Genomic DNA, 144,179 nt, shown 5'->3' with positions numbered 1-144,179 from the left:
GGCTTTTGCCCCAGACAAAACCCGGATGTGATACACTTTTATGGCACGCGTAACCTGGGCTGCTGCTTTTCTCACAGTTTTGCTATAACTTGCTAGCATTGAGCTCCATGGTTTCATTCTGATTTACAGTGGTATAAATTAGACTTTGAGAAGAATCCAGACTCTCCAATTTACGTATTGGCTACTAATATTTTGTATTTTATAAAATTCCTTAAACCGTGGGGATTTTTTTCCCTGAATTAATATTTTGGGGCTCCTCTGAGCAGCGCAAAACCTCTTCTATCTTTTTTGCAGAATTTTAATCCATTCTTTCTGTTAATTGCAATAAGAGTCTGAACTGTGCTATTTTAACTAGTTTGATATAAGATGTGGATTGCTCTGAGTCACTGTTATGGAAGAGTCACTAACAGATGTACAATTCTAATAATTTGTAATAAGTTACCTTTGCAGATAGTTCCTGATGCATTCCTTACAAGTGCAAGGGCTGAAATAATTTGTATTGCAACTAGTTTGTTTTCCTAAATAAACCGAGGGCTTTTGTGTGATCACTTAAAAAGTCTTTTGTAATTCTTCTGCCTGTGAAATATCTGGGAGGTGATGAATGCAGAACTATTACTGTGTAATGTACACATTGCTCATTTATATTCTCGGTCAAATTGCAGTTAAGGTTGCTATAGTGACTAATACCCTATGCAAAACACGTGACAAGGACAAAACATTGGAAATAGCCTGAGCAATAGAAAACATAAAAGGAGTCATTTAGGGTGTGGTAACCTTTGTATCAGAGATTTAAGAGCATTGGGAAGGTTCCTGCCGGTGGAGCTCAGAGGATGAAGGAGCCGAGACTCTGCTGAGGGATTTGAAGCACAACTAAAGAGGCATCTACTCTGTCAACAGCCTCATTCCTTCCTTGCAATACCTTCTGCTTTCTTTTTTGAGACTTACACGTGATGACATTTCTCTGTTTGTCTGTCGTTGCCTACAAATAGAATGAGTTGTAGGCATCCATAAACAGCCTCCAGCATGACACAGCCTCCAATCGCATCTCTGCCATTATCCTAGATGAGCTTGGCACCATGAAAGATATATGCCCCAGAGAAAAACAAAAGATAACAATAACGATGAGATGGGTGGAACAGCAGAACTAGGGGAAAGATTATGGAGCTATATAAAACCTTGAGGAAGCGGAGAATGGGAGAGCCCGGGGCAGGTGGGAGGAAAAAATGGGAACTGGAAAGAAGTAAAAGACAAATAGCCCATAAAATTAGGGAAATAGGGAGAAGGTGGAAGAAAAGGAGAAAAAAGTATACAGGGTATATCACAAAGGATGACATAGGAAGACAGAAAGCCTTTGGCTTGAAAAAGACAGTGGATGTTTCTCTTACAGGGATAATGGCCTGAAGGACCCTTGAAGCACCTGGTACAAGCAAAAGTGTTCATGAGTTCCCAAAATAGAAGGAAGAGAAGAATCACTCGCATATAGGAGAGAAATGGATGATTGATAGAAACATTTAGTGCGCTTGGTCTACAAGCAGCAAAGGCAGTGATTCTGCAGTGTTCAGGTATAAATATGCACACTATCACTATGGTTTTCTGCTAAAAAAAAAACTACCTTTCAGTTCCGGCCTTTGGGAAAGATTCACTTGCTCCTCTCTCATGGTTTGAGCAGAGGTACTCTCCAGTATTTTCTCAAAGGCTGTAGATCTTAGCCAGAGACATTGCATGGGGGATGGTTCCCTCACGGAGAACTCACTGACTGTTACCAGAACAGGAAAATTCCTCTTTGCTCCTCATTCATCTCCCTTCTGCTGGCTGCCTTGTCATTCTTTCACTTTTTTTTTTAAGGGTTTCTTCTTTTAGCTGTCCAGGTCAGTCACGCTCCTTCCCCTCTTAGTTTCTTCTGCAGTCTGTGAAAGACAACATTAGCTTTTCTATACCATAAGGGATCCATCAGCATGCAATTTTACAGCCGCAGACGGTTTGGAAGTATGCCACTGGAGAAGAAGTCTATCCCCAGGAGCTGCTAAGAACTGTCAAACTGCGTTTCTGCAGAACCTGGAGCTGCTCAGGGTAACAACCCATCTGAAAAGTAAAAATCTTGCCTATTTTCTTTCTGCAAGATCTCCAGCTAGCTTCTCTGTGCTCTGCCTTTGGAAAAAAAGGAGAAAGCAGAAATTTTAGAATCAAAATTGTTTATTTTACACTTCAAGAGAAAAATCTTTGAAAAAAAAAAGATTGCAAACTAATATTTTCTATCTGACAGTTTTCATGGAATAAAGGCAAAATAATTAACCTGTTTGGTTAAGTTAGATTCAGTTAAGAAAATTTTAACTAAATTTTAAGGCATTAAAACATGTCCTTGTTTGAGAGCTCTAAAAACTGATAAGCACTTTTGAAACATTTTTGGAAATACTAGTACTAGAAAAAAATGTTAAAAATAAATTGTATAATTCGAATTATGATCCTCACTAATATGATCCAGTGCTCCTGATCCAAAGCCTATTCAAGCAAGTGAGAGCCCTCTATTGACCAAAATGGGTCCCGACTCTGACTGTGAACTAGCGGGACATGTCCACAGAGCATCTGAGGAACGGCAGCCAAACAGGTGAAAATATTATTTGCTTTTTACGTGATACATGAAGAATCGTCTGTGAAATATGAAACTTGAGGGTCTGGTATGCCTATTTAGAAACTTTAAGGAAAGTGACTTGATAGATTTTTTAGTTCCTGTGAAGTGACACTAAACCTTTAAGCTATTGCATTTCTAGAGCTGGATCAAATTGGGCTATCAATATACTCTAGATCTAAAATTCTTTCTTATGAAATTATGTAGGCTTTCCTTCTTATGAAATTCTGTAGGCTTTTTTTTTTTATTTGTGAAAGATCAAATATCTGTTGTTTTCCTGCTTTCTTCCCCTTCCCCAGCTTGGGCATTTATTCCATAAAGTAATTGGGTTAAATTGACTCTTTTCTAAAGCATCAACCACAACTGTATTGTGTACAAGAAAAGTGGAAATGTTGGGTTACTTACAGTTTTAACTATCATGAACAAAAGCTATTGGGAAGTTTGTGTGTGGCTACACTGAAATGCAAACACCATTTAGCTACTTGGGGTTTTCTTACTGTGTTTCTTTGTTAAAAAAAATATTTATTTTCTGACATACATATTGCATGAATTCTGACAAGAGGATCATGCCAACACCATTTATCTTCCTCAGGATCATTTTGAAATTAAAGAAAACATGAAGAACTTTTGTGTACAAACTTTCAATGTACAACCTTTACAGTCACACTTGACATTGCTATCAGGATAATAATTTAATTTCCCAAAAAACAGTCCCCCTTCTTTTATCTCTCTCTCTCCTTTAAGATTGCACCTGACAGATAGAAAGCTGATACCAGATTATAATGTCTCATTTTAGTTACTTGTTCAAAATGTTTCCTTTCCAAACCTCTCCTGTTACCCTGAAGAAACACTGCATGGTGGCTGTAATTGGCACCACAAAAGCATTGCAGTAGGGAAAATGTACTTTCACAGAAAAATCAGAAAGTTCTCCGAGTTCAGAAATGTCGAGGGGACATCTCACACTGGGAGGGAATAAAGCATGATTGGGAGGTCAGTATATCACCATGGGACTTTGGAAACCAATTTTTACTTTTCTTAAGGCCATAAGCCTCATATAGCATTTTTAGTCCCTTGTAGCCTCAGTTCTCCCAATGTAAACGGAAGGTAGTGGCCTCTTCTTGGCACACAGAAAAGGCAGGTTAAAGGCAATGTGCCTGTGTGCATGGATAAGCACGGGTGGATGTGAGCTCACTCGCTGAAGACTCAGCCGGCCAGACACGAGTCAGCAGTTCTGCAGAAGCCGTGTAGCTCCATCAGCTTAGTGCCGTCCCAAGGCTAAGAAACTCTGATAAGACACGAACTACACTTGAGCAGAGCAGTACTCTCATATGGCAAGATAATTTATGGGATGGCACTGACCAGCACAAGCGTAAGCGGAGGAGCCCCGTTGTCCCCCTGCTGCCATCCCCACCATAATTTGTACAGAGCACCCGGGAGGTGCTGCTGCAGTGGGCAATGTAAATAGCTACAACCTTCCCCTTAATGGGCCCACTGGGGCTGGTATATCCCGTTGCATGGGTCTTCTTAAGTTATGCCTCTGCTTCTGTGAGGCTTTGCAAGGCATCAGTATTACTGGTTTGACCTTTATACACCAGGCTTGTATCTCCGCTTTATATCTCCCTTACATCCTCAGATGCCTGGGAAAGTTTCCTGTCTTCTGTCAGGCTGGATTTTAGTTTGCACTTTTACAAGTTATGTGAAGGATGACTCTGGAAATTAATCTTATCTATGTTCCTTTGGGTAGTTAATTCACAGGGATATCAGTTTGGAATAGATCTTGTTCATTAACTGATCAAGCTCCATAGCTAAACTGGTTGGAGTTTTTTTGCCCCAACTAGCTTGCTTTAAATGCTCTCCCAGGATTTAATCACTTGATCGCTAGGTATTTTATTTTCGAAGCTAAATTTATCCCTGATCAGTTTTTCCCCTTTCGTAAACGAGTTCATGCCATATTTTTGCTTTTAGTCACTAAGTCCCAATTGGATTACTTTAGTCCTCAGGGTCACCAGCTCTTCCTACATCATATTGCTGTTACTTACCCTCACTATCACTGGCCTTTCGTGTAATCTCCAGATTTCACATTCGCCTATTTTTTGTACTAAGGTCATGGATGATGGTATTTAACAGAATTGTTTACAAGACTGATCCTTAGGTCCCTGAGGTCTCACTCAGGAGTGGTGATGACAGCTCAGATCCCAATATTGTACATGTGAAGCCACGGCGTGTCACATTGCATTTACCTATGTTTCAAATCTACTTAATTTCATCTGCCATTTTTTTGCCAGTCACTCAGTTTCGCAAGATTCTTTGCCATTTCTTCACAGAATTCATGCACCATCTTTACAATTGTGATAAACTTGGTATCATCAGTCAACTTCTTCACCTTGTTTTTCACCCTCTTTTCTGGGCTAAGTAGCCCAAGGGTTGCAGCACAGATCTCTCTAGGTATCCAGTGGTGTCCTGCCTCTGCAACAAGGACACAGTGTTCTCTCTTTCCTATCTTTTAATCAATTATTTACCTCTTTAAAGACCTACACTTTCTTTCTGTGGTTGCTTGGCTTCTTTAAGAGCCTTTGAAACAGACTTTTGCTAATGCTTTCTTGAAATCCAAGTAGACTATATCAACCAAATCTCCCTCATCAGCTTCACTATTAACCCCTCCAAAGAGGTCTGGCTGTGAGGCAAGAACTAATACTTGCCCTTCAGCCTAATACTTCTCCTTTTATCCAGACCTGGTGTTATCATCTCTCCTTTACATTGTTCCAAAGGAGCTATTACAGGGAAAGTTTTTTCAAAAAACCCCACTGTTCATCTAAAAGTTGACCTAAATTAAAAAAAGGAAATGTTAAGTAGAGGTTTAAGGAATGCCAAAAGTAAAACAAAACTTTTATTTAAGGTTTTATATAACATTTTTGGATCTTTTAAAATCATCTTTTTGATGTAAAAATATCAGTATTACTTCACTGATTCAGCAAAAAACCTCCTTTGATTTGGCAATGAAACCAAACTAACTTTAATGATATATCAAATATTTCAACAAGAACAAATATAGAAGAAAACCAGGCATGACAGATATTCTTGTTTTTAGCAAAATAAGTATTTGAATATGTATACTTTCAAATGAATAAAACAAGTTCCTTCTTCAAATAACATTCTTTCTTCCTCTTATGTATTCACTATCACTGTGCTGACAGCAGTTGTATTCTCTCCTTCTATATTTATATTCTTGTGCCTTGGGACTTAAGGTACAGAGTCTTACTGTCCTCTCTGTACCTAAGTTTTCTTTCAGTGGAAACTATTAACTCTTAAACGCACCACACCATTAACCTCTAAGTCTGTGGTCAAACCTGCTGCAGAGTTTGTGATGGAGTATTTCAGTATTCTGTTGCATCTCATCCCCTCATTTTTCAGAGATATCTGATCTCTTGTCTTGTTCCTTAGCTGCTCTGTATTTTAATTTGCCCAGGTTAGTTTCTAAATTTCTTGAGTTAGCATGTTGACATTTACAGCTTTTATTCTTCACAACAAGAGCTCCAGCAATAGCAAGCAGAACCTGGCATCCTGCAAGCGATGCGCCAACAAAGGCAAGACAGCGTGCTTCATTGTATTTATTCAGTGACTTGCATGAGGATGTCCATTGCGCATTTACAAGGGTGCAAAATGAGAAGAGAGGAGGGTAGGCTCGGTGGTTCACTCCCTGTTTAGCTCCAGGGCTAAATCGCATCCATATCACATGTGCGTTGATTTGTTCCTGGGCCCCAATTCAGATCCAAGCAGTTTTCTTGATAAGGAAAATTATTTATGGGAGAGAAAATAGTTTGCTTCAGGCTTTGAATTTTAGGGACAGGATACACAGTTAGCTGGTCTGAACTGCTTGGCCAGGAGTGATCCCTTGATGCAGGTCACAAAGGTTACGCAGAAGTACCTGTTATACTGCCAAAAAAAAAAAAGGGAAATAAAGCTTTTTATACTTGCCTCATTCTGGTGTATAAAACTATATATGGTATCAGAAAGTGGGGAGTATAAAGTACAACATTTAATTAATCTGTCCTGTTTACAGCAATTTGTACTCTATCTTTTGCTGGAAGATCAAATAAATGAAGTCCCAAGTTTGGATGCTTTTATAACAACTTAAAATTCGTTTCAGCTGGAGAGCAGTACACAGAGAGTTAATAACTGCAGACTCTTAGAATACAAAGCATGAACTATAGGAGGAAAAGGAAGCAATGTCTTCTGTTTACTCAAAACATTGATATTTCATTTTTTTGTATCATAAAAAGTATCAAATTTCCTAACTTGTGTACTTTTTCTCCTCAGTGACCAAAAAACCTGCAAGAATTTTCTGTATAATCCTAAACAAAAAGAAAAACCCAAACCACATTAGCTTTGCATTTAGAATATTTTATATATAGAAAGTAAAGGATTATTGCAAAATCTTTCAACGCGTAGACATGTTGTTTCAGGCTTATCAGCTTTACTGTGGCAGATAGGATCTCTTCTTCATATACAATTTGTAAAGATTTTGCAAGACTCTGTACATGGCAAAAAAGGTAAATTATATCGTCTGCAGATGTAAGTAAAATATATGGAATTATATTTTTTATTTTATTTACCCTTTGTGGGCTTAAGTGAAAATGAAAGTTAGTTTTGCTATACTCAGCAGACAAAAATATTCTGATAAAAACTCCTAGAGCTCCATTTGTCTCTAGTTGGTTTTATGACTTGGCTCCCACAGTGCAAATCTCATTTTAATAAAACATATTGTCATTTTAATAACTGTGGAAAAACAGACAACAGTAACAGTGGAACTCTGTCTAATGATCACATTGCCCGTAACAAAACTGTGGGCGTTAGGGATACTATTAAAGGGAGTCTATTAAAACTCTGTTTCCAGAAGGGTATGCATGTGCCTTAAACCCGCACAGACACCCAGTGGCTTCAGTGAAGTTTGATATAGACACAAGATTTGATTCATTTAATTTTTTTTATTTTTTTTTGCCAGATCTGGGACCTCAGTGCTGAGAAGCTTTTTTTAAAATTTTTTTTCTTTTTTGACATTTGGGATAATTTACTCTCTGATGCTGAGCGTTAGCAATACAGAATCTATTTTGGATCTTTGAATCCTTGAAAAAATAAGGAAAACGTGAGTGGCGTTTTCAGATGAGTGGTTATGAAGAATCTCTTTTACAACTAAATTATATGGAATCTGCTATCCTCTATTTTACTGAACATCATTATTCTATTGAATACCCTTAGGAATATGGAATATAGCCTAAATAAATAGCCTAACATTTTATGTTTCTCTTCTCTCTTCCCAGTCCTATCTTGCCTTATTGTTTATGTTGTCAAAAGTCCTATCTGTAGCCCTTTACCTATCCACAGTTGGTGAAATTAATCTCTCCCAACTTGGGCATTTAAAAAATTAGCTGTCAGGGTCCAACCAACCACTCTAGATCTGCTTTGTAGACAGCGGAAAGAATGATCACACATTCAAGTTAAGTGTCTAAGTTAAGTGAGACAAATTTCTCTTGGCAGTGCATACTCCTCTTAGATGCCTACCCTGGAATTCGATCAATAATTGTTTGGTTAGGTAAAAAGACTGTCTCCCATAGATAAGGTCCCTAGATACAAGCTATGTAGTCAAAAAGTCAAAACCACTTCATTCTTTTCTTCTAAATCCAGACCATGTTTTATCATCGAGCTGAGATTCTTCATTATTAAATTTCAATATAGGTCATTTCCATATGAACAGATTGGTTTTTGATTGATTCAGAATGAGAAGTTTTCTATTATCATTGTTGTTAACTTCATTGAGTTAACTTCGATGGATCTTATGATGACTCGCTGATCAGGTAGGAAGCAGTTCAAGGCTGGCTGCGAAGTTCACTATAAGGAAGAACATAAGCATGCATGAAGTGTCACACTCCATAGACTTTGGAGAGAGCCATTTTCTTGTGCTTTTAACATAATAGACTTTCATTTGAAGTCCCTGCAAGTTAACTCCTATGTAGTCCGTTATTTAGTTGCTATGTTCTGTGATCTTCAGTTAATACTGAATTTTCATCTAAAATGCCATGATGTTTTATAAGCAAATAGTATTAAAACATGTGTCATTGGATCAGGGACTAAATTAGACAAAATGTCAGAAAGTACAATAATAAATACAGATAAGAAGACTAGATCTGTGCAGCTGAAGGGGATAAGCAAATTTTCATAATTTTGTCCAGATCCTGTGGCCAAAACTCAGTGAATAACTGAAGCATGGGCTTAACTCCTACTGAATTAAATGGGACTTCTTATATGCACAAAGACTACGCATTCCTAAGCACTTTGCTCTTTATAGGCATTGATCTCCTTGCCTTCCTTGCAAAGATGTGCATCCTGATCCTCCCTACTGCAAAAAAAAATATTAACCCGACTCTTGTTTGCTATGATCCCACAGGCAGTATGCTAATATGAGTACACAGTGAAACCTGAATTAATGGAGACATATCTTTTCCTATTACTAAACACTGGACTAGTGCAAATGCATATACTGCATATCAACGTTACAGAGGCATCTTGGATTTTATTTTATATGCAGACATTCCTATCAGCTCAATCTTACCTAGGGCTTTCTGACAGTTAATAATCTAGAGGTACCATTGCAAATCCAGAGTCTTCCTTTTGGATCATTGAAAATCTTGTATTATTATTGAGTTGTAACAAGTTCGTTGTCTACGGGCTTTGTAGAGATAAAAGTAATGGTAATTTTCAAGAAAATACAATACAGAGAGCACAGTTGAGAAGAGGTATCTTCTTTTAAAAAAAAATTGCAATAATATTCTTAATTTATACTGAAAATCTCCCTGCTGATAGAAATATCTTTCAAACCACTGCAGAGTTTGAAGGTGCCTATTGTTCCTGCCTCTAGTACAGTTGCTGATTCCTCCTGTCATCCGCAGATGGCTGAATCTGTCAGTATTGGAGCTCTTCTGTATTGCTAGAGTGAGGAAAAGAAACCAGGTAATACTTGCTTCCTATAATAGGTGACTTGATTGCACTGGATGTAGAACAGGAAGAATTCTTGTAATTTTAGGAGAAATGGGACTGCTAAATAACACCTTAACTAAAGAAGGTTCTTTAATTGAAAAAGAAGGTGTTTTTAGCCTGGGGAAATATTTGGTTAGCATTGCTCCATTATCATACTTCCTTGCTTGCTTGTTTTCTTCCTTTCTTGCTTTGTCTTCCTATTAGCTGTTTGTTGCTGGGTTTTGATACACTTATTCCTTTCAGCACCTCAGCGCAGGATGTGCGCCATACATCCACCTGTGATACCTCACCTGTGCATCCCAGCCTATTTTGCTATATAGCTGTAGTCACTCCAGTGAAGTCAATGAGAAAGTGATTATATTGAGGCTTAAATTCAAGTCTGCCCAGGTCAGTTCAGCAGTGGTGCACAAGTGAAGGTTCATTGCATCTGATTTTAGATGCCTGAAAGTTTTTTTGTCTAATCTTCTTCTGCAGAGAAGGGAGAGAAAGGTATTTACAGGGAACAGTTTGCATCATCCTGAGCCACAAGATATGAATCACCCTCTGAAGGTTCCTCTTTCTAACCTCTGACTTTTAAAGTGAGATGAGGTGATTAGCTTTTACTTAAATAAAGTCATGCGATATGTCTATAAATGGCTGTACAGCTAAGAGTGTGTAGGACCATTGAGGTAACACCGGCGTGTTGAAAACACTTAAACTTACAAATTGGCATAGACCGTTATTAAACTTATAACATCACTAAACTTCCCTTTGAATTTGGCTGTAAATCAACTACTACTAGTAGATTGTGAACGAAATGAAGAACAGCTGTGCCTTCATAACATAAATCTCTTAGACAGGGGAAATCATTCAATCAAGTTAGTGAGAAAATTAGCATCTTTACGTTTCATTTTCTCTCTTGTCTCTCAAAGGAGTTTCATTAGGACTGACAGAACTGATGATACTGGATTTGCAGACCAGGGACTTGCCAGAGTTGATCTGTGAAATCATGGATGCGCTTCCGATTTAGTTTCTGTTGATAATTGAATCTGGTCTACCATTAAATTCATTATTTCAGATTTTCTGTAAATTGTGCAGCTGTGATTAAGGTAGACAGTATGTTGCTGCCTACCTTGCTCAAGTGACAGATCAGTGAAAGAATGGAGAAATCACCATCCCTTCCTGCCTCAACCAATTAATCAACAAACTTCCAAATTTACAGTCTTGCTGTCTGACTGAGAGGCTGGAGAATCCAAGGCATGCTTTCCTTCTTCCGATATACTGTGCAGTGAGATTTCAGCAAGCAGCGGACGTGGGTGCTTTCCTGTGTGGCAGATGATCCTCCGCGGAGGCACGCTCGGAGTCCCTCTGTGATCTGAAGCAAACTGGCTGTGGTGTTATTAGTAGTAGCGTCGCTGCTGATATTATTCCAGCCTGTGCTTACAGAGTTGGTTACACTGTGACTCTTACGTGTTTCAGTTATCTGGGAAGAGAACATTCCATTTGCAAATCAGTTATTTATAGGCTATAAAACACATATGCACATATTGTGGTATGATTTTTACATTAGAAAATGTTAAATTGAATTTTTCCCATGTCCTTTCAAAGTGTGAAATGAAATGAATTTAGCATCCATACTAATAAGGTTCTGCTAGCTTTCTTTAGGGAAAGCGTGTGCTTTTAAAATGCTCTTTCTAATATTCGTTTTTCCACCCACTAGGTCATTCCTTTCATTAACAGTGATTAAAACTAAGCCTCTGTACTTGTAAGCTTGCCCTGTGTGGATGAACACTCGCGTCTTACTAATGGTAGTAGTTTAAAATATCCCGTTGGGATATCTAAGAAATAGGTTCATAGATGGACAGATAGAAAGACAGATGAAAAATATTACTCATCTTCATCTCTAAAGCCATGAACGTTCACAACTGTTCTACAGTTCAGGATTGAGTGCCCTAAAGCAAAACTAGAAATGTGTTTGAAATTTAATATTTTTTTCTTACTAGCAAAGACAGTCTGATATATCAGAAAAATATAGCATATTATGTGATACTTCCAGCAAGCCGCTCGTATCTTTTGGCTGCAGCAATGGTCCATATGTTTGACATCCTTTATGTAACCCAGTGATACATCATTAATTGTAATTTCATGCCAGGGCGATTGGCAGGCTCTGTGGACAATGACAACAACTACTGCCTCCTAAAATTCTTTGATAAACTATGGGGAAATTTTCATCTGTCCCTATAATTTAAAAAATGTATAGTGTTCACAGAGTATCATATTCTCGTACTTTAAAATGAGAACAGCCTGGCTGTGGGTGAAAAAATTTGCTTCATAGGGAGCCCCTGAAAGGACAGAGAAATACGTCTCTCTAGAATCTGAGAATTATTTCCTGTGGTAACTGGAACTGCTATTAATTTAAAATTCAGTCCTCATTATTAATCTGCAATGTCCTCTAGGGGATTGTTTTGTTAATAGTCACTAGCATTTATCAGAAAACAAAACAAAATCCTTTCTTTTCCCTGGTCCTTAGTTTTCTCATGCACTTTAAAACTCTTAACCTTGACAAGGACTTGATGCTATTACATGTGTCAGGAAGCAATCAAACCTCACACTACTGGAGTCTGCCCGGTTGTTGATACGTATGAAGTCTGGAGCACCAAGGATTTTCTGAAGCTTGGGATATCTCAGAAAACCGGTTTGGTTTTTTTCTGTTTTCTCTCTTTCTTGTGCATATCGAACCTTTCAAAACTTTGAATACAGCTGTAACTCTATGAGAAGAAGTCAGCTGGCTGGATGGGAAGCTGAAATTCAGACAGAAAGAGCGGGTTTGGAAGGTGAAGGGCAGCCAGATTTACGCTTATGTATGGGTTTCTCTTAGCCCCAGATGATTTGCTTTCTGTTAAAACTCAAAGCATTCATACTTGCTTGATAGTTACATCTGAGGTAATGACTTTAAGTATGCCAATTTGCACCAACTGAAGATTTGTCCCTCTATTTCCAAAATTGTTTTCCAGATGTCATATTGACCTGCACCACACAGTTCACTGGCTGCGTTCTCACTACCTCTTTTGTTTAAAATATAAAGGTTTGTTTCCTTTCATGAACTGAGATTGCCACTAAAAGAGAAAAATAGTGCTAGGCACACAGTCTTAACATGACTGTAAGGATGTACCAATTCACTGCTAATTATTGTATGCCCCATCTATGTCTGTAGTTGGGTGCCTGAAAGTGCTATGTGATTTCCAAGCAGGTTCATTAATTTACTAGCCTGTTAAGTTAACATGAAAAGCAAAGAAAACAAACTGGTTTAGGTTTATTTACGGAATTAAGTCCTGAAAAGTCATCTCTGTTCTTTTATTGAGTGGCTGTGGGCTGAAATGTGGCGTACCTTTGGGAAAAACAAATCAAGGATTATTTAAGTGGTTGTTTACTTCAAGAAATGCAAAACATGCTGTTTGAGAAGCTGAATCATTAAAACAATTGCAATGGGACATGGTGCTTTTCACACTGAGATGAAAATCTTTACATAGATCGTCTAATCTTTTTATGACATATTTTCCACCAGTCTATCAGATCATCAAGGTACTGAACTTGAATCCCATATAATTTGCCGGCCAGACTGACCCACAGCTAGATAATTCATAAACTTTTACCAAGAGATATTATCTTAAATTAATTGTATTATTATACACTTTTAGTCAGGCTCCTGCCTTTCCTGGAATTGGGTGTATATGGGGGAGCAGGGTGGTGGTGTTCACTCCCAATAATTAATTTTATTCTGAAGGGGTGAATTTTGTACTTTGACTTGAATATGGGTGAGCTTTGTGGTGGTTTCCATCCTCATGTGGAAGAGTGCTCCGAAGCTCCTTCTGTCAGCATAATTGCCTGCCTAGCCGATAGCTCCACCACCCCTGAGGGGTGGATCTTTTCACACAGTGAGCAATTCTTATCCCTGAAGTAACTGGATCTAGGGCTTTGAAGATTAGGATTAGAACAAGGAATATGATTTAACATTCACTTAAGAGCCAGTGTAGCGTTCACAGCACTGGGATGATGTATCAAAATTGACTTATTTTGCTTAGCAAGCGGAGTGACGAGTTTTGATCAGCTGCCCACTGAAGGCTATCATTGGCACGGCCAGCGCAGAATACTATAACTGTGGAGCCTGGAAGCCATGAATATGTACAAAGCTATTGCCAAGTCAGCATCTGAGAGGATGATCATAGGAGCAGCCTGCTGGCTCATCGTGGATGGGAGAATTTATTTCTGACAGATTTCATACTTGGTAGGATGTCAGCTAACCCTGAGTCTGTGAAGTCTCGCGACAGTCAGAAAACAGACCCCTCGTTTGAGGACATTGTCATGGCTTTGGCTAGTTCTTCAAAATGTTACCCTTTTCCTTCTAACCTCGCTTCTGTCTTGTTCAGATTTAGTTTCAGCCAGCTGAATTTCAATTCAGAAGCTGATCTCCTGTAGGCACTGAGGCAGATGGGAAGCAGTGCTGTTAGGGTATGATGTGAAAGATGGTTTGAACTGAGAGTCAGTAACATACTGTTCACTGTGGTGTTTCAAAAATATCTCCTGGTAATTTTACATGTATGGCTACCAGAATAAAGCAGAAGACAGGAGAAGTTCACCAGCAAGGAGCCCAGATAAGAGGTACCATTGCCAGTCACAAACGGTTTGGATCATTCACAGCGGAATGATTTGAGCCAGCTTTGTGCAGTTCTCTCGTTGCTGCGTGAGGCTGCCTGCGATGGCGAGTACGGCAACTGTAGCTGCAAGACCCAACAGAAGTATGGGAATGTTATCACAGCCTGGGACTAACATGTTGTAAATACAAAACCCAAGAAGAATCTTTGCCAAGTGCACCCTCTCTCTTAAATATGCTTTGAACCGCATTAGCGAATGATATGATGGCGGTTTTATGTGAAATTAGTTAATTGCCTTTTGTCACAGTTTCCTCTGGGAGGTGGATTGCAACAAAGGGAAAGTATAACAACCACATACAAAAAAGCTGTTCTGCCATCTGCTTGTTTATTTTTACAATTCTGTACGTTACAGATTTCTGTCTGAGAAAAAAAACTATTAAAACTTGTTAAAGTTTTCATTTCTTCATCTATTTACATTTCAAATAAATATGGAATAATCTGAGATGTAGCATTGACAATAATATAATAAACTGATCAAAATGGACAGGAAAGGATTTCTAAAAATATCAGACGTATTTATAGATAGTCAATTTTCAGTCTTTGCGGACTTATAAGTCAAGAATAAATTGGATGGGATAGAATTTTGTAAATATGTGAAGTAAAGAAATTGCTTCCTGTGAGTGCTAGTCTCTTCATTTCTGTACCTACAACAATCACTGAGGAACTGTTGATTTGAAAAAACAAGGAGCAAGCAATGTTACACTTGTGTAGTGTATCCTCTTCCACAGGGAAAAAAAGGAGTTTTAGAGGTATACATACAGAAAATGTTTAGCTCTTTCCTCAGAAAAAGCGATTTAGGTCTCTCTGTGAGGGAAGGAACGAAGTCAGATATATGCACAGATGAGGAATCCTATGAAATATCACGTTATAGCCCTAGTGCGGTCTCACCTGGATGACTGTAGGTTGCTCTTGTCCCCTGATGATGAAAGTTAAAGTTTTACTAGTCAGCAGAGCTGCTTATGAAATCCCACAGTGGAAAATAAAATAAATCTTTCACTGCACTTCATGCAAGCAGTGGTCTGCTCTGAAAAACCGTGGGGTAAGGTCTGAAATGGCTGGGGGTAATAAGCATGCAAATTTGGTATGAGCTCAGAAAACTACTCTGAACTATCTCCTCAGTCCCAAAGTCCTGAGAAAACACTTACAGAAGAAGAAATGAATCTGCTAATCTGTAAAGCAGAGACAGTCCAGAATGTTCTCAAGCATCCCTGAAATCAGAGATGCCAAAAGAATCTTCCCAGCCCTGCCTTCCCCTGCTAAACACTGTCACTGCAAAAGCTTATATCAGCTATAGTACATGTCTGTGAGCTATGCTTTCCACTGATTTTACCTACTGAGTCCAAATAATGCAGGCTTCTTGTTTGTGCTTCTGTTTTGTGTCCAGTGGGGCTAGGTGAAGGGACTCTTAGCCCTGTGGAAAACCGAGGAACTGCTGTTTCTACCTGAATCGCATTCTTCAAAGACTAGAGGTATGTCTGTCTGAAAAGCTGTATAACTTTGGAAAAAAAAAAAAAAAGGGGAGGTGTGGGGGCAGAGGAAAGGAGGAAATGGTCTCCTGTACAACAGGTCATTGCTGGTCTGTGCACATCACACACATCACAGTAGGACTTCATACTGTTAGCAAGGAAAGCATTTCGCAGATTAATACTTGAGAGCAAAAGTTACCTCACTAAAGCATTGGAAGGGCAAGACAAGGCTCACAGAATGAGAATGGATTGCAGGGTTAACAGAGGCACCCTCACATGAGGGCATTACTTATAGACTACAGAATAACTGTAATATATTTGAAGAGATCTGAGGACAATTCTGGGAATTTATCAAACCTTGAAAGCAGGCCATGTATGTAAGTACAAAAGATTAATACACTCTAACCCTGGCCTCTGCCTCCCCCTTTTTCTCTCTGACATCATGCTTTGGCACACAAGTAGGAAAAAAAAAAGGTAGAGTTTCAGTGGTTCATTTCCAATACAAGCAGGAAAAAGTAAATAGCAATTTGAATAGTGTTTCTTTATAGAGATAATACTTATTCTGTTATAAAAATACCCTATATTTATTCCTGTTTCATATTTATTATCAATCTGCTTTACTTGCTCTTTCTGTATTTAGAGAATCAAATTAATTAGGCTTTGTTACTAAGAAATAATTGTAGGGGGTGTGAGGGTTGTATATCAATGGATTTCATCACGATAAGCCATATGTGGGGAAGTGTACTTTGCAGAGTAGTTGCAAAAGCTGTTTGGAATCAGTCTTTGCTTTGAGAGGAGGCACATGTCACATAACGATGGTCGCTCCGGTGCCACATGAAGCAAATCCCCTCCCAACTATTTGCCTCTGATTCCTGAACAGGTCACAATGCAAGCGGCTCTGTAAAGGTGGAAGTACAACACACCAGATGCTGTAAAGTTGGTCCTGACATCATTTCCAAAGATTTGACCGAGATCCCGTCCACCTGATTTTAGCGTCGAGTAGTTCACTGGAACAGCCTTTCTCTCCATCAGCTTCTGAGGAAGCGCAGAACAACCAAACTCCTCACTCAATTACGTCCCTGGTATTAGTTTAGAGGAATTCTAGCTTTACAGCTTAACTCAGCACAGCAAAACAAGAGGGCTGTGTGGCTGAATAAAAGCAAGTTTTATGCAAGAAAAGTGGCATACTAAGAAGAAAAGGGAGCTCAGCAAATGGTTCAAGAAACAGTGGACACAAGTAGCAGCGATGTCACATTAGCAGTGACTCCACTTGGAAACGCGCAGAGAAGAATAATGACAAGACTCTTCATTCCCATAGATCTGTAACTACTTCAGAGTACACAGTAGACAGACAAGTTATTCTTTTCGTAGTCTATTAAAAGGCAGGGATACACTCACTATTATAAAGCACATTACCTTTTCTGAGGAGATTTGCCTTATTTCTGGCAAAAAAAAAAAAGATGTGCTTTTTATACATCGCTTCTGGTGTGGAAGATGTCATTTTATAACTAGAGACTTTAAAAAGAACAGTACCGAAATGGAACCGAGGTGCTTACATCCAAAAATAACCACCCAGCTGCTGCTTTATCTTGGTTTAACCCTAAACTCCATGTCTCCGCTTGGCATAGTCTCTCCTTGCCTGGAGTAGCACATCTCTGCCAGGCCAAGCGTCCTGAATGCCTAAGATTAACTGGAGTCAGAAACTACATATTCTTCTAAGGTCCCTGAAAGGTCTGTTCTATACATTTTCTGAACATGCTAAGCTCCTTCAGCAGGCAGTCTTTAAAAAGATCACAGCAACTCTGCTTCCTGTATTAGTCAACTGCTGTATTAGTCACTCAGAAGTGGAAGAACCTGCGTTTAATTGATTCTTCAACCTGAAGAAATTCAAACCGCTTGTTCCACAAAGCTGCCCTGAGCACTGAGTATTCGTCTACGACAGATGTGGGAAAGTGCAGGTGGAATTAAAGGTGAAGGGAGGCTTTTCCTGTTGGAGCTGAGGTATTATACAGCAATGAATTTATGATTTCTGTGACAGAGAGTGCAGAAAAGCAGATATGACTATGCAACAGCTCCACTCCTTTTTCCCATGAGCCTTTTTAAAATATCGGAAAAATGTTTCTAACACTCAGAAGAATACCTTAGCCTCTATGCCACAGATTCAAGTAATCTTTTTTCCCTATTCTTCCCTGCTGCCTCCCAATTTAATTTCATTAACGTGAGTGTATTATTGTAATTGAATTATGTAAATGAATTTGAGGGGTTGCTATAAGTTTTTTTGCCTTACATTGACATTCAGCTACATGCTACAAGATAATTCTGAAGAGGACAGAAAAACTGTTAGCAAGAAGCAGTAAACAAATATAGAGCAAGGAAAAATCTAACATTGCTTTAGGAGAGAGTGACATCTCAGAAGTCAGTGGAAGTTGGATTATTAAGATCCATTAGCTAGGCCCTTACCATGGGAAAAAAAGATTACACTAAATAATTACAGAGTCATAGAATCATTTAGGCTGAAGAGGACCTTTGCCTACAGTTCAAACCACGGGTAACTTCAAAATTAGACCAAGCTGTCCAGGCCTCGTCCAGTTGAGTTCTGACTATTTCCAAGGATGGAGACTACACAGCCTCTCTGGGCAGCTCTTTCCAGGGCCTAACCACTCTCATGGTGAAGATTTTTTCCAGTATCTAGTCTGAATTTCCCTCCCTATAACTTGCAACTGTTGCTTCTCGTCCTGTCACTGCACCTTCGCAGCAAGTTTGGCTCCATCTTCTCTAACACTCTGGATGACTATCTAGTATCATTTAAGTCTTTAGGTGCTGCCTTACCTCTGGCTGCCTCTCTAGAAAGGTGTAACTCTCCAATAAGTGCTGTGACACTGCTCTGTAAAACTATATTTGATATCCTAGTACATCTCATAAGGTACCAGATGTCCACGTTGAGGCAGCTAAATCAAGACTGTAAACAATGCAATAAATGGAGATGAAAGGACTATTCAACAGGTCATAAACTACACACTGAAGGCCTTCTGGACAAAATCTGACTGCTAAAGTTTGGTGAACTGAATCTTACCAATTATGTCACAAATACAAACCAAATGACCATTTTTGGTGTCTGCCACAACAAATATTGCCTGTGCACAAATGTGTGCCATGTGTTTTTAAAGGTAACCTGTTGAGCCCTCAGACATGCAATAATATTTATTCTGAATTTTTTTAGTCTGTGCAGAAATCTTTTTTTTTGTTCTCTACTGAGCTGTATACTGACCAACAATATACAGATTATTACTGTTTTATCCATGTGTCCTCTGTAATGAACTTACCAAGATCTTCTTATGTCCTTTGACTTAAGGTGCAGGATACTGTCCTAGGGTCATGGCCCAGGGGATAATCTTGGTATATTTACTCTTTGACATAATGTTTTGAGAGCTTCCCTATCTCTGTGAGATGCTTTTTTTTTTGTCATTGCCCTGGGTTGTTTTGCATGCATCCTGTTTTCAAGACGATTTCCTCACTTAAAACCCAGAGTATACTTACATCTAGCTCCAGTGCAAATGCCATATGACAGAATCACAAAACCACAGAATGACAGGGGTTGGAAGGGGCCTCTGGAGATCATCTAGTCCAACCCCCTTGCCAGAGCAGGGTGACCCAGAGCAGGTGGCACAGGAACGCGTCCAGGCAGGTTTTGAATGTCTCCAGAGACGGAGACTCCACCACCTCTCTGGGCAGCCTGTTCCAGTGCTCTGCCACCCTCAAAGTAAAGAAGTTCCTTCTCATTTTTAGGTGGAACTTCCTATGCTCAAGTTTGTGCCTGTTACCCCTTGTCCTGTCCCTGGGCGCCACTGAAAGACGACTGGCCCCATCCTCCTGGCACCCACATATAGGCATAAAATTTTTCATGCTCATGCTGTAAAAGCAACAGCCTTCTTCCCCATACCAGAATATTGAATTAGAATTTTTAGGTGAAATGTGTAATATCTAATTCAGATCATATTCTGTTTTAACGGGGATAAGTTTTTTTCTGACCACAGTAAGTGTAAAGCTTCAGTGATTTATTTTCTGCTAAATGTATTTTTCTTACAGCAATGCTATTACCATTGCTTCTGGAAGCACATGGGGTTGTACACCCATATCCAACTTGAAATTAGTATCTGTCCTATTTGTTTTTATGAGGATATAGTCATGCAGGGCAATGTTGCCCATTAGTCCTCCAAGAGTTCTGCTTAACTAGAGTTGATAATATCACTCCTCGAACATGCAGTTTGCCTTCTACTGATGCCTGCAAAATCCTGCTGTGAAGCATAACCCTTAGCAGTTTGCAGTTTTGACTTTTTTTTTTTTTTTTTTTTGGAAGGCATTGCCGTGTCCCATTTTAGCAGACTGTCATTTGAGTTCTATCATATGATACTTCACAGCAAGTGTCTTTTATTCTCCCATATTGGACACTTTTCCACCCACAGCATCAGAACCTTGATCAAATAAGCTGAGCTATATGCCTATTTTATCTTAGAACACTCTTGAAAACGGATTAATTTTAGGTGTTTCCCATCTTTATTGATTTTTTGTTTTTCCTTTTTTCATTCTCTTTCCCCTTGTGGTTTGGTCTCATATCAAGAGCTGAAAAACATCCAAATTGTTTTTTCCTTTGTTGAATAATAATTTTTTCATTAGCTTGAGTGTGACTTTTAGTTTCTTTTTGTAGTCTTTAGTTTCATCTATATTGTCAGCCTAATTCACTCCTGGGCTTTTTGAAGAGCCCTGTTTTGCTAGTAAAGAGGATGTGAAATTTTATTAATTGTTAAAAAATAAAACTGAACTATAATTTTAAAAATGACTCTCAGGTGAGTAGTTTAGATGCCTAACTTTCTGACATCTGTGTTACAGTGGACAAATCCCACTGTAGACATCTTGTCCAAACTACTTATCTAGTATTCCTCCATAGTGAAAGGAAAGTGCTCAGATTCTCCATAAGATAATTCAAGCTTTTCTGTGTTGGACTGTATTTTAGGGTGAGTTTAATGACTCTCTGGTGTCGAATCCCAATGATGTCCCCAGAAGTAAAGCAAAAATATATTTAGAGGTCAAATTGTCAAAGAGATACTTTATATCCTTTGTCTTGCTTGTGTGAGTTTTAGTACAGCTTTGCATATGATAACATTTAAAACCAATGTAACCACTACCAAGTGCTGTGTAGGATAGGCTTACTCTACAAAATGATGTATGGTGTAGATGTAAACTTAGTGCTCTCATAAATAAATAGTAAGATTGAGAAGTCTGCAACATAATTGGTCAAGAGCAACATCTGTCTTCATGCACAATTCCATATCTGTTTTCTGTAGGTGGAATTCTCTATCCCAATGTCTGTAGCACAGTTGTAATTAGAGATGCGTATGTCAGAGTTTTGAATGCTCTCACTCAAAATAAAATACAACAAACCAACCAATCTCAGCATATTTGAAAAATAGCAAAGAGCTCTTTAGTATTACTAGACATTCTTCTGAGAATAGAAGGAATGGCAGAGGGTTTCTACAAAAGGAGAATAGAAAACAGCTTTAACTAAAAAGAATATTTAGAAAATATGGGTTCTTTGTATTCCACATTTGTTTGCAGGAATTATTATACTTGCTTTGGGCAGCTGACTTGTTGAGAGTGAATTACTGAATTAAATTAAGTATCAGAAGATCCAACTTTAGCAACAATTCTCAGTGGCAGCTGTGACTCCAGAGTTATTGACTTCTTAATAGGTACGGCATTCCTCTTGGTTTGAAACTGAAAAGAGAAAAGAAAAAGGAGCTAGAATAGATCTGAATATCACAAAATATGTGCATAATACTTTCAAATCTTAATAAAGATGTAGGTTTCAACATCAGAATATGATGTGGTTTGAAGAAAAAAATCAAATGAAAATTACACACTGTACACTGTGATTATCAATAAAAAAACTTGAGTGTTTTATATTGATAAAGAGTTCTTTTGGAGATGTCAGCGATCTTTTGGAGATGATCCACCTGTACTGTTCACACAAAGAACAGCTGTTCAGCAATAGTCAAAAGCTTTCTGAAATACTTGAAGTATTAGCTAATATGAGAATGTTTATCAATTAGTTAACATTACGGTGAGTATTCAATCACAGTTTGTGCTATTCTGATCTCTTAAAAAGTCATCCAACAGTATCTTGGAAAAACAATGTTGTTCTGTGTACATTCTTGGTTAATTATCTTGATCACTTGCGCAGCAAAAAAATTAACCATCAGAATGAGAAACTAACAATGTGCAAGGCCTGAAGATCTGCCAACAATCTTCCAGCCAATCCCAAGCAGAATTCCAATGGCCAAAGTCTGTTTCATCAGGAAAATCAGATTTTAAAATTGCTTTGTTGTAAGATACTTTGACCACAAACCTGTTATACAATCAATATTGTGTGAAATTAGCAGTGTGTAATACTGGTATTCTTTGAACTCTTTTTCCAGGAAAAATTGTGTCATTTAATCATTCTTAAAAACATCTTGTTTTAATAGGCTGTTAGTTGGAAGTATTCGAATAATCTTGTTTGGCTAACCCTGTATAAAAGGATCAGGTTTCTATTACCTTGCTGCTTATTCTCATCCCCTAAATTAAGATATAAATCCAAGTAAAATTGATCAGCTGAAAAGCATCTCAGGCTGTGGCCTCAAATGGAGAATGTACAGGGAGGAAAAACACAAATGAAATTACAATGCAACTTTATGTTTATCAAGTATTTTGCTGGCAGAACAAATTGACCAGAAATAGCATGTTGATCCTAATTCTCAGCTGGCTTGCCTCTGCTGACTTCCTAACAGACTAGTGTAATATGTATATTTACAGAGCAAATGCTGGAATGCACAAATATGAATTACACTCTGGGAGAAAATGAATTATAGCTAAGAAATTGACCTCTTTAGTGTGTAGGAGATTAAGAAACAAAAAATTGCGCCATTTTATGCTATTTCTTCAAAAAATTAATGTGCAATTCCTGTTAGTTTTGCCTCTGTTTTACAAAACAAGGTGATTAGTACATGAAGACAACATATAAACCAACATGAAGACAAGATACAAAGCAAAGCTCCTTCAAAAAGGTAGGCTATTTTCTTTGGCTGTATTGCCATAATTTTTATTAGTTTCAGAGGTATATTAAAATAAATTATTAATTAATTAATGTTATTTAAAACCCAGTAAATTTTAGTTACACTCAGGTATTTAATGACCACCCATGTAAAAACATCAAAAACCAGCAATCAATATGATCGAGGACTATAGGAATGATAATTTACAAGTACATTCATGACCATACAGCCTATATGAATCTGTTTTCCAGGACTGCTCACTTCACTGCCAGATATTGCTCCCAGCAGCGTTTCTGAAAATAATCATAAGGAAGTATGATAGTCATCAGTTAGCACAGCCGCAGTCCCAGGCCACTTTAGAAAATGTTTGCATTTGTGATTTACCCAGCCTGGTAAATATCAAGTAGCTCAACTGAGGTCAGTGAAACAGTTTAGAAACTGCAAATTACTGCAACTGTTGTCTTAAACTTAGTTGGCGCTTTGGTTTGCTGCACTAATAATTATTTTCAGAGACCTTTACTTCACTGTATTTAGTCACTGCTGGTGAATGCAGTTCTATTGGCAGCTAGATACTCCTAATGTTCCCATTAATATTACACAGCCTACTGCTGAAGTGTTTTTTAAACAAGTTATTTGCTTAACATGAAGTACTTTTTATGCATTAGTTCATTACAACACACATCTACAACTTTAGTCTATGTTTTCAGGATTTCAGCAGAGGATGACTAGGCATTTTAAGAACTCATGCAAAAGAAATAAAGCTGTACAAAGAGCCTATGCTTCAGTGGCTAAGTCTGGAGTTATGATGAGTCCACCTATGTCCATCTTCCCGTACATTTCCGGTACACTTCATTAAAGCAATGTTGAATATTCTGTCTTTTTTATATTCTACTCAGGAATGATTGAAGGTGCATCATATGGAAATTTATTACCATTTTCCGTGTTGTTAATAGCAAATGTCTGCCCCACATCACTTAAGAGAATGTAAGTGCATGTGCCAAGTAAAGTCTGATGTTCAGGTCAGTGTTATGGTGTGTTTACAGAGACTGAGATCAGGAAGAGCAACAGCAGAGCTGGTGCTTTAAACACAAAAATTAGACATCGTCACAAACCACTTTTACTCCAAAAAAAGTAAACAGAGCCACAGCACTTATTTTTATTCTGTTAATCTGGGAATATTGTTTATTTAGCTTTAGTTGGTACAAATCTGTTCTGCTGAAATGCTAAATCGAGGTTTACAGAAGTGGCTGGGAAATTAGATGTCATTATCTTCAGGTCTTGCTCTTTCTGCTCTGTAAGTGCAACCATCTGCAAACAACAGCTCTCTAACAAAGACTCTGATGATGCACACAAACAAGATAGATTAAAAAGTTTGAATGAGTGGATTCTAATCTTTACTCCCAGGGTAGATCATGAACTGCGTGATCTAATTTTAGTGCAAAGGAATCTTCAGACAGTGATGGCACAATGAGTCATCCAACCAAACCACCATGCCGTTGTCAGATAATATTGGTCTGCTTATTTAGCTATCATTATTTTTTTTTTGGTAGACACTGAATTCTAGAGCAATTGACATGTTTGCTCTAGGTCTATAACAAGCACAAATTTCTGTTTTTACTGCCCTGGTGTGGAAAGAGATCTTAGCAGTAAATGATTAATGGCATAGATACACGAGAGGATATAGGTACTACAGGTTTTTGCATTACTGCATGCTGAGCTTAGGTATGACAGACATTTCTCCCTCCCCAAGCTCGGTGACCTAGTGTTTAGGCTGTGCAGAAAAGGAGACACAAGGCTTACTACCATCATCTGCCAGAGGATCTCAAGCACGCAGCTGTTACTTCTCCAAAGAGAGATGTACCACAAAGAAGGCAGGCTTCTCAACTCAGGTATTGTCAGCTCTACCCACCTAAGAGTTGCTGGACCAAAGATGAGGCATACTCTGGCTACCCTGCTTCCTGCTCCAAGAAGAATTAATGCATTTTACCCAATCACTATTTACTTAATTTAAAAACACACAAACAAACAAAAATCCCTTCAGGCCATCCCTTAAAGAAAGGATTAGCTGCTAAGAGCTGCACCTAGATGGAGTTAGTCAAAGGCCTTAAATGAAATAATGCATCCCAGATGAACTTTTAGCTGAAATAACTCCTAGCTGTTCAATCACAGTGAAGATGAGGTAATTTGAAAATGCAGAACTTCTGCGTGTGAAGAGTAATTTAAAAAGAGAGGTATCTCTGCAATTCAAGGTTCTCCAGGTTGAAAACAGAGCTGGATGGGGATTTTCAGGTCAATAGTTCACCTAAACACGTAAAGTTCATCCTAATCCCACTTTGGGCTTAGTATTCACTGTTTATGTATATCTAAAAGTGTTTATAATGCCTTTTATTAAGCTAGACTAGAAATCATTCTGAGTACTGGACAGTAAAGAGAATGGGTCCTTTCTATCATGGGACAACAATGGCATACCTATGTCAATTATTAAATTGTCTCTTGTTCTCAATAGTATGATTATTTTTTATCCCCTTCTGCAACATAATCACGTGTACCAATATAAATCTATTGACAATGTATGTAACTAATTTTACATTGTCTTTCAGTACTACACAGATTGTAGCACAAGTTTATCATTGTACCATTGAATGAACCCCATGGACTTGAAGTCTGTCCAGCATCTATCCCAAAGGACCCCTTAACCAGTCTTTGGGTCTTTGCAGATGGCAGCCTCCTCCTGCTCCATCTCTCCTGTAGGTGTCTTGGACACTCAGTCTGTGCAGTATCTTGCCCACAGACCCCAGCCTCCTGCAGCTGCTGGCTCTCTGACTTCCAGGCCCTTCAGGCTTGCACCTTCTCACACCATTGGTTCTTATCCTCTTTGCCACCTAGTCCAAATTAAAGTCCTCTAGCACTTACACACCAACTCAGAATAGAGAGCACACCCACACCTAAGATAATTAGAAATAGGATGTAACAGGAATAATGGATAGGCCATGGTAACCAAGTGCAGGGCTCAGCTGCTTGTTTTCACTCAACCAGTCCCTGGTATCCCATTTTCCTTCTATTTTCCCCATAGTTGTTCCTCTTCAGTCCCTCTTGATCCCTCCTTCCCCTATACATCCAATAATAATTTTCACACATTCTCCAAATTCTCTTCCCCTTGCATCCCATAATAAATCCTTTATCTATTTAGGTTTTAACACCTTAAGTCTACATGACAGTCAGGACAAAGACTCCTTGAGGCATCTTGGTTGGTTTCACGCCAGGGACAATGGTCTAATTCTCCTCCTATGGTCTTAGGAGCAGCCAGTACAGTATGCTTCACATTCACATATTAAATTACTATTGATTCTCTGCTTAATACTGTTCCTTGAAGCTTAGTGAATTGATATGAGACTTTACGCACAGGAAAGTTAGTGTCTGGATTTTTTTTTTTTTCTTTTTCAAAAGAAGAAGTTGAGCTCCTGTCTGTCACCCTGTGTTGCCATGCTTAGGCTAACACCATTGCAGGGAAGGTCCACTACTCACACTGAAAGAAGCAGGCAGTTGTGAAGACGGATCAATTACAGATGCAGGGCTCTTCAGCCTCATTGATCAAGCCACACTCAGTTGTCCCATTAACATAATTTATTACCTTTTAGGTCCTTATACTTCTATTTGCTTCTTTCCTTGGACAAATATTTTCAATTCATCGTTTTTGGATACTGTAGTTAAGTTATATAAGAAGATGTTTTTGGGTCCTTTTTTGAAGTAGCTGCCAATAAGGCTGCCTTTAACAACAGTAGATTGACTGTTGTTTGCATTGGCCTTTATTTGACATTGGATACTGTGTGAACAGGATTACCTGACAGGGTGAAAAACAGGTGCGGGATTTTGGTTTTCTGTATTTTCACAAACATGGTGTGATCCCAGACTCTTTCAAGCCGATACATTCAGTTGCAGGAGCGCAGAGTGCATAAGAACTTCTTTTTGACATGTAACGGTGAGGTGGAGTGAGAGACACTGGTTCTTTCTGTACTCTATCCTCTTCAAGTTCCCCAGGAATCTCTGCATGTCTGAGTGGATTTCAAGGCTTGACAGAGAAATAAGAGAGAAACCTTGCAAGGAAACCTGTGCTTAGATACTTCACATAATTCAGCATTGTACAAACCTAATTTATGTCATTGCTTTAATTAAAGCTAAGATTACAAAGTGGACATTGATTAGCTTTGGAAAAAGCTTATAAAGAGAGCAAACATTTTTGAGAGGGCCATATTCTTCTCTTTGTTACTCTGGCATATTTTTGATGTGACTGTTCACTTACAGTCTACTAGGGAGGCAGTGCAAGTGAAAAACGTTGTGAGAGTTTGGGAATTTGCTTCTCTAAAACAGGGTTGTGTTTGTTAGATGTCCAGGAGAACATGCAGGCTGGATAGGGATTGTTATTAAATGCAGCAATAAAACTCTTGGTCAGATTTAATTAAACCAGGAAATATATATACAGGAAATAGTTTTTAGAATAGAAATATCTATACAGGAAATAGGGTTTTTTTGCAATAACTAACCCACTCCATGAACTGATGTAAACGGATGTATAGAAACCTAGTCTGATAATTCACACTTATCTAGGATCATGTACCAACCAACAGCAATACAACACTGCAGTGCTAACAGGTGGAAAGATCATTTGCAGAAAGACAAGGAAAAACAACTTAAGAAACGTAACAAAATGATATGAAAACATAAAGAGGAAATGTCACCTTTTCCCTATGAAGCTGCCAAATATTCAACCTGATTTCCGACTTAGCTGACTCTTCAAAAACAGTGAACAGGTCTTCTTTAGTCTGCAATCCACAGTATATTCAAACTGTGTATAGTACCATTAACTGTATGTTAACTTTTGTATGACATAGGTAAAGGTGGCAAGTAAAGCTGCTGTCACTGTTTTACTTAGTCCCATCATTTTAATAACACTTAGCACTGTATATGTTCAAAGCCAGGTAGATTTGTTCTTGACACATCTTCCTTGTAAGGTGAGTAAATACCATTATCCTACTACGAGTGACGAGATACTTAAGAAGGATTCTGAGTCACTCAAGAGCTAGATTCTGATTTCATCCTTTTTTCTTTTTTAACATTAAGAAACATGTCTTCTCGGTTTACAGTGTTAAAAGTTATGACTGGGATCAGGATCTAACCCCCCCGGGTGATGTGAGCACGGCTACACAGGGAGTCAGTGGTAAAGCTGATTTCCAGCCCTGACTCCCCTTCTGGCACTCATCTTGTACTTGCTGATATTCAACAACAAAGCAGTTTCATTCCACAAATCTCACTGTCTAGCTAGCAAAATGTCTAAGCACAGCATCAGTATTTCCTTCCTAGCCCACACTGTATGATGAGTACTGGACCCTGAAAATGAAATAATTGCTGATGAGATGCACCTTACGAGGAAAAAGACATTTCCTTCAGATTTAACAAGCCACTGAGTAGCAGCAGTAAACAAAAGCAGAAGTGCAGCTGGCAAATATGCGTTGCTCTATGGTTTATTATAACAAAGAGGAACAGCATACACAGCTGCTTTGGGCTGTAGGCTTTGTCCATTAAAGCCTTTGGTACCTCAGCGAGTACCCAGCAGCGGCACGGTGAGTCCATAGTGCAGTAGCCCACTGCTTTTCAGCATGCAAGGAAACCTTCCTGCCTTGAGCACCTGTGCCCTGAGCCAGCCGAAAGAGGGGCAGACTCAGCAAAAAAAAAATAAAAAATGAACCTTCCCTGCAGGTTTTTGCTTGTACTCTTGACATTTACAGAGTAGTACGTTCTAGTATTTATTTTAATATTAAAAAAGTTCTCCTCCAAAAGAGTCTTGTCATTGCTTGACAGACGTGTGCATTGCCGGTAGACAAGAATACATCTACAGAACGGGTTTGAAATACATCTTTGAAATATTTTAATAGCCTATTGATTTTTTTCACATTAACCTATCCTGAAAAGAGAGAGCGAAAAGTGTGGGGGCTGACTAGTCTGCTTTCTGTGCAGAATTTAGAAGTAATTCAATGCCTTCAAGTTTCTTGCATTTCTGTTACCCTTTAAGTGCGTCCTCCAAAGTTACCATGACAGAAAGGTATTTGCATTTATACCCTATTACAGCTTTTACACCGTAGAAACTATCTGGTATGTTTTCTTCTTTCTCCCAGCTGGCTTGCATTTACACTCCCGGTGTTTCTTGAAATGTACCATTGTGGATCTCTATTTTTCATTATGACAGAGGGAAGCTGATCCCTCAAAGTCAGGTTCTGCATTTGAGCAAAAAGCTGGCAATTGTCACACTTCCTCAATTCACCAGGTCTTTGGCATGGTGGCAGAGCAATTCTGAGCACTGCCTCGCAAACATACATTATTTCCCACTGCCCCATCAGCTGGATCACACACAGAATACAAATTAATGGTAAACGCCAATCAATGCTGGTTTATGGTTCCCCATGCTGCCATTGTTGTTCCTCATTGCTCTTATTGGATTTTCATGTCCAACTCTATGTTCACCCACATTTTGCTTCATTCCTTTTGCATGAATGAGTAACGAAGGCATTTCTATTTTTGAGTCTGGCAGCTCTGCTATGCACTGACTCCTGTGTAAAAGTTCCATGGAAAAAATCGAAGAGTGGCTGTGTCTTTTTTCTTCCTTTTTTTTTAATGATTACAGTTCTATCTGTGCAATACGTAACTAGCTTATCCTGTGGACAAAAAGTCATTTATTTATAGAGAGGTAATGCACTGAGTTGATTAAGTTTTGCCCCAAATCTATTACCATGAATTATATGTAAATTCTCATCAGTTCTTCCCCCCTTGTCAAGGTAACAGAGTAGAATCCATGAATACATAAAAGAAAGATATTAAACCAGGTTAGTCAGCAATTATTCAGAAAAAAACCCCTTCTCTCAGCTAGCCTTATTCTTTTTAAGCCTTTCTATGCAACCATTGATTGTTAGAAGTGATAAAAAGCAGCTGAGCTAAATTTTATTTCATTTTGAGAACCATATAAATCTTCCTTCATTATACAGCATGTCTCAAGTAGCAGGCAGGTACATTAAAAATGCTATTTGCTGATTCCCTTCAATACCATTCCCTTAGATATTTGAGTTTACAGCCAATGGGACTTATCCTGACCCTTGACAGTCTCACTGAAACTTATGGCCTCCAGTGGACTGAACGTCAGTACGAGACACAGTCGTCCTGTAGCTGTTCTCTAAGTGCTGTATGTGCATCCACACTGTAAGGCTAAACTCTGAGACATCACTTACCTGGAGTTTCACCAATCATAAAAATCCTGATTGTAAAACAAGTCAGACATCTGATGAGGCAAACATTATTTTATTAGGGTTTTTATCAGGGTCTGGATCACATATCCATCAATCGCCCACTTTTAAGCTATTGAACTCAGGAGTTCTGCGTGGAAGTCAATAAAAAAAGGCAAGAAACCTTCACTTCTGAAGAACTGCTTTACGTAGGAGGATAAGTTGTTTAAGGCTGAAACTTCTGTAAAGAGGGAGAAAATAACCCTGTAATCAAAGGAACAGCCACAGAGATCTGTTTGTATCCAGTCTAGATTCATCCTGCCTGGACTCCACTGGCAGAAATGCAGATCAGTTGGACAGTGTGTTATGAAGATTTCGTTGTTTCCTATGAAGAACAAAGGATTCTGTGCAACTGCTTAACCTACCATTTCAGAAGGTGTGAAGGCTGTTCTTCTCAAACCAGTGCGAAGTGTCAGCAGAGTGAATTGCAGTTGCATTAAGAATAGAGAGAACTACTGTTCTTATTGAAAACAAGACCTCAGAGTGACCCCCAGAAATACAATCACTCCAAGAGCAACCAGTTCAAACATCATAAAAAGCCAATGCACATTTTCCATTGTGAAAAATTAAGTTTTTAGGCACCAGGAAAACATCTTTCCTCAGGAACTGTTCTGGAAAAACCGCAACCAAAGAGATCCTAATTTACAACAACTGTTCAGGATGGAGCGTATTTAAATTGCCCACACAGCAAATCTGCAGTCCTGGAGCTATACAAAATTATTCAGCCCTTTTTATCTTTAATTCTTTATCTCAAAGGCTTGCCTATTCTATTTTGAAATTATTTTTGCAGCTAAGAAGGGAAGAAGCTTGTTCTGCTGAATTAGTAACTCAGATGATTTCTGCATGTAAATGTTCAACGTATATTTTTCTGATGCATGCTGCCCTAGCCATTTCCTGGAACTGTGGCTGGAAACAGCCTTTTTATTGCTCATTTCTCACTGCTAAAACTCAATGAAATTCAATTATCACAAAAACAGTCAGTAGGCTTCAATTTTGCGTGTCCTGTTACTTTTTAAATTTGGAGTGCCTCCCGATTGCTGTCACAGCTATTGCATTGTCTAAATCAATTGCCATGGCATGCTCACTAAATTGAGAAATGTTGTTGTGAATGCATAAGAGGTCTCAAGTATCAACAGAACCAGATACAAACAGGGAGAAAATAAAAGGTAGGGGAATTTTTCATCTGCTACAAAACTTTATTCCTTTGTCTGATTTCCTTTGAGGATTCACCAAGGGACAAATAATACTTCACCCTTTCTGCCTGCACGTTTTGTTTCAAAACTTCTTAAGCAGACAAAAGTACTGCTAAGGCAGTGATTCAAAGAGAAATGGTTACAAGTGGAAATTCTATGGCTTCAGGCCTGTAAATTCTTTTTCAAACTCAAATATTGTGCTTTTTTCCAGAGTTTATTTACAGAGAGATGTACTTAAGGCCAGATTGTGTCTTGCATATTCAGGTGTTTCTGGAAAAGAAAAAACTACAAGAGAATAGTCCTGTGCTGGGGGACTATTTCCACTCTATTAAAGGGTTGGGATAGCTGGTGAAAAAGCTCCATTCTTCCAATACACCTTTACCTAAAGGAGGAGTGAAGCATTTCACCTCACCAAGGACATTGCACTTCAGCCTAGCAGCTATGGAAGTGCTCTCTGTTCCTCTGGCTTTATCTGAGCAAAGCCCAAAGAGGGCACAAACGGCCTGGCCAACATCACAAGCTGTTGTTACCATTTATCAGCTTTAAGAGCATATAAGGGATTCCAAGAAGAAGCCCAGTGCATTTGAAACTAGAATTCAGTTTCCACAGTTACACACATGTATGACTTTGACTCAGTCACACAGCAAGTGGGAAATATATGCAGACGTGAATAAGAGAATTTGTTAAAAACTACAAAGGATGGGGACCTTGTGCATCTTGGAGAGAAACACCCTCAGCTTCTTCTGTACAGCACAGAGCAAAACAAGCACAATACTTCTCATCTAAAAGTATAAATCCTGTGTAGATCAGGTGAATTGCACCTAAAGAGGGCTCATTTCGCTCCAGTGACTGTAAAGGGCAACTGTCCAACTAACTCAGAAAAATATAAAGTGGCAATGGCTATGCAGACTGGACAAAAAAACCCAAACCACAACAACAAAAGCCCTACCCTCCACCCCCCCCACCAATAAACAAAAACCCAATGGCAGTGAATTACCTAATTGAAGTCTTGTTATATTGGAATTAAGTTGAAATGTTTCACAAGATTTCAAGATTATAGACTCTTCCTCTGTATCCTTCATGTTTGACTGAAAAATTGTCATTCTTGATTATGAGGTTTTGTTGTCACATTTAAATTTATAGATTGTGGTTGGACTTGTTCCCATTAAAACTGAGTCCATGTTGTGCTTTCTTCTCTATAGGCAAATCCACAGCTCCAATATGAGCATCAGGCCTCATACCCTCATATCTATGAATTCCAAACTGAGGGTTATCTAATGTTTTTCTCTGGAAAGCTCTAGCTCCACCATAAGTTACAGAAAGGACCTGTCTAGGAGGTGTAAGGGTGAAAAGGTGGTTATGTCAGGGAGCAGACTTTGGTCTTCTATAAATTTTGTCATCTAGATCCCCCCAAAAAAGGCAGTTCACCCTTGTTCAGTACAATTTTACCAGTTTTGCAGGTTTGTATCTCATAGATTCACTTACTTGAGCATGCTCCATTCCTGACATTTTCAGAGTTTAGCAGGATATTCAATGCAGTTGCAGCTGTGGGCTGCTGCAGGCAGGAGCGGAAACAATCGATGTAAGTAAGGGCAAGGACACCCTCTCCCTTATGTTGTCAACCAGTTGCCTTTAGGGATGTTGGATTTAGGAGAATCCTGATTTAAATTCAGAGGGACATGAGTAGGACTTGAAGAGGGTAGATAGGGACAAGCATTGTAGATCAAAGGAGTAAAAAAGGAAGCTGGAAGTGGCAACTGTGGTATAGGGAGGAGGGTCCAACAGAATAATGTGGATCCTGGCCTCTGTGAATGTGATGCTGAGGCAGAGATTGACTGAGAAGTTGGAGTGGAAAGGTTGGAGTAGGAATCAGTGATGATGTTGCCCAGGGAGGTTGTGGATGCCCCATCCCTGGAAGTGTTCAAGGCCAGGCTGGATGGGGCTTTGAGCAGCCTGGTCTAGTGGAAGGTGTCACTGCCCATGGCAGGGGGGTTGGAATACGATGATCTTTAAGATCCCTTCCAACCCAAACCATTCTATGATTCTATGATTCTATGTGTGGAAATAAAAAAAAAAAAAAACAACAAAATGAAAAAACAAGCAGCAGGTAGAAATAAGAGGTAAGACATCCTTTATGAAGGAAAGAGACTTTAAATGGTTAGATGAGAATGGGAAGAGGAGGACAAGTGACACGAGGAGTGTCAGAGTCATAGTGGAACAAAATGGCTTACACTGCAAGAAAATTGAAAGGAAGCTTTTGCTGACAAGACCATACTCCTCTGTCATAGTTCGAAGCTTGCAATATTCAAGTCTCACCTTTCCTCTGCTATCAGAAGTTATTTTCTAGTTAGGGCCCAAGAAGTCTGCTATAATTCCCTGATTTTGAAGAAGTGTCTCTGCAGTAGATTTAGTAATTCTAACCGTGCTGGTGAAGAGTTGGTATATGATCACCCATAAGACATGGCACACACAAAAATCTTAAAAGAAGTTTATTTTGGTTGCAAAGTCAACAGCTCAGGTTTTAAGAAATGTCAGGATTGAGATTGACAGAGAAACTCTCATTATTTTCAATTGACAAGGCAGTCGTGGCTTGATTACTAGTGATTTCTTCTGCAAGATTCCTGCATAATATAGTGTGCTGAGTAGATTTGCTGTGATATGGGTTAAGGTCGCTCAAGGAAAGACAATTGTTTTCTATAGGGTGTCTTCTTCAGAAGATGAAATACTAGAATGCGGTAGTTTGTGAATTAGATAAATGGTAAGAGGAAAAGCAAGAAGTTAGGCCTCAATTAAAGCAAATGAATTCTTCCAGGACAAGTGGACTCTATTCCTGATTCTGAGGGACAGAGTTCCTGACTAAATCCGGAAAATTCGTGTAAACCACGAATTCATGTAGTCCTAGACCTTACTAACCATGATTTTCTGAGACTGAATACTCAATATTAGTTAAAGTTTTTACTCTTAATACCTCTGGTTTTGTCTTCTCAGTTGCCAAAACATTGATAGCCCCAAACCTCACATGGCAGACATTAGAAAATCATTCACAAAATAATTCACTCTCACAAACTATAATGGTAGGTGCCCTTGAAAAGACCTTAAGAAGAGCGTTTGAATCATGAGTGTTATATAGGGTGTAGGTTGTAAAACAAACAATGAAGAGAAAATACAAGATTAAATAACCATCGTGAAGCAGATTTGTTTCAGAGGGCTGAAAAATATCGTATTAAAATATAATTTGTGAAATAGTAATTAATAGTAAAAGAGGCTGGCTTAAAGGTACACTGGAATTTCTTAACTTTTCCAAGCTTGCAACCTTAGGACTGAACTTTTAGCTTTGCTGTGTGTTCTTTGGAAACTTGGTATTTTTAATTTTTTTGAGAAATTTGAGAAATTTTAATTTTAAATTACAGCAAGCAATTTAGCTACATTTCCTAGTTATTCTTTTTTACCTTCTTGTGCCAAAATCGCTTTCAGTGCTGTAAAGAATAAAACAGCCAGGTGGGATATTAATTCAATATCTGTGAATTAATTTTCTTTTAATGTAGCTCTTCTGCTTCTTTATTTGTACCCAGCCTATTCATTTCCACGTTGCATTGTGCTGTAGAGTATAGAAACATGTTGAACATGTGAATTCTGATTCTTAGGTATCTTACAGGAAAGTGGGGAATCTAGCATATTCCTAATTCTCCTGTATTCCAGGTTCAACAGTCTCTAGGCTTGCATTACAACAGCCATGTCTCTACCCTCACTAACCCTTGGATCTGGGAGAGTTGGACCAAAAATCAGCAGGAAATCTCAGGTAGGGAGGTTAAACCTCTGCCACATCTCTGGAATGAGACCAAAGAGGCTTTGTGTGGGGTACGCTCCGTCTGCTTGCGTTAGTGCAATTCTGGTACACTAGGGTGAATGAGAAGCCCACTGGTTTTAGATACTGGGAAGAATTCACTGTGACTGCATAGGTTTTTAGCAGCAGTTTCTAAAACCAGTGGTAAGCCCTGGGGTTGGGAATGAACTTTAAGCTATTTCTGTGAGTACTTGTAAATAACCTTAGTGGGTGTCCATGTAATGCCTTGTGTAATCAACTGTGAAGAAGTCTCAAGTTTTGTCTTTCAGTCCTTCTAGCTTTACAGAGGTTTGGGTTTGGAGCAGTGTGTATAAACCTTCTCAGGTTTATATCACACGGGGTGACAGATTTTCCCTGAAAGGCAGGTGGTGTAATGAGCGTCACTAGTCTGTCATCTCGCAGAGGGTCAAAAGGACAGACATTCAGTTAAAATGTGCGCTGTAGAACATGTGGAGTTTAAAAAGGTACTCTATTTTTTTGAGAAGTTAAATATACAAAGCTTACAGGCATGACTCTCATTAAAGCTTTATTTCAGTAGCCATCTTTCTACCAGCTTTCAACCTAAGGAATCCTAAAAGGTGGTACTTCCTGCTACCTTCCCTTCCCTCTCCCCTTTTACCCTGGTGCTGTGTCTGCTCCACATCCCCTGGCAGAGATGGAGCTGTAGCACTGCAAGCCCCTCATTGTACCTGCGTGTAGCCCTGGTTTGTATCAGTTGCGAATGATTTTCATAAAGTCACAAGGAAAAGGACAAGGCTCAGAGTGATGGATGGGAAGATTGTGAAGAAACAGAATTCCTTTAATGAAGTGCAAGTCTTTATAGGCCAGTTTCTCAAATAGGCTTGTGCGCTGTTGCATGTACTGCTTGGAAAACGTGGCCTAATTCATTTTCGCTGTGCCTGTTAGTGACTGACTGTAATTACAAGGGGAATAACTCACGGAAGTAGTCTTTTGGTGTGCGCATATATGCATTCCTGTTTGAATCACTGTGCACAAGACCTGGCAACTAAAAGTGCCTAGAAGCCTAAGATGTCATGTCATATGTTTGTTTCGTGAAGTGTGGTAAAGATAATGGCAGACTTGGAAAGCAAAGGTTGTTGAGTGCTCAAAGTGAGCACCTTATTTTGTGAGGACATTTCCTATTTCTTTAAAACCCTATGAGTATTCAAAGTTGAGAGACTGATGTCACAATCAGATCAAAATGATCTGATGTTTGTTAGTACTATAGCTAAGGGAAGATGTCTTTTATGAGGGCTTGTGTCTTTCTGATGATTTTACATCTTCAGCTGCTGGAATCTGAATAGTAAAGTAGGTATATTAGGAGAGTGTGCCACTAGTATTGCCGAGGGTCTGCACTGGGGCAACAGCTGTAGAGAAGCCTGTCTCAAATCCACATCACATCAGCATCCAGTCCTAGGTAACAATGCGAGTACAGCACTTTCTTAGCATCTGCACATGGTCAAGAGCTTGTGACCTTTCTTTCCAGACACAGATCTAGCCTCTATTATCCCTGCTTGAGATTAAATCACTTTTTGTTTTCTCCATATGTTCAAAGACTAAAGCTCTACCCTTTAAATAGTACAGTTACAGTCATCTCTTTGCTAGCAGGTGCAAAAAGTACTGGGTCATTATTCTGAACATATCCTCCTGCACCTGCTTTGGGGCACGCAGCAGTCCTGGCTGCCCCTTACACAGCTGTGCGAAGGATATAGCACAAACAAGGATATAGGATCCTTTCTCGATACTGGAGTTCATATGCCTTAGGGAGGATGTACAGGTATAAGAAATTAATCTCACCACAAATGCACTGCATCTAGCTAGATCAGATACAGTTAAATATTCAACAAATAATTGCTGTCATAAAAATCTGTATCTGCTGTGCTACTGTATTCCTACTGTTTTACTTGGATTATAGCGAAAGGCAAACGAAAAATAATGAAGCAGTTTCATGTCGTTTGTTTAAACTTTGAAAATAACCCCCAGAATGGCCACATACAGATTAATAGTAGTTACTTATTTGGGTTAGCATGACTGCTTCTTCCATAGTCTAGCAAGCCCACTGCTATATAATATGCAGAGGGGTCCCCCCTTATTTAGGTAAGAGTTTCCAGTTTTAATGGCTAGCTACAGCAACTGAGATGTAAATGACCCTGCATGATTAGCACTAGGGTTTTGGAGAACCCTGGGCAAAGGAGCTCTTACCAGATGAGTTAACTTCTAGCATTTACAGGCGTGTGGCAGCTTGGGGAAAGTCTAGTCCTTTTATCTGGCATACCTGAGGGCAGCTGAAAGGAATCAGAGCTCCTTTGTAGGACGATAAGTGCCCCGTTGTGCAAAGCCAATGAGCTGAAAGGAAGAGAGCGAGAAAGGGCTAAGAAACACTGCAGAGAGGCTCCATTGTTAACTACTTGTCCATCCAGTGTTTTGAAAGGGCATCTAGGTAGGAGAATTATATACACTACTCAGACTTGAGGATTACATCACCCCACACAGCTTTCCTTTGTGTCCCAGCTGCATTTCTCACCTTCATGGCAATTCAGATCCTATTAGAAGGTGTATTTTGAACATTATTCCCTTCAGTCAGTGAGCGTCTGCCTTGCTACTTGTTGGACAGCTTCAGGATGCAAACGTCAGTACTTACACTGGCATTTTTTCTAGTAAATTGTCCTATACAAAGTGTTCACATGCATCTAAATTACATATGCTTGTAAGGTCCTCTTGGAAAGGATTAATTTTATGAATGGAGGATAATGGCATTTAACTTCTGTGTTATCCCAAGGGTCTCTAATGTAACAAGGAAACTGCTGATTGATGTAACTTGTCCTGAAGCAAAACAACTCAGTTATGTAGGTGTTGTCTAGAGCTCAGCAAAATCACAAGAGATCCTAACGCTGCATATTTTGGCTTCAGTTCACTAGCAGTAAGCCTTTTTTTTCTGGCATGAAAAGTGCAAAAAAAATCTATTTGATGCTTTTTATAGCATACTTTTCTTGAAACTTATGGTAGATACACGTCTCTTGTAGTTCATGTGGTGTCTAGTGACAACCGAATATGTATCTGTTTAGTCAGGAGGTCAAGTCTCCTTCCTCTAGCTACCTAATACAGATAATAATCAGTAAGACTGCTAACACCTCCAAAAGTTATCTGTGATTTCTCTACAACAGGGTCATCCAGAAGTGCTAGTTTAGGTTTAAATTAAATATTCTGAATAAGAAGTAAGCATATATGTTGCTTTTGGACTACTTGGAAGAGCTAAATAAAGAGATATATGTGTCTCTCATTCCTGATGAGAAGATGTAAAGATCTGTCTTTGTGACCGGTCCTGTGCTATCATCTGTCTGTTCCTGTCCCATCCATCACAGCAGCCTTCTGATGCCTGTTTCCTCTGTGGTGTCAGGTACTAAGCTGTTCAGTTTCTCACCTTGTATTTGTAAAAAGAAGATGAAATCTTTTTCTGAGCCCAGTTCTCTCTCTGATTTTTCTACTCCACACTCTACCGATAGGTGCTTCAGTGTGTGCTTCTCCCTCAGTGTCCCCCTCCCTGAAGTTAATAAAAACTGAGGACTGTGTTGCAAACTCCACAAGGAAAGAGCTCCAGCAGAAGTCTGCTGCAAGATCTCATGCATGCTCAGAGAAACATTAAGTGAGAAATACATCCCTTGAATTCTTAGCATCTTGTTATAGCAGAGATTGTTGCAGCCCTAGGCTCCAGAGAGTGCTGGCAAAGCTAATGAAAGGAGGGGCAGAGGGACGTAAGCTAAAGCATAGTAACAGACTCTTCTACCATTCTTAATAGACCACCCTGTACCACTAGGGAAGCTAAGCAAGGACTAAAATATCAAGTGATAGGAAAGTAAACTATAATGAGAATGGGTCTCTGATCACCCTGATTTCAGCTAAGAAATCACCACAGTATACAGAATCATCAATAAGAGAGAAACTTCTGTTCTGAGTTTACGAAAATTGCAATCAGCGGTTGTACGATGTTTAGTTGGCTTCTGAAAAGCAAAGAATAGTATTTATTTTTTCAGGATATACCATCTAGTGCTCGACTTTTAGGCTAGTCAGTACTTCTCTGCTGCTACTAAAACTGTGTTTGGCTTAGTTTCTGTTTTGCTCTCCTAGAGCCACGAGTACCAGTGAGCTGGCACGCTAGCCAAACTGCCTCCATACCTAAACGGAAAGACAACTCCTTTGGGGTGCCTTGCTAAATCTTTAAACTTCAATTGACAGCTGCTCTTGCTGTATACATGTCTTTAGTTGCTAAACTGTGTGTGTTTCCTTGATCCACCTGGTTCTCTCAACAGCCAATAAACCATGAGAAACAGAAAAAAACCCCAAAGGTTACAAATTCCTTGTACTAGAGGGAGACAGACTCAGATTGCAGTTGCAGTCTGATCCTGGTGTTGCAACCAGCTTAAACTATTTTCTTCTTTTACAAAACCTTAGAGGGGCGAACAAATATAAGTTTTGCTATCAACTAGTTAGTAATTCCCAATGAAAACCAATATAATCAGTTTAATCTCTTTATCTTTCTTTATCAATTTCTGGGTAAATGAAAAGTTCCTGACTGCCTTTGCTGGTAAAAATTATTTGCAAATGCAATTCAGCCCTTGAGAATGAATAGTCATAACTCAGCTGTGCCACTTAATAGTGAATGGTAGATCAGCAAAATAACAGGCTACCACTATAGTATCTTGATTAACTAGGCATGCAAATCTTTCTTTTTCAAACATATTGCTTAATTTTTGAAATTTTTGTTTCTGGTTATTTGTGGAAGTAAAGCCCGGTGAATGAAAAGTTAGCAAAAAATAAACAGAGGAAGAATCATAAGGCTAGAAGAAATTAATTAATAACAAAACCAAGTGAGTTTTTATTTTGCGTTCCTTCATCTACTTTTATAGATCCCAGGTACTTGCACATTTGACAACCACAGAGAAAATACCATGTTATGGACAGGTCCAGTTACTACTGTAATTCGAATATATACCTTAAGACCTGGAAGTCTTAATTCTAGTTACTAGTACATGCTAAATACAGTATTGCTACCTTTTCTATTTTGTTATCCCTGTTTTGTTGTTCCCATTTTGTTAGCTAGAGAAGTTAAGTTAACTTCTGCTATGTTTTCATTGTTTAAAGTGTATTTGCTCCTGTTAATAATACACAGGAAACCATGCTGCAGATGTTTTGGTAAAGGCTGGCTGTCTCTTCTGTGTTCATCAGGGCTTTAGCACAGAGGGACTCTTGTCCCTCAAGCTTCTAGGCACTCCTGTGAAGGGGAAATTCAGATGGTAACAGCAGCCTGCCTGTAGGACCATGTATGATGGTGGGGCACTACACAGTGCATTGCTCATTAAATCTCTTTATACTCAAGTACAAACGTGTGCTTAATTCACCTCAAGAGGTACAACAAAAGCTCCCCAACAATTTGATGTCAGAAGTGGGATTGCTGCACACTGGTGACCAGACTGGAACCAGAGGGGACAACCAGCACAGTGCCACCACAAGAGGTAAGAGAACTCATTTAAAAATCTCACTTGCATGCGGCCTCTCCCCTACCATGTCTCCTGCCTGGCCATCACGTCAGCAGTAAACCCTATGTTGCTTTAGTTTCTGCTTATAATGTAAAGATCAGGGGAAAAATTAAGGGGTGTATGTTTGATCTTTTGTGAACAGGAATTCTGATGAGTTTTGTGTTCTGACCCCTGAGGATGTTTGAGATTGCTGAAAGCTCTGATCACTTGTTGGAGCAATTTCTGTGGGTTATGAAGAGTCCTTTGTGGGCCCAGGCTAATAGGAAAAGGCTTTTGTTTAGCCAAATGAGCCTAGTAGACTCTGAAAATATTTCCCTTTGAGAGGACAAGGTTGAAACTCTGTCTTCTCAAGGATGCCCAAACTTCTCCTTCTATCCCTTTGCTATGAATAGACCTTAGCTTTGTATTCCCTCATTGAAAACAAATATGGAAAGTGGGTCAAGGTTCCTCCTGTCTGGATCTGAAACACCTGGTAGGTTCTATGTGCCACAATTATGGTGCATGACCACATATGGTCCAACCTGCCCACCAGTGGAATGACTGTACCTGTGCCAAACCAGAACTGCAATTTCCAGGCGAGAGAACCTTTGGCCTGAATAAGTTAACTTAACCTTTGCCATTGCCTAGAAGACAATAAACCAAGGCGAATGGATGCTTGTTTTTTTGTGGGACAAGGAGGTGAACAATCACTGGCAGAAATTCATTATAGCTAGCTGACAGGAAAATAATACAGAAATGGAAGATCAAATTGAAAAGATGAAATCAGGTGAAAATGAAAGTAAATTAAAACTTCATCTGCAGCACCTAAATTTCTGTAGCCAAGCACAGTGTCCAGTGCTACTACATCAGTCCTACGCCCATGTCCTGATCATCCTGAAGATCTCTTGGACACTTGGGAGCCCCCTAGTGCACTTCCTCCACCTGTAGCCCAATTGGCAATTCCAGTTCAAAATCTAGCTGAGGCAGATATCCCTGTAATTACACTGTTGATGCCAAACACCCTACCTTATACCCATGTGGTGCAGGGTTACAAGTAGATCCAGATTGATAGTATTATAATGTCTCTCAAATTGATTCTACTGTCACCTTGCTTGTCAACAATACTCCTCTTGAAGTCCTAATTGATACCGGAGCTTCTTTCTCCAATATCCAGAGCTCAGAAAGCTCAGGTTTGAAACCAACTGGTAAGATAATTAATGCTGTAGGCGTTGATGGAAACATTATCCCTCATGCTGTACCTGGACCAACTCACTCGCATGCTCCACTCCCACTGAGTGAGGAGTCCTCCTCAGTCCAGCTTCCCTGTCAACATGCTGAGCGTGGATCTGTTGTGCAAATTAGGAGCCACAGTTTTTTGCTCCCCACATGGTGTGTATTTGGACATTCTACATCATCAGACCAGAAATCTGGTCACACTGCTAACTGATGAAGGCCTACACCCAGAGCCTGAAGGCGCCTCCGTTGACTTGGAGCTTCTCTCCCAGGTTCCTTCCAAACTGTGGGCTTCCCATTCTATTGATGTGAGAAGATTCTTAGCAGCTCAACCAGTAAAAATTAAATGCAAAACCAATCAGGCATTCCCAGCAGTTCCCGGCCATCCTCTCCGTAAAGAAGCAAGGTGTCTTACTACCATCCACGTCACACTCTAACACACGCATTTCACCAGTAAAAGAGGCGAAATTTGTTGGACAAGGAAGACAAATCTGGAGATTGAAAAGCATTGCTTTTGTTATTCTGAGTCACCCAGTTGTTCCCAACCCTGAGACTATTCCAACCTGCATCCCTGTGGAGGCTACTCGTTTTGCTGTTATTGACCTATGTTCTGCTTCCTTCTCTATCCCCATATACCTCAAGTCACAGTTTTTGTTTGCCTTTATTTACCAGGGACAACAGGACTAGACTTCCTTAAGGGTACTGTGAATCACTGTATTTTCTCTCAGTGCTGAAAACAAGACCTAGATGCTGTTACACTCGAAAGTGCATCAGTCTTGGTACAGTATGTGGATGATTTTCTGGTAGGTTCCTCCTCTTTGGAGGCCTGCCAAGAGAACACACTCCACCTACTGAGTGCCTTGGCCAATAAAGGACAAAAAGCATCCCAAAAGAAGCTGCAATTCTGCGAGCAAGAGATTATCTGGGCCACGCACTTTCAGAAGGGAAATGCTAACTGACTCCGTAATTTCCTCTATCTTATCCATTTAACCCAGATCTCACCCTCCTTACAGACAACTCTTTCATGAGGCAAACTAGTTGCAGGATGTGCTGTTTGCTCCCAGTTCAAAATTCTCAAGATGTTTTCCTTCCCTAAAGTTTCAAGCACACAACCTGCTGAGCTTGTTGCACTCACTCAAGCATATACCCTCACATCAGGAAAAAGTGTAAATGTCTATACTGATTCACCGTATGCATTTAATGTTTGTCATTCTACAGGTCAGATCTGGAAACACTGAGGATTTATTACCTCCTCTGGAGCTTGCTTTTCTCAGGGACCCCTCATCTTGGAGTTACTCTATGCTATTATGCTCGCTACTACTATGTCTGTGATGCATTGTTCTCACACAGGTACATTAGATGAAGTAAGCCTTGGCAATGCATATGCTGCTGCTGCTGCTGCTGCTGCTGCCAAACGAGCTGCCCTTGAGGGTTCTCCAGCAACATTTTTAAATATTGCAGCTCTTAACCCTGACCTCTCCATTTCTGTTCAATATCTGACCAAATTACAAGAACTAGCTTCAGAAGGAAAGAGCTCATGGTTTCACTCTGGCTGTGCATTACACTTGGATCATATATGGAGATCTCATAATGGCAGACCCATAGCTCTCCTCTCTTTGATTCCTACTCTTGCATGTGCAGCCCACTTGATTGGCTGCTTGTGCAAAAGGGGGCTTCCATTCCACAGTGTCTTCACAGGTCCAAGATTTGCTTACTGTATCAATTGATGTGCCATGCCATGACCTGAAACCTGGAGACAGTGTCCTGTTCAAGGACTTCAGATGAAACACGCGCTGTCACCACATTAAGTTGCTTCTAATGACACACACAGTGGTGAAGGTTGCAAAAAAGAGTGCCTGGTTCTGTGTGTCCCATTGCTGTAGGATGATGTCACCCAAGGAACTCTGGGAACCTCTGGAACAACCAACTCAGGCAAGGTCAGAAGCTTGACTACTGCCAAGGGGGTGTCTCATCTTGCCAAAGAACACCTGCATCAAAGAAGAGCAACAGACCTGGACAACTCCATTAGAAGAACTGAGGATACAGGAGGAAGCTCTGTGTGACAGTGCTTGTGCCTCTCCCAGAAGTACTGAAAACATTAGCACCAAGGCACAATTTGAAACTGAGAGAGCTGAAAGTGAAGGCTGAGACCAGGTAGCTTGGAGCAGTTGCCTGCAGAGGCAAGCCAAACAATACTTGTGTGACTCTGTCTATAGACACACACACAGACATATATGTGCAAGGACCCTCTTGATAAGAAGAGTTGTGCTGTGCTATACTGCTTGTTATATTGCTAATAGGAAGCATTTTGGTTTAGGTTTTGGAATCTATAACTCCCACTAGATGAATTAGAAGGATGACAGTTTAAAAAATTTTATGCGTTTTCCTGCTGATTACTATAGCAAAGGCTGAGAAAAAAATCTGCTTGTTAAATTATCCCAAATCTGAGTAAACTCTACTAACCTTACAAACTGTCGGCTAAGTATTTTCCTACCCTCCCAGGGAGCATTGACATTGCCTCTGTTGGCTTTCCTGCTGAGGATGCCTGCTAATGCTTCTTTGAAGTATAACTCAAGAAATCGATGGGCAGGGTTCCCGTGAAGCCCTGAACTATAGACCACCAGAGACTCCCTGTACATTCACATTGCTGGTGGCCTAGATGCATCACTTTGCCTGAATAGATAAGGAGAAGGAAAAGATCTAGGAAAGTTTTACAGGTGTGAGATGACATTCGGTTTCATATGGAATCCTGCTTGTATAGATGTTACCGTTGAACGAGAGAGCTTCAGGTGGAAGCACATGTATGACTATTAATTTGAGTGTAATCATACTAATTGCCAAATTGGCATTCCTTATGGCATTTGTAATAGCATGTGTTGGTACCGGCATCCCCACTATTATCTGATGAAAGACGTTGTGTATTTACCAGGGTTTGAAAATCTTACGGTATTGTACCAGATATGCAGCCATCGTGCCTGCAAAGGCCTGCTGCTAAACAGCACGGGCACCTGCACCCTGGGATGGCTACTCACACAAGTACAGCATACTGTCTTTGTACAGTTGGGCCACAACCTACCAAGATGCACTAGATGCCTTAACCCATTAGTGGAGAGATCAAGACACAGGTGGAAGGTATTCTGAGCTCTGTTTCCAACTCCTGACATAATTGAGCTTGAGGCTGCCATCATAAACATATCCCAGACTATAGAGTATATGAGCAACACCCCCGCAAATGCAATTCTGTCCTTACGAGAAGTAGTATCGAGAATATCAAAAGTAGCACTCCAGAATCAATTGGCATTAGATGCGGTGTTGGCCTTACAAGGTGATGTGTATATACTGTTAAATGCCACCTGCTTACTTACGTTGATGGATCTGGCCATATACCCACTGACATTTCAACGATAAGGAAAAATTTGCTCCACAAAGTAGAGGAATAGGAATGGTAAGGGGACTGGTGGGGATGGTTGCCAGACACTGGACGATGGTTTGTGAATATTTTTAAGTCCGTCTTGAAGTAGACCATTATTCTATTACTAATTCTTATGGTAGCTTATGTGGTGGTGCAATTAGTTTTTTGTTGCCTGAAAATGGGCTGTAGACAAATGAATCACAGAATCACAGAATCTTCATGGTTGGAAAGGACCCTTAAGATCATCGAGTCCAACCAAACAACCTACAATCTCTGCCACTAGAGCATGCCCTGAAGTGCCACATCTACACATTTCTTAAACACCTCTAGGGATGGTGACTCAACCACCTCCCTGGGCAGGCTGTTCCAGTGCCTGACCACTCTTTCAGTAAAGGAATTCTTCCTAATGTCTAATCTAAACCTCCCCTGCTGCAGCTTCAGACCATTTCCTCTGGTCCTGTCCTTATTCACCTGGGAGAAGAGACCAACACCCACCTCTCTCCAACTTCCTTTCAGGCAGTTGTAGAGGGCAATGAGGTCTCCCCTCAGCCTCCTCTTCTCCAAGCTAAACATGCCCAGCTCCCTCAGCTTCTCCTCATATGACCTGGTCTCCAGACCCCTCACCAGCCTGGTAGCTTTCCTCTGGACACGCTCCAGCACTTCAATGTCCCTCTTGTACAGAGGGGCCCAGAACTGAACACAGTATTCGAGGTGAGGCCTCACCAGTGCCGAGTACAGAGGCACCATCACTTCCCTGCTCCTGCTGGCCACACTAGTCCTGATACAAGCCAGAATGCTGTTGGCCTTCTTGGCCACCTGGGCACACTGCTGGCTCATGTTAAGCTGGCCGTCCACCAGCACCCCCAGGTCCTTTTCTGCTGGGCAGCTTTGCAGCCACTCTTCCCCAAGCCTGTAGCGTTGCTTGGGGTTGTTGTGACCGAAATGCAGGACCCGGCACTTGGCCTGATTAAGCCTCATACAGTTGGCCTTGGCCCATCGATCCAGCCTGTCCAGGTCCTTCTGTAGAGCCTTCCTACCCTCAAGCAGATCAACACTCCCACCTAGTTTGGTGTTGTCTGCAGACTTACCGAGGGTGCACTCAATCCCCTCATCCAGATCATTGATAAAGATATTAAACAAAACTGGCCCCAAAACTGAGCCCTGAGGGACACCACTGGTGATCGGCCGCCAAGAGGATGTCACCCCATTAATCACAACTCTCTGGGCACGGCCATCCAGCCAGTTTTTAACCCAGCGAAGAGCACACTTGTCTATGCCATGATTCGCCAGCTTCTCCAGGAGAATGCTGTGGGGGAAGGTGTCAAAGGCCTTACCAAAGTCCAGATAGACAACGTCCACAGCCTTCCCCACATCCAGAAGGTGGGTCACATGGTCATAGAAAGAGATCAGGTTGGTTAGGCAGGACCTTCCTAAACCCATGCTGGCTGGCCCTGATCCCTTGGCTGCCCTGCACTTGCCGTGAGAGCTCACTCAAGATCATCGTCTCCATGATCTTTCCTGGTACCGAGGTCAGGCTGACAGGCCTGTAGTTCCCCGAATCCTCCTTCCGACCCTTCTTGGTAGATGGGCGTCACATTAGCCACCCTCCAGTCATCTGGCACCTGCCCTGTTGACCAGGATTGTTCCTAAATGATGGAGAGAGGCTTGGTGAGCTCTCCCACCAGCTCCCTGAGTACTCTTGGGTGAACCCCATCTGGCCCCATGGACTTATGTATGTCTAGCTGCAGAAGGAGATCATTGACTACTTCCTCCTGGATTATGGGTGGGTTGTTCTGCTCTCCATCCTTATCTTCCAGCTCAGGAGGCTGAGCACCCTGGGGATAGCTGGTCTGACTATTGAAGACGGAGGCAAAGAAGGCATTAAGTATCTCAGCCTTCTCCTCATCATTGGTTGCAACTTTCCCCCCAGCATCCAGTAAGGGATGGAGATTCTCCCTGGCTTTCTTTTTGTTGATGTATTTATAAAAGCTTTTTTTGTTGTCCTTAATGTTAGTGGCCAAGTTGAGCTCCAGCTGGGCTTTTGCCTTCCTAATTTTCTCTCTGTATAGCCTAACAAGATCTCTGTACTCCTCCTGAGTTGCCTGTCCCTTCTTCCAAAGGTGGAAAACCCTCCTTTTATTCCTAAATCCCATCAGAAGTTCCTTATTCATCCAGACTGGCCATTTTCCCTGCCCTTTAGACTTGTGACACTTGGGGACAGCCTGCTCCTGGGCCTTTAAGATTTCCTTCTTGAACAGCATCCAGCCTTCCCGGACCCCTTTGCCCTTCAGGACTGTCTCCCAAGGGACTCTCTCAACCAGTGTCCTAAACAAGCCAAAGTCCGCCCTCCGGAAGTCCAAGGTGGAGGTTTTGCTAACCCCTCTCCTTACATTGCTACGAATTGAAAACATGACCATTTCATGATCACTAAACCCAAGACGACCTCCGACCACCACATCTCCCACTAGTCCTTCTCTGTTTGTGAGCAATAGTTCTAGCAAGGCACCTCCCCTGGTAGGCTCCCCTACCAGTTGTGTCAGGAAGTTATCTTCCATGCACTTGAGGAAGTGCATGTCTGTATCATTGCTGTGTTATACTTCCAGCAGATACCCAGCAGGTTGAAGTCCTCAACCAGAACAATTGCGAGGCTTCAGCCAGCTGCTAATAGAATATTTCATCTGTCTCCTCAAGGGAAGAAAAGAAGGAGTGAAAAAAATGAAGAAGGGAACAAAAGGAATAACCCAAAGTGTGGCAAAACAAATGTTTTTTGTAATGTGAAATAGATAAGAAGCTTAAGGAGGAATTTGAAAGGCTTGCAATAATGAATGTGCGTGAGTAATAACTACTCACACAAGGGAGGAATGAAGGGGGAAATTCAGATGTTAACTGCTCAGCGATAATATTTTGGGACTGAAGGACTACCCCGTTGAGCAGTCAAGAAAGCCTGACTGCACAACCAGATTAAACTGTCTGGAAGTGGCAATACCAGTGGGGAAACAACTTCATACAAGTGAGCATAAATTCCCTTGCAGATAGGATGCGAAGTGCCACGGTATTGACTTGTAATGGTATGATTGGTGCTGGTGCAAGTGTACATGAGGAACTGGCTCATGCCACATAATTGCAGCCTGTCTGGCAAACCAGGTATGGTGATGGGGCTCTGCCCAATGCATTGCTCACTAAATCTCTTTATACTCAAGCATGAACATGTGTTTAATTTGCCTCAAGTGGTGTGACTAAAAATCCCCAACATTTGCAATAAAAAAAAACCCAAAACAACTCACCTCTACTATAATATTGCTGACTGACCTGGAAATGATTCTTTGATGAGCTTTAGAGAGCTCCTTCCTCTGAATGATGGTGAAATAGTATCGAACTCTCTAAGACTAAGCTGATGTTGTCATAAGGCTGAGTGCCAGCAATACTTTTGGGGCCAAATTTCCAGACATTGCACTCAATGAGTACTGAAAGGTGATGAGAATGGTTTATTGGATGGCTACAATAAAAGTCTGTTCCCAGGCCTTACGGGACCACTGTCCAGTGCACATCCTCAAGCTGTCTTTATCAGAGGATAAGTAAAAAACCCAATAACCTTTATCTGCCCTCATTGCTTTATCTTATTCCATATGGTAGAAAAGAAAGTCTGCATACTCTGTCTTTGTACTAGTTAGTCCTTGACACCACATAGTCTCAGCACTTTGGCTCGTGCAAGGTGCCATGTTCTGCCAGTTTTCCAGGGTACACCCCAAAAAGAGTGACTGCTGAGAGGAAATCTTCCTGCACAACAGAAAAATCACAGGCCAGGCTCTCAGTCTCAGGATCTGAGTCCTCCCCATGATGACAAATGGAGAGTCATCTGTGTGGACTGTCATGGCTAAAATGGCTGTACCCCTTTTCTACATCCTTCTTCACTCTGTCTCATTGACTTTCAGGTATTTTATCCCCCTTCCTTCCTCATGGAGCCTGTGGTCTATCTGTGGTGCTAAAAATCAAGTCTGGGACTATTAACCCAAATGTACCTAACAACAAGTCTCAAGGCTACACTTCGAACGCCTTGCATCCTCAACACACCTGTATGCCCCATTGTCCTTTACAGCTATTATTCACACCTACTCACTGTTTTTTACCTGCTTCATCACATTTCTATGCTTCTCATATTTTTATCCCAGCAATCATGAAGTTTGTTCTGGCCACCACCACTTTTCTGAACAGCTATAAAGACTGCTGGCAGCTACTGTGCAAGAACCTACAGTTACAGAAACCTCAAACGAAAAGGGCATGTATTAATTTTCAAAATATTCCTATGCTGCATAAATCTGCTGCCTATGCTGGTGCCTTCCTTCAGCTCCTTGCTCTTTTCTTCTCATACTCATAGTGCAGTCCATGTAGGTATTGTCTTACTGATCAGCCACTTAATTGTGAACCTGGTCAGAGCACAGCTCTCAGAAACACGTAGAAAGTCCATAGCAAATATGCTTGCTCTCTTCTTTCGTCCTGCTCACGTTGCTAGGCTCAAGCTGCTTTCATAAGCTTTCTAGATAAGCAGAGAGGGGACATGCATCTATGAACTAAAAGAGATAAAAAGACAGAGAAAAGGGCTTCATGACTAGGAATTAATTCTGTGGGCAGCTGGTCACGATTTGACCTCTCTCTCTTTCCTGAGAGACTATTCTTGCTGGTCTCTATAAAAATGGCAGTTTTTTTTCCAGAGTCCATTTCAATGTTCCCAGTCCCAGAGAACCATTAGATTCCCCATTGCATAAATTGCGGTACTTCTGAAGAGAAAAGCTCTTGTCTGTGTCAATGGCCATTTCTCCAAACAAATGCTTCCAAGAGAAAAGAAACAGTATAATCTTCAGAAGTGCTCTTGATCCTGTAAAGGATCTGGGAGCATCTTCTTTTCTGCCTTGAATAGCTGGAGTTCAAAGGATCTGCAGATGATTCATTCATTGATGTTCAGTACATGCATTTGTCTGAGAAAAAAAATTTAGTTACGCCACCTCCAAATTAGGCTCTGCAATAGGTCCAGCCTTCAGAAAGGAGTATCCTTTGATGCTAGCTCTCTGTGGAAAATTCTGTCAAGGAGAACTGCCCAAATTCCTGGTCAGACAGTCCACTAATTTGATTTAGAGATCAAACTGGAAGGATGTGTCTTTTTGACTGTGTCCTCTGCTTTTCAGAACAATTTCTGATCTCAAAGGGACAACTACTTTGGGGGCCTCTATGAAATGCAGAAAGCCTTCTTAGACTTCCCATCTTTTTTTGGTGGGGTACTCCAGGATGAGCCAGGAGAAGGACACTTTTTGCAGTATCTTGTGTGACTTCTGTAACAATAGATGGAATTGATGTCAGGGGAGTACTGCCTGGGAGGTGCTTACTCTGAGGATCTTTTTTGCTTGGATGGACAAAAAGGGAAAAAAAATGTACTGGAAAAAGGTAATGGCTTTTTTGCTCCTCCCAGGATAAACTGTATGTCACATAATGGCAAGTACGCCATCTTTTGACTTAGTTCCCTGGGAAAATAGACTTGTTGCTCTCAAATTCACACTGGCCTTTTCAGGTCCTCCCTGGAAAGTACCAGTCTCTGAGTATTTTGGAGTGGGTATGTGGGTCCTCTCGCAAACAGCAGGAAGAGGTGTCCACAGAATATGCTGGTAAGCCTTGACAGTGGACAGGGAAGCAATGAATATCATGTTCTCGTAGCACTCAGGCGGACCAAGGTGGATGAGGGCTGACTAACCTGGCATTTTTTAACTGAAAGACTCTGATACAGACAGGCACTGAAAGACACTTATGTAAAGTACTGAGCTTCATCTTCCCTTCTTCCCAACTTGTGCTAATACGTGCTAGAAAGAAACGCTGAAAATAGTTTAAAATGCATTTATTTGGAGGGGGGTGGGTGGGCAGAGGGAGAGTATACAAGGAATATCTGACGAAGATCAGATAGAGAAAAAAATCATATCCTAAAAGAATGAAGGTTACTGGGGATCTTATGGGAGTTTACGGGATATCACGCCCATCTTGTGTTCCTCTAAAATGTTCCTAGGACTTGCAATATGTATGTGGAAGACTTGCCTCAGTTTGGGACTTTTGGAAGCAAACTGATGTAACTATTATGCTGGAATTCACATTAAATTTGAAATAGCTAAATTCAGGCATGTGTATGTGAATGTTTACGTGTGTGATGAGTGTCTAAATTCCCATGTTAGGCTGTGGAGATGTAGTCAATATACCAAATGGATCCTAGAGAGCTGTTCAGGCAACCAAACCCTAGAGAGGGGAGGCAATTTCCTAATTACAGATGCCTACTGTCAATTAAGGTATTGTAGGGTATCTAAACATACACATGGGCCTTTTAGATATGACACAGATGTTATAGAAGTTACTCAGACTCACTGATTTTCTACTGAGACCAAGTGGGACAGCCTACATTGTCTGAAATGACACCAGGTCTCCAGTTAATACAGTCAGTGAAGAATGAAGAGTGATTCAGTTGTCAGACAGCAGAGGCTTCATGCACTTGTCCATGTGTAGGCATCTAGTGTCATTTGGGATACCCTGTGCTTGTTTAGTTAAATGCAAGTCCAGATGGGGAGGTGTTCCCAATGTCTTGAACTGTATCTGCCACCTCCAACTGGATATCCAGTGGCCCAGGTATCCTAGGTAGGTAAATGCTTCTACATAACCATGTGTGTGCAACTGAGCTGAGCCCATAATATTAAAAAATTACAAAAGTAAATATGCAAATACTTTGTGGATTATTTAAAAACATGTGGTTTATCCATAATTTTAATATCAGGTCATTCTCTTTATACTGTAAAAAGAGATTAAAAAAATATCATTATCTAACGTTAGCATGCCAGCAACAATTCCTAGTCTGGATACAGGTCAGAGGTTGACACAATGGTCAGATTCCTCAGATTTCATATAATTTTTTAGATGTCTCTTCTGGTGATTTATTTATCCAGACTGATTCTTTCACATGGATGTTTAATTTTAGCACTTTTATAGTAGTTCTGATTTCCATGGTTGAAGAGAAATCTTAAATCAAATTATTATTCAATGCTTTTAATTTAATTTGCTGGTTCTACCTTTTTGGAATAATTGCCTTTATTGACGATATATTGCTTGCAAGAATACAATTTCATTCATGTGCTCATCTCCACAGAGTGAGAATCACAAAAGAGAAAGCTCATCCTTCTTTATGACTGCAGTCTGTTTAGCTCTTCATAACTTAGCCAGTGGTTCAAAATACTTTTGAACAGTTTGAAATGCCTTCACATTCAAGGCAAGGACCATGGTCTAGAGCTTGCAGTCATGATACAAGTTCTGACACTGCCTTGCTTCATGACCTTGCACAAGTTACTCTGGTTATGGCAGCAGGAGCAGCAGTGTTTCCCAAGCTCTGTACTGGCATGCGTACACTAATTATGTTCCAGGTAAAAACTGGGAAAAGATTTAGATGTTTACATCCTTCTCATGCAGCCTCCTCTATCTCACACCTCTCTTCCACATGCTATTGGTGTCCATTGAAAAGAACTTTTGTTAGGCTGCCCAGATAAAATCGTGGTTGATCCTGGCCTTGTCCCTACAGTGAACATAGTACCAATATCCCAGAAAATGCTGTCGTTCGCACTTACTCTTTGTTCAAATGCAGCATTAGAATGGAATCAAATCTCACATCTGTAAAATGTTAACGATCTACCTTGTCAGGATCACACGTGTTTGTCACAATTCAGGATTTCTCCTTGTCTGTGTACAGCTATATACAGCATAGGAGCCACTAGTAAGTTTTACTAATTTGATATTAATTCCATTTTGATATTGGTATCACTCATTTTAGGATATTAAGGGTTTTTTTTGACATGTGGTTCAAAAGAGTATGTTAAAACTTATGCATATTTTCACAAACATTCCTATTATAAACAACAAATTACCAACTCAAAGTCATTTAAAGAGAAAATTCCAAATTATGACTTTTTTAATATCTCAGAGAATTTTTTTCCCTTAATTCGACAGTGCGTACATAAGGGAAACAGTTTTAAATAAGTAAAAGTTCTTCTTCCATTTCTATTATCCTGCCTTTTTCATATTCCATTTAGTGTTAACATGTTTCAGCATTGGATCTCACAACCATGAATAACCTCCTTGCTTTTAATGTAACAATACAGTCACTCTACTCATAAATAAAAGAAAAGGTGTATTTTATTTACGAGTTACACAGAAGAAAATCACATTTTATGAACAACATCATAGAAACTCAAATGTAGACCACATATTCATGTCCTTTAATCCAACAAATTAATGTCCCTTAGATGAGCAAGTTATTTTTTATTTCCCTTCTGCTTTTTTTTTTCCTTAATAGGATATCTGTCTAATATGGGTAACACAGTATAAAGCACATTATTTTTTTCTTATTTCTTCATATACTGCTATTCACAGCAGTGGTGTCACATCACACTAAGTGAAAGAGTAATACAATTATGTTACTATCTTACATTTGCTATATATGCACATTGAATTTTATCCTAGATAACTGTATTATGTATTTTTATTAAGCTATCTTTTGTCCTTTTATTCAGAAATTCTTATCAAAAAATCTTAAAAAACCCAACCCACAAAACATGACAAAGAATAGAGGTAAGCAGTGAACAAACTGAATGTAGGTATTCAGATGCCTTGTGTTTTTGTCATTACATGTGTCACGGTATTTTGTATTTAGATGTCCATTCAGTGTACTTCTCAGTCCTGGTTGCCGTAAAAGTACAGAGTCTTAAAGAAATTTTTCTCACAATATTCCTAGAAAATATTGTTCTTATTCAGCGGATGGGTATTTCATCCAATAAGATGACAGCATAGATGACAAGTTTGACAGCATAGAGAACCTTGAGGCTTAATCTTGTGAGAGAGACCTAGACTTCTCAATGCCAGTTTTGATACTCAATCCCATCATTTTGTTACCATTGAGACTGCCAAATCCCTTTCAATACCTATCTGTATTTTGTGGACATTTGAATAAGTCCCTAAAGGCCAAACTGCTTGGAGACTGAGCTCTAGAGCATCCCAGAGCAACGTATTCCCCAACCATCTTGCCTTTGGGTAAGACGTGGCAGGTATTCCTACAGCATTCCTGCCACAGTTAGTCTCGTACAATAAAGATCTGGGGACTTATTTATGAAAAGATGTCTCATAACAGCAAGTAGCCCGAGATGAGGATATTCAGCTCATAAGGCAAAGACCTGAGGTCAGATCTCTGGTCTTCTGAGTTTGGAGCAGCACCCTGAATTCAAGTCTCCCTCAGGCTGTGCCCTGGTGTGGGTCCTGCTGCTTGAAGCTCTTCTGCTTTTTATGAACGGCTTCACACCCTTCGGGGCCTGGAACTTGTTTCACATAGTCACCATGGATGAGGCTGCCCATTTTGGAGGAAGGAAGAGATTTTAGCAGTGTGAACACAATAAATGTGATCATGTCATATCCACGTGGCCATTTTATTTTTCCTCAGGGCCATTTTAGTGGCACAGATTTAATTATGACAAGTAGCATTGGAGGAACATTGCTTTCATGAATTTCAGTGCTATGCCATGAATGCACATTACAAAGGGATAAAATAAAACCAAGCACCCAACATTGGTAATTTAATTGGGGCTTTGAAAAGCAACAAAAGGCACTAGAAAACCAGCTGTTAATGTAAAGGGTTGACCTCAAAGAGAAAAGATGGGGAGAAGGCATTGGCTAAGAGACTTGCAGTTTGTTTTTAACTGTGCTACTGATTTGCTGTAACAGTTCTCACAAGTCACTCATTCTTCCTGAAAAAGATCACAAAAGGACATAGTAGACCAATTTCAGTTGAATATCAGTGCCAATTTTCTGTAGAAATTGCATACTTTATTAGTATTTCTACCTTTCTTATTCTTCTCACTGTCCCCAGTCCCAGGCTGCAAAATTGTGATATCACTTTAGTGTTCTGCAGGAATGTTGTGTCTCAAAATCCACTAATTCTGTGCGGACATGAATTGTTATGGTGATAAGCAGTGTAAAAACCCAATAAATACAACATTTAAAAAAGATGCTGTAGCTGAGATGCTAGAGATAAAAAGCCTACACTAAACATTTGTAATACTGGACTGTCCTGTCTAGCAACCTGTCATTTCTAGGGAAACATAGAAAGAAAAAGGGTTGAAAAGGAGATATGCAGGGAATGCAATAGATCCTTTTACCCTTCCCTTTGCTGTCCATATAACAGGTGTGAATAAATTAGCATGACTAGTAAAACAAATACTCAAGTCACTTCAATATTAAATGTGGCAAAACAGCTGGGATGTTCCATTAAAACAAAGAACTGCAGAATAAAGACTGGGGAGGGGATGCTTAAATTCAGTAAAATTTAAAATATTTTATTTTAATTAAAACAATAAGTACATTTTTTCCAAACTCTTCTTTCAATGAAGAGTGTTGGTTTCTGATTTTGATCCCAATTAAACGTGGATATATCAGAATCCTCAGAGAGATGAAATACAATTTTTAGACTAAAAAAAGCATAAGGAACCAAGTTTGTTTAAAATCCTGTTGAGCTCTAAATCAACCCCACATTAGAACTGAAAGGAGGAAAACCTACACATCAGCACATTCTGCTGTGCCAAGTGTGTGTATTGCTCATATTTCTCCAATTCATACCCTTTATCATTGAATAGCCAATGCCTGAAAACCTTTAATGTATGTATTCTCATAGTGTGAGAATATTCTTATCATAAATTTACTGACAGAGCATGGAAGTTGTATGAGACTAAATGACTTGACAATGTTCACCCAGGCAGTCTGAAGTCACCCGCTTAGCAAGAAATTGAATCCAGATATTCAGATTTCCAAGCTAATGCCCTAACCTAATATTGGGTTCCCTAACTCTGGAATTATCCTTCCTTATTTCATCCTATACAGGGAACCAGCATGATTGCCTTTTCTCTTTTGCACTGCAAAGACGATGATCAGTTCTCTGCCTTTTCTCGTAGAGACATGATGGATACATAGCTCATCAATTCTAGATTGTGTATTTTACACTATATGTGAAAGGCAAACATGATGGATACAGATCTCAGGATATATATTTCATACTACGTGTAAAGGATTTTCTTAATGAAGAATTAAAAACATATATATTGTCCCACCCCAGCATTGTCCCAGTCCACGGCAGCATGTCTCAAGTAATTTCTACAGTAATGGAAATGTTCTGTCATTCAGCAGAGTTACATTTTGTGGTCTGCTGAATAACATCAAACCCGTGAGGAATCCTTACACAATTGCAGTCTTGTCTTAATCAAGACACAGCAGGAAGATACTGAAATGAAGAAAAATTTAACTAGAGGTTGTCATTGTTGCCCTCTTAGGTAGGCAGACCACTGTAGGAAGAAGTCATAGCATTGGGAGAGTGGAGGTAGTTTGGGAACTTGCTTTTAGGTACCAGTGATTTCTGCTCTGGACTTGCTGAAAGTGGTGAAAGTGCTGACTTCGTGTCCATATGGGTTAGCTGTCTAGATAGGGAATTGCCCTAACAGTGGCCTTCTGCTTTGCAAATAATTAAGATAAAGTTGGGATGATTTTACTGTTTATCACTCCCCTCTGTTCAAATCCATGTTCTAAAAATTGCTTACATTTTCAATAAAATGAATTTACTCAGGGAGGTTGGAGATATCCTTAGACATATCCAAAAGCTATCTGCACATGGTCCTAGGCAGCTCGTTCTAAGTGGCCCTGCTGGAGCAGGGGATTGGACTAGATAACTCCCAGAGGCACCTTCCAACCTCAACCATTCTATGATTCTGTGAATGTCGTGGTTTAACCCCAGCTGGCAGCTAGGACCACCTAGCAGCTCGTGCAGTTCTCCCCCTTGGCCCCAGAAGGGCAGGGAGAAGAGGGAGAAAAGGAGGGGAAAGGGAAAGGAAAAAACTTCATGGGCTGAGATAGACATGTTAATAGAATAGGAAACAAAATAAATAATAACAGAAAAGGTAATAACAACAATAATAATAATAATAATAATAATGACACAGGTGACCCTCACCACCCGGTGAATTGTTACCTTCCCGAGCAGTGATCATGGATTCCCCGACCCTGACCAACCCCCATTTATACACAGAGATGACGTCTATGGTATGGAATATTCCACTGATCGTTCAGTTGTTCTGTCTATACTTCTCAGCTTCTATGGGAAGCTGAAAAGAGTATAAACTTGAAAGGTATAAACATCGCCTAGCAACAACTAAAACCATATGCATTATTGACATTCCTTTCACAGCAATCACTAGGAAAAAATTTAACTCTTTCCTAGCTGAAACCAGGACAGTGCATTACCAGAATAATTCTTAATCACGTCTCCACATATATTGCTTCCATTCATAAAGCATTATGTGTTGAGTCCAGAACCACATGAAAGTTTGAAGCTCAGTAATAGAAAACATACAATGTTTCCAGGGAGGCATTTAGCTGGGAGGGGATTTCAATAGTTACTTAAATAAAGATGAAGGAATACTAAAATTTGTGGTGTGTTGACCTTGGCTAGCTGCAAGGTATCCACCAACCTTCTCTATTAATCCCCTTCCTCAATGGGACAAGGGAAGAAAAATCTGATGAAAAGCTTGTGGGTCAAGATAAGGACAGGGACCTCACTCAGCAATTACCATCACAGGCAAAACAGACTCAACTTGGGGAAATTATTTTAATTTATTACCAACTAAACAGAGCAGGATAATGAGAAATAAAAACAAATATAAAACCCACCTTCCCCCCACCCCTCCCTTCTTCCCAGACTCAACTTCCTTCCTGATTTCTCTAGTGCCTGCCCCCAAGTAGTGCAGGGGGACAAGGGAAGGGGGTTGCAGTCAGTTTATCATGTGTTATCTCTGCTGCTCCGTCTTCCTCACATTCTTCCCTTGCTCCACTGTGGGGTCCCTCCCATGGGAGACAGTCCTCCACAAACTCAAACATGAGTCCTTCTTATGCGCTGCAGTTCTTCACGAACTGCTCCAGCGTGGGTCCCTTCCACAGGGTGCAGTCCTTCAGGAATGGACTGCTTCAGTGTGGGTCCCCCATGGGGTCACAAGTCCTTCCAGCAAACCTGCTCCAGCGTGGGCTCCTCTCTTCACAGGGCCACAGGTTCTGCCAGGACCCTGCTCCAGCTCAGGCTCTCCATGGGGTCACAGCATCATTTGGGCATCCACCTGCTCCAGTGTGGGGTCCTCCACAGTCTGTAGGGTGTCTCTCTGCTCCACTGTAGACCTCCATGGGCTGCAGGGGGACAGCCTGACTCACCATGGTCTTCACCAGGGGCTGCAGGGGAATCTCTGCTCCAGTGCTTGGAACACCTCCTCCCCCTCCATCACTGACCTTGGTGTCAGTCGTTTCTCTCACACCACATATTCTCAGTCTTCTCTCCCAGCTGCTGTTGCACAGCTTTTTTAACTCTTTCTGAAATATGTTACCACAGAGGTGCTACGAGCATTGCTGTTTGGCTCAATTTTGGCCAGCAGTGAGTTTATCTTGGAGCCAGCTGGAACTGGCTCTGTCCGACCTGGTGGCAACACAACACAACATTGAAAACTAAATTTGATCAACAGGTAATGAAAATTATGCCAAAAAAATCCTCCCTCAAAGTATAAAGCCAGACAAGCAGATGCCTGTAAGGATGGGAAATTAGGCAAGAAAGATAAAGGCAAATCAACAGGCAAAGATGTCCCATAAGCTGAGCTCAAATGAAGTCAGCCATATGAAAATAAAAAAGGAATGTACAAGAGGAGGAGACTGAGGATACTAACGTGACATATAGAAAGACATGTTTAGATGCAGTAAGTAACATGATCCAGCGAAGTCACAAAATTTTGCAGAATACTGAATACATCTAAAATTCACCAATATGTTTGAAACTGACCTGCAGGTGATTAACAGCAATCATGTACACCTAAGAGACAGAATATAGATATAGGTATTCTAAACAGAGTACTGGAGAAAAAAAAAAAAAGATTTGTATTAATAATTTCATTTGAACCACACTCTAAGGTCATGTGGAATAATGTGTCGGGGATTTATGATGCAATTACTTACAACATTTCTCTGGGAGAAACACAGAGTATGAACTTTTACAGTCTGAAAAATGTTCAGAAGAGAAGACAGGCTGAGTTGGGGTTGTTCAGCCTGGAGAAGAAAATGCTCCGGGGAGAATTTATAGTGGCCTTCCAGTACCTGAAGAGGGCCTACAGGAAAGATGGGGAGGGACTCTCTATCAGGGAGTGGAGCGATAGGACAAGGGGCAACAGTTTTAAACTGTTAAAAGGGGGTAGATTTAGATTAGATATCAGGAAGAAATTCTTTCTTGTGAGGGTGTGAGACACTGGAACAGGTTGCCCAGAGAAACTGTGGATGCCCCATCCCTGGAAGTGTTCAAGGCCAGGCTGGATGGGGCTTTGAGCAGCCTGGTCTAGTGGGAGGTGTCCCTGCCCAGGGCAGGGGGGTTGGAACTACATGATTTTTAAGGTCCCTTTCAACCTAAACCTTTCTATGATTCTATGATTTTTTTTTTCTTCTATCTGTTTTTTGGGCTTTTTTTGTTTGTTTGTTTTATTTTGTTTTTTTTTTTTAGCAAAGCAAATTCCAGTGTCAGAAGGTTCCCATTCACTGTGTAACCACTGTAGCAGTTTTTCATGCTATGTTTCTATTCCTCATCTGCAATGTTACTGTTATCTAGAAGTGAGACCGAAACACAGCTCTTAAAGCTATTTTGTGCTTTTAAGACTTGGTATCACTAGAAATGTAAATCGCTGTCCAAGCTAAGTTCTGCAAACTAATGTTAAGTAGGATAGACATCCAAGATACTGAATATAGGAAATCTAAAATAGATTTTACATTCTAGGAATGAGTCCATCTCTTTTATACTATAAAATATTTCAGGATACTTTCAGTATTGCAATGTCTCTGTAACAGCCAAATCCATTCTATTCCGCACTGCAGGTCTAAAGTAGCTGGAGTTTTTCCTTATACTACCTTGTATAAATCTCAGCAGGAAAGAACAGGTGGATTAATTCAACTTAATGGAAATAAAATGACATCTTTCATGACACAAATACGTTTTGAGACTTGTCACAGTTGGTCCTGGAAGGTAATGCAAAGATTAATACAATGGGGTGCCACATGAGATGCATTCTAAAAAGGAAGTTCTCCTTCTGTACAATGCATTTTTGAAAGTATGCATTCAAGGAACTTTTTCAAATCTCTGCTTTATGACTGCAGAGTTTCCTTTAGCTGGAACAGAGGCTCGGGAATTTTCTCTGAACCCTTATCTCTGGTGCTGTGTCCTGGGCTTCATGATGTAACCTGCATGACACGTTGTCTGGAGGATAATTGTGTGACTTGTACTGCCATAATGGATCATAGTATGCAGTCAGATTGTTGAGCCTACTTGAAAAGATAAGTGGGGAGTATTTGAAGTGTCTTAGCTGGGTTTGTCCCAGTTAACATCACATACCAGACAAAATTTTACAGAGTGATGCAAGTAAACTGAAACTTACAGACTCTTTAAAAACTACATTTTAGTGCTTGTGGAGTGTGTTTCAAAAGCCCAAGATAGTCCCTGGGTAATATCACTTTCCCTGAACTTTGCTTTCAGCCTGTCTGTTTTCTGAAGTCATTTCCATCAGGATATTCAGATTACACAGCATTAATCCATAAATGTCATTTAGCATTAAACTCTACCCTGGTAAAACAGTAATTAAGAACGATGACACTAGTTTGTCATCCTCAGCTTGTCTGCAAGACAAATGATAGTGTTGACTATTAGTTACTGTTATCTGCTCAATAAGTAAAAATTTCAATGATTTGAACAAAAGTCACATATTAAGAAGATTAAAGTACTTTTTAAGTCTAGGGGGATAAAAGAGACTACTGGGAAAGTACAAAAAGATATAATTATTAAAAACATTTACTGAGGGTAAAGTATATAGTGCAATACTTCTCTGACAATTTTACTAATTTTTTTCTAAATATTTTTTCTCTGAAGTACTTTATAATTTTCATAGTTTGTAATTTTCTGCTAAACTGCAAAATTTTTGTGTTGATACCTGAATCAGTTTTATATTTAAATACTCTTTAAGTACTCTCAAAATATCTATGGAAAAATGTGCATTATAATACACTTGTTTCCAGTAGAGGAAAAGCTATGCTTCAAACCACTTTATGTCCTTGTTTGTATTGCAAGGACAAACCAAGCAATTTTAGGAACATTGCACCTATTTGCTGATGGTTTTGGTATTTTGAACCTTCTCTGAGTGAACATTTACAGTCTTACTGTTCTCATCTAGGGCTCCAGTTTCAATGCTGCAGATAAAACAACTTCATGTTTTTTATAACCATTATTAACAAGAGAGGTCCTACTGTATTTCAGTCTTGCACAAAAAAAGATAAATGTATATAAATATAGTCCAGAGGTCTGTGACTAGCTGTTGGTCAGAACTGCTCTCAAACACTTGTGTACATGGAGTTACACTGACTATTTTATTAAAAGAGCTCCCAGATTTCTGTTTTGAATGACAGCATTAGTCCTTCGGTTCTAGCAATCAGGAAATGCTTGGGCCGTTCTTGGTTTGTTCCCATTAGCAGGGAAAAAGGATGAGACGTGTCACATATTTTGTGGGTGTCGTTTCTGCTATGGAATGGATATTGATGTTCTCTCCTTCCAAACTTTGGGGAAAGTACAGCGTGTGTCTTTGCCCACAGTCCAGTCACCTTTTCCTTCCATCTCACCCCATGCTCCCAAGTGTTCACTGTCTCTGAAAATCACATGGTTGCTTTTCTCCCCTTCCAACTGCCTCTAGGTTTTCTGATTACTTTTCTGTCTCTGGCAGATCTAACTGACACTTACACACATGGGAGTCTCATACACAAAGAATAAACAATGGCCTGTGGTGGACAGCTACAAGCTAAGTGAAGCCATCCAGAAATGAATAACTATTTTCCACACTGCAACCTGTGGAGATGGCAATCCAAGGAAGAGATGGTCAGAGGTGCAGCGAACATAAATGGGACAGTCAGCAGAAGGTGTTCATACTGGAACGTATGTGATCTCTATCTAAGCTTGTATTAGTAAATGAGTTACTAACTTATTGGTATTCTGAGGGCTCAGAGTATGGCCATGAACAGTTGTCCATAATGCTGCAGTGTTAGCACAGTTTTGGGCACAGTTCTGGCTTAGGCCAAATTGCATTGTAGGCAGATGATACCTTGTGCCTAGTTACGGGATGGTAGGGAACAGGCACCATTCCTAACTGGTAGTTTGGATGCTGGTTAGAGAGCTTACTGGATGGATGTCACCAGTGTCAAAAAGACCAGTTTTATTTACAGGCACAGATGTGGCTTATGAGTCCCAGCGGAGACCAGGTCCAATGCAATAAGTTGCCAGCTGTCCTGCCATTCCAAGCAAAAGACATACAGGCAGATGTATAAGATACAAAATCTGTAGAGACCTGAGACCAGCCCCTAGCTGGGGTAAAAAAAAATAGAACAGCCAAGACCTTGGAAAAAAGGCTGGAGACCTATTTCCTGTTAAGGAGTCTCCATCTGACAACCAGCATATGAAGCATGCCTTGTTTTAAGGCATTAAATTTTAGCCTCCTGTGTCATGAGATATTGTGTCGTTATGGCTAATGAGTCAGTTCTCAAGCCTTGGTGTTTACCACCATCCTTGCCCACACAGCCCATCATGGGTTAAGAGACTAAGGAGGTATTAGCCTGCACTGCCTCAGCTGCTCCCAAGCAAAACATTTTTAATTTCTTCTCCACCTTGCCTAAATGAATTGTGGATCCCATGCTTGTCATTTTTAATGAGGTCTGTGATTGACCTTGTGATTGATAATAGTGATTAGCATTTTCTGACACAACAATACATTAAATCCTGGGCAAGCCATGCAAGCCACACAACCTCAATCCTATTTAGTCTAGAATTTAACTCATTTTTCCATTTTAGAGACTGTTTTCTCATTTGCTATAAAACAAATTACTCTTTCTTTTCTGATGCATTCACTATCCTTAGGTGTAAAACTTTGCAAGATTTGTGTATTCTGTAGTATACAATTTACACTATAAGCTAAAGTACAACGTGTCTTCTGGAGAAACAGTTTACGCTCATTTCCAATTAAGTGCTAAATAAATACTTTTGTATCATACAAAAAAAAATCTCTTTTCACTGTAAACATTCACTTCTGCAAATTTTCGTGTCAAACATCAGTAAATAAGCCACTCGTAAATATTTTTTTTAAACTATCAATCCTTTAAATGTGCCCTTCTCTCCATTTTTGTGGCTACCAAGGATAGGTAGCACTTCCTCTAGTTATCAAAAAGCAAGTAGTCTAAACCAGGCTTTGTCCATCCACAATCAGTGGAGAGAGACAGGCAACTCCAGAGGGTGATTCATTCTCTCCTAAAATAAAGGGCATGAATCACCCTCTGGAACTGCCTTCTCTTTATCCTTGATTGCAGAGGGAATCTTGATGACTGCTTTATAAAAAGATATGATTATGCACTCATTTTAGATGAACATAAATTTAGGTTGTTGTCAAAACCTGTCCACTGTCTCTGCTCATTTCCATATCTTTTTTTGGTGTCATGGGGTCGTGGGAGTGAGAGCTGGTAAATGACTGGTTATAAAACTGATCATGGGTGTGGGGATGGGTATGGGTATGGGTATAGGTATGGGTATTTTTTTTTTTTTTTTTTTTCAAAGTTAGGTTTCATCCAGTTATATTCCCTGATTTGGCTCCCACGGTGACTGCAAAAACTTAGCACCGGTACAAGCATTTCTGGGAGCCATAACTGGCACTGCTCACTTTAAAGCTGCAGAAAACCACTGTCTTAGATTAAAGTGACTATCTAACCCACAGTCTCAGTCAAACAATTTATACACAAATACATTCAGGTGAAATGAATCTTTTAATTGAAACTCCATTCTGTTGCCTAAACATAGGTGCCTAGTGCCATTTGAGACCATTTTTGATAACTTTAGAAGTTTTATTTTAATTTAGAATTTAGACCTTAAGTTATTTATAAAGGTGGAATTGTAGCTATAGCTTCCACCAGGGAATTCATCAGGGAATGTGTGCCAAAATCTGTAGACTTTTGAGATACAGGAAAAGAGCTGATGCCAATCTTATTTTCTTTATTGTATCCTCCAAGCAGTGTGTACATCAAGGCTCCAAAGAACCCCTTCCATAATAAGCATTGTAGCGCTGGCTCAGGGATCGATCTCTTTACGCTTCTTACATGGCTCAGGGTTGAATATCACATATTTTCCTTCCTGTCTGGTAATGCACTTGTTGGGGTTTGTCTTCTGTCTCTTTTGATGACTAATGACAGCATCTTTTTAGTGTTTGATATAAAACAAATTCTCAAGAGGCAAACTGGAAGGAAGGAATTGTCACAATGGACACCTGGAATCTCAGCCCATATCTACACATATAAATGCAGTGGTGCCTAACTGGGCAAAAAAGGGTGGTCCGTCCGCTTCCATACTTCTCAACTCTCTTGGTTTCCAAAACAAGATGGCTGCACGCAGGGTTGTCCCACTGGGAGTGGTCCCTGGCTCCTACCAACTCTGAGGAGCAGTTTGTAAGTGCTGCTGTGGGGCCATGCAAGAGGCCCAGGCACCAGGTACCTTTCTAATAATTGAATGGGGTAGGCAATCAAGTTCTAGTACCTGAACTGGACACAGTTTGACTTTTAGCTGCATAGCCATAGCCTCAGAAATCTAGGTAAAAATCCTTGCTCATCACGGGGAAGCATGAGAATCACTGTTCAACTAACAAGTTGAATTTGCTCTTCTGGCAATGAGAAAACTTCAAGAACACTTAAGAATTTTTTTTTCCTCAGAATCTGTTTTTTCAATGCTACCTGTAACATATGGTGTAAATACACCTTTTTTCTTTTCTTTTTTTCTCAGATGAGTGTATTAAAAATGAACCCCCAAGTTAAAATTATTTGGGTTCTTTCTCAGTCTCTCTCTCTCTCACACATAGGCACACAATGAATCATATGGATTTAATTCAAACTTCTTTGAGAGCTAAAAACCTTACACTAAACTGAGAGATAAATATTTTATACTGTTAAAGTAGTGTGAAACTTCAAAGATGGATTTTCTTTCACTGAGTTACAGAAACTTAAAAAACATTTGGATGGTCCTCTCAGTAAGTGATCAGCTATGGAGTTAAATCCAGTTGGTGTCCAGTCACAAGTGGTGTCCCCCAGGGTTCGGTGCTGGGGCCGGTTCTCTTTAATATCTTTATCAATGATCTGGATAAAGGGATCGAATGCACCCTCAGTAAGTTCGCAGATGACACTAAACTGGGCGGGCGTGTTGATCTGCTTGAGGGTAGGTTGGCTCTGCAGAGGGATCTGGACAGGCTGGACCGATGGGCTGAGACCAATGGTATGAGGTTCAACAAGGCCAAGTGCCGGGTCCTGCACTTGGGTCACAACAACCCCATGCAGCGCTACAGGATTGGGGCAGAATGGCTTGAAAGCAGCTCGACAGAAAAGGACTTGGGAGTGTTGGTTGACAGCCGGCTAAATATGAGCCAGCAGTGTGCCCAGGTGGCCAAGAAGGCCAACAGCATCCTAGCCTGTATCAGGAATAGTGTGGTGAGCCGGACTAGGGAAGTGATCATCCCCCTGTACTCGGCACTGGTGAGGCCCCACCTCGAGTACTGCGTTCAGTTTTGGGCCCCTTGCTACAAGAGGGACATTGAGGTGTTGGAGCGTGTCCAGAGAAGGGCTACAAAGCTGGTGAGGGGATCTGGAGGACAAACCTTATGAGGAACGACTGAGGGAGCTGGGGTTGTTTAGCCTGGAAAAGAGGAGGCTGAGGGGAGACCTTATCACCCTCTACAACTACCTGAAAGGAGGTTGTAGAGAGATGGGGGCTGACCTCTTCTCCCTGGTGACAAGTGATAGGACGAGGGGAAATGGGTTCAAGTTACGTCAGGGGAGGTTTAGATTAGATATTAGGAGACATTTTTTCACTGAAAGGGTTATTAAACATTGGAATAGGCTGCCCAGGGAGGTGGTGGATTCACCATCCCTGGAGGTGTTTAAAAAAAGGGTAGATGGGGCACTGAGGGACACGGTTTAGAAGTGGCTCTTGTCAGGGTAGGCTAAAGGTTGGACTCGATGATCTTAAAGGTCCCTTCCAACCTCAACAATTCTATGATTCCATGATTCTATGATTCTATGCCTTCCTGAGGTGGAGGAGGAGCTCACCCCAGCCCACTGTAGCTAAGTTCGTTGATAAACTGCTGTCTCCTTTGAAAGTACAAGCTTCAGAGTGATGGAGGCTCCTAATGCAACAAAGGGTGCTCCATTAATTACTCCCACCAGAACTTCTCCTGAAAAGAGAACATTTCTCTGGTAACATCACTGTCGGACAAGCACAGATGAGGCCTTGTGCTAAGGCAGAGCTGGGAGGACTTTCTCCTTCGTGCAATTAGCAGCAGAATGGCAAATCACTGCATGTGGTTCTGGAAGGAAAACACCCTTCCTTCCTTCCTCCCCTCTATTCCACAACACCTCCATGGAGTCAGTGTCTGCATTTGGCTTTTGGATCTTTCAGATCTGAAAGGAAGAGGACCCAATAATAGAAACTTTTACTGGGAAGCTCAAGACATATAATCAAACAGCAAGTAAAGAGGCTTTGGGCCAGGTTATAAGTGGGACTCAGGCACTTCTTTAGGTGCCTCATTCTGACACTCACTCGTCATATTCATTCACAAAATCCTGCTCAGCTGCTGAGTCCCTTGACAACTAACTTTGTGCCAGTAAAGTTCCCATGGCATTTATCTTTTGCTGCATAATCACCTAGTGGCTAATTGTGCAGCTTACACTTTTGCTGTTACAGGAGTAATTAGACTAGCATCTCCCTGTCTGTCTCACGTATAAAACTTATGTAGCCCTTACGTTGTCAGCTGGCCTGAACACAGACCCTGTTTATTTCTTAAGCAGAACTGCTTTGTACAAACTCACAGTAATAAAAAACGTATAATGGCTATCTTTCCTCTAGAGACAAAGTTGGGAAACTTTCCACTTAAAGCTGAAAACTTTAAAAGTGAACATGCAAAAAAGAACTTTGCAAACAAGTAGAAAAGATTTTTTTTTTTAAATTAAAAGCCCAAAATACATAGAGAATGACTGCAAAAATTGCTTGCTTACTGGAAAAAATAATTAGATTCTGTTCAGAAAAATCTCTTCTATCTTTTCAAAGATGCCAGCACAATTATTGGATCAGATAAGAAGAACAATAGAGGAGCAAGCCCCCTCTCATCTATTCTTATCTGCAAAGACAGACATTCTGATAGCTACTCCATCACATTCAAAAATATTATTGGCAGCAAGAATACAGACAGCAGCTCTCAGTGTTGCATCAGAAGTATGGTTTTGCCTGATGGAGCTGTGGAGGCATGCCCTGTTCGATGGGACCTCGTTTTTTGAAAAAAGTTGTGTGAAAAGAAACTCCCATCAGAGCATATACACCTGCAGGATTCCTTCCAGATTTCTTATCACCAAGCCTTCCTCTTGGGAGACGACAGGCAGAATTCCCTGTGGCCTGTAGAAATTAGCACATGAGGAGGGCAACCTGCCACGTGTGAGACCTTTCCTCTGCTGACTCAGTGTAGGTACAGTTTAGGAGATTGTGAGAACTTTTCTAGATTTGCAACCTGAACTTTGCCAATTGTTCTGCAAACTTAATCTAGATTTAAGCAGATAGTGCTAAGGAAAGAGAGGCTGACTTCCTACAAACCTGAGAGGCATCAAGGAAGGGTGTAAACAAATGCATTTCTTGTAGCTTGAGTGGCAAGTACTGAATATGTATTCTTATTCTGTACAGAGTTTAGGAGCATGCTGAACCAGGAGCCTAAAAGTAGACTTTGGAAAAAGCATCCCTAAAAATGCTGAGGAAAGATATGGGGCTCTAACATCTATGAGTGACCCCTCAGCAGCAGGCTGGGACCAACACAGAAGAGCACTTCACGGTATCCTCTTGGTCTTCACTGTAGGGAATACTACTAGATAGCTCTCAGGTAAGGTAATTTTATAAAACAAATGTTTATCAGAAGTTTCTTGCAGCTTGCACATTAAGGATCAGAGGCAGTCTGATAAGCAAAACTATCAGCCAGTGTTATTGGTTCAGGAAACTGTTCTCTACCAACCTGGTAATGCTGTGACAAATTACGATCATCTTGATCAGCCTGAGTTTTGTTTTTAATTCAGTCTGTTTAAGTAATAAGCTCTGGAACAGTGTTTATTACTTACACGTACTTACATCATCAATTATAAACATACATATGGATATCAAGAGTTGATTTCTTTTTTTTTTTTTAATTTTGATGATATCGGAAGCTATTTCTAGGAAGGTTTTATCTGAACTTCTACAGGAAAAGAAAGAAAGGATAGTGTTACAAAAATATCTATTTCCCAGCTGTGTGAAAAATATCTAGAACAAGACTAAGACTTGCATAATTGAAATATTTGAAGACCAAAAAATCCTAGCAGGGATATAATAATTACTTTTCACTAAAGGAAACCCAAAGGCCTTGAGCAGATTTGGAAGGCTAAGTTTAGCAGCTATGTGCATACATCTTACAGCAGGATCAAGACCTTTAGTAGCAAAATCCTGAGAGCTTCAGCAAAGGGGAAATGTTAATGGCAGAAAATTTTTATAAAACCAGCAATACAGGTACAGTCTGTGAGAGCTATAATGCTCTAGGTCCATCATTGTTGCACTTTTTCAACAATTGCTTATGGAAAAAAGAATGCTGGAACTCAGTCAAAGCACATATATTAATTGTTCTGCTTTTAATTTTATCTGAAAGCTAACACATACATTTATGTAAATCTCAGGTCTATTTCATGAATTTCACATTTGCTCTTTGAATTTGACCTCCTCTGCTACACTTCCATTCAGCAGAGCCTCCCTGCCTATTTCGGGGATGCCAGCAGTCTTTCTATCTAACAGCTACATAAAAAAGATACTATCACTTTAACTTAGCTTCCATAAAGTAATTATTTGGTAACTGCAAAGCCAAAAAAATTAATTCCTTATCTTTGGCTATTTTGGATCTTCAGGTACGTAAAAATACTGTGTGACTATTGTCACTACTATTTCCAGCCACAGTTATGACTAGAATTTCAGCTTTTAGCAGTCACCACTGGGGGTTACAAAGCAAATAATATGATACAGTTAGAGGAAAGCAAACCTCTTCCAGAAAAGAATGTGTGTTGCCACAAAGGCATCAGAGCTGTCTGCTAATCTCGTAGTACTTGCGGCATGGGAAATAGAGCTTCCTTAAATACGCTAGTCCCGACCACTTTGGCAAAAGACTTTCCATTAGCTGTCAGTAGACTAGATTTTCTGGAGGAAATGGCCAAAAGTCCATTGATGTTGTCAGAACTAAATACAGCCCTTTAGCATTAATACAGAGCTCAGACTACATTGTCTTTCCAGTTTCCTACTTCATACATAATTCACACTGTGGTCTGTAAACTGACCAACTCCTTTTTACAACCATGCTAGCAAGTGTATATTTGCTTATTTGTTTAGCTCATTTTCATAAGGAAAAGAGGCTTACTTACGTACTTATATAAATAGTTATGCAAGTACTTATGTACTTATAGGCTAATCATTATGCGTTACTGCCCTTAGAAAAAGTTTTTAATCATTTGCACAATTTTAACCATTTCAAAGAGGAGAAGAGGTTTCCAAGATAATTATTTCCTGCAAGTTTTATGAAAAGCTAGGGAAGAGGACAGAGAAATCTGCCATAATCCATTCTGTTTGAAGGTGTCCAGCACCTAACATCAGCATGCACAGAAATCTAGACTGATTATAGCATGCATTATGCCTTTCCCAGTAGGGAGCATTTGAACTTAATGAAATACAGATTAATTTTCTGAAATTTTCTGAAATAAGAAAGTCTGAGTGAATTCTTCATCATACTAAAAGCCCCATACAATTTCATTTAAAAACAAATATTGTATCTGAATATTGTTTTTCTTTTGCCACTTCCTTAGGAAAAATCTTTTCAAATCACATATGGTTTTTACCCCCCCCCCCCCCCCAAATTATCTTCTTTTTTTTTTAAATATACATTGTTAAGCTGCATCTATATGACCTTTATCATATCTCCTCAATCATTCATAAGTATCAGAGAATCCTTGTCATAAGTATCCTTATCATAAGTATCAGAGAATCCTAAGATCAGAGAAATCCTTAAAGAATAAGAAAAACAGTATTTCTTCCATAAAACAAGGGATAAACTCATCTGGCAACATTAGCTAGCATTAGAGTTAGCTAAGATGACTGAAATAATATTTTTTATTTTGCTTTTTCATCTGGTAGCTTTGGGTTTTCTTGCATCTATCTGATTTCTGGCAAGTTCTGAAAAGTTGAGAGAAGAAAGTTCTGAAATTATTTTTTTAAAAAAATAAGTCTGCAAAAGTCCTTTTGGCTTCATACGTTCATAGAAGGAAGCACGATGTGAATACTTTCTATGTTGCATAACTTTCAAGCTGCCACCTTTAAACAGTTTTTCATAAGATCATGCTTTGCAGAATTTGAAGGCTTTGAAGGATTCATAATAAACACCCACAGCTTTATTGGTATTTGATTTTGAAACTTCTGTAATTGTATACAGTTCTCTTTTTGAAATGTTGAAACTTTTATTGCCTAGGATATATATAGTGAGACTTTTCTCTGCAGGAAGGAACGACAAGATTATCAGAAATAACTACAAATTTTTATATAAGTATTTGATATGTTATCCTTAGTGTATTACTGTTCTTACGATTTTAAATATGAAATTAAAATCAAATTCATCCCAGATGGTCACCAAGGGCCTCCTTAAATTGGACAGCATGTGAATGTCTTTTCTTGTCCCAACCCCTACTTGGAATTTAGAATGGCTTATACAGGTACAGCATTTGCATACGAAGTCATCATATAAGACAAATCTCAAGCTTAAATATTTCATAAATATTAATTTGCATCAGATAAAAAGGGACCAGTATATCTATGATAACAAAGTTCAGGAAGTTTCTTGACATTTTGGAAGCAGAACGTGTATGCGTAAGTTGAAAAAAATAAGTGACAAAGGTCGCTATAAGCACCACAGTTTGAAAACTGACGTGAACCTGATTTAATCACTGTCTCTTTCTTCATACTTTGGCAAACTGTTATTCCATCACACAAATTTCCTAATTAACTTTTTGTATTTTAATGGCTCTATAACTTTATTTATTATATACATGAACTGCTTCTGAAATTCAGCAATATGGATGAGCATATACTTGGGTATATAAATACCACTTGGGCTTTAACGTAGGATTTAAGTGAAAGTTAGATGGCTTAGGCTAAGAAATAAATTCAGAAAGCCCTTGCTTGATGGGCTTTATCACGCTAGAGATGACTGGATTCAAATAATTCCTTCCCTTTGATCTGAGACTTACTTAGAGGCCTAATTATGAGACTCTCCAGAAGAGCATGGGCAGCTTGGTGCCTAGCTTCTTCCTAACTTACAACATCATTCAGAAAGAAGTCCTAAACTCTTAAATGTAACATAGGTCTCAGAATGACCACACCTAATGCAGGTGGGTACCACTGCACTCAGCACAAAGGAAATTACTGAAGAGGTTTCCATTCCGACAAAGAGTTAAAGGAGGCAGAGATTTCTGCTAATGTCCTATTGGTTAGAATGCTTTATACAGGAGGGAGACCTGTCTCTATTACCTAAAATCCAGAGCGGAGTCAAACCCAAGTCTGTCATTTACTAGGGGAACATTTTCATCTTGAAACTGTGCCATAGCGTAGATCAATTTAAAACTGATTACCTGTGAGATCATAGAATCATAGAATCCTTTAGGTTACAAATGACCTTTAAGATCACCAAGTCCAACTGTAAACCTAACACTTCCAAAACCTTCACTAAACCATGTCCCTAAGGGCCACATCTACAAATCTTTCAAATACCTCCAGGGATGGTGACTCAACCACTTCCCTGGGCAGCCTGTTCCAGTGCTTGACAACCCTTTCAGTGAATAAATTTTTCCTAATATCCAGTCTGATCCTCCCCTGGTGCAACTTGAGGCCATTTCCTCTCATCCCTGTTACCTGGGAAAAGAGACCGACACACACCTCACTACAACCTCCTTTTAGGTTGTTTCAGGCCTCCAGAGTAAATAACCCTAGTTCCCTCAGCCTCTCCTCATAAGATTTGTACTTAAGACCCTTCACCAGCTTTGTTGCCCTTCTTTGGACATGTTCCAGCACCACAATGTCCTTCTTGTAATGAGGGGCCCCAAACTGAACACATTATTCGAGGTGCAACCCCACCAGTGCCGAATACAGGGGGACAAACACTCCGTTAGTCCTGCTGGCCAATTATTTCTGATACAGGTCAGGATGCTATTGGCCTTCTTGGCCACCTGGGCACACTGCTGGCTCATATTCAGCCAGCTGTTGACCAGCACCCCTGGGTCCTTTTCTGCCAGGCAACTCTCTAGCCACTCTTCCCCAAGCCTGTAGCGCTGCATGGGGTTGTTGTGACCCAAGTGCAGCACCCAGCACTTGGCCTTGTTGAACATCATACAATTGGCCTCAGCCCGTCAATCCAACCTGTTCAGATCTCTCTGTAGAGTCTTCTTTCCCTCAAGCAGAACAACACTCCCACCCAACTTGATGTTGCCTGCAAACATCCTGAGGGTGCACTTGATCACCTCATCCAGGTTGTTGATAAAGATATTAAACAGAACTGGCCCTGATACCGAGCCCTGGGGAACACCACTTGTGACTGGCAGCCAACTGGATTTAACTCTGTTCACCACCACTCTCTGGGCCCAGCCCTCCAACCAGTTTTTTTTACCCAGAGAAGAGTACACATGTCTAAGCCATGAGCAGCCAGTTTCTTCAGGAGAATTCTGTGGGAAATGGTGACAAAAGCTTTACTAAAGTCCAGATAAACATCATCCACAGACTTTCCCTCATCCACTAAGCAGGTCACCTTGTCATAGAGGAGATCAAGTTTGTCAAGCAGGATCTGCCTTTCATAAACCCTTGCTAACGGCGACTGATCACCTGGTTGTCCTGCATATGCTGCATGATGGTACACAAGATGGTCTGCTCCATAACCTTTCCCCAGCACCGTGGTCAGACTGACAGGCCTGTAATTCCCTGGATCCTCCTTCTGGCCCTTCTTGTGTATGGACATCATGTTTGCTCACCTCCAGTGAACTAGGATCGCTCAGGTTAGCCAGGACTGCTAATAAATGATGGAAAGTGGCTTGGTGAGCACTTCTGCCAGCTCACGCACTACCCTTGGGTGGATCTCATCCGGCTCCATGGACTTGTGTGTGTCTAAGTGATGTAGCAGGTTGCTAACCATTTCCCCTTAGATTATGGGGGTTTCATTCTGCTCCTTGTCCCTGTCTTACAGCTCAGGGGGCTGGGTACCCAGAGACAACTGGTTTTACTATTAAAGACTCAGGCAGAGAAGGCATTAAATACCTCAACCTTTTCCTCAGCCTTTGTCACTATGTTTCCCCTTTCATCCAATAAAGGATGGAGATTCTCCTTAGCCCTCCTTTGGTTGCTAATGTATTTATAGAAACATTTTTTATTGTCTTTTACAGCAGTAGCCAGATTAATTTCTAGTTGGGCTTTGGCCCTTCTAATTTTCTCCCTGCATAACCTCATGAGCTCCTTGTAGACCTCCTGACTTGCCTGCCCTTTTTTTCAAAGGTCATAAACTCTTTTTTTTCCCTGAGTTCCAGCCAAAGCTCTCTGTTCAGCCAGGCTAGCCTTCTTCCCCACCAGCACACCTTTTGGCACATGAGGATGTCCTGCTCCTGTGCCTTTAGGATTTCCTTCTTGAAGAATGTCCAGCTTTCCTGGATTCCTTTGCCCTTCAAGACAACCTCCCAAGCAGCTGTGTCAACCAGACCTCTAAACGGGGCGAAGTCTGCCCTCCAGAAGTCCAAGGTGGTAGTTCTGTTATCCTCCTTTCTTACTTCTCCAAGAATTGAAAACTCTATCAATTCATGATTGCTGTGCTCAAGACTGCTCCCTACCATCACATCACCTACAAGTCCTTCCCTGTTTACAAATAACAGGTCCAGCAGAGTGCTTTCCCTAGTTGGTTCCCTCACCAGCTGTGTCAGGAGGTTATCTTCCACATACTCCAGAAACCTCCTAGACTGTTTCCTTTCTGCTATAATGTATTTTCAGTAGGCATCTAGGAAGTTGAAGTTCCCCATGAGAACAAGAGCTAGTGATCAGCTGCTTATAGAATATTTCAGATGGTGCTAGGATAATCACTCTGTAATTTAACGACAAGGACATTCAGAGGCAGAAAGAAGAAAAGGAGAGGGGGCAGCCCAGGAATCTGTTTCTTACATTCACAAATATTTACTTGAAACAATCATTGTTTGTCATGAAATACATACCCAGACCTGCAAGGAGAAGAGCACTAAATTCCCAGCTTCAGGTCAGAGTCCAAGGCACTGGCCTATTGAGCCGTAGTCTGGTTTATAGTCGCTTGGTTCAATGCAGATTAAGATTTAATCCACTCTATGGCAAAGCTTTAGTAAAAGTATTCACTGTTTTCTTTGTTCAGATTTTCTAGGAGAAAGAGAATTATGAATTTAAATCCCTCAGGTAATGAATGGCCTGGAATTCATGTGTCTATAATACGGTGACGCTATAATACAGAAGGGTACAGGGGGAAAAAAGGTTCTGGTTTTGGCAGATTTTTTTTAAGTTTACGAATCCAGAATGAACTGTTGAAATCCAGATTCCCCTACTCTGTAAAACAGATTGCAGAATTTTCTGATTTCATAGAATCACAGAATGGTTAGAGTTGGAAGGGACCTTAAAGATCACTTAGTTCCAACCCCCTGCCATGGGCAGGGACACCTCCCACTAGACCAGGCTGCTCAAAGCCCCATCCAGCCTGGCCTTGAACAATTCCAGGGATGGGGCCTCAACATCTTCTCTGGGCAACCTATTCCAGTGCCTCACCAGCCTCATAGTGAAAAATTTCTTCCTGATATCTAGCCTAAACCTACCCTCTTCTAGTTTGAAGCCATTACCTCTTGTCCTATCACTACATGCCCTTGTAAAAAATCCCTCTCCAGCTTTCCTCTAGGCCCCCTTCAGATACTGGAAAGCTGCTATAAGGTCTCCCCGGACTCTTCTCTTCTCCAGGCTGAACAACCCTAACTTTCTCAGCCTGTCTTCATAGGAGAGGTACTCCAGCCCTCTGATCATCTTTGTGGCACTCCTCTAGACCCACTCAACAGGTCCATGTCTTTCCTGTGCTGAGGGCTCCAGAGCTGGATGACATACTGCAGGTGTGGTCTCACGAGAGCAGAGTAGACGGGCAGAATCACCTCCCTCGACTTGGTGGCCACGCTTCTTTTGATGCAGACAAAGATAAAATTGGCCTTCTGGGCTGCAAGCGCGCATTATCGGCTCATGTTGAGCTTCTCATCAACCAACACCCCCAAGTTGTTCTCTTCAAGGCTGGTACAATATACCCTAACACATCAGAACATGATGTAGAAAGTCCGACTGTGGAAGAACATATCAGCAATTTAGGCAACACTGTTCCACATTAATTACCTTCACTATTAAAACAGTGTGTTTGATAGGTCTGTATTTGTTTAGCTTCAGTTTTCAGCCATATATAATTTTACTGATAAATCAAGAAGCCTTTCAATATAATTTCTTTCCCCACATGCATGCTTGCAAAAGGTGGTTGTTAGGCGTTATCCTTTTTGGTAGGTTAAATAAACTGCTCTCCATGAGACTTGTACTGTGTGACATGTTTTCAAATCTTCTCATGGTACTTTACTAAACTCTGACCATTTTTCTGCATTCGTCTTGAATTGTGGATGTTAGAAATGATCAAGTTATGCCCATATTGGCCAAACCAATACAAATGTTAATGTAGTATAACCCCTTTACTCCTATTCAGTATGTATCCCTTTCTCTTCTTCTGTGGGCCAAACATCATGCTGTGAGTTAATATTTGCTGATTATTCACTATTACCACTGAATCTTCCAGGACTTAAAGATATAACTTTTGCTGTGTGTTTTGACTTTAAATGTCTGAATTAGTAATTGTTCATGTCACTAAATGCATGATTTCAATGGGAGTTATGTTTCTAACTTACCTTATTGCTTATTAAAGTCTCACTTGTTTATTGGCCCCTTTTTTACCAAAACAACTGGCATATATCTCCACAATAGAGTTAATACCTTTTAATTTCCTTAGATGAGATTTGAGGTGTTGATGTAAGAAAAACAAAAAGGAGAAAATTATATTAAACATTTTTAAACCTGCTTTCTACGCCCTCAATAAATTGAGGCTAGCAAGATTAATTCACAGGAATGTTGCATTCAAATGTAATAGAAAATTCCCAGAACTCTGAAGTAGAAGCTGCTCACTCTTTTGTTTACTGCTCCTTGCAGATACTCATGCTCTTTGCTGTCAACAGGTTATTATGACCTTATTGAGCTGTGAATGCCTGACAGGACAACCACATTCAGTACTAGAAGAAGCAATTTGAAACACAGTGTCCATTAAAATCAATCATTCATAAAAAATTAATGGCTTTAAAGATCTAAATACAAATCCAGAAAGTTTTTAATCATTAAGCCATAGAAAAAACATTTATCCATGTGCTACTGACAAAGTAAACTTTTAAGTGCCTTTGATAGCATTTTAAAATATTGATAGTGTTATAGATCAAGGTGGTATATTTGAGGAGCCTTACTGGAATAGACCCGTTTAATATCCTCAGGTTCTTTTGTTGTGAATAAGCTAATGGTATGAAAGAAAAAAAATGTTTGCATTCTTTTAATATGGGTAGATATTGAGCATAGAAAGAACAAGTTGTACTGTCTCTGAGATAACCATCTAAAGGCAAAAACATCGCTATTCTGCACTTTTTCAACTTTCCAAGTGGCTCTCAAGTGGCATCCCAAAATACTGTATAGTGTTGTGGTCTTTGAGAGTATAAGAATTCTTTCCATTCAGAAGTGCCAAAGGGCAGAAAGTAGTGGAAGTAGCATCTCACCTTCTACCACTGAACTCAGAGTTAACAAAAAGCTGCTGAGCTCTACAAACGCTACTGTTTCTTGCTGAGTATAAGCTGGTAAGCAGAGCTGCAGACTTGATAAGAGGAATGAATTGGTGAAACTTTTATTCAGAAGTTCTTTAATGTTGAGGCAGGGAGAGAAGAAAAGGAAGGAGTGGAGAGTGTGACTCATTTAGTGATGCTTAGTCCCTGAGGAACTGGGAAACAGGGGGTCAAGTGCTTGCCCTGAACTAAGCAGAGCAGAGCTGAGCTTGGTCTTTTCGGCATGTGTTATTACTATTAGAAATTGACTGTTTTTAAATGGATTTCTGATTTTTGAGCAAGATTCCCAGACATCATAATGTACCAGTCTGGAAAGGCAGCATTTTCTTGAAATTCATGAAGTTTAATGGATGAAAAAAACACTTCCAACTCTGTAACTCATATTTCTGATGTAGAAAGAAATCACTGTATCCTTCAGAAATATATCCTCTGTCTCAGAGAATTCAATACTTCTGTATCTGTTCAGTCATATTAGCACCCACTACCCAGTGAAAGAAAAGGCTGATCTACATTCATTTTAGGGGGAAAAGAAGTACTATTGCTTTTATTGCAATATTTAATAGGAATAATTTTTCTTAGAACCAATCAGAACTCTCAGGTGGGCTAAAGCCGAATTAAAGTGCTAAGCATGATATTTATAAATTTTAAATATAGAAATATTTTTTGAATACCTAGTTCATGTCTAAATCCTGTGAAAAACTTTACTGCTTATTATTTTCGTGCAATAGCAATGAATGGTCTTCACTATTGCAATTTAAAAGACAGATTGTCAAAAGCAATCAGGAACTCAGCAACTCCTAGTTTGATACCAATATGAGAAGACAGATTGTCCAAAAAGTTCATTTCCATTTAAACATATAAATGAACCAGAGAGATATTCTAAAGTATTCAACTCTCAGCATGTTCCACTGAGCAGAATGGATCCGTTGAACGCATGCTCTTGAGAATAGAATTGCTGCATTTAGGTGCCTAAATGGGAGCTGAATTCTTTTGACAGTTCTATGGGAATAAGAAAGCCTCACAGACCAAAATATTGTCCTGTTGTAAAGGAGACACATTAACGGTAAGATTCTCATGTCACTATGTTAACTTACTTCACTCATAATTATTTGTATCCTTCTTAAATAAAACTAGGTTATCAAATATGTAATTAAGAAAAAACCACAGTTTTAGATTTCCCCAAAACATTTTTTTCTTTCTAAAGTGAATTTCCTCTACAGTGACCCAATCTGCTGGGCCCCGTGGTTGGATTTCTAAGGATATCTGCAATAGATTGATTTATAAGCTCAGGGATACAAAAGCATTTCTTTCTTCTTAAGAGTGCACCTTTTGAGATTACTGAATATGTATATGCAATTCCCTACTGAACCTCTGTGGATTTACTGGAAACTGTTTACCTCCTTGAATATACCTTTGTAGCTTCATAGATTTTTAGAGCAAAATGATCCTAGTCTAATGGCTTGTGTATCACCCGTAGAAACATTTCTTCAAGTCATTACTGCCTTGGACACATTTATTTGGAGTTTGTTCCAGGCAAGATCTCAGTGGCCCAGAGTTGTGTTACACCTTTGTGCCTTGAAAACCGAAGTGCCATTTCCTATACAGGAACAGGGGTATTACATCTAAGCCATTGACAGCAAAACAGCCATACAAGATTTCTTGCTCTTGAGTGGAGGGAACAGGAGAGCCTCAAAGAGTTTTGAGGGTGTGAACAGAAATGCTAGAGTTCTGCTGCTTCCCCCATCTTCCATCTTGGAAGTACTGAAAAACCTTTATTGTCTCAGAGAACCCTTTTCATCTTCAATTACTCACTAAAATCTGCCTTGAGGAATGGGATGTAGAATTTAGCTTGAGCAACTGCATTTGGATTGCCCCAGCTGGTGAGATAACTTGCACCAAGTGATATAAATGACTTCTACGTGTGTATTTGCTTTGATTTTTCACATTACACCCATCTTCTCATATCAGGAAGGCATTGCTAACTAGCGCTAATTGGATTTGGCTCTGGACTGAATGGGAAGACAGGCAAGTTGTGTCAGTAATTCTAGTTTATTCTGAGCACTTCTTAACTGAGCTCAAAGAAAAAATTTGAAGTTCCCAATTCAGTGTTCCATTTACCCAGATCACCTCTTGCTTAGCTTTTTCAAGCATAAATCTCTCTGGGTGAAAATGCATGTTTTAAAATCATAGAGAACTACTCAAACCTTTTTAGGAAATTAGACATGAACCATTATGAGAAATAAAATCATTATGAAAGTAAGGTTGAGGATATGCATTTTTAAATGAACAGTAAAAAATTTAAAAAGAGAAATAAGGTTGATTGTGAAAGTCTCCATTTTTACATGAATTTGAAATAATTCCATGCAGCCTGATGCTTTTTAGAAAATTTTCCCTGTCTTTCCATCTCTTTGTCAGGTAAAGGAGGAAAATAGTGGAGAAAATTTTCAAGATTAGACTGCACATTTCACAGATACATAAGTATAAATGGAATATTTCTTTGATGCTTTCTTGTACTTTGACTTTTTTGGCGCTGCTAACGTCAGATGTCTATGCCATGAACAGTCACGTAAAACACAGACAACTGAATTACAAATAATGAGATCTTAATGTAAAGTTTTTTGGTGTTCCTTTCTTTGAGTTATTTTTTTTACTTTTTCTATTTTATTGTTGTCACACCATTAAGATCTTACTCAGAACCTGTTGGACTAGAAATACGCAAAAAAGTTAACAAGACTTACTTGTCTCTGGGAGCTGTCGTGTAAGATAATACAAGAAGCAGGCTGAATCAAAACATTTAGGATCGCTCTTAATTGTTTTCAGAAATGCCACTCACCCATTTTGCCTATGGAGCTGCCGGCCAGTTTCTCACATTGATACAGTTTGGCTAAGTTCCTTCTCACAAACGCAAATGCAGTCCATGGCATTTGGATCCCTTGCCTCTCTCTTGTATACTTGTCTACTGAAAGAGATGCCTGATTTATTGCAATAAATATCTAGATATGCACATGGGGCTCCCTTTTTAAAATACAGTGGAGGGCTTATTCTTACTTTTTGTTCTTTGAAATTCCTATTTTCTACAGCCTCATGACAAGTTTGTAGCAGGCTCTGCAGTAACAGGGGCCTAAAAGCATCCAAAAGAAGAGGCTTTTTAGAAGACAGTAGTGAGGGAAAAGATGGGTGAGCTAGCCTAGATAAACCCATACTGCTGGATTTTTAAACCACGTGGAAATTAAATGATAAGGGGAAACAATGAACAGGTAGTGGAGAGAAACAAGGAATGTCAGGAATGCTGCAGGCAGTGGAGCGCAGACTGTCCTGAGCTAACGCTAGCCGAAATGGTAAATCCACACAGAGCAGCAGCACAGGCGTGAGCTGGCTCACGCAGAACCAGTTTGGGTTATCAGCCCATGGAGCAAAATTAAACTACAGCCTAGCTTATCCACCCACTGACAACTGAGAGCTGGCTATATGTTTTTTGGTAAATACAATCACAAAGAGAAAAGGGAAAATCCTCAGGAAATGTATCCCGCAGGTTTCTTTCACAGCTGAGTGAAGCAGAAGCTGCCTTCTCTAAGCTCTCCCCATTACAAGTGGAAATCAAAAAATGGAAACATGGACAGAGCTCAGAAATGTTACAGCTCAGCAAATCACATTTTCTTCCAGGTGTAAAAAATCAGGCCAATGTTTTCAAAGAGACAGTTACAAATACTTAATGCATGACCATTGATAGTGCTTGTTATCTACCAAAAGATCATTTTCCCAGTCTCATTGCAGTGACTGGGATTTTTCAGGTTGTCTTCAGTGAGCTTTGGATCAGGCCCGTACACAAAGACCAGAAATGTAGACGTTCACAGGTGTACAGATAGCAAATGTGAAAAATACTTTTCAGTGATCATCTTAGTAATCGTTTTCAAACCCCTGAAGGTCTTTCATTTTCACTTTGTCATTGGCCTCTGGCTTCTCTATCTCTCAGCTTTTCCATGGTTTTCGAGAGCTTTATTTCCAATCTTTTGAGGATTTTCTGATGTGAAACACCTTTCTTATGGAACTTGAAATTCAGCTTTATATATGTTTAACAACATGAAACCATTCAGTCAGCAACTGTGTACTTGTTTGTACAATCAATGACTTTATTTTTTAGTACTTCTCTTTTCTATTGTCTTGTGGATAGACCACTTAGTTTTACAGGCAAATAAATCAATTCACTCATGTGTGACTCACATCAAAATATGCATCAGTTTAAAAGTAATCCCTTGCCCTCTTCCAGAAAAGAGAGCACTTTTCACAGGTTAAACCTTTCTCAAAATCCTGGGTGGTTCATTTATTCTTAATAGCAGCTAAATAAATTCACAGAACTTTTATCATTCACTTTGGGTGACATTAATCCCTGTTTCAGGAACAGAATACACTGAAACTGCACTAGTGCCAAAGACACATGGACAAATGTGCAGTCTTTCACTTTCTTATCCACATATTCCTGTTCCTCAGAGCATATGGTCTTAAAACTACTTTATCTACTCACTTCCCTCTGCTACTCTATTGTCATGTGCCAGATCTCCTATCACACTTTCCTAGCTAACAGTATATTGACTTTTGTTCCCTTTTGCAAACAAGAAAGAGCGGTGTTTAAGGTAGTTAAACGTGGTCTCATTAGTGTTCCTCACGTGCTAGTCAGTGCTACATAGTTTTGCCCTGATATTGCCCCAGTGCCCCTGAAACAGTCCTGCTGAACTAGGAAAAGACAAACCCCAAAACTACTGGTCTTCTTGAATGATCTTTTCAAAGGAGTAAGCACTTCCTCCCGTCTCGACTGTTTTTCTGGCAACAGCAGCCATTCCCTTTGCTTGTAAGCGGCCGCACCGCTGCTCTCTACCAATGTGAAGATTTTTTTCTGCTGATTTGGGTAGCCTTAATCTGACCTCCCTTCTCTTTTCCCTGTGGTGCCAATTACTTCAAGCATTTTTGGATTGGATTCTGCTGGAAAACATATGCCAACTAGGAAAACAACGATGCTTCCAACTACTTTCCCCACATGCTTCTAGTACAAGCAGGTTTTGTTCTACTCTAGTTCCTGGGTTGATCTGTGCTTGGCAGTGTTAGCATTGCCATTAGCACCTGCTTGACCACATGAGACATTCAGCTAGACAATATCTGAGAGAACCTGAGCTAAATTACATTGCAAACACCAGTTCCTTCTTCACTACTACTAGATTAAACACTGAATCGTTTGCAAACCCATGGCCTAATTCTACGCCACAGAACTCAGTGAAAGCTTTCTCATTGCAAGAATAGATCAGGCACAATAGCCATCCCTTATAAACTTTATTTATATATGTACATACTACATAAAGCATGTTTCTGTTTTGTTTGTTCCCAAGTTCTTGCACAGATATGGTTTTTATTGAGGGATTTTTCTTTTATTATATGTTCATCTTTCTATTTCCTTTGTGGAGCTTACATCCACCCTCTGCTTGTTGCCTATTGGAATTTTTTTTGAGATTTACAGAAGTCCTCAGACTGAGATTTTTTCCTTTAAATATTGTATTCCAAGTCACTTCGGTATCTCAGCCATGAAAATAAACACAGAAAGCTGAAATACTTGCCAGTATGTGACCGAATCTTTTCAGGAATATGGTATTTGCTTAGTGTCATCTTTATTAAAGCAAGAGAGATGGAAACTCACGCGTTAGGCAGGTCAAGCCACGTTACAGCTAAATTGCTTCTGTCTGCTTTTGCTTTGTGAATTAATTTCTGTCTCACATTCATGTGTTCCAAGAAATCCTTAGATTCCAGGCACCCATACTTTTTGTGCAGGGCTATCTAAGTATTTATCTGCAGAGATCAATGCTGAGAACTTTGGACAGACTTGAAAAGTATGCTTGGCCTCCCTGTTTGCTGTAGAAATTGATCTGTGCTGCTTGGTGTCAGTCAACTCTTCCCCTCCTGGTCTAGAATATCCTTCCAATTCATGTTACATTTTGAAAATATTTCCTGACCTGCTGATCATTTTCAGAAATAACTTCAAAGCTTGGAACATTTAAGGGGCAATGTCTATCCTAGGTAGCTTTGGCGCTGACACTGCATTTGCCTTTTTATACCCTCGTATATTGCTTTCTTTTATCTTCTGTTGCACAAAATCTAGCACCTCTGTTCAGAATGGGAAGAGCCTCAGAAGGTCTAGCTTTCAAATCCAAACATGACTGAGAGAATGAAGGGTGGTGTTAGACAACATGTTAAGGTGAATCATACCTTCTTTAATTCACACTTTTCCTTCATCTAGACATTTATCTCTTGAGATCTGTACTTGTGTCCATCCTGGGTATCATAGCAAGGGAGAGGTTCTGCTGCTGCTGCCAGGCTTTTCATCAGTATGATTGTTCCAGCTACCCTGCATGCGTGGCCACGGGAGAGCTTTCAGCTCAGGCACAATAGACTTATTTCATGATAAGAGGAAAAACTCTTTAGCTCTAACCTTTCTTATAGAATGATTCTTCTTACATTATATTATCTGATTAAAACATTGTGTGGAAGAAGGTTTACACATTAGAATTTGAGGTAGCAGAGGATGCAGTACCTCTGGGTTCAGGACCCCTTCCTGCTATGGTTAGGGAGTGGGGTGTCAGGGCAATATCTAAGGACAACACCCTAACTATCCAACTAAAAGCTCTTACATACTCTGAGGCAGAGACTTTCCATCCCTCCTTCTGAAGTCTGAGTCACCGGTGACCAGAACGGCAAGAATCACGAACCTAGATGAAGAGCAGTGGAGTCCCCGCAACATCAAAATCTGAGTCACTGGTGACCAGGAAGGAAGTTTATATCATCTCCAGGCTGAAGGTGGCCTTGAATCCTTGGTGAATGCTGTAACTGCAAGACTGTTATGCAGAAGATAGATATAACAATGTGATGTTTATCTCTTATGTGGGATTTATGTATATTTGATTTAGATTATATGACAATGCATTCAAAGCAGCATTGTGAAGGAACAGTGGTTGGGACACATATGTGTGTTTTCCCAGAAAAGGCACTTCTGAAAGTGTGAGTACAACTATAAATTCTGGTTAGAGAATTTCTGGATTGTGAAAGAAGGTGCTTTGTGAATTTACTGTGTCCAGGTTAGGCAGTCCTGTAAAATAGGTAGATTGGATGATACTCTAGGGTGTATGAGACTTTGGGTATCAGAATCCCCCTTTTGCTTCAAATTTCATAAACATAAATATAATTCTGTTTTGTTATTATCAATTTTTATCTCTAAATTGAAATTATATGTAAAAAGAGTAATATTAGGAAACTCTGTCAAATATAGGAGACCTCTGATGCTGTCTTCTGAACATTTAAAATCTGTTGCAGGGTGTCTCACACAGACTAGAATTGCAAACAGTGTTCAAGATATAGGAGAACCATGGATTTATATAGTGATGTGATTATATGCTTGTTTTGAGTGTTAAATTCCTTCTAGATGCTCTTTGGTTTTGAGTGTTTCAAATTCTAAGAATGTGGCGTGGAGAAGAGGTACACTCTGTAGGATGAGCTTGCAAACCCCTTCAGATCTTTTTTTGAAAACATTTATTGTTGTTTTATGAATGTATTTTGAAATTAATTTATTTTTATGACTGTATCTTCTACTCTATTAAATGGTAATGGGGCTTTAACAAAAATTTATTGCAAAACAACAATATTTATTCTACCATGAAAAAGTTTATCGCACAAAACTTATGAAATGACAGGGCTTAGTATACTGATGATGTGATATTAAAAAATATAAGAAATTTAATTGGAGTTTATTTGGAATCAAAAATATAATGGGATTTTTTTTGTTTGGTAGATACCAGAGAAGAATTTAGATCTCCAGCTGGAGTGAGCAAAAGTTTTGTCACTGACTTCAGTTCCTGATTATTGATTATTATAAAACATAATATGTGATTACAAGGTTGTTTTTACTCTAAATATGTTTTGATGTTTGTTCACTGCTTGTCACCTTCCTACCCAGGTCGAAGGTTGAGCTGGATACTCATTGGTCCTTGACCAATTACATTACAAAGGTAACCGATACGATCTATTGAATCTATTTATGGTATTCAGGAATGGTTGCCATCCGTGCCCCAAAAGCCGATTTTAACGGTAACCCTCAGGGACAGGCTCTGCTACTAAATCCATGGGATTAGAGATCTGCAAAGGATTTGAAAAAAGGCTAGGTTTCCCTCTCAACAATGTTTATACCTAAGCAAAGTACGCTTACACGTGTAGAAGCTTGCTGGATATCCAACAAAGGTGTCGGACAGCAGAATGTTACTCGAAAAAGTACAAGGAAAAGCTTTTTAACAAATAAATTATCAATGGAAACTTGAAGTTTGGGCTTAGCCAAAATCAAATATAAACCGATGCTGAATTCTGCAAACACTTTTGGCAGGAAAAAAAGAAGACAGAAAAAAATTTTGTGAAAGTGTAAACATTTAATTTTAACATTTCAACAAGTGTGTTGAAATTAATATACCAACATTTAATTCTAATAAGAGGGTAAAGGACACAAAAATCAAATGGTTCATTTGGAATCTGATTAAAAATTTTGTTCACATTAAAGGAAAAACAAAGAAGAAAAAAAAGGCTTTATTTCTGCAACAAAACCTAAAGAATTAAAAGAACACACTGACCCTAAACAATTTAAATTTTTTCATCCAGCCACTGCTCTGAAAAATCAATTATTCAGGTCAGTTTATTTGCCAATGTTTTGAGAACTTTCTAGCTGCCTGTTGGTTTTCACGTGAAAACTACAATGTTGATTTTAACTTACAAAGCACCCCATGAGAGATTTTTCTCTCTTCTCATGCTGTCGACTTGTGCCACATTCCTGTCATTATAATGAAAGCTTGATCCCCCTCTTTGCAAAATATATGGGATGTAATATAAAAGTCTCTTTTGTTTTTTTTTTTTTAGGCTGCTTTGTTCATTGGTGTCCTAAACCATTTGTTTGACCTTCAAGGCATGTTTCAAAGCCTGCCTGTTCGCATGAATGTCGGCATGGACACTAGGCAGATGAGGATTAGATTTGTATGATCAGGAAATATAAAAAGAAGCTTTAAGATTTATTTGGCTGTAGCTCTTTTTATCAAATTATATGTGCAAAGAAAGAAGCACTGTGATATTATAATTTTTGCCTTATACTACTGCCTTATGCTTTCTTTTTGATTCTAACCAAAGTTTACCTGAACTTTGAATCATTCTTTTCATTGAGGAATCTAGGCAAAAAATCTGGCAAAAAAAAGCAAATTCCAAAAGTATCTAATAGTGATGTTCAAAAAGTAATGACAAATTCCTTATATTTTGAGCAGTTCTAATAAATGTTTTGCTCAGGGCACATGAGATCTTGAACCTGCTCTCTATGTCAGAGAAGTGGTCCTTCCAAAGCCATTAAACGAAGATGAGTGAACTTTGAAATAAGTGTTACATGACTCAATTCCAGAAGACTAATCAGAGGAAAAAACCCATCAGTGCAAATGGGACAGCCATTGGTGCAGGCATTGAGGACCAAGGTCTCTCTATCTGAGGACACCTGCCCGGTAAAGAGAGATTGTCTGTGAAGATGTTGATCTTTCACCACATAGAGCAGACCAAGAGGTAGATGGAACATTGCAATTTTTGTTCTGTCATTGGACCCTGAGAGAGATGAAGAATGAAAAAAAGGAATAAGAAATATGTTATTCCGTTTAACTACCCTATGTTTCATTTACCTCATGGTCTGCTCTATGTGGGGAGATTATTGATAGTTCTTTTATCAGGAACTAAGGGGATCACATCATTTAGTTTTGCTCCAGTGAACAATTCTTAAATCCCTCAAAAATATATTTGTGAAACTATGGACTTTCTTTTTTGAGGAAAATGAGTCATAGTTTTGAGAGAGCTTGATTAAGGTCACCTAGGTCCTTTAAATAATGACTATAATTTAGATTATCTTTCTCCCATTCTTATGTCAATATTTTTGTTGAATGTATTGTAGACTATGCATTTTAAAGATAGGTGTTTGATGTCCCTGCTCTGATCATATAGGGGAATGAAGTATATCTTAGGACAAATATGTGCTTTCAATTAAACCAAGGTGAATTGGACTGATTTGTGTAGAAGTGCAAGTTTGCACTGATGCAAATGAAAGGAGAATTTGTCAGTTTTCCATAGAATGGAATTCCAAATTGTATGTTATCAGTGACTAAGCACCTGCCCTGGTCACATTTCTCAGTCTTTCATCCGTAAGGTTACAGATGATGTTCAGAAACGGTCGTAATTAACCAAGTGCAATTTTATTAACCTAGTTATGAAAGCTAGGTGTATGAATGTTTGTAATGAGGTGGAGCATTGGGAAGAATGTGGCATTGCTGCATTTTCAGTAATTCTGTTTCTCTTATTGAGAGGACATAAATTATGGGAAGAAGATCATCCAGGTCACACAGCAGGTATGCATAATCACAGAGCCATAGAATCATCAAATGGTTTGGGTTGGAAGGGACCTTAAAGATCATCTAGTTCCAATGCCGCTGCCATGGGCAGGGACACCTTCTACTAGATCAGGTTGCTCAAAGTCCCATTCAGCCTGGCCTTGAACACTTCCTGGAAGACAGCATCCACAACTAACAGAATACAGAGAATAGAACACACAATAGAATACAAGAAGTGTTTGGCCAGGTGTATGGAGGGATAATCTATGTAACTACATTCAGGATATTTTATTTAGATCTTTTTTCTTTTCTAAATAGATTTACATTTCCTCTGGAGACAATATTCCTGCTACTGATAACCACAGGAGAATATCCTTCAGACAATTTTGGTCATCGTATTGATTGTGGCTATAATTGTAACTGGGAGGGATAGAAAGAACACAATAAACAATAGACTTCTTAAAGATAAAGGGATATTTTCATAGTCTTGGCATATAAATAATATTCCAATTACGTTCAAAATGAAAGTAATTGAAATGAAAATAACTATTTGGGATGTCTTAAAGCTTTTAGTCTAGAGTCTGCAATTCCACAATTATTGTTGATTTAAATTTCTTGATTTTATTTTTTTTTTTATTTGGACCAAGGGAATGAACGCTTATATTCCTCAACACTGTTAGCCTTTGGATAAATAATCACCTTTAAAATATATCTCAACCACATTTACTTAGGAAAGGTAATTAATTATGGAATTTCCAAAGTAAAAAATAAATGGAAAGTAGGGGAAAAAAGAGCAATTACAGATCACATGGGGTTCTGTTTCTATAAAATGTGCTTTTGTGTGTGTGTGTAGAGGAATTCACTAAATGTGATGTGTCACTCAATCAATATATCCTTAGCATACTAATCTCAGTTGAGAAATGCCTGAAATTGGAGAAATGGTTCAAAAGCATGAAGGAAGCCATGATGAAAGTGTCATGCTGAATCCTTTATGTAAAACTCTATCTTAAGTAGCAAAACACTGATTGAAGAATGTTATTAGTTCTTGCGTAAATTTATGATAAATCAAGTGAAAGGTTGTGCCCAACTTTAGACAATGACCAAAGGAAGGATCAGGGGTAACTTCACGGACTCTGCCTTCCTTGCTTTGTGGAAAGCTGTTACTTCACCTTTCTTCCAGGAGTCATACCTGTGCCCAGCTAGGTATTCTGACAGGAATCACGGAGAATCAAACAGAATGACTGGGTTTGGAAGGGACCTCTGGAGATCATCTGGTCCAACCTTCCTGCTCAAGCAGAGCCACCTACAGATGGTCGTCCAGGACTGTGTCCAGCTGGGTTTTGAGTATCTCCAAAGATGGAGACTCCATTATCTCTCTAGGCAACTTCTGCTAGTGATCAGTCACCTTCAGACTGAAAAAGTGTTTCCTGATGTTCAGACAGGACCTCCTGTGTTTTAGTGTGTGCCTGTTGCCTCTTGTCATATCACTGGGCACCACTGAAAAAAGCCTGACTCTTTCTGCTTTACTCCCTTCCCTTCAGCTGTTTATAGACATTGATGAAATCCCCCCCGCCGAGACTTCTCTTCTCTAGGCTAAGCAGTTGCAGCTTTCTCAGCATTTCTTTATGAGAAATGCTCCAGGAAGGTACAAGGGAAAAACCTAATTTTTCTCCTTTTCTCTCTCTGATCCATCTTGTACCTTGTACTTGTGCACAGATTTTTCAGGCACGTTGCTCCTTCTACATCAATTCTTTTAAAATCTAAACAGATTTTCTCTCAACTGAAATTGTTGCAGAAGCGCTACTGACATCTCCTCCAAGTTCTTCATTTCCGTAACCTCTACCCTTTCATCTAAAATCCATTAAATTGTTCTTTCCTTTAAACATTGTTCTGTTTCTGATGGATCCACAGGCTTGTGGATCTCTGCAAGGTGTCACTAGTCTCTAGGAAAAGTGTTAGGATAATTCAACACTTCCAGGGGGAGATTCTTTTCTTCCCAGTGTCTCTTAACTCTGTCTTCCTAATGCTTTATCAGTCCCTAATATCTGAAAGATGCCTTCCATGTCATTCCTATTTAATCCTGAATCACTTGAATTCTGCTGTGGTCCTTTACTTGAGTGTACTGTTAAGCGTGCTTCAGTCCTTTGGTCACAGCTCTTACCTGAGTGTGCTCCTCAGGGTCTGCTTCCACCAAATGCAAATATCAGGTACCATGATGTGGGTAGAATCAGTAAAGCTAAATGTTGTATCAAGCCAAAAAAACCCCCATGAGTAGCATCTGAAATGAATCTTAGAAGTTGAGAGACAATGAAGGTTATATTGAGGGGGAGGGGTAAGAAGAACTTGACTGGTCAGTTTCTAAGGTTCCTGGGAAACTAAACACAACCATCTGCTGTTGTATGGACGATGAAAAGCTTTCAGCATTTTATCTTTGACAATTTGAGCCTGTCATCTTTGCAATGCTTGGGAACTGTTTAAAGTGCTAAGCAATTTTTGTTTTGCAGCTGTGTTTCTTTCTGAAGACTCACCACAATGGAGTTCTAGGTGCTCTGCTTAACTGCTCTGTTCTTCAGATCTGGTGCGTTATTTACTTGTTCAACTTAGTTTGCTGCAAATGCCATGCTGCTTTAGGCTGTGTTAATATTTTAAGGGTTTTGAGACTCCTCATAGCTGTGTACCAAATATGAAAACACCTATTCATATCTTTTGTATGTTTCGATTTGCTTTGGTTTCTCTGTCTGTATATTACTATGGTTCCTAAAAGGTAAACATGCGTAAACAAGGGATCAACTCTGATCAACTTCAACCTCCCTGAACTCAACCTAGCATCAGGCTTCCAAAGTCTATTTATAATTTTTTGCAGTATAATACCATGGTTCTGGACAACATTTTTCTTGGAATCTCTATCCTTTAAAATAACAGCACCATCAGGTACAACTGTGATGGCTGTCAATCCCTCTGGTGTTTGATCCACTATTCTTTGGAGGATCTATGTGATACTAATTATGTCTACAAGCATAACCAATTACTGGCCTCTAAGGTAATGTGTCAATAGTTGCCAAGAAGGTGGTTCATTTAATTGAATATGCCAGAAATTATTTTAATACAATAAAAATGAGGATATTTGCACTGGGATAAATTAACTTCACATCTCTCATGCCTGTGGACTACCTAGGGCCAGGAAGATGAGGTTATTTTTTAATCTCTGTATTCCTTGTTCTCTTCAGATTACTGGAAGGAACCAGCTCTGTCTGCATTTGAGGATGGTCTCGTTTTGTATTCTGACCAGTTGAGTAGTTTGTATTGCTCTGCCTCCCTACAGCAATTGGTGCTTCTGTCTGTCAGCTACTCCAAACTGCAAACGGCATTGTCTCTTGCTTTATGGTGTCTTATTGACAGCCTGCATTTTCCCACTGGCCTCAGATAGTTTTAGTGCACACCATTACAACACCGTCATATTTCTCTGCTTATCAGTGTTGCTAGGATTACATCGTGGCTGGCTCCACAATCCATCTGGAATCAAATTGGTCATTGATCTAATATTGCAGTTTATCAGTGTTGCTCAGATTACATTGCAGATGACTCTGTATACCAGCTGGAATTGAATTGGTCGTTAATCTAATAGCATCATTGCAAATGTGGCAGTTGAATGGTTGCCTCCTTCTGCAGTTCTTTGCACTGGATTTCTTTACATTTGCTAGAGTCAAGCTGCAGATATCTTCTTAAATGGAGATTTCTGTCTGCTGAATCACTGCTTGTATTTTCCTTTTTTTGTTGTTGTAGTTGTTTCAGAAGTCATTTTAGGGCAAAAAGTGGTTTTGTTTCAAAAACTTAAGGTCATGACTCAAAGGCAAGACATTGTTCTGCCCCTTCTTTCCATGTTATTTCCTGGTGTAATAATTACACTGAGACAAATCCTTTATTTCATCTAACATTAATCATTCAAAAATGCCCTGCTAAAGTAAAATTTTAAAACTTGTTGTCAGCTGGAAGAGATAGGCATTTTTAGAAAGCTGTTAGTCCGACTTGTCTTTGATTTAGATTGCAATGATTCGCCCAGTAGAGGAAACTGTTTTCTCCACTAACTAGAGATGACCAGTTTAGCATATACCTAATTTTTCGGTGGCTAAAATTTGGTGTGATGAATTCTCTCTTCTGTTTCCTTGGATCCTTTCATTTAGCCTAAATGTTTATTGTAAATCACAGGCTGCTTTGGCTTGTTGCTCCTGCTGGACGGTTCAGTCTGCTCTGCCCCAGCAAAGCATTTTCTGTTTCTCAAGAATGCCTTCCTTCAGCTGGAGTCTCTTGTCCCACAAGGGAAAAACTATTTCTTAGAAAATAGATTTTTTTAGAGAGTTATCTGCGGATGTCATAGATCTCAGATTTGTAATTTATGTACTCTGTCTTATGCTTCTTGGTTTCAAGTAAAATCTTCCAGCTCTGCAGTCTTGATCTCTTCGGGATCAGTTGCTATCTAATACCGTCATCAGCTGTTTCAGTATCCCCTTCATTATTTCAGGCAAATGTTTCTCATGTTTTTCCACCCCACCCCACCCCACCCCTACTCCCCCCATAAAAGAGCTTTGGCTTCATTTTATCATTTTTATCGACTACACTGAATCCTTTACGTGTTTGCGCATGCTATTTTGCGTAGAAATTTGGCTTTTCTTGAAGCCCAGGTTATGGCATTCTCTTTGCTTGCTCTGCTTCTGGATGCTTCCTTGTCTGTGTGTTTGTCTCAATGCCCATTGAGGCTATCAGTATGACAAGCTCTACCATGCTCCTAGCTGTGTTGGAGAACAGTTTAAAATGCAGCTGCCTTTGCAGGCGCTTCCACACTTCGTGTGCTTCCTCTAGACTCTTTCCTCCTAACAGCTGTGCTCCTCCACGAGCACTCCACACTACAGCCGTTCTTGCCCTTCTGGGTAAGCAAGTGCTCTGGCACTCTGCTCTGCACTGGGAGAGAGCAGAAACACACGTCTGGTAATCTGTCGAGCCATTCCGAGTGAATTCACAAGGCAAGAATACACAGCACAAAAACAAGGCTGAACATGCATTTATCCTGCATTGTTTCTTTTTACGAGCAAAGCCTTATCGAAATGACTTTATTTAGCCAGTTTAGTCCAATGGACTAGAATTTGTTTTTTTTCCAAATGGTGGTTCTGTCTCCTTAAATTTTTATGTGCTTAATTTCTCTTACAATAGGAATCCAGAAAGAAGAAAGGAAATTAACTACAGTTTTCTCTTCTGTCGTGGTAAAAGAACAGAAATAATGTATTTTTTCTATATCAAGGTAATTTTTTACATCATCTCAGTATGTCAAGATGTCTCTTCCTCCAGCTGACAAAGCAGCATCTTCTGGGAATTATACCGAAACATTCAGAAATCTGGTGTTGCAATAAATAAAAGTTGCATCTATTCATTTAAATTCTTTACATTTTAATATTTTTTCTGTAGTTTGTTTAGGTTTGTTGCTGTGCTCAGGGAAAACGTTCTAATTATCAATAGATCACACTGGCTTTCCCCTATTTTTCAAGTGCTTTCCTAACCTTTTCATAAGTGTATTATTGCCTAGTATAAAGTTTTAATATTAGCCAGATGGGGAGAAATATTTATCTTGGTCTCTTATGCCTCATCTATTTTTATTTTTCTATTTATTGTTCACTGTTCATTAGAAAGTGTTATTTATCTCTACTGTGGGAAGCCTTCCCAGTACACCAATGGATATGGTAATCATCACTATTGGGAATCCACAGACAAAAATTAAGACTAAAACTGTTAACATTTCTCATATGATTTTTTTTTGGTTGTTGTTTTTAAACAATACCTTGAATTTATCTTCAATAATAATATACATTTGATACTGGAGGATTCAGACCTCCCTTCAAATACAAAAGTTCCAGAAGGGTAATGAGGATAATTCCATCTATGGTGACTCCAGTGCAATCTTCTCATTCCTAATGTGAGTAAACAGGGCTTGAATCAAAGTGAAAAAAAAATAATAAAAAATGTCTGGCTAAATAGCTCTTTTCCTTGACTAGGAGACAAGTTAACAGGTAAGCTTGTTAAAAGATGGATACCACTGTGGAACAGTAACAATGAAATACTGCTCCAATAATGGTAAAGTTAAAACTCTCAAAACCCACAGTAGTTTAAGTTATAAATTTTTAACCAAGCTGATAACTGTCCCAAAAATTAATATAGTGTAGTCTACACTGGGAGTTGGGAAAATGTGTATTTTTTTGATAGATTTGGTCTTCTGTCATCAAAGACAGCTAAACATCTCTTTCAGTATCCACAAATGACTCAGCACAGAGGTGGGAACTGTCACCTTTACTAAGTCAACACAAAAAGATAGAATAAGTCAGCCTGGGTGTTTTGAAATACATGACTAGTTCATGAAGATTGCTTCAAAGTGCAGGTGGAAGCTGAGTCAAGACCCTCCTGAAAAAGGGTCTGTTTCTGACTGCAGATTTCTCATTCTATGTTGCTGCAAATCACCCTCGGTCCCATAAAAGAGGACTGGAGGAGGACAGGGAGAAAGGCAGGAGAGTCAGGTTTGTCCATTTTCTTTTGGAAACCTGAAAGGTAATCAGGGCTTCTGGAGAACCGCAATACCTCCTCACCTGCCACCAGCAGTGGAGTGCTCAGACACATGTCCTAATGAGAATCTCATTCCTTTCAGAGGACTCATCTCCTTTGTTTGTTGGTTTCTTTATAGCACTGACCTGAACATAACAGTCCACTGCAGAACAGCGACACAATCCAGGGTAAATCCAAAACAAATTATTGTCGTTAAAAATAGAACCATTTGAAAATAATCCAAGTGATGCATTACATACAGTGGTGGAAGGAGCTCCATCTGGATGGTGAAGGAAGGGACTTGTAAAGCTGCAACCTCATTGCTTGGCGAGGTCAACTTCCATGCTTTCCCTATTGAGCCTTCCCTCGGCATACGTTGCTGCCACGTTGTGCCATGCAGATACTAAGGTAAAACAGGCAAAGCTAAGCATGTGTGGAGATATACTTGAAAAGTAACTGGAAATGGAAGTCTACTTAATGTTGCATGAAGTTGCCACTTAGATCGTGGCCTAAAATCTCGGACCACAAGCGACCGTTTAACTTAGCAGAAGCAAAGCAGAGTTTGATTAACCCTCTATTCTCCGCTAAGTCTAGGACACTTCTTTATCAGCACAATTTATAGGAAGAAAATGAAAGGAACAATTTATTCCAATGGCAATTCTAGCTCTGGTGAACCTCCCTGAATTTCTTCTTTAAAGGCAGCTATTTTGCTATGAGAGGGTTCCACTCTTACTTTAAAGTGAAAACCATTCAAAACTGAAATAAATTAACATTGGCGTATGAACAGCTTGGGGAACAACAACAAACCAAATGAAAAAGAACAAGGAAGCCTGCTATGTGAAAAGAGAAAAAAATCAAGAAATCCATTTGCAGAAGTAAAAGCATTAAAGGCAGCAAAATAATCAGGCTAATGGAAAAAAAATCAGATGAATGTAGTATTAGTGGAAGACGAGGATGTAATTCACAAGTCAGATGAAATTGTTAAGAGAGTGGATCAATATATATAAACCCTAACATCGCAAAGTAGACTAACCTCAAAATATTGAATATACCAAAAGAAACAGGAAACTATCCAGAAAAAAAAAAAAAAATAGATGGAGGAGTTAACAGAGCCAAAAGACGATATTGTTAATGAGAAGACATAGTGAAAAAATTGCTGTTATTGTGAAAAGGACTAAGTTACAAAAGATTTTTTTTTTTAGTTCATAGTGCACAAATTTCAGCCTTTTGTTCGAAGATAAAAGCCTTCGGGATAACAGAAAGGAGTTATTTCCATGTCTACAGTGTGACTGCTCCATTCACACCAGTAAACTGGCAGCAATCTGCCAGTTACTCTTAATTCTCTCTAACTCTGGGTAAAGCGCCCACACGGTGCTGCAGGACGTCTGGGGCACTGCTCAGTACCCACGGTAGGGTCCCGCCTCTGCCTTGGGGTGTGAGGATTTCATAGGCAAAACCCAATATTTTGGGACGCTGAGGGTCTCCATACCCAGGCTATTTAGACAAACTGGGAAGACAAATACCAGTGGAAAATGTTAATTGTGTGAAAAAAACCCGCATAACGAGCCAGCTTGTCGCTTCAGTTTTTAAGACAGCATTTGTATGGTCTGATTGTTTCAGTGGGTGATTAATCCTGATGTTTATGCCAGTTGTTCACTTCAGGCCTGGTACAAGTGGGCACAGATCACAGGTTCAGTGTTTACTGGATTCATTTTCTTAGCTATGTACTGAACAAATATGTGATTATATGATATTACATTATATTATAATGTTTATTTCTGTATATTTTACACAAACTGAAGCAACAGAAGAATCAAGGTTTGGCAAAGCCCAGAATTAACTTAAAGGAGTAGCCTTGGAGAAACCTAGTAACTGATGTCCTTAAAATAAATCAGTGAAATAAATCCAAATTTCTCTTCTGAAGAATTGCAATAGTCCTATGTTCAGAGTAACATTGACACTGAGCGCTCACAGTTTATTCGGTTGATGTCAGTGGGGGCTGTGAGTGCTCAGTACAGTCTGGCACCACTGTGAACACAGTCCTCACAACAAATTGATGCTGTGAGGAGTTAATGATTTCTCTTCATGACCAGCGAACTGCACCCCACTGTCACTACAGCAATAATTCACACTCCCCTCACATGTTCAAAACTAGCCCAGCTAGCAAGAATCCCACCACCATATATATCTATACAGTACAACTATTTTGTACATGTACTTATTGATACACCATTTAAATTTAAAGATTGAATCTATTAGATTAGACTGTGGGGAAAAAAAGAAAAGGCAGAATGGCAACCTACTGAAGAATTAATTATCTGTTCCATAACATTACACTGAATATAGTCCCTTTGGTGACTCACTTCCATTATTTCTGTCTCCCTGCCTGATGTTAAAGGGCTGTATACAGCTTTTGCCTGTCTTTTGGTCTCGTGAGATGGTATGTCTACTATATCTACCTCTATTGTGATTTCTGATTGCTGTGTGCATTGAAAAATGGTTTACTTTACTGAAATTTGCTTTACTAAATTTCTGTGTAATATGTGTATCTCTTCATAAGGTCCTAATTTTACACTTAACATTATACTGTAGCATTTTATAGCTGTGTATGATATAATAAAGAAATAGATTATCTGAGGAATTGAAGTGATCACTTCAGTGATTTCTTAGGTGGTAAATTCCGGGAAGTACGTCCTGTGATGGTGACTGTGTATAGAAAAGAGAAGCTCCTAAAATGTGTTCCCCAGGGTTTGAGGGGTAAATAAAGTAAAAACCATGATCTTTTACCATATCAAACTTGTTGAGAAGAATGAATATTAAACTAACATAAATCCAGCATGGCACCAAAATTCCTTTTCTCTAAAGGAGTTCATAGTCAAGTTTCTGTGTGATTTTTTCTTCCTTCTTAGAGAGAAAGGACTTTGGATGAATCTTTCAAAAAATAAATCAGATTTCCTACCCATTTTAATATAATAATAGAAGTTTACAGGAAGTTAATGATAATATAACTTTTGCTTGGAGGAGTAAAGTAAAAAATAAATTTAAAAGAAATAAAATGGTTTCAGAGGTATTGTTGACTTCACATTGAAAAAATGGAAGCAGAGTTATTTTCAGTCACAGACAGATGAACAAACTTTCCTTACAAGTAAAGATCTCTTTGGGACACCTGTAGTGCTAGCTGACAGCCTGTCAAGCTGCTCTCCTATTTTGCCTTTTTATGTGTTGGTGGGTGTCTCCGTGTCCTCTTTAAGTAGGTCAATCTTACTCCTAGGTCAATGACTCTCAGGTATAATAATTTATGTGTTTCCAAATTATTCTTCATTTCTGGAGATCTGTTGGCTGGCTATACTGTAATCCCCAAATCAAATTAATCCAGTAATCATTGGTTCTAAAATAAATCACTAAAATCAACTTGAAATGTCCAAGGTTTCAGTGAAAGCCAAGAAGAAATGGCTCAGAAAATGTTTTCTCTGCTGTTTGCATACTACATCTGGCTCGCAGTAATTGCTTGCATGTTGTCTCCCAGAACTGGATGAATTTTGAATTTGTATAGGCAGTTTATTTTCTTTGTCTGGTGACTTCATGCTTTTACTTTTTTTCTATATGGGCCCTCAAATAAAAATTATTTTAGGGGAGAAATCAGTAAATGCTTTTTTGTTAATATATACCAACATTAACAACAGTTCAGATGGCATTATTTACTAAGGAGGAGATACTCAAAGTATGATGTCTTCAAATGAAAGCTGAGTGCTTAAAAAACCTTTGTGCTTATGAAAATCACCCGCCTAATCTGTTCATACCAAATAATTTGGTTTTTGTGGCACTCTGACTTTAAAGTGGTTATAAAAATGTAATGAAGTTAATGTGATGCCTAATGAAAGACAGAAATTGCAGAAACCAAAGTCAATTAATTATTTCATATGTGGATATTTCTTTTTTAGCATATTCAAATCTGAAAGAAATTACTCCATCTATTGGGCTGTCTAAATACTCTGTAACAGTATGATGTCCTCAAATTTCTTGCAACATAAATTAAGTGGGATAGGTACAAGGTGCAAAAATAACAGTTAACTGAAGTAAAATATTGCAGTTTATTTCAAGCTACCAATTTAAACCATTTTAGGTATCTGTGGAAAAATTAAATATGTGTGATAAAGATTCTGCTAAGATAAAAGAGATAAGAATAAAATTTGTCAGAAAAGTTTATCAGAACCAATTTTTTTTCTGCTTCCACTTGTGTAGAGATGGAGAAGCTATGAAGAAAATGGCAAAATATTTGAATGATGAATACAGAAGCCTACTGGTACACCTAGTTGAGTCTATTGGGCTTATAAGAGCTTAAAGGCAGGTCTGGCTTTGCCCAGTCTATGGATGGATGGCCTCCTGGAAATCTTAATTACTGTAGGCAAGAACAAAGGAGTGGATCAACTCTACAAAGTAGTACTGTGCTTGCTGAGTTAATGGATGAAAGAAAAGGGCGGAAAGTGCAGAAAATCGAGGAGTGAAAAATTACTGTGATTCGTGCACCGCGAAAAGCACTGGCTAACAGTGAGGAATCAGGTTGAAAAGTTGGAAGGTTAGAAAAGAAATCCTTAATTTTTTCACCACTTTGGTCTTATCCTTAATCCTCAGAACATAAAGAGTCAGAAGATTGAGCCTATTATGCAAAAAACCCGAAGAAACTCACACAAATTCTTCAAAGTTATAGATCAAATCAGGCACAGACAGATAGGTTGGATGATGAAAATAAAATGTTTTGACTATAATCTATGTTCTATTCCTTGTAGCTATTCTACTGTCTATGTATCAAGGTGATTCTGCTATATATACTTGTCCAAGGTCTCTATTGTTTACTTTCATTATTTTATTTTTTTTTATTCTTGTTTTCAGAAAGGAAACCTAAACAAGCAATAACGCTTATAGAGAAAGTGACCTTGTTCTGTAAGTATTTCAGGGTATTTTTACCAAGAGACATGGCATCAAACCTATAGATTATAATAGTGAATGAGGAAGCCTCTCTCAGTAAGCTCAAAACAGCTGCAATTCTACTGATGGTTGAAAGGAAAAAAAAAAACAAAGGTTTTAGAGAAACTTTAAAATGGGAGAGGGGGGAATGGGACAACTTGAAAGGCGGCATCCTAAGGATCAATTGATCTGAATTTGTCTGAAGACTCAAAAGGAGCCGTGTGAGCATTATCTGTTTTCTGTGTCCTGTGAAGGCTTTTCTTCTCTGTGTGAGATGTAATCAGACATTCTAGTTTTATTTATTTATTTATTTTAATTTATAATGGCCAGCAAGTCCTGGTTTTAAATGAACAAGTTGATGAAAATCTGATGTCTGTGCTCAAAATGGTAAACTGTTGTGGTTTGGGTTTTTGTTTGTTTTATTATTATTATTATTATTATTATTATTATTATTATGTGAATATTCATGCTCTTGAATTTTTCTTGTCAAGAAGACTGCAAGACTAACTTGCAAGAATCCTCTCTCAAGTAGGTCAGCAAGGAACGATGTGATGTCCAGGTTGGCTGGAACTTGCCTGACTAGCTGGTAGTTCATAGTGCTGTGGAAGAGTATTGTGCAGAGCCAAAAGAATCTGGAGTAAAAGATATGAGAAATGTGATAATGGTGATAATTTTGTGGTCTGGATTTGCAAATACTGGCAAAGGAGACTTTCACAATGGCTGAAATCTCATATAAAGCAGTAGTACAAGTCACCCTCCTTGCAAATCAAGAAAAATGCATTAAGCTGTGAGTGTGGAGAAGCAAATCTCATGCAGAATCCTGGCAAGATTAAAAGCATACCCCATGTTACAAGGAGTGTCTCCGTATTACTATTTACAAACTGAATTGTCCACTTTTCAATCATTTACAGGGAAATGTGACATTTTGGGGCCTTTTTTACTAGACAGTGCTCTGCAAGAATACAAATTTTTGTGGGAAACGATGTGTTTTTCTGCGCTGATTCAGCAGTCCTTGCGTGGACACCTGCTGCAGTTCCAATTTAAGGGCAAGTGCACCTATCACACGATCCTTAAATTTCTCGTCATGCACATGTAGCTGTTGATTTCACACTAAAGATTGGAGGTTATATTGATCCGAACAAAATTTTTTTATTACTCATATAATCCAAATGAATTGAAAAAGAAGGAAAGCCTCTATTTTTGTGTTGCATGCAGAGAATAGAGTTGCTAAAATGTATTTGCATATTCCTGCAAGACAGGTTCTGACACAGTAGTTTTCCTGGCTGGTGTCAGCATGATACGTGCACAATGATTGGGAAAATGCTGCCAATTCCCTTGCTTCAGAAGATTCAACTGACACATCTGAAGCATGAGGAAACTTAAACACCTGCTGAAAGATGGGAAAAATCAAAGGGAAATCAATGCAACACTTTGTTTTGTACTTTCAACTCTGGAGAAAGTGCGTATTATTCAGAAAAGAAAAGGAAGCGATTTCCCTGACCCACAAAGCAAATGAGAGCATCTTGAGCAAAATAAATAGAAACATGGATGCAAATTATTGTTTTTCTGATGCTGAGGCAACTGTAAAGGCAATGTTATTTAAAAAACATAATATAGTAGAAATGAATAATTTCTGCTCAGCTTTGGAGACAAATCTGATATAACCAGACCTAAAAATATTTCAAGAAATCTGTTTGGAGATGGGGTTTTGTTTTGAAGTGCAAAGTGCTGAGTGTGAGGGAAAATTCAAATGTCAAAGATTTGAGTCACACAAACTGCTAATGCAAATATATTTCTACACAACAAAAGGTGTGGAAAGCAGAAGTCATTTACTATTGAAAATATAAACAGAAACAATTTCCAAAGCTTAGTAGCCTGGTATTTTGCACCTGATCTATGCCTGCTACACTTATAAGCATTGCACATTCATCTAGTTCTGTTTAGAAAAATTCTAGGCGTAATATAAATTTCAGCTTGAACATGAACATCTGAATTTGTTTTACTTCAGTAAAGACAACTGTGAAAATTACAAAAGTAATGCTTCTGGTCGTCGCAGAGACAAAAATCTGATGAAACTGATTTCAGTAAAGACTTGGTGAATGCCACTGTTTATTTTCATAAATATTTTGTGGTTTTACAAATCTTACAACTTTATTTTGAGGCTGAATTATGTAAATATGTACAAAAAATGTAATTAAACTTCAATGGTTTTTCTTCACAAGATTTGCAGCTAGACTTATAGATAGGGAATGCCAAATCACACAAGGAAGTAAAAAGCAAAGCATTTGACACTGTCCCACATGACGTCCTTGTCTCTAAATTGGAGGCACATGGATTTGATGGGTGGACCACTTGGTGGATAAGGAATTGGCTGGATGGCCACACTAAAAGAATTGCAGTCAACAGCTCGATGTCCAAGTGGTGAGCAGTGATGAGTGGTGTTCCTCAGGGATCTGTATTGGGACAGCTGTTGTTTAACATCGTTGTTAATATCTTTTTTTGGTGACATGGGCAGTGGGATTGAGTGCACCCTCATCGAGTTTGCTGATGACGCCAAGTTGTGTGATGTTGTCAACACGCTGGAGGGAAGGGATACCATCCAGAGGGACCTGGAAAGGTTTAAGAGCTGGGCGTGTGCAAACCTCATGAAGTTCAACCAGGCCAAGTGCAATGTCACGCACCTGGGTTGGGGCAATCCCAAGCATAAATACAGGCTGGGTGAGAATGTTTTGAGAGCAGCCCTGAGGAGAAGGACTTGGAGGTGCTCACTGATAAGCTCAACGTGAGCTGGCAATGTGTGCACACAGCCCAGAAAGCCAACCACATCCTGGGCTGCATCAAAAGAAGCGTGGCCAGCAGGCTGATGGAGGTGATTCCACCCCTCTATTCCACTCTGGTGAGACCCCACCTGGAGTACTGTGTCCAGCTCTGGAGCCCCCAACATAAGAAGGACATGGACCTGTTGAAGCAAGTCCGGAGGAGGGCCACAAAAATCATCAGAGGAATGGAGCACATCTCCTGTGAGAACAGGCTGAGATAGTTGGAGTTGTTCAGCCTGGAGAAGAGAAGGCTCTGGGGACACCTTATAGCAGCCTTCCAGTACCTAAAGGGAGACTACAGGAAAGATGGGGAGGGACTCTTTATGAGGGAGTGTAGTGATAGGATGAAGGATAACAGTTTTAAGCTGAGATAAGGTAGATTTAGATTAGATATTGGGAAGAAAATCTTTACTCTGAGGGTGGTGAGACACTGGAACAGATTGCCAAGGGAAGTTGTGGAGGCCCCATCCCTGCAAATGTTCAAGGCCAGGTTGGATGAGGCTTTGAGCACTCTGGTCTAATGGGAGGTGTCCCTGCCCATGGCAGGAGGGTTGGAATTAGACGATCTTAAAGGTCCCTTCCAAATCTAACCATTCTATGAAGTATGAAAACCAATGAAAAATTATCAGTAGCAATAAATATTCAGCATGAATAGCCCCAAATAAATGTCAATTTTAGATGTCAATTTTCATTAAAACTAAAGCTGAATGCTAGATATGATTGACAACTTCTATTATCAGTTCTAAAAAATCACATAACTTTATTTGATAGTCATCAGTATGAAAAGTAATGCATATTATGTTACTACTTGCATCTGAAATGCCATTCAGAGAGGTTCCAGAAATAAGGGGTAGGTAACTGGCTGAGTCCCTGTGTGGATCCACGTGCTAGTCACACTCTCCCTCTGATATAAATCCATTACAAACCTCAATGAAGACATATTCAAAAGTGTGAAATTATTCAGTCTTCCAATTCATATTTGGAGAAATAGCAGGAGAAATGTGTTGAGTGGTGAGCTACTCATAGTCCCTTATGAAGGCCAAGACAAATTCTCTGGAAAAAAAAGCCCAGAACTGATGCAATGCTGTAATGGCAAGTGCCAATTTCCCTTTAATTGCTGAGGATTTCTCATGGCAGTTTTGTACTCTACTGTCAACGGTATCACCAAAATACACCGGAGAAGTATTTGAAGCTACTATAAATAATTCTAAACAGCAAAGGAATGATCCTCTAGTATTTCCAGGTTCTTTCCAACCTATTCTGATCAAGAAACATAGAATCATAGAATCGCCTAGGTTGGAAGGGACCTTTCAGATCATCTAGTCCAACCATCAACCTAACTCTGACAAAACCCATCACTAAACCATATCTCTAACCACTATGTCTACCCATCTTTTAAATACCTCCAGGGATGCTGACTCAAGCACTTCCTCTTTTCTGACCCTGTTATCCCTCAGATTTTGTTTTATAATGAGGAAAAATGAATGGCAAAAAGGTTGAGTGTCCCTAACAACAACAGTGTCCCCCTAACGACATGGAAGGGTTTCATATAGTTTGAATAGGTTGCAGAGGCCCTTGTCAGCCAGCTGTATGACTGTTGATGTGACTGACATGTAATGTCAGCAAACAATACTCGGTCATGACTTACTGAAAGGATTAAAAGGCATCTTTGCAATTACAGCTAATATCACTGCAGAGCTGAACGAAGAAAGAGTACCATGGAGAACAGGAGAGCATGTTAGTCCCAAATGACAACTTAGTTTATAGTATTAATGAACACCACCAAGGGAATAGCATCCTCCCTTCCTTTCTGCAGTTCATTAGAGGAACTCTCAAAAGGCTAGAAGCTGAGACAAGAGCTTAAAGAACTTGTGCCTTGGTTATGTTTAAAACAAATGCAAAATTATGGCTGAGTCTCTGTTCTCCTTACAGTTTTTTCATAATTACATCTGACCTTAAGGCACAGTTGGAGGGAAGTAAAAATAAAAATTACCGTTGAGTAAATATTTCTAAGAAATTTCTGTTTGGAATTCTTCCTGTTTTAAATTAATTTCTGATGTGTTTATGTTCCTTGTGGCTTAGTTTTAAAAGAGAATTCCAGTTTACTAGGAAGGAAGTTCAGAGAAATCTTTACTTTAAAAGGAATTTTGTACAATACTGATAAAAAGTGCATTTTGAATGCCAATGTGATGGTTTGCATAAAAAAAAGCCCAATTTTATAACAACTATGGGACATACTACTGAATACTGTGCTTTTTACAAGCCAAGAATTATGTTTTATTTTGTGTTTAACTCTCAGTATTGAAAATAACTGAGAAAACGGAAATCTATTAAAACATAATTCTAGAATAGGCATGAGATAGGTCATCATATTGCAAACAATTTTTTTTTTTTTAAATATGGAGTGACTCCAGGAAAGACGTAAGCAAGGACGTGAATCTTGCAATTAATTTTGAAGTTCAATGAATTTTTCACACCTAAAAAACTGTAAATGCCTGGCTTTAGCAAGGTCCATGAAAGAACCCAAGTTAGAGAGCTATCTTTCCTGTGCAATCAATGAAAAGATGAAGGTCTTTCACAAGGACCTACTGGCAGCTGCTGTACACAGGGATTTGAACTCTTTATTGTTAAGATTTAGGACCCTCAGTTCACTTGATTACGTAGGTTCTTCTCCTAAGGATGAAGTTTTTCAAAGAGGAGTGCATATATTTTGAAATAGCACCACTCACTTGCAAGGCACATTTTTTTTCTAATATCCCACTGGTTTACATGCGGCCCAGCATCGGTGAATAGTATCCTCCATTCCTGTGTGGAAGAAGTATGAAGATTGTTAGGAATAACCTCCTGAAACTGCTCCTCAGGAGATGTTGATTCAACAAACAGGTGTTTTAAAATAATCTGTATAATGAAAAATTGTTACTGAAAATTATTGAAGTGTTTTGTTCTTAAAAAGATTGGCATAGTTTGCATGTATTTTTATGATTAATATGGCAATAAATCAAAAAAGAGTACCTGTTGTCTATCAAATACAACATTAAACATCTGTTTTCCACATACCTTCTGCATCAGTGATGTGAAGCGTTAGTAACACAAAGCAAGCAAACATGTTTTAAGTCAAGGTTTAAATAAAACTTTAATCTCTGTGCTACTGTATCAACTTTACGGCTAATTTAGCAATTTCCTACTCATTTGAAAATACTATCCCTTTGTTCATTCCACAGTTATTGAAGGAAAACTACCTACTTTGCCTAGCTGCTATCTACACTGTAGTTTTTTATTGCTTTTCAAATCCGACTAAATTTAATAGCTAATTTAGCATTTGAAGTTTTGGGATTTCCAGAAAAATCTCTAATACTCTGCTCTGCTTAGAGCAGCTCTAACACTCAGCCAAGATTTTCTGAAGCTAATGATTCTAAGTTGCGAATGCACACTGGGGAAGTTTCTCTTCATTTTTTTTTCCCTAAAAATCCCAATTATTTCTCTTCCTGATGCAATTCTGACACCTCTAGCAACGAAGAGATTTCTGGTGTTGGCTGGCCACTGGTGCTCTAACTTCCAGGATAGCTAACTCTTCCTAGGGGAGGTCTTAAATAAAAAATACATGAAAAAGTCAAAGTTGCAACATCTTGTTATTTCTAGACTCCTATCACTACATCTTCTCTATAGACAGTGTGAGGAGAGGTAGACACAAGGCCAGAGTGATCTCTCAGGTAAATCGGGCATTATATCTCACTCTTCATGCTTGCAAAATTTCAGCCTTTCACGCTGATTGAACTTTATGGTTCATTTAACAGTATAATTAAAATTAGATCCCTGTGTTTCTACCTATTCTTTAGCATTTTCCTTTGGACCCTAACTGCTGTACCCTTTTCACTTTTTATTTCCCATGATCTATTAAGTTTTTATAATTTTTCTTCTTCTACCTTATTCCAGTTTTGCCTTTCTGTGCAGTCACTCCAGATTTTCTTCCTGTCTGGAAATAACGTATCCTGAAGTTTTCTTCTGCCTCCTTATGCTTTGCTTCAGTGATAATACCCTACTAATCCCTTTCTCTCAACTGCAACACCACAGAGCCCACCTTCGTAAAAAACCTCAACTCTTCATTCCTTTGCCATAACTTAAAAATTCCTGTTCACCAGTTTTTCAGTATTTCATAATCTTTTTTAATTTCTTCCTTGTACTCACTTGCTTTCCCTGAAACCTTATCCTGTCTACCAACTGTTTGCCAATTTGTGTCACCTCACTCATGTGGTCCTGATAGAGCCACTAGTGTGGCCCATCACATCCAGCCTCTTTTAAACACTTTTTTTTTTTTTTTTAATGTACAATCTCATCCCTTTTCCTCCGCAATTTTGAGTTCTTCCTCACTACTCAGATTTAATCTCTCTGGTTTCAAGTATCTTGCCAACGTACCCTTTTGCATTTGTTGTCTATTGCCTCCTTTTCCTTAACACTGAACCGGAGCTGGATGTAGATGAGCTCTTTGCCATCCCCTAGGAGGTAGACTTTTCTCAGTTCTCTCTCTGTCTTTTTCTCCCTCGCTCTCCCAGAGCTACTTGCTTTGCCATCCTCCCTCTCTACTCTGAGCTCTCTGGGAGTCCTCTAATGTTCTTCTCTCTTTCTTTTGCTCACAGTTGTATTGGCAAGAATCAGACAATTCGCTGTCTTTTCTGTCTTCCCTCAACAAGTCTACTGTGCTGTGATAGCAGGTAAAGGTGGTATAAAGCCAGCATTAGCCCCCTCAAGGAATCCTTTGAATGTTCTTTCTCTCAGCTGCTCAAATCAGCCTGATGAGGCAATGAGAATCAGCTGGTGGCAATGTGAAGTAGGATTTTTTCGACTGGTAGTTGGAATATTGAGGAGGGTAGAAAACAAGACAGTGGTTACTTCGCTTAATTTACATCCCTTTAAGTTGTTACAGGAATTCAGGAATAACATGAAAAGAAGGTCACATTTACAATGCTGTGCTGAAGTGACTTTAGTTGCAAGGTGTTCCCTTACTGAATAATTAGCATCAAAGAGACTTAAGCAAATTGTTAAGCACAGTTTTGTAACAAAGACCTAAAATATTTACTATGGTAAAGGATTCACACTTTGATGTCTAAATCTTCCTTCAATTCCTGCTTCAGGTTGCTATTTCTAATGCAAATAATTGCCAGCAATAGAAATGAGCGCTTACCCAGTTCAAATGAAAAATGTAACTTTAGTATGAAAATGAATGCAGCACTCGGAATGACGGACATTGCAGAGGTGTGCTAAGCAACCTCAGCTGCAATACAGAGAGATCCTGCTACCTTGTGGTGTCAGCTGCTGGTGGGCAGAAGGGGCTTTGGTTTGATAGCAAGAGCCAAGCTCAGAAGGAAGGATTAAAGGTCCCAGCCCTCTGACGTTACCATGCAGATGTTTCATGGAGCCTTGGGTAGTGCAGCGCCAACTGCTGATCCTTAAGGAGCAAGACTGAAGTCTTGGGTGGGTGTTATGAGTTTGTATTTAGTCAATAAACCAGCTAATGATGATTTCTCCAGACAGCCCAACAATATATCTTAGCTCTGTTCTGGATGAACCGCTTCCCAGATGACTGAGCTTCCACAGCCAGTTGATATTTACTCTTGGCAAACACTGTTAAATAATGCCCAAAAGGAAGTGTTAACTGCAACAGCACACTGCCAATATTTTATCAAGCTGTTATCACACAAGTGTCCTGCCTTACCTGAGCTGATAGATGTTTGCCTACCCATGTAAATATAAGGGTTTATTCCTTCTGAGGATCTGATAAGCATAAGCTGGCGAGACAATGATTGCATTCTGCTGAGACATGTATATTTTCTTCTGATAAATTTAGTGGTACCACATTGTTCATTAAGCAGAATTTGAAGAAAGCAGGAGAAGCAAGTAGGCATAGAGGAAAATCCAATGATTTAATGTTCTTAGAGAGGGTCTTAAAATATTAGGCAACATCTCTTATTCTCAGAGTCCTGTACCCACGGTACACTGGAAATGCTTCTAGTGATTTATGGCCTTGCACATCTCCTGTTTCAAAAAGTGTTTTATCAAAAGCAAAGGGGGTCAACCCTGCTATTTTTCACTAAATAGGACGTCGGAACAAGAAAATGCAATAGAAAAAAATGCAGTTTCGTGCACAGTTCATTCATAAACTACTATGGGAAAATAACAAGGCATTTGTTTCACATTACAGTCAGTAAGATTCGACATCTCTTGCAACTCTGATTATCAAAGCACTCCAGTGGGCAAAGGGTATTTCCTTGTGAGTATCGTAAGAGGATAAGCATCTGTTTTCTCATCTTGATTCCACCCACAAACTACTAAAAGAAGAAAAATATGCAAATTATAGTTATTTTGAATTAGGTTCATCACACAGATGCTTTCATTTAAAGAATCAAAGAAAAGGCAATGAACACCTGCATGTCTTAAAAAAAAGGGAAAAAATTAAAGATTCTCTTCCCTCCCTCTGCCTCTCTGATATAATAGACAGGTGCTTACCATTTTGCATTGAGTGCTGTTATGAGATTATTCACCCCTTGATTGCTTCTTGACTTTTAAAGTGTTGCTCTCATGAGTGAAGCATTACAGGAATGAGGCAGGGGATATGAATGATATGGCATCGTACTACCCTGTTTCACATGCAGAAGTCACATAGTTTCTGTGCCTCGCACAATTCCAGTCTCTGACTTTACTCTGCATTATTTACAATCAACATCAGCATTTAAAGAGAAAACTGTTCAGTTGAGACGTAAAGCAATATTTCAGCTTCAACTATAATTGCAAACTGACTGCCACAAAATATAGCCGGATTTTCTGAGCAAGTACAATATGTACGGAGAAAAGAAGAGTATTCACAAGACATCCAGAAATAAAAAAAATATTATTAAAAAACATCACGGCCCTTCAGACTGTTAAAATGTTTGGTTAGTTTGATTGCTGATGATGTCTCAGCACTTTGGGAGTCTCCCACTTATTTAAGAACATCTGTCATACTTCTAAGCATTGCCTTTTACAACTTGAGTTCTATTTCTAGTTATCTTAGTACTGCCTGCAATATGTTTTCAGTAAATGAAGTAAGGATACTTTCTCCTTTGCAGAAAGGGTGAAAAAGGCTTATTTCTTTTTCCATTACCTTCCCTAAAGTAATTAGAACAGGCAAATCAAATTAAGTAAATGAATGCAAAATTATCGAAGATGTCAAATGATACAGAAAAAACAATAGATAAGATAGTTACAGCAGATTACGTGCCGTCTGTAACTAAAAATAAAAGATAAAAGGGACCCTTCTCTTTTACCTCTATTACCTGATGATAGACACATACATTTGGTTTCTGGTTTATATGGGAAGAAACTTCTGAATAATTAATACTTAAGCATCTTGGAGTAGAAAGGGTGAAGACCGCTGCTTTCAGAACACCCACAAAATGATAATTGTTTTATGGAGACATGTTGTCTCTTTAGGAGTCTTTTTAAAAATTATTTTTTAGTACAAGGAACATAGTGCTTGCACTAACATTGCAAAATGTTACTAGCTTTTAAGAATATCCCAGCTTCTGGCATCTTCTCACAGAAGCCACCCCTGCAGCCCCGCCAGCTACCAAAACCTTGCCACGTAAACCCAATAGAACAAGCTACGATATTCAGCTCTCCATTGTCTATTATTAAGCAGAATGCTGCATGCAGCAGAAGAATATCAAACAAAGCAATGATTCAGCAGAGAAAGTAAGCACATTTTTAAGTTACTGAGACTATTCAAGGACAAAAGACACGCATATGCGCAAAAGCCATAAAAAGACAGGGATTCTTAAATATATGTTTCACCTTGGTTAAATGTAACATAATTTATATAATGCTTCTTGTGTGGATAAATTAGGAAAATAAGATTATTAGTAAATATTAATACCTTAGCCTCCTTTTACTGCTTATTGATTGAGTTCCAAAAATATCATAGTCTGATTCGTATATAGAAAAATAAAATGAAAAAATAAAACCCACACAGTACTTTATTAAATTTTTGATAATGTATAATTTTTTTAAGAGAATTCTATTCGTAATTTAAATCACAATTACCTTTGTGAGCACTGCACTGTCAACCTGAAAAAACTCTCTAGATGAATTTTGGCAGTCATCCAGCCATTGGATCTTGTGACTTAAGTTAGTTGTGGAGTTCACTTATGTTCCAAGGGACTTATTCACAAATCTTTAATGAAACTTCTACGCCAAAACTGTACAGAATGTATTTATTTTTCTTGCCATTTGTCAGGGTCAAAGAACAAGTTTCTGCAAAACTTGAGGCTTTCTAAAATGTTAAGGATGCCAAGTTCTTTGGCTTCAGAGCTGCACAAGCGAAGCCAGAAAATAGATGGATCTGGCACTTTCAAAACTGCTTAAAAATAGGAATATTACAAAAGTTGCACACATGTGCAATAATAATACTTGTTCTGACGGCAGGAACAGCATGTACATTGTACTTTTTTTCCTTCCTTTTCTCCTCCTTTAAAGACATAAGCTCAGTCAACCTGCCTAATTGTAGGTACCTAACTCAGCCAGCTCTTTCTTGCCTTCAGAACGGCAAACCGGATCAGCTTCTCTACAATGAAATCTCACCATGCTGAAAGTCGCTTATTGAAACAGCAGTGAACATTAACCTCTTGCTGCCTCTGATGCTTACACATCTATTGCTGCTACAAGAATTTTCCATGCTTCAAAGTTCCAGTTTCCTTTGTTTTGTCACTGAAGTTGCTCATTCCCCATGACAAAAGCCAGGTAACTCATCTAAGTAGCGTGATCTTGCATTAACAGCCTACAAGCTGCAGAAATGTTTGGAATGGTGAAATCTTTTCTATCATGATGAAGGAAAAGAGACCTTGTTCACCACAGAAATTTGTGATCAGTCACCGTTTAACACCTGGAGTTCACAGGAATGAGTTCTGTGCCTTTGACAATATTTGTGTGGAAACCTGACCAACTGAGTTTTTAAGTTAAGTAGAAAGATGAATTCAAAGGCGTGTTCTGATCCCCTGTATGAACTCCACAGAGAAGAGACATGACATTTACACTTCATTACATGCTTTTATTACCGTCTCAAGGATAAGTGCACAGTTCTACCCAACGTTTTGTGCTGAGGAATGAAAGGAGTAGCAAACCTATTCCCCTGGACCAAAATTTATTAGAATGTGAAAGGCATGGTCAGTATGGCCACATCATTTTCCTCTTTCCTTTTACCATGCTGAAACATCTTTCCTTGAATGTTCGACTTCTGTGTTTTGGGAGAAACGTAGCGTGAGGAGGAGAATACTGAAGAGAAAGATTCTCCTTCGTGGCAAAATCTTTCTGGAATTCTTCAGCAAATCCAAATATTCCCATCTGTTTTCCTAACAAAAAATTGAAATCATTAACATAAACCATCTCACCACCTCCAAGTTGCAAGCCTGTTAATCATTAAAAAACAGTGGTGTTATGTTCATGCAATACTACAATGAACTGCCACTGGGCATTATTTCATGGCATATCCAGTTATGATTTCATCTGTGTTTTTCCACCTGTCCCTTCAAAAATCTGTTTTATAATCTACATGCTGCTACAGCAGCTTTTTTTGCTATTTACAATTTGTATAATGGAAGCCTCTGGATGTTTCAAAAGTTTGGCTCTCTGTTGTGCTAGGTGCAGTATACACAACTAGTAAATAATAGCCTGCTCACAAAGAGCTTATCACAAAGCTGTACGTTAGCATCCAGGAAGAGCTTTTCTGAAACTATGGAAACAACAGAAGGTGTTGGGGAAAATGAAACAGGTAATACATAGTAATTAATAATGTATTTGCTGTCATAGTATTTCTATGGGACAAAAAAGCAAACTTTGACATGAAATATGGTAATATCAGGATTATACTTCATCACATATGACCAAACAGCTGCAATCAGGATGTTATTACTGGAATGAGAACAGTGCATGGGTGAAGAGAAATTGGTGGAAGCTGAAGAAAAGGAAGGATGACGTCAGGCTGAAAGCATAGAAGAGGACACTTTGAAGAGTATTTAGAAATGGCACAATTTTCTTTTTTTGAATGGTAAGGGTAAAAACTGCTGCACAACAACAGCTGGGAGGGACGAGCGTGAATACATAAGAGAAAAAACTCTGCAAACACCAAGAAGAAGGAGGGGAAGGACGTGCTCCAGGCGCCGGAGCAAAGATTCCCCTGCAGCCTGTGGGGAAGATCACGGTGATGCAGGTTGTCCCTCTGCAGTCCATGAAGGTCCACAGTGGAGCAGATATCCACCAGCAGCCTGTGGACGACACTACACCAGAGCAGGTGGATGTGCCCTGAAGGAAGCTGCAGCCCATAGAGAGCCTACAGTGGAGCAGGCTCCTGGCAGGAAACTGCAGCCTGTGGAGAGGAGCTCAGGAGCTCATTCAGGACCAGGTTTTCTGGCAAGACTAGTGACCCTCTGGGGTATCCAGTCTGGAGCAGTCTGTTCTTGAAGGACTGCACTCCATGGAAAGGACCCACGCTAGTTCTTGAGGAGCTGCAGCCTGTGGGAGGGATCCATGTTGGAGACACTCGTGAAGGACTGTCTCCCATGGGTGGGACCCCATGATGGAGCAAGGGAAGAACATGAGGAGAAAGGTACACCAGAGACAAAGAGTTCTGAAGTGACAACAACACCCACTCCCCACCCACCTGTACCTCTAAGTGGGAGGAGGTAGAGAAGTCAGGAGTGAAGTTGAGCTGGGAAGAAGGAAGGGATGAGGGGAAGGTGTTTATAGATTTGTTCTTATTTCTCATTATCCTACTCTGCTATTAATTGGCAATAATTTAAATTAATTTCCCCAAGGCGGGTCTGTTTTGCCTGTGATGGTAATTGGTGAGTGATCTCCCTGTCCTTATCTCAACCCTCAAACTTTTCATTGTATTTTTCTCCCCCTGTGCTGTTGAGAAGGGGGAACAATAGAGCAGCTTGATGGGCACCTGGCGGTCAGCCAAAGTCAACCCATCACAACATCTACAGTTAATTAGGTAATATGGTTAATTACGTAAATTAGGTAACCAGCAACCTTCAGCGATCCTAGAATCAGTGATACAGTTGTTATCCTTCTGGTGCGGTATTGCCTTTAGCTTGATTAGTGCAGTCCATCTTGTCAGAAAATAACCTGACTTCAGTGATTCAGAAGTGTCACTTTTCATCTGGAGTATTGTAACTCCATATAGGTGGACATAACATCTTTAACACTTAGAAAGTTCAAAATAGCATAAAATACTCCAGTACCTTTTCTCAAGATCAATCACTGTCAAGTCGATCCTTTCTGCCCTATTTTGCCTCCCCACAGATTATCAAATCAGTTCAAGGTCTTTGTTCTTATCGTGAAAGCTATCCATGACCTGGGCCAAAGCTATCTGATACTGCAAGCAAAATCTCCAAGATAAACACCATTTCTCTGGTACAGTGGAAATTTGTACAGTGACGAGGATTATTTACTTGAAAATAGAATTTTACACTAGCTGGTAGGACTATGGAATAAGCTTTGTAGAAACTTCAGACTTCACCAGTCCCAGTGCCTTCCAGACAAGTTATCGTGTAAGTTGTACACCTAAACTATTCTTATATATTCAAAATATCTTCTTCTACGTGCAAGCTGCTGGAGGATTGTCTTTGTGACTGAAGAATTTAAGGGAAAAGAGCTGGATTTGACAAACATTTTTATGGGCAGGTAATGTTTGGGTGAAATTTAGACTTCCAACTTTAAAATTTGAACTAGTGCACTTACTATTCCTGCAATATATACAATATTCTGTCACTGAATGGTGATAGATACACCATTGTCTGTCACATCTGTATCTGATGTAACTGACCTGATACTGTGCACTATTAATGTTATAGATGTTTTCCAAAAAATCTTCTATTATCTTTTAAAAATGTAAGATGAAAGTCATATCAGAAAACCATCATGTGAGAGTTTCAGCTGGACATTAGAAACTGTGCACTTAGATTGATTCTAATGCTCTTGTTTTCTGAAGATCGAAGGTCTGTGAGAATCCTAATTAAAAACCAAATATACACTGTTACATTTTCTGCTCAAACAGTGAAGTAAAGAATCACATCCCAGGAATGATTCTTTTAAAAGATTTTTTTTTAAAAATCAAAGCATAAATTATTTTGTCTTTCTTTTTTTTTAATAAACTTATCATCTACCACATATCTTGCAGACACACAGATCCTTTTAGTGGTTAGGATAATCAAAATCAGAGTATATGGCTTGATGAAGCTATAAGAGCTGAAGTATAAATTATTGAATTCTAAAGACAACTATTAAAAAATAGCCAGCCAGACTTAAAAGCAATGCAACGTAGCAATTAAGCACATGTTTAATGTTTATTTCAATGGATTTACCCACAGACTTGGTTTGTAATGCCCTGTGTATTCTGGTCCTGATCCAGCAAAAACAGCTATGCATATACTTAGGGAATGTATATGCTTGAGATATATATGTGTCCTACCGAATACCTTGATGTTACATGCTCAGAATTAAGCATGTGCTCAAGTGCTCAAATCTTTTTGCTGCAGATGAACGACCTAATCTTTTTTTAGCAGAGAATATTGGAATTTTGCACACAAACAAAAGCAACCAAATTTGTAATACTCTGATAACCACCAATAAAATTACTGCACAAATTTGAAATTCAAAATGTTACGCTGATGAACAGGTTTGACTGCCAATGTTTTTTGGCATAGACTAAGATGTCAATTTTTTTTACACACATGGGTATTATGTAAGCATTGTTTATTGTATTCATAAAAATATAATGCCTATGAAGATTCAGTGACTGTAACAAACAATACAGTGCAGTTTTGTGACAAACTATTGCTAATGGAAACCATCTACTAACGGTATTGTATACCATGAACCATTTTTAGTGAGTCCCAGCTGGTTTATTTAATCTCACAAAGACAGTGAAGATTGTTCAGGAGCTTCTGGGAGGCTTGTTATCAGATAACATATTTGAGGGATTTTATAGCCTGCTTCAATAATTCGACTGACAAGCCCAGCCTGGGAGGATAAGTGAAAAAGCTCAGTTGAACAGTTATTGTTGTTCTTTTGCCTTCTGTTTCTGTAGAAATCGTGTCCCAAAATTTACTGCAGTAAATTTCTTATTTATCATTTGATTTATTTTTAAGCAATCTTGATAACATTTTTTCCTAAAAACGTTTGTCCACAGTTTGCCCTCAACAATAACCACTTTCAGCCTAATCATAAGGCTGTGTGCTATAGCAATTACCATTTCCCCTACTGTATGACAATTTGGCAGACTTTATAAATCCCTAGAAAACAGTTATATTATAATATACACAAACAAATTTCAAAAAAATATTTAGGGTGCTTCAGAATGTAAATTGAAGTAAAAATTACACTCTGCCATAGGTAATAGGGGCCAGCAAATGGACTTTTGGCTGAGCTTCTCCAGTTTCTCAACAAAATTATTTTCTACTTTTCATTTTGAACAGAGCCAATGCAAAAAGCCATGAGTCTCAATTTGACTCATGCCTCCTTACAGCTATGTTCTGAGGCCTGCGGCACTATAATTTAAGTCTAGGAAGGACGTAGAGAAGTCTTTAATGATTCTTTATCAGAAAAACCTCATACCTTTGGAGTATGAGCAGTAAAGGAGGCCTCTGTCATCTTCTGTTGGCTTTTCTTATCCTCTTTTGCTCAGCAGGAGCCACCTAAGGCAAACTGGGAAAAAGTTTCCAAAAGTGCCGTGCTGCACTTTCACTAAGAGAAGAAACTAAGCCATAGAAATGTGCTGTTCACGGAATATTTCACAATCTATTAAACTCTAGACCCCACCCAGTTTATATGTCATTCGAGTTGTTTGACCAAACATTTGGTTTAAAAGCAAATGAATTCAATCTTAGCATGTCCTTATTCCTAACACAGAGGCTATGGAGCTTGTTATTTGCATTAAGTTTCAAAACCGTTGTTATTTCAGCTACCTTTTAATTTCTATACGCATGATCCTGTTTCCACTGATAAGTTTGTTTTTCTTTTACGGTAAATAGGCCATAAAGACAGCATGAGGAAAAGTCAACATATACAGTGCGAGAAGAAATAAACTACCTTTCAGTGAAAAAAATTGACACACTGGTACCACCAGTTTTGAAAAATCAGTGGTGAGAAACTTAGTAAAAGGACAAGTTAAGCAATGTTCCATGGATACAGTGCTGGCAGCAATACTGTACACAGTGTTGAAATCAGTGTAACCGATCGGGGATCCAAAGGTGATGCTGAAGAGAGTCATTAAGGTAGCTTACAAACAGCCTGCAGAGAGTAAGGAAGTGACCGACGCAACACATTTGAAAAGAGTGAATAAGTCAAAAGCCTGGTGGAGGAATCCCACCTGCTCGTTGTCTTACAGGGAGGGAGAAAAACCCCAAAGACATTCTCACTTTGGCCTTAAGAGAAATTTTATTTTTCTAAATAGAATAAATAAACTGGTAGGTCTCAATCATCTAATAACATTTGCGTAAATGTTAACCTTTCTCTTGGATAGCAGTAAGATAAAGATGCTTATGCACAGCTGACTTACTTTTTAATTTGGGGAGGGTGTTTGAAATTTTTTTAGTTGTTGCTATCTCAATACTTGTCACCATTTTCACAGTATAGTGGTTTTCATGGTTAGCTGGTGATAGTAGAATATACACTACCCTTAATTCATAGCAAAAATTAAACAAAAAATGCAAAGCTTCCTTATGGAACAGAAAGATGAAATAAGAGAGATGCTGCTATGCAGCTCCTGAGCTGTGAAAGACCTTCCATGCCTTTCATACACCTAAGTTATGAAGGCAGAGGTTTCACCAGGTCTAGATAGGGAAGGAGCTGAATGTGAGAGACAGTCTCTGCTTTTGTAAGAAAGCTGCAGGCATCTGTAACCAGACAACAGGAGAAAGATGCTCAGGAACATCCAGGGAAATACTTTGTGGTACAACCTGGTAAGAAGCTAGGAAATTAAAAATAGTAGAAAATTTTCCGGATAGAAAAAAGCCTTGAAATTATGAACAAATAAAGAGCGTCATTCCATTTAGTTCATGCTAACTTCAGGGTTTTCTGACTTTTTTCGAGTGTGTAAAAGACATACCTGGTGAACAAACATATTAACAAACTGATCAGTGAAAATCAGCCAAAAAAATCTGTCATTACACACCCCGCCCCCTCATCCCCAGAGGCAGGGCTGCAAAGAAAAATTATTTGATGAAACTTAAGCAGCAGGAGGGCTACTTGCAGTCTCTCTTTGACTAGATACCCTTTTCCTGCCTTGGCAAGCATGGAACAGAGGATTACAGAGGAAGAAAGCTCAGAGAAATCTTTCTTCTAGTATTATTCCACATCAAGAATGTCTTAATATATAGTCGGTTGTTCTGTTGGTGTTTTTATTTATTTATTTATTTATTTTACCTTGAGAAAAATATTGGGAGTGAGGAGTGGCAGGGGAAGAGAATCACAGAATCATAGAATTCTTTAGGTTGGAAAAGACCTCTGAGATCATCGAGTCCAACCACTAACCTAGCACTGCCAAGTCTACCACTAAACCATGTCCCTCAGCACCACATCTACATGTCTTTTAAACACTTCCAGGTATGGTGATTCCACCACTTCCCTGGGCAGCCTGTTCCAATGTTTGTTAGCCCTTTTGGTGAAGAAATTTTTTCTAATATCCAGTCTAAACTGCCCCTGGCACAACTTGAGGCCCTTTCCTCTTGTCCTATTGCCTGTTACTTGGGAGAAGAGACCCACCCCCACCCTGCTACAACCTCCTTTCAGGTAGTTGCAGAAAGTGATAAAGTCTCTCCAGGCTAAACAACCCCAGCTCCCTCAGCCGTTCCTCGTAAGACTTGTTCTCCAGACCCCTCACCAGCTAATCCAGAAAGGACTGTGGTTCTAAGGTCTGTCAGAGATACCCAAAATGTCCTCTTCTCCGATTCAGACACGGAATTTAAATCTTCTCCCAGGTGAATGTCTTGAGTGTAGGCTGTCCTCAGTTCTTGGGCTGAGAAGGAAGATATTACAGTGTGCATAAGTAATTGGTAATTTTCTGTTCCACTGATATAAGCAGTTTTAAATGAAAAATTTTCCAAAAAAATGGCAATAAATTTCTTTAATAACAGAATATTTTTTAAAAATTTGATAGTGTTTTGCTCTTCTAATACCCATATTTTGTCTACTAAAATCAAGCATTTCCTACAAAAGAAACCCTTAGCACAACACTTTTTCCAGTTCATTATGTGAATCTTACTCTGTGGTCTTACAGATTCTTTATCTTTATTTATCTTTAAACCTTTACCCTTCTTTATCTTTATTCTCCTCTGTTTCCATTTCACTATATGTACTTTGTGCAAAACCTTAACGTTATTTTGTTAACTGAGTGAGTTATTGTTTGTTATTGCTAAGTCTTGTGCACTACCCTGAGGTGTTATATGCTTTTCTATACATGTCTTTGTAAAGCCAAATCTCATCATTCTTATCTGTCAGGGGAACTATATAGCTACTGATATTAAATAGGTAAAGACTGTATGATAGGAAAGCAGATAGTTCAGAGACAGCAATGATACTGTACTCTTGTAGATAAATCTCCTTTTTTTACAGTATTACAGACTGTATTACAGTGTTACAGACTATTAAAATATTTGGCATTTACTTCATTTTAAAAGTGCTTTCTAAAAGTGACTATTTCTAAATATCCATTGAAATAAATCAAAGCACCATTTCACAAAAAATCCAAATCCTCCTTGTAGCCCCTCCATTTTCAGAGAAGAGAACAAGGTAAGTACTCAGTAAACAGACAGCAGAGGTACACGAGTACAGATGCAGCATTTTGCTAAAGTCAGTCCCACTTGGTTTTCCGATAGAGGTGTGTCTGGAGTCATATCAGGGGACAGAACAGTGCCTGCATTTTCTCAGACAAGACATTATACTCTCTTCCATCCTTGGGCTGGGTTTTTTGGCCAAAATCATATTTACTTGGAAGCTATCAGAAGACTAGTCCTGAAAGTCTGGGCATGGGTAAGACGACACAGGACATGGGATGGAACATAGAACTATGGATAGGGGTCTTATACAGATGCTGGTAGTGCTACCAAATACTTGCAATGCAAGTTGGGAACCTGCAAAGTATTCCTTACACCAATTTATGGTATAATGAATGAACTGACTGTCATCAAACATACTGAATATTGGCGGTGGAATGGCAGATAAATGTTTACTGGAAGGACTGATATTCTCCACAAGCAGTTAAGCATGGACCTCACATGATTCACTGAGGCAAGAATGTGTGTTGCTGCCAACTCAAGGCTCTCTGGGATTTTTTAATGGCTTGGGAACAAAATAATGACATAGCTAAACAGGGGAAAGAAGATCCATCAGTCATACCCCAACTTATCAGAATGACAGTGATAAATACTCATGCAATACAAAACTGGGACAGTTTAAGAAGGGTTGTCCTTACTGTCTTGCCTTATATCCTTTTCAATGAGACTGTTGCGGTAAGTGTGGTTGCACACCACCAGGAATAATTAAGACATGCCAAAAACCTCAACTACCACATCACAGATATGGCAGCTGACAGAAAATTGCAATACTCTGAAAGGCTAAATACAATTGAGAGAGCAGAGATGTTATGGTGGTGCTTGTTATTCAAAGATGATTTAGCTGACTAATTTAAGGATGGATTTAATGATTGATGGCCTAACACAATATCTGTGGTAAGATATACCTGTGCTATGTGTGTTATGCTAGCAGAAGGATTCAGTGCAGGTGCATGGTCAAGGACTATTCCCAGAAGAAAAGGAGGGTGTAAACACATAGATCCTGATCTATAATAAAGTGTTAATCCTATTAGCTCTGGATTGGTGGAGCATGAACCTCAGGGAAAGGGGTTCACAGCCTCAGGATTCTTGTAAGGCTACCTGGGTTACAAGGACGTAGTTTGTAACAATATCTGTTTAACTGCTATTCAACATAAAAGAGAAACAGGAAACAGGAAAATAAATGAATCAAACACACATATACACAATCTCTAATGAGTAATAGATCATGGAGACAGCAACAAAAATCAGAGCTCTCTGGTAGCTGGCTGATGGGCCCCTGAAGAAACCAACCACACAGGTGAGTGCCGACCAGAACATTACACCTCATGAGAAGGAAACAAGGGTGTCACAGGTCTGATGGAAAAGAACAAACCTACGGTAGGATCTGATGGGGAAGAGCAAACCTACTGTAGGATATTCGAGGGGTACTTTGTTGTGTGTAAAACAACTTCTGGGATGTTTTAAAAGGATTGTGGGAATGTGCAAAGCTTACTACAGACCGTAGAGGAAGAGCCAAAGACATGGAAAGAGGAGCCTCATAGTAGACAAATGTGGGAAATTAGAGGGAAAAAACAGAATGCGTGCAAATGGGCTGACCGTCACTCTTGTCTGACCAAGACTTGCACCTGATCACCACAGTCTGTCCTATCTTCTATTAAACTCTGTTTTCTGTATGACTTACTTTGCTTTCTATTCCATGATTGTGTGCAAATTGCTGCACTTCAAGCTGTACTAGTCAGTGAGGAGGAGACCAGAGTCTGCAAAGACCTAAGGTCAGAGCTGGAGAAGGGACAGGAGACCTAGGGCCTGACTGTGGTTTCTGGATGGACTCAAGGCCTGGGATGGGGTTTGAAGGATCCACGGATGTGTGGGCTTGCAAATCAAGAAAGTGCAGGGACGCATACATCTTTCGACTGAAGTATGAGGTGCCTCACTACTGGCTGGACCTGGGAGCAGAAAACAGTAGCCTCCATTTTACAAACCTAGAAGCAGCAATCCTCCGGGTCTCAACAGAAAGACTCTTTCCTATGTATTCATCATGATTTAAAAAAAATGGATCAAAGGACTTCAGCATTCCGTAAATGAGGTTATATGGTAATGCAATAAAGACAAAGGTATAATTTGTGTTAATACACATATTTTTAATATAAATTACAGTTGCAGCCTGCCATGCAAACTGACTTCAATGGCTCTGTTTTGCTTTGAGCCTGAGGCAATAACAGTTTTGCTTCAGAGGAGTAGTCCCTCTGTGTGTCCAGCCAGTGAGTTTCACGGCACGTTATTGTAGATTTGTTCTTTCTCTTTGTACTCCAGTGTGGCTCCTTGGAGGCTAACATGGCACAGCTGTTTTCTGAACCTGCTTGTATTCCTAACCTCAGAACCTCAGCACTGGGAAAATTTGAAAAATACAAATCCCATCAAAAGGGAAGGAAGGTAAGTGGTGACAATCACACACCGGGTTTTCTGTTTGCTTGTTTATTTACAGGAGATGTCTGTAATTGCAGATTGGCAGGGTCTGTGCACCAAAAACCATTGCCCTGCAGTGCCTCTAATTTTGCCTTGTACTGATTTTTCAAGTAACACGTCAGATTTGATGTGTTTCTAAGGAAAATGGAGTTTTGGCATCTACTTTAATAATAAAATGGGATGAATGTGTATTAGCATATATTTCCCTAAAGGACAGGAAGTATGTATTATCAGATCATCAAAGATGGGCTCACTAGACATGTGATTTGATATGCCTTAAAGCATTAATTTAGATAGTGTAAATTGTGTAAATGAACACAATTATCACTGCAGCTACCTACTGATAACACAGTAAAAGGTTATGCTGTTGTATGACAAGTTTCTTTTGACTAATAATAGTTATTGTTCTATTATTTCACTTAATTGAATTTAAGTGAAGGGATTTGCTGATGTGATTTAATATTAAGCTTTTAATTTACATTGGCTTTGCAAAACTGTCATGAAAATTTACTAGTAGAGGAAAAAAATCCATTAACACGACTCTTCACAATAGTGACCAGTAAGAAAAATAATACTTAGATATTTTAATCAGCTGCCAAAGATGGCCCATTTAGTCTGAATGACTAGAGTTGGAAAAGGCAGATTTAAACAATTCTTTGTTTAAAGTCAAGGCAGGCTCCATCAGGAAAATTTCAGATGCAGATTTCAAGTACTGCAAAGGCATAGACAGTTTTTGTTATGAATTTAAATTCGAGTATTTTTTTAAACTACCCCAGACTGAAAGCAAACACTGGAAAACTTAGAAATAAACTAAAATAAGCTATAAAATGCATTGGATCTTGAGGATCCCAAATGAAATTAAACAGTAGTTTGGCACCTAGGATTCTTAGGGACTCCTGCCACTAGTGTCTTCACTGTTGATGGCACTGTTTGTGCCAAACATATGTGCTAATTAAAGTGGGAGATCCCATGGCTGTAATTGTGTGCTTTGTACTGCAGCCTGGATTTACGTGGTTTTGTGTTTATTCAGACAGAAAACTGTAAGAATAGGGTTCTCTGACAAAAAGGACTCCATTTGGGGTTAAAGTCACATGTCCTGGAAGAAACACATGACAGTCACATCATTTTGATAATTTCAAAGGTTTTTCCTAAATACACAGCAGCTGCAGATGCAAAAGATCGCTTGACTTAACAAATCCATCCCTTGCCAAGAAGAGGTGTTACCTTGAAGAGACATCCACTGCCTGCTCATACAAAATAAGAACTCACACATACAGTATGTGTTGTTAGGATGCAGATATATGTGTATACATGTCTGTCCACACAGGTTAACCCCGACAGACACACTCAGCACTCCCACAGACACAGGCAGCACCAGCGGCCTCATCCTGTTTCCCCTCTCTGGCTGAGCATGATGCAGGTTCACAGGTGAGAATACACATACTCACAGGTGATGACACACATGCACACCCAGTCTGCCCAGTAGCTGCCCTTGGATCCCAGCCTCCCCAGTTGCTGGCACCTGGGCATGTGAACCCCTGAGACCACAGCCCCACGCCGCTTGCTGGTGCTTAGACCTATACACACATACACATATATGCACATACAGAGCTGACTGGGACCCCCCTGGTCCTCAATAGACACGTCCCATAATCTCCTCCTTGGAGAAACCCTCCTGGCTCCCCATCCACATCACCTGCTCACCGTCTCGTCCAGCCAGACCATCTCCAGCACTTGCACACTCACTCACACACTTGCGCTGGCTCCTGATGCTGCACCACAGACACACAGGCTCTGGCCCTGGTCCCACCTGGGGCTGGCGTTTATTGTTACTCGCTGGAGTCTTCCCCAGGCCCACGGTCCAGCCAGCTGCTGGCATCCTGACCCGCACTCACCCCACACTGGCACCACCACCCATGGGACCCTACAGCCCCTGTTGGGGCATGGCTGGACAGGCCGCTATTTACACGCAACCACCTCTGCTTGTCCCCTCACACCTCTATTTTACCACAGTTGTTCCTCCCCAAATAATTCAAATCCATCCCCTTCCCCACTTCTGGTATTTTCCCTAAACATCCCATAATAAGTTTTATGCAATCCAAAAATGCTCCTCCCTGGCATCCTGTAACATAACCCACACCTCAGGCAGCTACCCACCAGTACAGAAGTGGATCTGGAGGTGGTCCTCTTGGGCCATCATGGTGGGTGTCATATCTGGATGCTGGGGCTGAGGCTTTCTTGGGACAGCCCTTAGCTTGGGTTCCTGCCTGCCCTGGGGCCTCTGTGCTCCTCTGGGCTTGTGGGATGGGGGTCTGATGGGCTGATGACTCCCGGGTGAGCCTAGGAGGAGCTGGGGCAGGGTCGTCATTGAGCTGCCTCATCTGTCATTGCCTCTATGCTCCTTTGTAGATGTGTAGACAAACTTTTACACCATATAACATGACATAGTCAATATAATATTTAATATTCAAAACATCTATTAAAAGTAAATGTTATATTTAGAAACAAAACATTTTGCAGAAATGCAGCTTAGCAAAAGCCTGTTTCATTCAAATCTTTTTTATTAATGCCAGGCAAAACACAACTTCAAAGGAAAGTCATACTGAAGAAGAAACGAGTCAAGATATTTCTTTTTGATTTAATACCAAAATTGCAAACTTAATCACACAAATATCCAATAATTATCTTCATCTATAAAATGTCCTAGATTGAGCCTACTGAGATCCAAAACAGAGAATCTGTTTTAATCAGTTCTCTACATTCTCAAATGTTTTCTGTCATGCTTTAGTACCAATGCCACTTCTTTCAGAAAATATGTGTCCCTGAGTCTCACGCTGCCAACTTTTAAAAGATGTTTTGACAGCATGGTTCAAAGATGAGAATTAGGGGAAATTCCTATTGATTTCAAGGATATCAGCTAGAATGACTGAAGTCAATCCAGCATCTGGCTGTAGACAGTGGGCTATAACATAGTAAGATCCTCTGAAAACACCTGAGCTGTAGGAAAACTTGTTTGTGCTTGGTGCACAACTGTGGCCACACATCATCCCAGAAGAAAACTGTTGTGAAAGGCAAAATCCATATAGAGAGCAGTCACAGAGACAAGGAATGATTTTCAAAGGCAATCATATTTTTTTTAGGTATGATTTTTCACTCACAATGAAAACTGAGAGCAACACCATGTGTCCAGCTAGGTGCGGACACAATATTACATTCTCAGGCAATAAAACTAGAATCTCTTTGAAAATCACTTTTTCCCTATCAGCCACCAGGAAACTATGCTACTGAATCCAGTAAATCTACTGAAATTCTTTAGAGAGCTCTTCAGGGAAGCCAGCAAAATATAATCTTCAACAGCCTACTCTAAGCTTCCTTCTGTCCTTTGAGGCCAACATCGGCTAGTACATCCCTACTCTCTGGTGATGAACCCTCTGAATCTTGTTTATTTTCATTGCCGTCCTTTAACCTTCTATCAATCTTATGATGACATTTTGAAATCTACTAAAATAATTTTTTGAAGACTTCACACAAAATGAGGGCGGGGGACATTATTATTATTATTATTTTTATCTCTCCTTTTTATTGCTTGGTTGTTGGAGATTTTTTTACATCTCAGTTTTGTCTCACCCAATTTTTTTTTTCTTTCACAGAAATGGATACTGAGGACAGCTAAACTTAGGTAAATTTATTTATCTGGAACCGATACTAAAAATGCTTTCAGAACCGATATACATTTAACTGCTAACAGAAATGCAAAATAACCTCCTGCAGGTGTTTCATCTCTGCGTGAACCGGAAAGGATGCTACTAGTAGGAGAATCTCTGTTTTCAGGTGCATCAACAGAGAAATCTGGCAAATATTCTGTCCTCTGCCTGCTCTTTTCTAACAAAAGAGTTGTGCACACACTTTCATCCAAGCACACATAAATAAAAGGATATATAAGTTCATGCATGAATAATGACAATATACAGAGGTGTTTCTGAAAAAGGCATAAAGACATTCAAGGCCAGGCTTGATGAGCTCTGAGCAATCTGATCTAGCTAAAGATGTCCCTGCTTACTGCAGGGTGGTTGGACTAGATGACCTTTAAAGGTCCTTTCCAACCCATCACATTCTACGATTCTATGATTCGATGATAAATACAAGACAGAGGAGAGGATGACCGATGGGTTTTACTCATATGGGACAAGTTTGATTACGCCATAGTTTCATGTACCAAGAATTTTAAGTGTTCAGTTTTTACAAATATGCACATCCCAGATTTTACAAGATATTGAATGCCTGCCACCTTAAATGTGTGTTTCCAGGTCTTTCTTCCCTATAAATTGTATTAAGGGACTGTAATCTGGTTCCCTGGTTATGATGGCCCTTGACTTCACCTTCATTCCCACTTGAGAGCTGGAGGACTGCGTTCTTCAACACTACTGTCACTTAATTCACATGAAAGCCCATAGAGCTCCTTCAATATTAATACACAGAAACAGTTGCCTGGATCAGTAGAAAGGATTTAAGTAGCATCTCATGTAAATTTAGACAGTTGTGATATTTATCTGTAAAGGTTACAAAGTACTTAAATGCAAGCAGGATAGAGTTGTATTTTATGCTATCAAGACATATCCTCATATTGTCGACACCGATCATATTCAACCTTACGAATAAGCTACTAAAAATTACTTTTATGTGCATTCAGAATACAATCTATGTAATCAAAATCAGCTGGCTAATGTATCAGTCTATGACAGTACAGTATTTGGCAAGTAGAAAACTGCAGGGAATATTCCACAGTTTTACAGGTTCGAATGGATGAAACTGAAAATTGAAAATACTTTCTGTTAACCAAGTATATGCCTTTATGACGTAATCTGGCAAACTTTTTACTCTAGTCCTTCCTCTTCTTTCATTTTCATTTGACTCAATCCCAGGCCAAATAAGGTCCAATTAAGTCCATTCAGATCACGTGGAAGAGTGCACCGAGTGTGAGATTTGAAGGAGATGTAAAAAGATTGCTTAAAATAAAATAAAACTCAGCAGTGCTACAACTGAAAGCCAAACAAATGAATAATCAGTAAAAATGAGCCCTGTTTGTAATTCAGCAACAAGTCTATAATAAAATAGTCAATATCTTAGGGAAAAAAATGAAGTCAAGAAATAAAAAATAATTTTCATGAATTTCCCATAAAGACAAATCTGAGCATTCATATTTCAAACTACTTCTAATATTCCCAATCCTTTTCAGAACTTGCTTGTTCAAAGCCTTTGCATGTTCAATGTTGTCTCATATCAAAGATTATTCTGGAAAGAAGTTGGCAGGTTCCATATTGGTTCATTTTATAAATATGAATACCATTCATTAGAATAGCTTTTGAAATGAATTGCCTGCAACATTCGGGTGAATGGGGCATTTGTGGCTGATGTAAATCACTCATTCTTTGCTTGCTTAGTCTCACATCCTTTTGGAGATGGCTGCAGTCCATGGCTCGAACCCCAAAATATAGTGATGGTGGTACAGTTAATAAAAGTAATATTGTGTGTTGGGATCCTAGTAATAGAAAACCCAACAGCTAGTGATTCTTATCAATGAACTAGACAGAATGTGCCTCTACACTGGAAGAGAATTATCTGAGAAATGTCATTACACAAACAATCCTGAACCAAGATTTTGGCAGCCTATGATTAGTCAAAAGCTCATGATCACTAGGCATACCCCAGAAGATAATACCCAGGAATTTGTTAAGGAAAGGTAAAGCAAAGACTTGTCATTTCTTAATGAAGTTCAAAAACTGTATTGTCAGCCTACCTATCCACTCAGCATAAATAACTGACTGGTCCTGCACATGATGTTCTTTTATGACACTTCTACACTGAAAATGAATTAGAGCACCAGTCCAAATAGTTTCCCAGTTTTTAGTCCTGAAAAGTAGTACAGATGCAAGTGTTTAAGCATATAATTATAATTCAAATGGCACAGGAAATACGCATGTGAACCTTTTATGGGCCAAATCGAACCTGCAAATGTAGCAAAGGGAATATGGTCCTACATGTTATAGTTTAAACAAAGCTAGTATTTTCATTCTCACAAACAGTGAAAATGCTACAAATTGTGGGTTTAGTCCCTCCTAAATGACTTATGTATGTAGACTTAAGTCACTGAAAAACATAAAAATCACTCTCGTAGCAAAGGTGAAGTTAGGGCTATGTCTGCATTAGGAAGAAGTGCAGCCCAGTAGCTGTAAATTTGCAGACAGAAACAACACTTGCGACTTCACATTCCCGGTATATGACTTTCAGGGGTTGCTACTTCAGACTAACATGTTTCTGAATTGATGAACTGACTTCCTGTTTGCAGCTGGATTACAGGTTTTGTGTTTCTGGAGCACATCTATCAGTGTACATTTATCCCAAAGTAGCCCAGTTTGTGTGATCCTGTGTTGCTCCCAGTGTGAACCAATGCACAGGAAATGGAGGTGATGGGGAGAGTCACTTGAAAAATGTCCTCCTGATCTAAAGAAAAATCTTAATGCAAATGCACCTTTAATGCTGCAGAAGATAAAGCCCACCCGAAGAAGAGCATCTTGATTTGGTTCACGCCTTTGCCTGATCTGAATTGGTAGCCCCCTTCAAAAAGATAGTCCAATCATTAGTTCAAAGAAAAGCTTTAATTCTTGTTTACCAGGGCAATTTCACTGTGCATACCTAATTAAATGTGTACTGGGACAAGGACTGCATTTAAGATCACTCATTTCTTAAGTGAAGGTGGTAAACTAAATATTCATTATGCAAGAACTTTCATTGTTCATATGAATCAAGCAGAAAGTAGGTCTCTTTTTTTTTTATGTCCTAAACAGGACACAGAATTACTCTTAATAAATATTTAAGTATACTACACAAGGTGAATTATCTTCAACAGAAGAGACTGAGAGCAAATCATTGCAGAATACTTGGAGGAATGGTGTGTAGGCTCCTCAGACTTAATTGACAGCACCAGCAATGGGAGAGAATGGTATTCCCAAATTCAGGTATAATTTAATGGCTCAACCACTCATTGCCAGAATGCTAGTGGGCTCAAATTCTCCTAAGCAGAAAAGCATTTAAACCCAAGTCGCCTCTCCAGATACCTTCCAAAAAGAGATGTGCGTCCTGCTCCTCTGCAGCTGCATGCACCCTGTGCTCCATCTCCATTGGCTTTTGCACACACTTCTCAATGTGATAGAAATAATTTTTTCCACAGTAACTCATATGTTAAAGTAAAAAAGAACCAAAGTGAAGTTGGTGTTTGTACTTATGTCAGTCCTTATGAAACTGAGTTTGTTCAGAAACTTTTTTTTCTGATTATTACAGTCCATTTCAAGACAAGAAAGGCATGAGAAGGAACTGAATGTTATAGGATATAATTTTACCTACCTCACTGGCAGGAGGGATGCCAGTGAGGTACCCAACAACGAAATTAAGCCATCATGTCCATGTGCATTATGGATGGTACAACTGGTATTTTGTGAAATTATATTCAGTTCAATTATTATTGTACTTGCCTGCCATTTTAATACATAATCATTAAAATGTGTTGCAGTTATGTATCATTTTTATCTTAATATTTTAAATTTCACTGTCTTTGTAGAAGCCTTAGAGCATTCTTAACTAAGAAGGTAAGTCGAATTTTACATTTCTGCATAATAGGATGAATATTAGCATAAAATACTAATACTCTGGGATTGCAGAGCCTTCATACTTTTCCCACTCTGTACCTTTTCCTCCTCATAAGTATACGAAAAGCCATCTCACGGTTCTGTTTGAAATCTCTTCTTAACACTTTGTTCTTCTGAAATGTCTTAAAAACCCCATGGAAATGACGAAGGAGTAAGTGCTCTGTGACCTCCTGTTTTTCATGGGACTCTCGTAATTATCCTTACAATGGGTATTTTATACTGTATCACATCAACTCATCTAACACAGCCTTTAAGGAAACAGATTTTGCCTAGAGGGTTTTCAGCGCATAAAACCCCTTCCAGCACAGCGCAGCCGTGGCAGACCAGCCCCGCTGTGACCAGCAGGCAGGTAGTGCTGCTGTGGCCACCCTCATTTCCTCGCATGAAGCCGGAGCTCCTCCTTGCGTATCCTCACCTGGTCATGTCCACTGCTGCTTCCATGTGTGTCAGAAGCTGGAGGTCAATCAAGGTACTTGCAGGTTAAGGAGCCAGTAAGAAGCTGTGGTGTTTCCCTGACAAACTGGGAGCACCAACGTTGTGGCGAGGCAGCACAAATGAGGGTTTAATGGGGAGGTACCAGCCTCCTGGATTCTGCTACAGGGCTGTCACATATGCATTGGGTGCCTCGCCGTCTGTCTCCCTGTGACAACGATAACTTCCTCTCCAAAGTACAGAATAACGCTTTCCCATTCCTACTGCTCCTTCCTCACACGCAGTGAGGCTAATTCCTAACATCTCATACAACTGCTAAAAGCAATATCCAAGTCGTGAACCACAGAATGGTAATGATAACTCTTCTTTCCCAGCAGATCAGAGTTCCCATTACAGGTAGATTTGCAATGTATCTCATGAGAATATTGCAAATACAATATGTACGGTAGGGTTCATAGCTGCAGCTATTGAATGCAGGAACACTGGCTCTGCTGTACATGTTAACGCATCATTAATTCTTTGTTGAAAGTTCAAAGGAATTAGTTAAATTTATTGTTCTTTTTAACTAAATAAATACATTATTATATGTTTAAATATATGTCATCATCTCTGAGAAAGACTATCTCAGAGAACAGCCAGTACTCAGTTTAAAATACAAAATGAAGACCTGCAGAATGCAAATAGTATGGATACAAGATTACAGTCCGGGTAAATGTAGAAGTATTGACATAATGTGTCCAAATCACAGTAAAATCCAATTTATGCTGTGAAATAGAAAACAATCTCTTTTTTTTCCCAGTTTTTTTCTTGCCATTGGTAAAGAATTTTTGTTCGTTAATTTTTTCTTCCCAGAAGTGCAAACTTCTTCATGTCAGCAATTATGCTTGTTCTGCACAGTAGAGGACAGCATGCATTTTTTTCTTTTACTGCTGACTCTATCCACATTTTGCCTGATATGCTTTTCCATCCCCACCTTCACCTTCTGCACCCTGTGAACACAAAGATAAAAAATAGAATAAATGCAAGGGAGCTGAAGGAACTGAAGTGATCACACAGGTTTGCTTTGCTGTGCTCAAAGTAATATTGTCACTTTCTCTAGCAAGAAGAATCTCTCACATACCATGTGGGATTCAAATGAAAGTCTATCATTACATTACAAATTACAAGTTCACATTTTGACTTAGTCCCTTATTATTCGGGTATATTAATTGTCATTAAAGATGACATTTGACATGAATAAAGGGAGCAGAATCTGACCCACAAAATATCTGAGACATGCAAGTTTTGTGTATTGACCATGACTGTTATTTGAACAGGGTGTCTTAAGATTCCTCTAAAACAATTGCATTCTGCAATTGTCATTTTTAGTGTCTGTTGAAAGAAAACCTTTATTTTGCATACGAGAAAATATTACTCTCTTGATTTCAATCTGTTTGATACCCTAAAGGATTTCTTTTGTCTTCACATTTTAAAATGCAAACAGATTTTTAATTTCCTGCCCAGCCCCCCAACATACTTTCTTTTCATCATACACGAAATAGAGGTATCTATCAATATATAATTTGGCATTGATTTCTATGGGAGTGTTGATTAACGTACTGCTGTAGCACTGACATTCTCATTGTGTCCATGTATGTGTGTTTGTGTATCTGAGATAGAGACCTTTTCTCTCTCTTTCTCACTTCTCTCTTTCTCTCTCTCTCTGGCAAGCTGAGTAGAAGGATCTATTTTTTGACAGCCTGCCACTCTCAAGAGGGCATAAAATCTGCATTTCCTTTCATCTATGTGGATTAGTGGATTATCCTGCAGTCTGCTTGGTGACTGAGATACTTTATATCCTTCATCTTTGAGTTCTTAAAACTAATATAACAACAACAACAGGTGTGTTTCTAAGATTTGGCGTGTGTAGGAGAGCGAGAGGTTTTATCACATAGCCGATTGGTATCTTAAAATCACAATTTTTTTTTTCACAGAGACCTCATTTTAGCAACCAACTGTATCATAATAAGGAAGTCACCCTTTTTATTTTTGCTTCATTTTGTGATAAAAGCACATCAAACAAGAAAGTTGGAAGCCTGCCGCTATTATTTGATCCATTTTCAGGAAGGAGGAGGGATGGGAGACAAGAGAAGAAAAGAAGGGAATTAATTAGGGCAGCAAAATCTGTGTGTAAAGAGGAGGGTTTGTATGATGGTCTCAAGTGTAATGCTGGAATACGAAACAACATTTCATTTAATAAAAAACCCAACCCTTTAGAAGAAAGCTCTGTTCCAGTTAACTGCCTTCCAACTTCCAACTTCAAAACTCATTCTAACAGGCGTAAATTAGAAGTCTCTACTTTGCCAGCCTCCCCACCCCACAAACAGAAATACCAAAGCAACTGGAGAGTGCAGCTGAGGTACCCTGCCATTCCCCTCTGGCAGCCGTGCACCATTCCCCCTCACCCTCACCTAGAGGGACTCAGTGAGCCCGGGCCAGGTCTCCTGGGCCAGGCGTGTGGTAGCACTGTGGTTTTTCCTGCTGGTATCTCAGGGAGGTACCACAAGCAATTGGCCAGAGACGGTGAGCAAACAAATAAAAAACCCCAAGCAAAGAGAAAAATGGAGTTGAAAACCCATAATTTAACCCACAGAACAGGATTGTGCAGTCCTATTATAATATTGGCTCTCGCAAGGCTGAAATTAAAGTGTTCTGTGCAGTTTTAGGTATGAACTTTCTTTCTCTAGGTCTTTCATTTTTAAATCAAACCATTCCTCTATTTTTATACTCAGTTGCTAACCTATTTTATCAATAATTAATTCTGCCATCTATCACAGAATGTATGAATCAATGAATTTCTTATCTATGTTTCCTAAATACCTCATTCCGCCATTTTTTTCTTTCCATATAACGTCTAATGATTCTTAATCTATTTGAACTTTTCTGACACCTATTTAATCCTTTCTGTATGTGCTTCTCAATAAAGATCCAGATACTTCTCATGTCCTGCATCTGGAACTTAGCTGAGGTTTACATAGCATCTAATGTATGTCCTGGTCCTGTCCATAACTCTGAACTTCATTCATAATGGGATAGGCTGAAACTCTGGGACCTATTTTGGACCTTATTATTTGTTTCTGGTAGTGCCAGCAATGTATGAAGAATTTTTATACAGTCAAGACCATACAGCCACTACCCAAAGAAAATCATACAGTCCAAAGGGAGCAGAACTCAGAGGAGAAAAAGAACAAAGGGATATTAGTACAAATCTTCTAGCTCTCTGCCTGAGTGTGTAGCCAAGCTGTAGCATTCTGTATCCTCAAGCAAGGGATACAAGAAATCAGAAAAAAATAAAATGCTGTCTTCTAATTATGCTTATTGCACTTTCAAGTTTCTTTTTTTGTTTCACTTTACATTTTTCAATCCTTAAAACAATTAAGTATTCATTTTTATTGCTCTCTTTGTCAAATGGAAAATGATAATAAATGCTTTGGAAACGGATTTAGATTTGATGCAAGAAGACACTGTCATGTCCTTAAATTTCAGAATGCTCTGAGCATAACTGAAACACGGATAAAGGTTTCAGTAGCAGCACACTCAAGAATAAAGAGAACTTCTGGAGATGGTAGTTGTGCAAGCCACGCTAAATAAAAGTGGTTGATGGGGAATGAAAAACTAATTTTTTAGGCCAAGTAAGACCGAAAACAAAGACCATGAGTTTTTAAGCTGAAAATAGATTGCTATAGCATGGGCGCAACATGGAGTGGAGAGCAGCCTAGCCAAGGAAACAAGATACAAGACTCAAGGAAGTGAAATAAGGGAGAGCTTGCTCTAAGTTCACTAGGCTTTACATTGATATCCCAGTCTGAAATCTACAATAAGACATTTGAAGCAATGAGAACAAAAAAAAAAGTGAAGGGAAGAACTGAAACACTGTAAGAATGAGAAAGAGGGGAAGACAAAATGTCTCCACCAGTACAGCATGAGATAGCAATTCAAACAGGGAAAGGAAAAAGCTAGAAAGTCTGTCTCCTTCTCTGAGACAGTCCAGAAGCACGAACCACTGGCAAGTGAGTCAAAGATGCACTGAGTTCAGGTAGATTAAGAAGAAGGAATTGTCATCCACTGCAGCTGTGGGATTTAACACTTGGCAAAGTCCTGTGTCACTCGCAAGAAAATGACTCAAATAGCCTGCAAGTTTGCACCCAGCAAGATGGTTTGTAAAGTGACTATGACATATTTGGACAGAAATAAATAGCTCAAATATTAAAAATGCATTCATTTGATAGTATGCATTTCCTTGATGTTGTAGTCAGCATTCTGTTTCAAGATCAGTGGTGGAACCTTGATGACACTGCAGTGCTGTGACACAGGTAACAATGAAAAGGTCCATTTTAAAAATACAGAAAAATACACTATTTTCCTCTTTTAACTATCATCTTTATTTGTCTGTTGTTATCATAAATTTGCATTATATTATACAGATTTGTAATTAATTCCAAATGTAAAATAAGCAGAAGTTATTAAACTGGGAGGTAGGCGCTCCCATGAGACATCTGCACAGAAGACACAAGAAACCTCATACCAAGAGAAAAAGGAAGCTGTTATTAGGTAAGGAATGTCTAGTCGCAGATACTGCCAACAGCTTTGGTCCGACAGTGGGACCTGCAAGGTGTACTGCATGGCCTGGCTAGAATTATCACCTCTTCCTCTTCCAATCTTCCTACCTTAGCAGACAGAGCATGCTAAGTCAACAAAGGGTAAGAAAGGTATCCTACGTTATTTAGGTTTATGGAGGGTATCTCCTAGAAGGTAAAGTGGTTTTTTTAGAAATAGTAGTTATTTACAAAGCCAACTGGTGTATGTATCTCAGCAAGGGCCTAACACACAAGGCAACATGTTTTCATGCATGGGGCATGACTTGGATTTTAGAGACCTAATGATGGTGCTGGAAGATCCTGAAGCAAGGTTTCAAGCATGAGTATGTCCACAGTGTTAATGTGTCCAGAGCAACTCAGAGGAACTTTCAAGAGCAGCTAACAGAGCAGCATAACATCTAAACTTTAGCCCCTGGAGTTTCAAACTTGGAAAATATGAAACATTTCGATTTTTTAGTTTAAAAATAGTGTTTAATTCTAAACTTTCCTCTGACATGTTTAATACTTTTTATTTCCCTGAAACCAAACATTCTAATCAATTAAAAATCCCTTTTGTTTCAAATTTAGTATTGAATTAACAATGAAAATATTTCAAATTAAATATTTTTATATCAATATATAGGTTAGGTATACAAAAAACCAACAAAATCACAAATCCATTTTCATTCAGTTTTACTCTAAGGCCTTTTCCAAGTCAATGCTTTCGACATAACTATTCCCCACTCCATAAATATGATGTACATTCCCTTTTTCTTGTTATATGACCTTGTATATGTTCAAATTAACCTTACTATCTCTTTACCAAATGACGCATAGCGATCTTTATTACTAACCCGCCTCTACTATTATTTACTGCTCTACCAATGTTCGTGTCACCCACAAATTTATCTGTATTGATTTTATATTTTCTTCTAGAACATTGGTAAAGACACTGAACAACATTGGTCCCCAGTGGATGCACATAGCAGGAGAGTCTGTAAACTATAAGCATTCTGTAAGTACTTACAATAAACTGTAAGCACTCAACTAATCAGTTTTTAATATATTGAATATGGTTTTAGTGAATTTTGTACAGTGCCATATTTATAGGAGTTATGGCATTTTAAGACAAATAGCTTAGTGTTCTATCTCTAGCTATATTATAAAGTCCTAGTTATTATAGTTATAGCCAAATGTAATCTCATCAAAAAGATACCATTTTTTTGGTAAAAAGTGTTTATTATAAAGCTATACTAATTGTCATAAATTATGCTACTATTTTTACTGATTTTATCCCATATTATTCTCTACCAGTGCTAAGATGAAAGCCAAGCTAGCGTATCAGTGCATTCCAAGTTCACATTCTTAACCTTTCTTAAATTTTGGTGCAACAAAAGAATACCCATTGTTCTAATACTTTGTACAAGTAAATAGTAGGGGACTGGAAGGAATACCCTTGGCCACTTGCAGCTGTCACAGACAATTGAACTATGCAGTGCTTCTGTACACATATCGATCACCAGCTTAAAACCAGTTTGGTTCTCCGCTCTCATTACTTTTGTTGGAAATTTGTGCCAAATTTTCCCCATAACCGGTAGCATGTATATGCTTACTTTTAGGCCAACATTATCATTTATTGTCAATGGTCAAACTCCTTCCCAAAGTATTTACCCTACTCTTCTTCTCTGAAGTATTTATACTGTTTTAAATACCACAGTCATAAGTCCTTCAACTTTTCTTTTGCTAGGCTCAGCAAGGTACCACTTGATAGTCTAATCAAGATAAATTCCCAATTCTGCTGATCATAGTATTAGCTTTTCTCTCCATCTCTTCCACTTTCAAATACACTTTCTTGGGTGTGACCAAGATATACTCAATATTTATCAATGTGTGTACTGTATTGCATTTTTCCTATTTTAACTGGAAATATATCAGTTGAAGTTTCTTTTTTTTTTTCTTTTTTTCCCCAAGACACTCTGGATCACTGGCTCATATTGTGATTGACTAATACACCCAGCCCTCTCTTTTTCTGTGTCATTTCAAATGAATGATCCCAGTTAGTAGCTCTGATTCAAGATCAGCAGTTCACAGCCAATTCTATTCAATGATCCAGAACTGCGATTTAAAAATGTTTAACTTATCTAATGGTTGCTGTTAATCATCCTCTTGAGCTACTAATAGAAGAGAACATATTTCATTTTCTCTGGAAGATATGAATACATTACCCCACTTCTTTCCAAAGACAAAAAGGTGTTCCACCAAATGTTTCATACTCCTCTGCATCGTGGGGATGATCATACTTGTCAAGATCTTATGTAGATTCCTCTCAAAAAGCATCAGGGATCTAATACTCCTGATGATAAGCCTCCACATACACTATCAGGGAATTTTGTCATCTTTTTATTTGGGTGGAAGAAACACCATAAGAAAAGGATGGAAATGGAGGATTCACAGAACTGTAGAGCTGAGCAGTCATAATTACCTAATGATTTAGTTTTAGATTCATCTTCTGTGTATTAAGAAAGATGGGGAATGTGAGCTTTCAAGCCCTTTTTTTAAAAAACGTCCCTGTTTTAGGTGTTCTGGTGATTTTTTTTTTCTTAAATAAATGGAACATCCCTGAATCTATTAAAGTTGCAACCAATTTAAAAAGCTTTCTTAAAAGACTTTTGGGACTTTCACTACAGACCTTGGAAAATGTATGCAATGGCAGTAACAGAGTGGTGGAAAAATGGAGAGGAGCTGAAAGTGAAACATCATTTCAGTTCCAAAAAAAGAGAGGTTCAAATTTGCTCATAAAAAAGGCAGAGAAATAAATATCAACTTTTTTTTTTTTCCTTGAAAGTGATCAGTCATCTCTTGTTGAAATACACAGAATAATTCATCTGTATTTGTTGCATGGCAGAGCATAAAAGTATGATACCACTGGCATGGAAACTGGTCTCCCTTTTTAATTCTCCACTTAGGTACTTTTAATCATTGATTTTCTTCCCCTATCACACATATACATGAGCTGTATGACTAGTGACTATTAGACCTTTTTACTATGGCTTAGGTTCTCATTCCTGACAAAAACAAGAGGCAGAACCAGACTAGCTGCACTGGACCCGCCCATTGACGTTACTAAATTGTTCAGGCCTTCTTGGTGAACTAATCCAGTTCAATAAGAATATCATCGCTTACTGAAAGCTGCCTAAAACCTTAACCACTGTTGCCTTCATCTGAAAGACGTAGGTAGCATCCCTGAATCTGATCCTGTAGGTGACAAGCACTCCTATGTTTCTCCAGACTTTTGACATGCCAGAGGCGCTCTTCCACATACAAAAGAGAAGCACTGCAACAACACTGGTAATGGAGGGTTCCCAGACCAGGCAATAAAACACTGCCTTATATTTAGTAAAACATCTGTCAAACACATGACTGTTTAGTATGGAGAAGATTTACAACTTTCACGTCTGTGAATAAAGACGTGATATGTTGAGGTGGATTTGTTTCTGTTTCGCAGTTGGATCCCTTGGGGTTTGAATATAAATCATCCCTACAGAGTAAGTTGTACCTACTTTTGTTTAAGGACTTTGGTGCTAACTTTCTCTTACACATGTCATATTGTGTGAAATGCTCAGATAGATGAGCAGGCTAAGTGTGAGCCTTAGGAAAGGCTCCTAGATAAAAAATGTAGTGATCTCAACTGGGACTAATTAAGACAGTAGTTAATTTTCTCTTCTTCCTCTCCTTACACATTTTGAAATGTTTTTGGAGATACCACTTCTTTCTTTGGAGATAGCCACATTTAGGCTGCCCAGAGAGGTGGTGGAGTCTCCATCTCTGGAGACATTCAAAACCCGCCTGGATGCGTTCCTGTGCAGCCTGCTGTAGGTGACCCTGCTCTGGCAGGGGGGTTGGACTAGATGATCTCCAGAGGTCCCTTCCAACCCTATGATTCTATGATTCTATTATCATCCATTTACCTTCATTGTGGTTTTGGCTATCAGTGAAGGATGGTGGGATGGAATGTGAGATACCCAAAACCAGTATCTGAGGCTCAAGTGCTGCCATTGCTGTGCATAGCCTAATGAAGGCAATAAGCTTTTTATGTGCTCACAGATCTGTTTGTGTCTTTTCCCTGTCCAGGAGGGGCTCACTGCCACATATATTGTTGCTTATACGTTCATTTTCTGAACTAAACTTAGGTAAAATTATCAGACAAAACAGTGATGCTCAGCCAGCCTAGGCTGCTAATGCAGAAGGCACCACCATTTTCCCTAATACAACTATCTTCTGCACACAACTCATGATACTTCAAGCTTTCATATGAAATGCATGGCCTCTTTCCAATCAACCACAGTTTGGAAACCTGTTTCTTAACATATAACCCTTATTCCTTAAAATGGACATACTATCTAATAGAGAGAGTCACTGGTACATACGGAAAATAGCTAGAAAAATCTTGCAGGGTAATTCTGGTTTCACTATAGTTTGAGAACTACATTAAAAGTAAGTTTCAGGCTCTTCATTCAAAGTGTTTGGCTATCATGATTTGCATACACATCTCATTGGGATTTTAAGAAACATGCATTTTTTGGGGTATAACAGGAGCTCTCTGTTAAGCTCTGCACTAACTGTAACAGTCAGCAACAATCTTCCTGTGAACGATATCTTAACTGTGATACGTCACTTAGACACACGGATATTAAAAAATTTTTCCAGGCTACATTTCTGAAAAGATGTGGGCTTATGTTATAAAGCAGCTCTTTTGGGTAGCAAACAACTCTGAGATGGCCACCAGTGTTCCCTAAATAAGGCCCAGCTGGGTTTCACAACCTCAGCAAACCTGGCAGAGCTTTCTGGAATCTATATGGTTCAAAGTGTCACAAGCAGAGAAGTGAAGGGCACAGAAGTGCTCTAGGCAGCAAGTACCTATATGGTACTCACAGCCAGGGGTGTCCTAGTGTTAGGTGTCTGATGAGGTCGGTCTTTTCTCATACAAGCCGCAGACAAGGGGAAAATAGAAGTTATTCATCTCCCTCAGCCCCACTGAGGCATCATTTACCCCAGAGCCAGATCATTCACCAAGAGCGTGTAAGACCTGGCTTCTTCCTTTACCTGATTTCACCTGAAAGTTGTTTTCACATCTCATAGGAAAGTGACATAATTACTGTCATTTTGGTGAGGGGTGGCTCTTAGACTCCTGAGTGGAAGATGCTCCATTTTGTACAAATAAGTAGTGTTTGGACCAATAACCAAGAAAAAGACAAAAATTTTATCAAAAGATTAGTAAACTGTTCTCAGTTGTGTGAAAGTCATTACCCCTCATCCTATTACTACATGCCCTTGTAAAAAGTCCCTCCCCACCTTTCCTGTAGGCTCCCTTTAAGTACTGGAAGGCCACAATTATGTCTCCCTGGAGCCTTCTCTTTTCCAGGCTGAACAACTCCAACTCTCTCAGCCTGTCTTCATAGTATAGGTGCTCCAGCCCTCGGATCATCTTTGTGGACCTCCTCATCTGGACCTGCTCCAACAGGTCGATATCCTTCTTGTGCTGAGGACTCCAAAGCTAGATGCAGTACTCCAGGTGGGGTCTCACCAGAGCAGAGTAGAGGGGCAGAATCACTTCCCTTGACCTGCTGGCCACGTTTCTTTTGACGCGGCTCAGGGTACAGTTGGCCTTCTGGGCTGCAAGGGCACATTGCCGGCTTGTGTATTGCTGTTCAAGAATTCAAGCCATGAGCAAAGTCAATGAAAGATGATGGTACTGCTTTGCAGGGCTAAGTGCATAATTAATTGCATAACAACATACAACCCTGTACCACACAACCCTGTATCACAATTCTTAGTATAATCGTATACATTTCTAACATGAAGAAGTATAGGACTTGCAACTGATATCGACTGGTATAGTTTCAGGGATAATGGATTTTCTCGGTGCATCTCATAATATTTCACGGAAGCATTTGACAGTGGTATCTGCATCATGATAACAAAATTAGCTCTGAGGTACTTGACACAACAACAAGAGAATATTCTGATTTATGTGTGTTTAAGACCTCTCACGTTTTATTTTTTCTGTTCCATTTGTTTTCTGTTTAGTTGTTGTAGGTTGTGTTTTTTTCTGACCATGTTTTTCTGACGACTTTAACTATTCTGTCATCCAGCTTGTTCTCCTCCCTGGTATTTCCAGAGTATTTTTTAAAAAAAAGTGCATGCTTTCTGAAGCATTCTCTCTACTAAAAAGAGTTTGGAAACTGAGAACCCATGTGGCTCTCACTCTCATGAAAAATTCATAGTGATTTAGACATAGTGATAATTGGACCACAGAGATATGACAAGTTTTTCTTGCTATAGTTCTCTCTAGGACTAGAATTGATTGCTGCTACTTTTATACATCTCTGTTTAATTAAATTTCATGGAAGTCATATGGAGTAAAAATTGATGCAATTGATTGCAAAGATGCAATTTTTTTACAGTAAGGATAATTAACACTGAAACAAATTATCTGAAGATGCAATAAGTAGAATGACCATCTAGAAAATATGCTCTATTTCAACCGCAAACTGGTACATTTGCTAAAATAAATAGTAGGTACTAACTTACGGTTAAACGTGAGCTGATGGACAAGTTGGCGGTGAGTTACATATTGTCTATTTTGGACAAAGAATCAGAGACTTTCAGAAAAAAACCTTTTACAAATATTACAGTGATTGCGAGAATTTGTATAATTTATATTAAAACCATATAAATACAAACAACATTAAAGAAAAATCCCTAGCAATATATACATCCATAGCAATGTCCTAAGGCTTAGTTCTCCTCTTTCTATTTTAAAGTGGTTTGGAGAAATGGGTTGACATCATGGTGTACCAGAAGTCATTTGTGCTACGTGTGCTTTAAGAAAAGTCAGCACTTGACAAGCTTTTTGTGCTGATAATGGCCTGCTACAACTTAATAACTTCCAAAGTATGCAAAAGTTGTAAAACTAACTTCGCTGTTTAGCTTCAGCCAAAGAAAAATCTTATAAAGAAATGTTGTTGTGTTGGGGGGTTGTTTGTTTTTTGTTTGTTTGTTTGTTTGTTTTTCAAATGAGTTATTGAAACCCTGAAGCAAATTTCCTATTTATGAAATTTTTTCCTAAGAACTCAAATGTTCCTGATTTCAGCAGTATACGAAAGGGAAAGCTCTGATTTTTAGGTCATGTACGTGTTATTAGCAAACACGTGAATCTAAACTGGTATATCTGTACTCGGAAAACTTCCTACACTAGAATGAAAATTCACTTGTTTCAGAATAGGAGCCTCCACTCATTGATACTAGTACAGTCAGTTTAACAGTGGTAGTAGCATTATGTTGCTATGAGTTTTCTAGGCATACAAGCAGTTTCCTGGATATACGCATTAAGTTGCCTTGCAGCAAATGCTTAATCTATGACCTATCTAATGCTCCAGAAGTAACAGAAATTTGCAGAAGAGAATGTCACTGCAGGTTCCTTTTGGCTGTAAGTGGCCCTTTCACATTTACCACGGGGCACACTTTCTCCCCGATCACTGGGTTGTGTGTTTGCTCTTGTCAGCTGAGGAATTTATGAAGCCAAGTTAACCTTACATGTTCATCCGTAGTCTCCAGATGGAATAGCTTATTTATCAGCCTGTCTCTGCCACGCGTGGAGTATGGTGTATAGATTCCTGAGCTAGCAGAGATGCAACTCAGTAAATCCACATGGTGCGGATCAGCTCTATGGCTGACCTAACAAGCTCTGCTTCGCAGCTATCTTTATTAGCTTGAATGCACTGGTGCACAAATGTGGCTTAGCCTGCAGTCAGACCCAAGCTGATTCACATCCAGTCAGCTCAGGGAGCTCTGCACCATGCACCCGCTGCTTCTGGTTCTGGTTATCATTGTCAGCCCTGGGTCAAACATGTTCGCACCCCTGGTGTAGACAGATTTCTATTTGGAAGCTCACCTGAACAACACACCGTTGAAAAGCTTTGTTTTCTCGTGCAGATATGGACCAACAGTTCAGCTAGGTAAAGATTAATGTTTATTGGAAACTGATATTTGAAGAAGTTACCGGTAGTTTGTTTTCAGTCAAATAAAAGTGATCACTTAATAGCGGGGATTATTACGTAGTATGCATTTGTTTGTATCTTCAGCGTAATATCTTTACCACTAATCTACTGGCAGCCATTCTCCTAAAAAGAGAGAGCTTCTTTGACACAGACCACAGAAAAGTACAATAGCAGCTGTTTCTCAGCATGATTTTAAAGATGATTTTTAATATGAACTTAAACTTGCAATTTCTAGGAATCCTGGACAACAGAAGGTTAAAAGTAGAAAGACCTACTCTTTCTGCATCATTAAAGCCACCTATCCCTTTCTAATCTACATAATACCCATAATTACATGCAAATTATGTGATTTTCAACTGTTTGTAAAATCTGTTCCTATAATTAAATGCAGCACAACAATGTTTTTAAGAGCTCAGAGACATCTCTATGAATCATACGTATCCTGCAGAGCCCCATTATCACAACCAGAACTCAGAGGACAACATTTTTGCGGTAAACATTGTAGTTTGATACAATGGACCAGGCGTGAATAATTTAAGGAACCATGGCAAGACCTTGTTGATTGCTTCTCTTAACATTATAAAGAATAATGGTAACACAGGCCTTTGTTAAAGGCCTGTGTCCCTGGAGAGATGGCATTTAATATGATTGCAAAGGAAAGAGCTGGCGTTGGTCCAGCCTGTGAGTGTTCCTGCTTAAAACCCCTACAATTAAATTGGTTAATGAGAATCATGTTAAACACAAAGTAGTTCATGCTATAAAGTTGAGAAAGAATCATCATGCTACAAGTTAATAGGGGGGAAAAGGGACAAATTAATCCAATTACCCCTTTTTTTAGTTATTCCAGGGAAAAGCAAATTTATTCACAATCAGCTTTCAATGCATTTCCCTAATTAATGCAGTTTGATAAAATGAAACAAATTCATGATATCATTAGCTGAGTTGTGCCTAATGAAGTTGGGCTGTATGAAACATTAACTGCAATACTGAATCCATTTCGTTGGACTGGGAAATATGCATTTGTCATTTCGGTAAATTTACTCTGGAAGTTCCAATCACGAGGCCTTATCACCATAATCATCGTGTCCTGATAAATCTACATATATTAACATTTTGATCAATGTCATCGTTAAGCTCAGACTAGGAAGAATTCTATGACTTGGCAGCATGGAAGAAGTTAAATAGGCCCCTTGACAACCTGGGCTCCTTACCAACCGATAGTAAGAAGTTGTCTGAAGGACAACTGTCAAACTGTAAATGGAAATAACAGTACTTTTGTTCCCAGGTTTGTTCAGCTACTCTTTCTTCCACAGAGGTCTATAAGTCAAAGTGGTTTCTGTAATATTCCTGTTTACACAACAAAAGGCATGTAAACTTTAATTGATAATGAAGAATAACACCAGAAGGTACCTTTAAGAGAATGAAGCCTTGATAGGGACATTCATGTGGGAAGAAGCGACAAAAATTTAGCATTACCTCTTTTGTTTATGTGTTTAGTTTTTGGGTTTTTTATTTTTATTGGGACTATGCTATTCAAAATATGGAAAAGATTCAAGCCTGCTACCTGACACTGAAACATTAGTTCCTGTGAGGCATTCTTCTTTATT

This window comes from Larus michahellis, chromosome 3 (genome assembly GCF_964199755.1).
Source record: "Larus michahellis chromosome 3, bLarMic1.1, whole genome shotgun sequence".
Classification (NCBI taxonomy): domain Eukaryota; kingdom Metazoa; phylum Chordata; class Aves; order Charadriiformes; family Laridae; genus Larus; species Larus michahellis.
Note: the sequence above shows the minus strand (reverse complement) of the source record.